At 40.2% G+C, this 144,179-nt stretch overlaps 1 protein-coding gene across 1 annotated transcript; it reads right to left on the reverse strand.

The window, feature by feature from the left end:
• Positions 1 to 9,962: 9,962 nt before the first annotated feature.
• LOC132828415 (adenosine receptor A1-like) lies at positions 9,963 to 82,651 on the reverse strand. The gene is made up of 2 exons (XM_060845502.1): positions 82,099 to 82,651; positions 9,963 to 11,428 (listed from the first exon to the last, which is right to left on the reverse strand). Exons 1-2 carry the CDS (start codon positions 82,458 to 82,460, stop codon positions 10,768 to 10,770), a joined length of 1,023 nt encoding a protein of 340 aa, XP_060701485.1. The 5' UTR covers positions 82,461 to 82,651; the 3' UTR covers positions 9,963 to 10,767.
• Positions 82,652 to 144,179: the final 61,528 nt, after the last annotated feature.

Consider the following 144,179-nt stretch of genomic DNA (forward strand, 5'->3'; position numbering starts at 1 on the left):
ACTAGTTTGGTACAGAGATTAAACGGTATTCAGAGGCCTTTTTGTTTGTATATAAACATATGAGACTTCAGGCCAAAGTGGTCATGTTTTACAAATCACCTGTATAATGAAAGTGGTCAGCTCTCTAGCTGAGCAATTCAGTCCAGACCACCTGGTTAGGAGTTCAGCTATGTGGAAACAGGTTGCGAAACTCTCTCTCTCCTTATGCCCTTCCAACTTCAACCTGGAAGCATTTGTTTCATTTTTACAGTTTTTAAAGAGGGTTTGCTTATTGGGACTGTTGTGTATATTCGGAGCAGCATAATTATGTCTAGTTTGGATAGACTGAGTTCTGTAGGGGCTCTTTAGTCTGTCTTTGTGTTTCATTGTGTAATTTATGTGAATAATTTTTTATCTGTTTTAAAACCTGGTAGTCAACCTAGCTATCTTACTCTGGGTAATTTTCCCTGTACACTTACCAAAACAAATTGCAAACTTATGGTCTGGGCTGCCTGCTTAAGAATGCTTTGAGTGGTCTGGCCTAGTCCATAACAGACTGGGGGCTCCTTGCAGGATTTTAAACAGTGAGTAATTGGTGCTGGTGTCTTTATTTCGGGTGTTGGTTTGATTGGGTCGACAAAGCTTGGAATAGTAATAGCTCTTTCAGTCACCAAATGTTTTCCGGAAGTGGATGCAGTGACTTTGGAAGTTTTGCAAAAGGTGACTAAGACCAAGCTGCAGGAATTAGCAAAGAAGCTGGAATTGGATCTGCCTGTTTCTGTGGGAAAAAGAGAGAGCAGCAGGAACAGAGAGAAAAAGAGAGCGCGTTTGAACTTCATAAACTGACACTTAAAAAGGAAAGTCAGCTTAAAAGGCTGGAGATAAAGGCTGAAGGTAACATTAGCGAGGAAGTAGTGGAAACTCATGTGGAAGAGCAGAGAGATAAAATGACAAGGTTAGCAGCGGAAGTGGCTGATGATTATGAGCTGGTCTACAAAACACAGTTTGTCTTCCAGAATCAGTTTCAGTCCATGAGGGACAGAAACTGGGGCAAAGAGAAATGGAAAAGGAAAGGTAGAACTCAGTGAAAATCATAAGGAAACTTACCATAGGATAAAAAAAGAAATCCTTGAAGGGGACAAAGAAGTTAAAAATCTCTGGTGTTTTCATTGTAATAAAGTGGGCCACACGAAATCAGTGCTCACCTTCCACCCTACCAACCTTCGCATAAACCAAATCATCCGCCGACATTTCCGCCACCTCCAAAAAGACCCCACCACCAGGGATATATTTCCCTCCCCAACCCTTTCCGCCTTCCGCAAAGACCGTTCCCTCCGTGACTACCTGGTCAGGTCCACGCCCCCCTACGACCCACCCTCCCATCCTGGCACTTTCCCCTGCCACCGTAGGAACTGTAAAACCTGTGCCCTCACCTCCTCCCTCACCTCCATCCAAGGCCTAAAGAAGCCTTCCACATCCATTAAAGTTTTACCTGCACATCCACTAATATCATTTATTGTATCCGTTGCTCCCGTTGCGGTCTCCTCTACATTGGGGAGACTGGGCACCTTCTAGCAGAGCGCTTTAGGGAACATCTCCGAGATACCCGCACCAATCAACCACATCGCCCCGTGGCCCAACATTTCGACTCCCTCTCCCACTCTGACAAGGACATGGAGGTCCTGGGCCTCCTTCACCGCCGCTCCCTCACCACCAGGCGCCTGGAGGAAGAACGCCTCATCTTCCGCCTCGGAACACTTCAACCCCAGGGCATCAATGTGGACTTCAACAGCTTCCTCATTTCCCCTTCCCCCACCTCATCCTAGTTTCAAACTTCCAGCTCAGCACTGTCACCATGACTTGTCCGGACTTGTCCAACCTGCCTATCTTCTTTTCCACCTATCCACTCCACCCTCTCCTCCCTGACCTATCACCTTCATCTCCTCCCCCATCGCCCATTGTACTCTATGCTACTCTCTCCCCACCTCACCCTCCTCTAGCTTATCTCTCCATGCTTCCAGCTCACTGCCTTTATTCCTGATGAAGGGCTTTTGCCCGAAATATCGATTTCGCTGCTCGTTTGATGCTGCCTGAACTGCTGTGCTCTTCCAGCACCACTAATCCAGAATCCACACGAAATCAGTGTTTTTGGGCTCGGAGAAAGCCAGATGTAGGAAAGCTGGACAAACTTGGGAGTTTCATTGGACTAGTAACAAAAGCACAAGGGAACTTAGACAACATCCTCAGAGTAGACATGATGATCAGAGGTTGGCTAAGGAGGAAGTGCCCGATCTGCTTAAAAATATACATGCAAGGGTAAAGTTTATTCACGTAGGCCAGGAGGTAAAAATGTTACAATATTAAGGGAAACAGGATCCTCTCAGTCTGTGACGCTGAAGTATGCGGAAATTTTGAGGAACTATTGCCACATTCAAGCAGATGAGAAATGGGCAGAGATTCATCAAATTGTTTGCCAGTAGGGTATAGAAAGGAGGTGCTGTGAGTGGCGCATGAGCTACCACTTAGAGGTCATTGAACATGAGGAAAACACAGGCTAAAACACAAAGACATTTTACTGGCCTGGACTACACAAGACTGTAGTTGAATTTTGTCAGCTATGTTATACATTTCAACTAATTGGAAAACCACAGGCAGTAATAAAACCTGCACCTTTACTACCTATTCCAGCATTTGAGGAACCTTTCACAAGAGTCTTAATTGATTGTGTAGGTCCCCTACCTCAAACAAAAAGTGGGAATATGTATTTATTAATAATAATGGATGTGTTGACTAGATTTCCAGAGGCAATCCTGTTACACAACATCACAACTAAAAGAGTTGTAGAAGAATTACTTAATTTTATGGACTACCAATAGTGATCCAGTCAGATCAAGGATCAAACTTCACATCCAAACTATTCAAGGAGGTTGTGGATAAGTTTGCAACAAAGCAATTCAAATCTACTGCATACCAGCTGGAATAGAAAGGAGCACTAGAGCGATGGCATCAAACACTAAAGACCATGTTGAGGGCTTATGGTCAGGATTATCCAGGTGATTGGGATAAGAGTGTTCTGTTTATACTTATTTTATAAGCAAGAGGAACTTGAATGTAAAACCATTGGGTATTAAAATTCACATAAGAAACGTATAGAATTCATGTAATAAAGGCTACATAACTATATTTATAAGAAATGTGGACTTTGAATTCAGTTGGGATTCCATATCTAGTGACTATTTTTGTAAAACCAAACTGGCAAAGGCAAGTATTTGAAAAAGAAAACAAAAATCAAGAGTAACCACAGATTCTTCTGAAGGCTGAGATGCAACGTTAGTTTTCCTGTAATAAAAATTCAAACAACATAGCAGCAAAGTGAAACTGGTTTCTATTTTGGAAGCAGGTAATATTCTATAAACATGGAACTGACTTTGAGTCAAATTTTGATGGAAATATTGCACAAACATTTTACCACATTTATTTTAATAAATGCTTTTCCCACTGATTTAGTTTCTTGCCATTCCTGAGTTTACAGACAACAAAATATCTGTGGAATGACCAACTAAAACAAGCTTTAAATAAATACTGATTTTCTTAATGATATATAATTGTAATAGATTAAATAGTAACAGATTAGTCAGAGCATTACAATGCTTCACAAACCTTATTGCAAGTGATTGATTCTGACAAGCATAAATTCAGCCGAAATGTCTGAAGAAAGTCGCAGACCATGACTTTTAGCAGCGATTTGGGAGGAGCCTTGAAGACAATTTCACTTGTTTTCTTCTGTAGGGGAATGGTTTAAATAATGTCAGCTCATAGCCTTAAACCTCCTTCTTACGGGGCTTTCTGAACTGAACAGAAAACTGATTGGGCAGATTAGCACCACAAAGATGATAGAAAAAACATTACCATGCTCTACTGTTTCATGTAATGTGAAGGTCTCGTCACATTTCATAGTTATCAAAATAAAAGCAATCATTCTATCAACGATATAAACTTACAAAATTGACAAGGAGAAAAAATGTTGAACCATCAAAACTGCTGGATAAAAAAAACCATAACTTTTCATGCAAAAATGGATTGATTCACTGAACCTGATCTTCAAAGCACCAGTTGAATACTTTAAATCCTACATCTCCTTGGAATAAAAATGAGTTACCATAAACAAGTGAAATCTTAGAATGTGATCCAGAAACATTACTAAAATCGTCAGTTTTCTGCACATCAATAAATGCAACTTGATTTATTGACCAGAATTCTTTTGTTTCATGCAGAGCAATAGCTGGAGAGCCTCAGTGTCTGGATCATGTCACTGGTACTGCTGAAGAAGAGAATTCATGGTGCTATAGCATGAACATTGCTGCAGCATTTGAAGTGATGGTGCTGATGGTTAAAAAGGACACTAGAGGCTTTGGAAGTGAAGCTAAGCTTTTCTAGACATTGGGTGAGATGGTGATCTATAAAGGTTAGAGCCGATTGTTAAATTAGAGGGAGAAAGGCCTTAACCAAAGTTATTACTTCTATATACACAATTGCAATACATTGCTCTCCTATCTCAGACTAACATCCCTAATATTTTTTCTTTCTGTTTTGGGGCAGTGACAAGACAATCTGGTTGTCTTCTAATGGAGAAAACTACACTATCATGGTCTTAGAAAATGGAATCATAGAATCATTTCGTGCTGGATGAAGCCACTTTCCCCTTCATATCCATGCTGACTCTCTTGGTTAGTTCTGTTCCCCTAAGATCATTCTATGTTCTGCTACAAGATTTTGAGTAGAGTAGTGGAGAAAAATTTAGCATGAGCAGAATTTTCTCAGGAAAGGGGCAATGAAGGACATTGAACATTAAATCCCTTGGGAGAGATATCATTTTCCGAACCTAAATTATCCTCTCCTCTAGCTTTCTCTGCAATGGGTGATGATGCTAGTAGGAAACCCTCTAAATCTGTAAGGAAATTAATGAAGACCCTTAGGAAAAGGCAATTAAACCCCTCAAACCTGTTGTCCCTGCTCATGAACATTGCACACTATGTCTGCACCTTAGAAGGATGGAGGAGAGACATGCACAGCAAAAAGTAATTCTTGACTTGTTGGTGATAGTTACAGGTTAAAATTGATGGTTACAGGTTAGTCAAGAGTTTGAACAACATGCAAGAGGCTTGCCATCATCCAGGACAAGCAGTCTGCTTGATTGGCACCGCCTTCAGTATTCATCCACTCCCCCTCCCACTGTCAACACTCAATTGCAGTAGTGTGCATCATCTACAAGATGCAGTAATTCTCTAAGGCTCCCTAAACAGCATCTTACAAATCCACAACCTTATCATTTAGAAGGACAAGGGCAACAGAGACAGGAAAATGTAACCACCTACAAACTCCCCTCCAAACCACTTATCATCCCGACTTGGGAATGTAGTACCATTCTTTGAGTTGCGGGGTCAAATTCCTGGAACTAACCCTTATCATCAACAGGTGCCTAGACCAAATGGACTGCAGCAATTCAAATATGTGTTTGTGTGTGTGTTTTCTATGTATTGTCAAACGTAGATTATCTCAATCATTCCCCATCCAAGCAATAGGTGGAAGAGAAATTTCCAAGGTGGTGTCATCCCATGCTATTTTCTTATGAACAATGGAAGATAACAATTAACCAAGTCTGTTTGTCTGTTGACCTAGTCTCAGGTAATATGAGAGGGTGCAATAATATATCAGAAAAACAAATCGGAAAACCAAGAACCAATGATTAGCTGTTTGTTTGTTTTTTAAATTTTAATACTCCTGTAAATATATATTTTATTTACACATTCACCTACTGTATGAACACAGTAATTGTATTACTTCAAACCATGACATTTGTATTTACCAATTAATTTAAATAAGATCTTTCATTTGTACAGAGCTACGTTCTCATTGTGCTATTCTGAAATTCCTTTTAGAAAACAATATCTGTTGGAAAACGGTGTACAGTAAATCAACTCACAAATAAACAGATGCATGAAAGTGAGAGGCTCCATTGTGAATTCAATAAAGTCTATACAGGGTTTAAATAATATAAAATTGCAAATTAATTTCATATATTGACGGAAAACATTAACAAATATTACATCTTATAGGGAATGAGGTTGGTCACATTTTTAAACAATCTGATACATTCAGAACATCGCCTATGATGGCTCATTTTATATGTTGTACAATAAAGTCAATTTGTATTCAAAAAATGATTCATTCAAATAAGATGTGCCATAGAAGACCATTGTCTTGATTCTACTGAAAGGACTTGCATGATTTTGATGACAATGGATTTACTTGCTTTCTGCTATTTTTCCAGAATGACCACCAGACCATTACTGAATCACTGTGCCCTTTTTAACATTCAAACTTATAAAGCAATTATGTTTGATAGCATTCAAAATAATTTTCAACCTTTACTGCCCTCTTCTTATGTTCTCTGATTCCATAAATTGTATCTCCAAAGTCAGAAGTCAAACAATACAGAAACAATTCCTTCTTGAAGAATGCTGATGATGTCCATTATTTTTTAACAGGATCAAACAAGAAGCAACTGTTTCTGCATTTTGGTCGTGCATTACTTAATCAATTTCAACCTGTTCAATATTTCCAATTCAAAACTTTAATATGAAGACTGGTGAGAAAATACAGAAATCTTTTCACAAACCTATCTTTTCATGTGATAAGATACTATCAGAACAAGGCACAAGGCACATAATTTACCAGTTCGTTTATTGAGCTTTTTCATTCTAATTCGCAGTGCCATATGACAAATTGTGATTCTATCAAAGTCTTACTCTGTCACACAGATCTGTTTTTTTCCAAAAGGTGAAACAATTATTGTTTTGGATTCCTATTAAAGATATGAGAATAGATGCCACAGTACACTAGAAAGAGAAAAACCTTCATCTGGAGATGTTTTGTATATGATGGATAAAACAGTGTACTAACTAATTCACTTATAACATGGTAAAGCTACTTTCTGACTCATAACATACCAAGCAAATCTCTTGCAAAGGAATAGAAGACATATTTATGCAAGGAATTTTAATAAATGTGTCAAATAAAGTCATTTTTCACACATGTAATAGTGGACTTGAACAAAGTCAGCTATCCTCCACATTGGTCATACAATTGTCATTACACTGGACTTTAAGTATGTTGAGAGATGACATTGCCAGATTTTCATCAATCTTGTTTCAAACACAGATATAAAAAGGCAAGTCGAATATTAAGAACTGCTATTTTTCTTGCGAGGTTTAGGTACCATAAAGTCCACGATACTGCTAATACCTAAGCTGGAACTTGGAAAGTTGGTGCATTTGACACTTAAATTGATCACTCTCCTTTTTATTTTCAGCAGTTATGAGGTTACCTCCATTAAAATGAATTCAAGACAGTGGAAATCCATTACAGTTTACATTGCTAAGGAAATGGCCTACTCAAGTGGCAGGCTAATACTTACTGCAATAAACTCATTTTCAGTTCATATCTAATTTCTCATTTTAACTTCCCTATAGATAAATCTCAAGTATAACACAAAATTACTATGTGATGTCCATTCGAACCTAATAGTAATAAAGTGTATCGGAGAAGTTTATGAATACATTTGCAATAATCATATTCTAAACCTGCAGAGACAAACCAATGTATTGATTTTAAAAACAAATTAATTTTTCAGGATGTTTGTTTTAAGAGAATGGTTAAAGGTTTTGAATTAAAATAAATAATTGCTTGCTAGAGTACTCTCTGAAGTATCTTCAACTTTATATGTGCATTCCTAAAGATTTCTTTAGTAGCAGTGAAATACATTACCTTTCAGGCATTTAACATTGTTTGATTTCTTTGGGGCTAGGGTAAAGGCTCCTTTCCTGAAGACAGTGATTCACATTGGTACCAGCACCAAGAAAAATCTAGTCCTTCACAAAGATGATTATTATTTTTAAATGTGAAGTCTAGACAGTGAGTAATGGAAAATTATTTCACTGTGGAAGGAATTGGACCCAAAATGAGGAGTGCGCTTACCTGTCCCTACCATCCATCATGAGTCACTGGTAAATAAACAGATAAGAGTCATACAGCACGGAAACAGACTCTTTCAGCACAACTTGTTCATGCTAACCAGGTTTACTGAATTGAGCTAGTCCCATTTGCCTGCCATGAATCAATAACTTTGACTGAGAGTCACATCAGCTGTAAAGAGATGCGCTGAAGTCAATTATCAATCTCTCTGGCGCTTCAGTTGAGATCAGCCAACAAAGTATATGAAGGGCTTATGCTCGAAACGTCGAATTCTCTATTCCTGAGATGCTGCCTGGCCTGCTGTGCTTTGACCAGCAACACATTTTCAGCTGTGATCTCCAGCATCTGCAGACCTCATTTTTTAAACAAAGTATAAAGTCAGGCTTAAACTAAAATCTAATCTGTTCTGGGCAATACTTTTGGTTTCACTGGATTAACGGGAACCTGTGTGTGCCTAAACAGATTCAAAATGATTGCGACCCAGAATTCAGTGATATCTATAACAAGGTTAGGTTTAGAGACAGGGAGGAGAAAGTGAGGACTGAAGATGCTGGAGAGTAGAGTCAAAAAGTGTGGTGCTGGAAAAGCACAGCAGGTCAGGCAGCATCCAAGGAGCAGGAGAATCAACGTTTCGGGCACAAGCCCTTCATCAGGAATGGTTCACTCCTGATGAAGGGCTTGTGCCCGAAACATCAATTCTCCTACTCCTCAGGTGCTGCCTGACCTGCTGTACTTTTCCAGCACCACTGTCTCGACTCTAGTTTTAAAGACAAACATGTAGTGAGATTGAAAACATAAAAGTAAACATAATTCTGGCAAGTTGATGCAGAAGTAAAAAATACTTAGTAGGCTAGAGCATCTGCAAAACATCAGTGTCAGAGAATGATTTCAAGGTGGGGCAAAACTTAGAGTATAACTAAAGCAAACAGTCCATTTTACAGTCAGTAATTAAAGCAAGCTAAAATGCACTTATAAGCAAAACAAGAACTTTCAATTAGTTTTAAAAGTGGCAGTATGTTAAGTAATACTCCTGGTGTGCAAAGAAATCACTGAATCAGCAGGAAAATATAATCTACTTTTATTTATGTTTTGAAAAAATTGAGGGAAAGATGAAGGTTCAAGATGCAGGAGTGCTTTGGCATTAATCACTGTCTGTCCACTGAAACAAATGCTGGGGCGCAACAAAACTATTCATCTTGACTCGGATATTACGGCCATTTGTTATTATTGTGATGATTATTGCAATAATTAGTGCTAAATAGATTTTATTGAATGAAGCCTCTCCATTTGATAGGTAATGCATTTTTAAAAAATCAAACTGCTCCAATTATAGATTGTAAGTCTCTAGTGAAAAGTAGCATTGATAGCTACTTAACTCTAGAACCCTATAAAATAATTCCACCATATTCATAGCTTCTACTAAAAGTGTACAGGTAGGCATCACTTCAGTACATCTACTGTAGAGGCAATGGCTGGAGATAGACGTTTTCTTGTGAGGCTGACATTAAAGAACTGAAACAAAAAAGTAAGTTATTTATTGCTAAGGAGAAAATCATTGTAAATATGAGCTGTTGATTACATTGGAAGTTGAATCCATAATTACTATTCAGATGAATAATATTGATCAGTGATATCTGATAGTCACTGGGAGTCACCTTTCTCATAAATATGAATCGTTGATGGTACTGGATTGATTAGCAGGATGAACTGGTGTCAAGTGATCAGTATATGGCATGTATTTGACACAAATTGTTCAATTGTACATTGGCTTACATCATCTGAATGCAGACAAATGTTCAGATTAAATACAGAGAACATTACATACAACTTGCTCTTAACAAACTTTGCATTAAGCTGCATGAACAATCAACACAGCTGATGTTTATGAATGTCTTAGTGCAAATTTTAGATCAATAATCATGACTTCTGTCTTCTAAATAACTGCTACAGATTAAAATGTTAATTAAAATACCACATCAATAATCTTAGTCTAAATGTAAGGCCTGCTGGCTATATTTTACAGAGTAATACAGTGAAATGAACCACTGATATCAGCAAAAGTACACTCACAATTTTATAAAATCCATTTGCTGGTAAAGCATATTGTCAGGTCACCACATTCTGTAAGATGATGCACGGTGATGGTCTTAAGCAGCAGTTTTAATCTTGTCCATTTAAGTACATCGGTGTCTTGATCTGAAATAATCCCAGCATGTTAAAATGATTGAGTCCTTCAGTGACAGTTTGCTGTCTACATGGAATATTCCATCTTGGCACTTGAGCAGTGATGTTACTATGTCAAGGAGTCATTTATCTGGGAACTTTGAAATCCTTTCCTTTTAGGTGGGATCTTTGAAGTCAAATCTTGGGAGAGAAAGACTCTGTCCATTGAGAGTCACCTGAAAACTTTCTGATCCTCTGCTCTCTGGCAGCCAGGTATCTCACCTCAAGGTCACCCTGCTTCTGATTTAGTGTCTTTGTTAAAATCTGAGAATATGTAAACATGATAAGGAGAGAAAACACAGGGCAGACAGTCGAGAAATGAGGACTTAAAGACTTTGCCAGCTTCTCCTGAAATAAAATATTTTTTTGCTAGGGTGTCAGGTGGCAGCTGAGGATTCACTTTGAACTGTCACCATAATGATACACAACATTTGAATCATTAATGAGCTCAGCAGCAAAGTATCAAGATCAGCTTCGCTCATGATTTTACACTTTATTATCCAGGCCAATTGCATCAGGTTAAGAAGTAAATTACATAATACTTTTCTGTTCACGTATAGCCCTTAACTGTTCTCTGCTTAAATTATTTGCATTGTGATTTTTGTTACACCAAATGTACTGGCTCCAAATCTGGAGAAAAGTCACTCGGAACTTATTTATCCTGAAGGCATATACTATGGGGTTTACAGCAGAGTTTGCATGGGTTAGAAAGATGGCAATGTACATCACTATAATTGGTTTGTTGCATGAAGGACAGAACAGTGTGATGCAGTTGATGATATGTAGAGGAAGCCAACATATTGCAAACAAAAGCAACACTAGAGCCAGCGACTTGGCGAGTTTCAATTCCTTTCCAAAGTACCTGCTTGGATCAGAATTGTTGATTGACACTGCCTTTTGATTCAGGTGCTTTCGGATGAGATTAAATATTTCCACGTAGATAACAAAGATCAACACAAGTGGTGGGAGCACCCATCCGAAAAAGTTGAAGTAGACCATGTAGTCCATGCTGATTACTGTCTCAAACTGGCACACAATCACGCTGTTCACGAGACTCGAGTTCACCCCATCTCGAGTAGCTTCAGTGTAATTGTTCCATCCAAACATTGGGATCATGCCAACAATTATAGATATAACCCAGCACAGAACCACAGCAGTCCCAGCTCTCTTCTGCGTAACTGTTCTCTTATAACTGTAGGGTGAAAACAAAAACACCAGGTTAGATGACCAATTCCACATTTAAGCTCGATCTGACAATTTGCCTTCTAAAATGACGTCAGTGTTACATCTAAAAAAGCACGCAGTGCTTGAGCAGCAACGTACAAAACCTTGATGGGAGTGATACAACAGTAGTTAGGTATCTAACGTAAGTAGCTGTTATTTCATTAGATGGTGACAGTCAAAGCAAATGCCTCTCAACAGGTAAGGAGAAAAGAAGGTCTATTTACTCCACTTAATCCAGCCAAGGGATAAGTAATGATGAAACTCCTAGGAATAATTGCATGTGCAAATCTTATTTTTAATTCCCAACTGGTGTTAAATATATTTACCTATCGTAAGTGGGAGCTAGATTTTAGCCACTGAGATGCCAACCACTTCAAAATAGAACAGTGGATCATGAAGGCAACACCATCTTCATGGGTGATTAGGGTTGGGAAACAAATTGCCAATGTCTACTTCCCAGAAAACAAATAACAAAACAACAAATGATCGAGTGGGCCATCATTTCCACATTGCAAAAGATGGGCTTCAAACTCAGTGTGATGCTCTGTATCTAGAGAGAAGCTGACTTCTTCATCTCTTAATGGGGAGAATAAGCTCTGAGACAGATGTGCCAATTCAACAAACATTTCAGCATATACACTTCTCACCATTCCCCTGTACACCATCCATTAAAGACCTCAGAACCATCTCTAGAAAGGTGTGTGGTCTAGGGCAAACTGTATCACGCTACCTAGGGCAAATCAACCTCTTTCTACCTATCCCTTTTACCTGCTCCTTGCCCTTTCAGGACCTGCCTTATGTCTTCCTGGTCCCTGCTTTATCTTCTTTCCACCTGCATCATTATTGCCTCTAGTACCACATCCAAAAACCTGGGAGGCTCTCTCTCCCCCTCACATGTTGTTCTATTTGTTGCACTTTCCTCTTGAAAGCTTGGTTAGAAGGAAATTTCCATGAGTGCAGATTGCTCTTAGCACCCTGTCTCTTGTCCAAGATAACTATGCATCATGTCTGCTACAGTTCCAAATTCCCCTGTTGAGTGTGCAGCAAACCCACAATGTGTTTTCAGTACTGCATGATGAAATCATTTTAATAAGCAGGCAGCACACAGGCTGTGTATTGCATGCCTTTATGTGAACATCATACATTGCAATCATTGCACCCTACACAGACTAATCCCATTTCCCCACTGGTTATTTAGCTTAAGCAAAGTCCTTCCATAATAACAACATCAATTTGATTAGTAAGAGTTTTGAGAGTTAAATCCTGATCATCAATTTTGTGCAGCAAAAGCAGCATTTCAGCAAACCCTGTTCACTGACTGAGACAGAACTATCATTGCAATTGGTCATAATTCAAACATTGTCAAACACATAACACTTTATGAAATCTATTTGCCTTTGCCAGCTCTACCTAATTTACTTCTACACTTTAACATCCAGCCATTCATCTGCCTGAGCAGAAACCCAAAACTCTGGAACTCTCTGTGGTGCTGATGTCCAAGTAAAGCCTGTTACGGCCTATAGGAAAGCAAACTTGTTTGGGCATGTTTTCACTGTTACATACATGAATATGACTGTTGTTGTGTTGATTATCTGAAATAGAATCCCTACAGTGTGGAAATAGGCCCATTGGCCCAACAAGCCCACACCAACCCTGTGAAGAGTAACCCACCCAGACCCATTCTCCTATCCTATTACTCTACATTTACCCAACTTACACATCCCTGTGAAGAGTAATCTACCCAGACCCATTCTCCTATCCTATTACTCTACATTTACCCAACTTACACACCCATGAACACTATGGGCAATTTAGCTTGGTCAATTCATCTTTGGCCCAACAAGCCCACACCGGCCCTGTGAAGAGTAACCTGCACATCTTTGGATTGTGGGAAGAAACCGGACCACCTGGAGGAAGCCCACGCAGACACTGGGACAATGTGCAAACTCCACATAGACAGACAGTCACCAGAGGCTGGAATCAAACCCAGGTACCTGGCACTGTGAGACAGCAGTGCTAACCACTGAGCCTGTGCCACCCCTAATCAACACTTCAATGTTCAATGAGAAGCATACGTGGGCATATCTGGAGCAGAACCAGGGACATCTAATAATGAAAAACCAATCCAGTCAAGTTACTACACAGTACTTAGAGAAAACATCATGCTTCTTTCAGTTTTCATTTCTGCTCACTTCCACCAGTGCCCTTTCAAACAAGCAGTCAGCCTTCAGAGTTCATGGCCATCAGCAACTGTCTCCCGGTTCCCAGTGTCAATATCCACTCTAATTTCTCACTTGAAGGAGAAATCTAATTGAGGAATCGATGCTCAGAAGGTCGTAATCCAGTGGCCAGTTGACTCCACAGAAGATTGTGAGACAATATTCCCCAACCTGGTCCTTAGCTTTGTAAGTTTATTAAAATTCTTTTGTCCTGACTCCTTTAATGGAATTACTAATTGGCTACATTCAGAGTGAGTGAGAGTCTTTTTTTCTTTTTTACCTGTGGTGAAGGGGTGTTTAAAAGGCTATTCTCAGAGTTGTGACCACGCAGCATGTGTCCACACACTGATATTACACAGCGAACACAGGGTTGAAGATGTGCATTCTTGAAAGGAGGAAATGCAAATGCCTCTTGTCCAGATTTGTCTTTTTTTAAAATCAACATGTTCACAATCTGAGATACTCCCAGAAAATTACAAATTCAGTTTGTAGTGCACCTTCTCCTTTTAGGTTTATTTGACACCTCGCCAGGTTTGACATTCTAGAATCCATGTGTTTTTTTCTAGGCAGCCACTAAATTTATATTTGCAGACACTTTTGGCTAGATGTCCTTTATTTTGAAAGAACATGTAAAGTTAAAACATGTCGGTCAGCGATCTGGACTTATGATCTTTGATCACAACAGGGTATCCAGCTAACATGCATCTCATGAACATTGCTGAGCCAGGCCTGATGGCTTAATAAGATGGTATGCTGGTGAAAGTAGTATCCTCCAGGAGCTCAGAATTTGTTCTGCCAAGAGATACTGAGGATACATCTGAGACAACAAGAAGGAAACTGTTCAGTCATTTCTCCAGCCAAGTATGAGTTTCTGAGTTCCCATTATAGATGATTGTACTGAAGATTCAGGTGTGGTTGATTCACAGTTCACTGTTCAAAATTGTGGTTTTTCCACTCTCTCTGTTTGGATGTAACAGCTACAGCTTTTGTGAATTGAGCTGATTTCAACATTAAGTGACAGACTGCTGGTGATCACAGCACCTAGGTGTGTGAAACAATCAATAAGCCATGGCATCACATTATCAAGGCAGATAAATAGTAGTATGTCGATATTGTGGACCATGACATTTCTGTTTCTGGTGCCGATTGGCAATCCAAACTCTTTACAGATATGAGAAAATCTGCCAATGTTTCACTGAAGTGGCCCTTGGTACAGAACATAAGTGCTGCATGGCTAATGTAAAGAAACTTTGATGAGGACTAGGTATATCTTTGTCTAGGAGCTCAGATGAACAAGGTTGAAAGGTTTTCTGTCATGTAATGAAACACCTTTGTAGATGACCAGAAGGCATATGACAGCAGCAAAGCTACGTTGTCAAACAGCATCAATGCCCGAACAGAACCCTGTTTGATTTCACTCTGGGTCTCAAAGAGTTTCAATGTTGCCCTTTCAGAGCTGACCTTACCCATAATGTTGTCATGAAAAGAAGAGCTTACACTGAGCAAGTTCAGCAGACAGCCAATGTGTTCCCAGCAACATAAACAGTACACCTTTGCTCACCTCGTCAAGTACTCTAATGAGATTGAGGAAGTCAATATATAGTAGTCTCTTTGAGTGGATCAAGTCAATTTTAAGTTTCTGCAGACTCTTTTTTTGTAGATTATGAATGGTGGTGGATAACTAAACAACTAAGAAGAGGAGAAATCTCCACACAATATCGCAAACCTCAAAAACAATGTTGAACATCCTCAACCACCTTCAGCCAAAAGGCCCAAGTTAATGATCCACCTCAGCCTCCTCCTTAGGTTCACATCAGCATAAATGCCAATCTTTAGCCATCGAGTTATAGAGTCTTGGAGACGTACAGCATGGAAGCAGATCCATCAGTCCCACTCATCCATGCTGACTAGATATCCAAAATAAATCTACTTCCATTTGCCAGTACTTCGTCCATAACCATCTAAACCTTTCCTATTCGTATACCCATACAGATGCCTTACAAATTGTACCAGCTTCCACCACTTCTCCTGGTAACTGATTCCACACATGCACCACCTTTTGCATGAAAACGTTGCACCTTAGCTCTCTTTTAAATCTTTTCCGCTTCACCTTAAAACAATGCCCCTAGTTTTGCAGTTCCCCACTCAGGGGAAAATACCATGTCCATTTGCCCTACCCATGCCTCATGATTTTATAAACCTTTATAAGGTCACCTCTCGGCCTCCAGAGAAAATAGCCCTATTGTACTCTGAAGTAACCTACTTTGCTGTCTACTCCACCTCCAATTTTGATGTCAACTGCAAATTTACAAACCATACCTCTTATGTTCACATTATGATCATTTATATAAATCATGATCCAGCACCAATTCTTGTGGCACACCACTGGTCACAGGCCTCCAGTCTGAAAAGCAACCCTTCACAACCACCCTCTGTTGAGCCAGTTCTGTATTAAAATGGCTATTTCTCCCTGTATTCCGTATGATCTAATTCATTTCAGTTTACTGCACGTGATATTGAGAAAGAGTTCACATCACTAAATAGATCAAAAACTATGGGCCCTGATGACATCTCAGCTGCATTAATGAAGATTTATGCTCCAGAACTAGTTACACCCAAGCCAAGCTGTTTCATTAGACATTGGCATCTACTTAGCAATGTGAAAAATTGTCCAGTTATGCCCTGTCCACAAAATGCAGAACAGACCCAACCCAGCCAATTACCTTTTCAATCAGTCTAGTCTTAATCATCAACAAAGTGTCATTGACCCTGCCATTAAACGGCACTTACCGTGCAATAATCTGAACATAGACATTCAATTTGGGTTGCACCAAGACCAATTGCTCCTCACCTCATTATAAGCTTGGTCCAAACGGGAACAAAAGAGCTGAACTCCAAAGGATAGTTGAGCATTATTGCTCTTGACACTAGGGTATCTTTAAACCAAGAATAGTATCAAAGAGACCGGGCAAAATTTAGGTCAATGGTAGTGAGGGAAACATTCTCGCGTTTAAAGTTAAACCTAGCTCAAAGGAAGATGGCTGTTGGACGTCAATCGTCTTAGCCCTTGGACATTGCTTTCGGAGCTCCTCAGTGTGATGCTCTAGGCTCAGCCATCATTAATTACCTTTCCCCATCATAGATCTGAATGGGAATGCTCACTGATTGTGCAACACCTCAGTGAATACTGAAGCAGTCCATTTATGTATGCAGCAAGATCTAGCCAAGATTCAGGTTTAAGGTGCAAGTGACAAGTAACTTTCCTGCAATACAAGTGCCAGGCAGTGACCATCTCCAACACGAGAGAATCTAACCTCCTCCCCTGGATGGTTAAAGGCATTATAATCACTGAATCCCTCACAATCAACCCTAGTGATTACCATTGATCAGGCATTGAACTACACCAGCTATAAAAATACTGCACCTATAAGAACAGGTCAGATGTTGGGAATCACTCAGTGAGTAACTTTTCTCCTGAATCCCCAAAGATTGTTTCCCAGCCTACAATACCCTAAACCAGGAGTGTGATCAAATGCTCCCTTAATGCTGGATGACTGAGTTCCAACAATATTCAAGTTCAACAACATTTAGGACCAATCAGCCCATTTGATCGGTATGCCATCCATCACCTTCAGCATTCACTCCTTCCATCACCAGCTCACAGTGGCATCACACTGTATTTACAAGATGCAATGCAGCAGCACATCAAGGGTCCTTCAGAAATAATTTCAAATCTGTGATCTCAACTAATTAGAAGCACAAAGGCAATAAATGCATGGGAACAGCACCAACTCTAAATTACCCTCCACTACCTCGACTTGGAACAGCAGATTCTCACAGCTACTTCACTGTCATGAGATCAAAATCCGAGATCCCTTTCCCTTATAGCAGTGTGATTGTAGTTGTACCAGGTTTACTGCAGCAGTTCAACAAGATTGCTCACTAACACCTTCGAGGAAATTTGGGAATGAGTGGTAAATGACATTTACGTCCCATGAACGATTCTATGAAACTATGTTTAAGTGCACCGTATAGAATGCAAATTTAGTGTAATATATTTAAAAATATCGTCACTCATTTGTATTTATAATTTAAATATAGTAACAGGATGAGTTAAATTTGTTGAATCAGTGATTGTAACAGTATCGCAATTGAGTTTGATATTGTTGCCCTTTCATTTCAGTTTGTCTGATACCATACAGTACTGACATATCTGTACAGAGTCTGAACAACAGAGATCATTCCCAAGGTCAGACAGACTAACTGAGAAAGATAAGCAGCACAGGCAACTATTATTAGTAGGCTCAAAACCAACCAACAGTGGTCTCAAACACATATTTATAGCTATCATTTGACCAACGCTGCGAAAGTGATTGAAATTCAATCAGTATAGAAGGACCTTGTTACATCAATTCTCAGCAACTCCATCTCCCATGACATCATTGCCTAAGAAATTTGAGTCATAGAGATGTACAGCATGGAAACAGACCCTTCGATCCAACTCATCCATGCCGACCAGATATCCCAACCTAATCAATCCCATCTGCCAGCAGCCAGCACCTTTTCCCTCCAAATCCTTCCAATTCATATACCCATCCAGATGTCTTTTAAATGTTGCAATTGTACTAGCCTCCGCCATTTCCTCCGGCAGCTCATTCCACACACGTACTACACTCTGCATGAAAAAGTTGCCCCTTAGATCACTTTTATATCTTTCCCCTCTCACCCTAAACCTATGCAATCTAGTTCTGGACTCCCCCACCCCAGGGAAGAGACTTTATCTATTTATCCTCTCCATGCCCCTCATGATTTCATAGACCTCTATAAGGTCACCCCTCAGCCTCCGACGCTCCAGGGAAAACAACCCCAGCCGATTCAGCCTCTCCCTATAGCTCAAATCCTCTAACCCTGGCAACATCCTTGTAAATCTTTTCTGAACCCTTTCAAGTTTCACAACATCCTTCTGATAGGAAGGCCAGAATTGCACGCAATATTCCAACAGTGGCCTAACCAATGTCCTGTACAGTCGCAACATGACCTCCCAACTCCTATATTCAGTACTCTAAGGAAAGCATACCAAATGCCTTCTTCATTGTCCTATATACCTGTGACTCCACTTGCAAGGATCTATGAAGCTGCACTCCAAGATCTCTTTATGCAGCAACACTCCCTAGGATCTTACCATCAAACTTACAAGTCCTGCTAAGATTTGCTTTCCCAAAATGCAGCACCTCGCATTTATCTAAATTAGACTTCATCTGCCACTTCTCAGCCCATTGGCCCATCCAATCAAGATCCCACTGTAATATTAAGTAACCTTCTTCGCTGTCCACACCTTCAACTTTGGTGTCATCTGCAAATTTACTAACTATACTTCTTATGCTCACATCCAAATCATTTATATAAATGTTGAAAAATAGTGGACCAACACCGATCCTTGTGGCACTCCACTGGTCACAGGCCTCCAGTCTGAAAAACAACTGTCCACCATCACCCTCTGTCTTCTATCTTTGAGCCAGTTCTGCATCCAAATGGCTAATTCTCCCTGTATTCCATGAAATCTAACTTTGCTAACCAACCTCCCATGGGGAACCTTGTCGAACACCTTACTGAAGTCCATATAGATCACATCCACCATTCTGCCCTCATAATCATCTTTATTACTTATTCAAAAACTCAGTCAAGTTTGTGAGACATGATTTCCCACGCATAAAACCATGTTGATTATCCCTAATCAGTCCTTGCTTTTCCAAATACATGTAAATCCTGGCCCTCAGGATTCCCTCCAGCTACTTGCGCACCACTGATGTCAGGCTCACTGGTCTATAGTTCCCTGGCTTGTCCTTCCCACCCTTCTTAAACAGTGGCACCATGTTTGCCAATCTCTATAAGGCAGCGTGGTCGCTCAGTGGTTAGCACTTCTGAATCAAAGCACCAGGGACTCAGGACTCAGGGAATTGTGTGTGGAGTTTGCATGCTATCCCAGTGTCTGTGTGGATTCCCTCCCACAGTGCAAAGGTGTGCAGGTTAAGTGGACTTGTCATGCTAAATTGCCAATAGTGTCCAGGGACATGCAGGCTGCGTGGATTAGTTTGGGGAAAATGCAAGATTACAGGGATAGGGTGGGGAAGGAAGGGGTGAGTCCGGGTAGGATGCTCTTGGAAGGGTTGGTATGGACTCAATGAGCCAAATGGTCTGCTTCCACACTGTAGGGAACACAAGTCCATGGTGCTGCGAGGCAGCAGTGCTAACCACGGAGCCATCGTGTCTAAATTTAATTCCAGACTTAAAGTTAACAATTGACACAATGTTCATTACAATAGCATCTACTGTAGTCTTTGCCATATATTGTACTTTGTTACATGCAGCCTTAAGAAAGAGATTCCAATTTCATTTTCAAGACGTTTGTTACTTCAGCGAGCTCAAGTTTCCCTGCCTCCCATTTAGATGTATACTCCCTTGTTGATCTGTATAAATCTATTCTCTCAAACTTCTCACTTTTAGCTTTGCCCTCCTTAGCCTCATTCATCCCGCTTGCACAAGTGGCCCCTTCGATTACTCTGTGCTTCCTACTTCTTTCCCTCTCCTTGTAGCTCCCTTCTTCTCCCACCAGAAAGACCCTTCTACCCTTGTTTAGCCCTCTCCCCTTCCCCACTCCCACTCGCAACAGCAGGTAGGGCACCCCACCCCGACACATTCCTCAGCTCCTGTGGTTGGGACTTGGAATCCATGAAGCCTTAGACAATGGCAATTCCAGTCATGCATTTACCACAGCCACTTACCTTCCCTGCACAGGAACTTTCAGGTTTCTGCATAGCCATGTGGTTGCACAGCTCAGAAGGGACATTGCTCTTGACTGCAGCCAAGATACTGTGCATTGCCCTCCACGATGGACTATGTACAGTTACTAGGAGATCAGAGATGAGAGTGTGTTGCTGGAAAAGCACAGCAGGTCAAGGAGCATCCAAGAAGCAGGAAAATTGATATTTCTTCCTGATGAAGGGCTCCGGCCTGAAACATTGATTTACCTGCTCCTCGGATGCTACCTGACCTGCTGTGCTTTTCCAGCAACACACTCTCGACTGTGTCCAGTTACTGCTGAGTATTAAAGAGGACAAGCCTGTGAGATTTGTGGTATAACAAAATGACACAATCCACCACAAGGAAACACACTGTTAGCTACAGGGTCCCTCTGCTGCCTTCTCGGTGGAAAGGAAAAATACCATATATTTTCCTCTCTTCGTAATGCATTCGTCACCTCATTATGCAACAGTGGATAGAAAATTGAGAGATTATGGAGTTGCTCTCTGTTAGGGACTAGAAGGAGTCTGACCAGAGGTTGTTCATGATCATGGCCCTCTATACAGTCATTAGCATTGCCTTGTTTGCTTGCTCTGAAGTGGCAGTTCAGGCTCTAGCAGGCAGGAGATTTCAGTGAGCAATTCCTTCATGAAATAGAAGTTCCTAACTCAATGTTCCTTGCTGATGTTGTGATAGGGTATCGGCTCTTGTTCTGTAGTGGTATCTCTGAGCCAGAAGACCCGTTTTCAAGTGCCACCTGCTCCAGAGATGTGTAATTGCACCTCTAAACAGATTAATATATTTTCTAAAGCAAGGGCATTGAAGTTGAAAAGCCAAAGCAGCATTGTATGCAGCCAGCTATTACAATCTGATACTCTACATTGAGCTACTTCTGTTGCACATTTTTGCAACACTAGAGATCAACTAAAATAATGTCTAGTGCAGTCTGCACCAAGAGCAAGCAGTGAATACGTTATTTTGGATACAAAGCAGCTAAAATATGACATGGCTGAGATAACTGGTGTTAATAATTTTTAAATAACAGATTAAGTATTTGCAATGAAGGAACTTGATCGAATGAATAAATAAATTATTAAAGGGATTTGAATGACTGTATCTGTTAAAATTGGAACTGTACCTGATGTAGGTCATAGAAATGGTCATAATGTATTTCCACGTATCATTTTTATTACATTACTTCACACTTCACATGATTGTTGCATGATAAAAATGTAATATCCTGACATAAAAAGCAAAGAATGGTTAAAGTCTGTATCTACATTGTAAATGAACTTATGTGGCAGAAACAGCTGTTTCAAAAACATTATGCAAATCTGTGCTCAGGGAAAAAAAATGACCAGATGAACCATTTCTAAGCAAATGGAATCAGCAGTAAATCAAAGTGACCCACAACATCGTATGTTATGTTCACACCATCTCTCTACTAAACATTGCTACAATTTTGTAGATCTGCACAAACAGCTCCCTCATTGTCCTTGTACATCTGAGCACCAAATGTCATTTAATGCAAAAATGCATCAACATGGCCATACAGTTGCCATTGTTATCAATGCTATTCATTTAACATATGTCAGTATCTAATATAACAATGCATTCAAGAGGATATACATAATTGAAAGAGACCATTCAATCTTATCGGTCTATGTTAGTTCATAGGAAGATGGTAGTAGGTGTTGGAAGGGACTCATCTCAGCTCCAAGACATCTCTGGGTAGTGTCTTTGGCCCAATCATCTACAATTGCTTCATCAATGCCTTGCCCTCAATGATAAGGTCAGAAGCGGATTTTATAAATTGTTCCTTTGGTGTTGCGGGGTCCTGGAACTTACTCCCTCATGACGTTGTGGGTCTATGTCCAGAAAATGGACAACAGTGATTCAAGAAAGCAGCTCACCGTCATTTTCTCAAGGGCAACTAGGGATGGGAGATAAATGCTGACCCAGCCAGTGACACCCATGTCCCGCAGGTGAATGTGTTTAAAAAAAGTAACCCTAGTGTTTATGCTCCATTCAAGATTCAAAGTATATTTCTTCATCAGAATCAATGAAAGCTCTTCAGTCTTTCTCCCTCAAATATTGGTCTGGCCTTCCCTTATATAGGACTGTACCTTTTCCTTTACCACCCGTTCTGGTGGTGAGTTCTACATTCTGAACATTCTTTGGTTGCCTCCGAATGCCCTACTGGCATTTTGTAGTAATTATCTTATGTTGGTTGTCTCTAGTTCACGTCTCCACTTGCAGTGAAGAATTTCTGTATCCACTCCAACAAAACCATGCATCATTTGAAATACCTCTATTAGGTCATCACACAACCTTCTTCAAGAGAAAGCCAGCATATTGTTCTTTCCCAAAATATAAAACCTGACATCTCTCCTCTGATTTTCATAAATTGTCTTTACAGCCTTTCCAGTGTCTCCATATCCTTTTTATAACATGTTGACTATAACTGCTTGCAATACTCTAAAAGCAGTCTAACAAAGCTTCAATACCAGTTTAACATAACATTTCATGCCTTTCAGTTCTATTCATCAGGAAGTAAAGTTTGTTACTTGATTTGCTTTTTGTCTGGGTTTGTTAACTTTAAGTATAACTGTTGGTGATCCAAGTACTTGTAATCTGAAGTCCCTTTGTTTCTTCACTTCATCTGGACTAGCACTTTCCAAGTAATAAGTAATGTCTTTATCATTCTTATTAAGATGATTGAGAGATGCCAATGTTGGACTGGGGTGTAACAAAAAGTCACACAACACTAGGTTACCATCCAACAGGTTTATTTGGAAGCACACCCACCTGATGAAGGAGCAGCCCTTCGAAAGCTAGTGATTCCAAATAAACTTGTTGGACTATAACCTGGTGTTGTATGATTTTTAACCTCATTAAGGTGGATATTGTTAAAATAAAAAAGTGAAGCATTGCAGATCCTGGAGATCTGAAATGAAAACAAAGTGCTGGAGAAACTCAGCAAGTCTGGTAGCATCTGTGGTGGGAGAAACCAGTGCTAATATTTCAAATTCAATAATAACCCCTCATCAAAATTTGTTTCCTATGGGAGTAGGCTTGTGTGGGGTATAAGCACCAATGTCAGGAAAAAAATGTTGGCACACTTATCATTGCCAATTATTTAAAGTTGTGCAGGTTTATTAATGTTGTAACTTGTTGCAAGGTTTTTTGGCATTCACGAGCCCCATCCCAATTCCTTGGGTTCACCTACAAATTTAGAAATTGCACTTTTGATTTAAAATGGAAAATTGTAAACAACAGCACTGACCCTAGTGACATACAATTCCACACCTTCCACCAATTTGAATAACTACTCTTTAAGCCCACTCTCTGCTTTGTATCTCAAATGCAGCTAGCATTGCGTTTTTCTACATGTCTCCTCGTTCTGCATTCTCTGACCTCTAGCAATAATCTATTATGGGGCACCTCATAGAGGCTTTTTGAAAGAACAATTAATTACTCATACTGCATTACAATGTATCATCTCTGATTCAAAAGGATGGTCAAGCAAACATTTCCCTTTGGAATCAATTCTGATTAAATATTATACAATATTTATTTCAAGAGATTTTCTATTCTTTTTTTTTGTAAGGATTCCATTATTTTCCTACCAACTGTATTAAGCCGACTGGTCCATAATACTCTTGACATTCTTTCCTGCTCTAGAATACAATTGCGCTATTGATAGGCTAAACCTCTGGCACCGTTTATTTGTGAAAAATAAATAATTAAATATGTGCAGAAATGCTTCTGCTATTGCTTCTCTGGACTCTGTTCAAATTAGTAACTTTTCATGTTATTTATCAAACCATCTATGAATAATTAATGCAATTATGAAAGAGATGGGAACATTTTGTAAAACCAACACTCTGGTTAATTCCAAATGAATCCCGTATTCATTGCGGAAACAGTTCACACAAAAGACTGAATCTTTTCTGTTTGTCCAAGTGTGAGTTGTGGGCAGTTTTTAACCACAACGGCTCGTGTGTTTTCTCATAGTAGCTCACCAAACTTAGTTCATTAATTACTTTCTCTGTCCCTCATGCTCAACTCCAGCCCCAATTTGCCAAAAGCTGTTCCTGGAATAACTTGCCACTTCCAGGATATTTCAGAATTAAACAGAATTAATTTCATTGCCCTGGACATGGCAGACAAAAGGAAATTGGGAGCAAGTGAGGGCTGCAGATGCTAGAGAGTCAGAGTTGAAAAGTGTGGTGCTGGAAAAGCACAACAGGTCAGGCAGCATCTGAAGAGCAGGAGAATCGACATTTCAGGCATAAGCCCTTCAATCCTTATGAAGGGCTAATGCCCGAAACATTGGCTTTCCTGTAAGAAGAAATTGGGACCCAGCTCTGTGGACGAGTATCTGGAGGTACTGTTGGGCAGGGTGTCCTGAGATGGACTGCCTTTATCCCATGTCTAGCAGTACAGGCCACAACATTGACCATGTCAACCTGGTCCAAGGTTGTCACCCTGCTTAAAGCAGTCTCATCCATCTGAAGGAATGCCCAGCAATGTACAAAGAAGGTCAATAATTTTCTCCACTCCATCTGCTCATGTGCCACCATCTTGTCTCCAAAACCTCACATTTACTCTGTCTCTATTATACCCATTTCCAACCAAGGCTCATGCTCTACCACTCTCATTATTGCCTGCATTGTATTTTCTTACTCATTGTGACTTACTCCCAACTCCTGACATCACTAACCCTGTGTGCATTCTGTGGTGCCTATTCCCTCACACCAGATACTTGCCCACCTGCACCAAAAGTAATAGTTGTATCACCTACTTTCATCTCTTCTAGTACCTTTGTCATCCAGGAGGAAAGCAGCCCAGATTAGGGCAGAAAGAATTAAGAAAGAAACTCAGCAGGTCTGCCAGCAGCTGTGGAGAGAACGCAGAGTTAACATGTCGGTCCAGTGACCCTTTCTCAAAACTGATTGTATCTAGAAAGATATTGATATATATGCTAGAGAAGAGATGGGGAGGAAGAGGGAGGAGTAAACGAAAGGTGGAGCTGGAGCCCAGAGAGAGAGAAAAACAGTTGACCAGACAAAAGTCTGGGACTGGAAAAGCACAGCAGATCAGGCAGCATCTGAAGAGCGAGAGAGTTGATGTTTCAGACTAAAGATCAGACTGAGTATGGGGACTGGTGTGTGGGGTTGGGTAAGGAGTTGGGAGAAGCTGAAAGAACAGTGCCTCATTTTCCGATTGAGAAGCTTGCAACCTTCTAGACTCAGTTCAATAATTTTATGGCCTAATACCTTCTCTCCACACCAAAGCCTGTTATCACATGGACTGCTACCACAAACAGCCCACTGTCAGCCATTAATGGTCCCCATTTGCAGCTATTCACTCTCCCAGGTTGATCTTTATTCAGGCTGACAGGGAAAGCTCATGAAGTTTACTCTCTCTTGCCTGGGGACAGTGCCACTGACTATGTGGCAGCAAATAAGCCATTTTAAAAGGGGGATATTAACAAAAGCAGCCTGATCAAACATGAAAAACTTAAGTAGCTTGTTTTGACACCATCTATGAAAACCTTTGAGGTAATTCACCTTAAGGTGTTCAAAACCTCCACACCGTCAAATTCAAACATGTTGAGGAACAAACAGTAGTAGAACCTGGACAGGCAGCATTCTGGCTGATGACAGAGTCAACACAGAAACCCCATAAACTCAGGGAAGCTGGTGAGAACCACCTCAACGCTAGTTGGAGATGGAGAGAACAGGGAAATTAGACAGAGAAGACAGAACTGTCCCTGGCCATACAAAAAATGGAAATTTGATGGAAGTCAGGTGGCAAACTGCGCCTGGTACTTTCATTATGGGTGATCAGATCATGTAAAAGGAAAATCATTGCTTTTGGTGCACTATAAAAACTCATGCTGCAAGATCACGGTCAACGGATATGTTTACGCAGTGATCTTAAGCTCCCCTAAATTACCCTATAATCTAGTTATTTGATCAAAATTTTCAATTGTGCAAAGCTGCCCTTTCCAAATTATTAATGTAAATAATAAACAGCACTAAATCTCAATGATGACCTGGACCCTTGTTGATCTTTGCTTCTATTTTGATGAAAACTCTGTCAACAAGTTTACAGAAAATTTTCTGTTCATTGTAATCCTGACCAATCTGATGAAATATTTTGCAGTAACTTTCCAGGCTGAACCCTGAATGCTCTCGATAACTTTGCCTATCACAGAAGAACAATTTGTAGAAATGTCTACAGTGACTGTGCAGTGGTAAATAGATTGCCAGAGTATGTTTGGCGTTTATCCATCTGAACAAGAGACTGTGGAGGAAGAGAAAAACTTGCAACTGCTGCATATAAACCTGTAGTGTCTGTAGAGTAGTACCCGAGAGCCATGGAATACCTATTCCAGACATATCAAGCAGCTGGATAGCTTTCACACGAGATACATTCAGAACATCATGGGCAGCAAATGCAAGAACAACATTACCACCATTATGATATTTTAAAAGAACAGGAAAATCAGGAATTGACATACATTCAGCTCAGAGGAGATAGACTTGGAGTGCATGTGACTGAGGATAACATTTCGAAGGTAGTCATATATTCACAGAGGACTCTGCATGGAAGTCATTTCCATCCTCAGTGATGAAGGAATCCAGTTGGTGCCCTCAAATCTGTAAGCAGTATTTAATTAGCTATTTGGAAGTCAAAATGAGCATTGACCAGAATGCCATCATTCACTAACTTTGTCAATTCCTCAAAGAAGCCAATTAGAGCAGTGAGGCAAAAACTTCATTTCCTAATTTCCTACTGGGACTCATGATTCTTGCCAATCTTAGTGATAATAAATTGCATCCTTATAATACCTTTCAGTTGTTTCCATGTGGGGTGACATGGTGGCTCAGTAGTTAGCACAACTGCCTCAGAGAACTCGGGACCTGGGTTCAATTCTACCCTCAGGTGATTGTGGAGTTTGCACATTCTCCCCGTGTCTGTGTGGGTTTCCTGTTGGTGCTCTGGTTTCCTCCCACAGTCCAAAGATGAGAAGGTTAGGTAACTTGGCTATGATAAATTGCCTAAAGTGTGCACGCTAGGTGGATTAGCCATGGGAAGTAAAGATCTGGGTGGAATGCTATTTGGAGGGTGGTGTAGATTCGATAGGCCAAATAGCCTGCTTCCACACTGGAGTGATTCTATACATTGCATGTTGCATTGGGTCCAATTAATAGTAGGTAATACATGAATGAAGATTTAAATTTGAAGGATGGCAGAACTGACAAGCAAAAGAAATGATTACGATAGCAACAATATTACACTGTTTAATGATTTCAACAGTCCCTTTATTTAACTCTGCAGCAGCTAATTCTCTTCATCACCCTATTCATTATTATCGCACTGTTATCTCCTGGTAGGGTCCTCTGCATAGAGCTGGATGTTTTGGACATAAGCCAATAGTCTGAGTAGTTCAGATGATGCCTTTACCTTGAAATTCCATTATTCAGTAAAAACAGTTGAATAATGTTCCTCTTCGGGTTCAGTGAATGTTTGTATAGAATGGTTCATCTTCTGCCCTCTGCCTGGATAGTGCAGGGATGTTTAGAGTGAATGCTGTGTAGCTGTTTTCCGATTCCAAAAGCTTTTATTGGGTTCTTCCTGATCATTCAATTAGGGTTGGCATGGTTGACCGCTTCATAACAAATGGATCATGGAAACATGCACTGATGTGTTTGCTTCAGCTCCCGTGGTCACAGAGAGAAGTGGTGGTGTAGTGGAAATGTTACTGGACTGTTAATCAAAAAAACCAGGCTAATACTCGAGGCTCTTGGGTTTGAATCCAATCATGGCAGACAGTGAAACTTATGTTCAACCAAAAAATCTGGTCTAATGGTAATCACCAGTATTTTCTCTCCAGCTGTATGGGCCTCTGAGCTCCATGTGTGGCACTGACTGTCAGAACAGGAGTCAATGTCATGATTGATACATCACTTCTGATCACCATGCGCAGGACATTGTAATGGCTACACATCTTAGAGAGAACTTTGCTGATAAGGTGTTCACTGTAATAACTCATCTGGTTCACTAATGCCCTCGAGGAAAGGAGATTCCTGCCTGGTCTGGCCGATGAGAGTATCCAGACACACAAAGTTGTTGGCTCGTAAATGCCCTCTGGGGACTTAGGTATGGACAATAAATGCCGGCATGGCTAACAACAATTATATCTCATGAATAAATAATGCCCTGTACATTAATTGAGATCTTCTACAGTTCACTGGAAGGAACATCAAACTAAATTGATCTGCGCCCTTCCTGCAATCGAGCAAACTATGGCAGTTTGCAAAGCTGCATGTTCGCTTTTTTCAGAGTCTTTAATATTAAGTCTCCAGATATGTTAACATTAACAAGATGTTCGGCAAGGTGGGTGGCACAGTGGCTAGCACTGCTGCCTCACAGCATCAGAGGCTCAGGTTCAATTCCCACCTCAGGCAACTGTCTGTGTGGAGTTTGCACATTCTCCCCATGTCTGCGTGGGTTTCCTCCGGGTGCTCCGGTTTCCTCCCACAGTCCAAAGATGTGCAGGTTAGGTGAATTGGTCATGCTAGATTACCTGTAGCATTAGGTGAAGGGATAAATGTAGGGGAATGGATAAATGCAGGGAAATGGGTCTGGGTGGGTTGCTCTTCGGAGGGTCGTTGTGGACCCGTTGGGCCAAAGGGTAGATAATCTAAAACTAAGATAGCGGATAGGATTGTAAACAGAGACCAGTCGGATCAAATCTCTCTTACTTTTCATGCCTTCTCTATATACTTTTACATACACTTTTATACACTTCTGGTATTGGTATTCCTTCCACATGGAAAGTCAAACAGCCATCTAACATATGGAAATAATATCAGTTTAAAAGGATATCAGATATATTATTAATTCCGGTAAATACTGGAAGTTGCACAGAAACAAATTCCCGGGAGACCATTTAAACTTCATTTTTTTCTCCTGGACCAGTGGATTTGGGGATGGGGTGAAAGTTCAGAAAGCCCAGCATGTGGCACACCAGCTATTTATCGTTGTGGTTCTGTTCGCCGAGCTGGAAGTTTTTGCTGCAAACGTTTCGTTCCCTGGCTAGGGAACATCATCAGTGCTATTGGAGCCTCCTGTGAAGCGCTGCTTTGATGTTTCTTCCGGTATTTATAGTGGTTTGTTCTTGCCGCTTCCGGGTGTCAGTTTCAGCTGTAGTGGTTTGTATATGGGGTCCAGGTCGATGTGTCTGTTAATGGAGTTTGTGGATGAATGCCATGCCTCTAGGAATTCCCTGGCTGTTCTCTGTCTGGCTTGTCCTATGATGGTAGTGTTTTCCCAGTCAAATTCATGTTCCTGGTTGTCTGAGTGTATGGCTACTAGGGATAGCTGGTCGTGTTGTTTTGTGGCTAGCTGATGTTCATGGATGCGGATTGTTAGCTGTCTTCCTGTTTGGCATTCATCCACAAACTCCATTAACAGACACATAGACCTGGACCCCATATACAAACCACTACAGCTGAAACTGACACCCGGAAGCAGCAAGAACATCCATCAACAGACACATCGACCTGGACCCCACATACAAACTACTACAGCTGAAACTGACAGCCGGAAGCGGCAAGAACAAATCACTATAAATACCGGAAGAAACATCAAAGCAGCGCTTCACAGGAGGCTCCAATAGCACTGATGATGTTCCCTAGCCAGGGAACGAAACATTTGCAGCAAAAACTTCCAGCTCGGCGAACAGAACCACAACAACGGACACCCGAGCTACAAATCTTCAACCAGACTTTAAGCTACTTATCAATTTGCTCCCGATCAGTTTCAAACTTTACAGGAGGCAGTGAAGCATTAGAAAAGTTACTTATTGCTCAGTGTTCCACACATTTTGAATTTATAATACCTTTAAGTATTTATAACTATAAATACATACACACACACGCACACACACACGCTCACACACACGCTCACACAGAGTCTTAACCATTACATTTAATTAGCTCCACCCACTGGCTGAACCAATCAAGCAGTTCCAGAACCAATTAAAATGACCAAACACTGATCAATCAGATCATTGAACAGCACAGGATGTCATTGAAGAAGTTGGTCTGACCCTCCTCAAAGCTCATCCTTTCTCATTTACCCTTTCTTATTGGACTCCCAAACAAGCCTCCAAGTCTGTCAGTTCAAAGCCTGCCACTGACACTGATGATAACCTGAGCCTAGTTAACTCTTTGTCAAAGCAACCTGTAATTACCATAGTGACCACTGTTCTTTTGGGGAGGTGGCGGTTCTCTGAGGTCAGAGAGTTACCAGCTATCCAATAGGTCAGCATATCGAAAGGAGAGCTTTCTCCCAAGATAGGGGTGGAAGTGTTGGCCATATAGCAATAAACACTAATCCCAATGTTCAATTATTCTGGAGCAGCCCTTTTTATGTGGGTGGCCTCACACTGACTTTTGACTGGGTGATCAGGGACCACACAGCCCATAAAATCCGGCCCAAGGTCCAGACTAACAGAAATAGACTTTGGTAAATAAAGTTTTCATGGGATGAGTGTCATCAGCAAGACCAATATTTGTTGCCCATCCCCAATTTCCTGAAAGTAATGGTGATGTATATCTGGTGTAGGTATCCTCACAGTGCTTCGTGAAGGGATTCCAGGCTTTTGAATCAGCAAGTGAAAGGTCAGCAATATATTTCCAAGTTCGAACAGTGTGTGGCTTGAAGGGGAACTTACAAAATGGTGGGGTTTCCATATTTCTAGGAAGGTACAGGTTGCATGTTTTGAAAGTGCCAGGAGGAAGCAGGTGCTCAGAGGTTAAACATTTTATGGAGAAGCTCCCTCAGTTTATGGATATAGTTTGGCTCTAGTGTGAGTTGCAGGCACACAGTGCTCAGGCTCCTGGTAATGTTGTGCATCCTGATTACACCTTGAACACAGACTAGCACAGGGTTCCATTTCCAATAATGCGATCCTTACCAATGTACAATGCGCAGCTTTCTGTTCATCGACACAACTACAGCCAGGCTCACCAGATGCACAACTGTTGCCTTAATTTCTCAACATTAATTCCCTTCAACTCACTTTCATGCCCCAAATCCAGGGGCTACTTCATTGGCAGCAGAGATGGAAAGTGTATACTGAACTCATGTTGACTCAGTAGTTAGCACTGCTACCTCACAGCGCCAGGGACCTTGTTTGATCCCTGCCTCGGGCACTGTCTGTGTGTACTTTGCACATTCTCCCAGTGTCCACGTGGGTGTGCTCTGGTTTCCTCCCACAACTCAAAAGACGTGCATATTGGGTGAATTAGCCATGCTAAATTGCCCTAGTGTTAGGCGCATTAGTCGGTGGTAAATACAGGGTGGGGGAATGGGTCTGGGTGGGGTATTCGGACGGGTTGATGGGGACTTTTTGGGCCAAAGGACCTGTTTCCATACTGTAGGGAATTTAATCTCATCAAATGGTGACTAAGTAATAACTATTCAGCAATCGTGGTTTTGTTCCATTTAAATTCTAAATGTCTGAAATTGGCAATCCTTCTTTTCACTGTGGGTTAAAATCTGTTTAAACTGACTCTACTTTAGTCCTGCATTTTGCAATTGGTGTTAACAGTAGCCCTTAAATCGAAATTGGTTACTGCTGACCAGAAACCGAGCTTCTTTTTATCTATAATACAATTACCTAATATTTAGTTGGTTTCATGAAAGACGTGTGGGCAGTAAGTTGAATAATCCCATTCCTGAAATTAATTTCTATGTCACTAATGTTAATATACAGCTCATCAATGACTTCCTGTAAAGTGCAGCAGTTAGTCAACAAGAAGAGAGAAAGCCCAACAATTCTAATAAGATAAATCCCCAGGATAAAACAGTATACTGGTACAGACTGGTACATCTGCACTCAGGGAACATGACTGTCTGAATAATAAACTAGCAAGCTATTGTGCTTTCAAAAATTGGCCGAGATCCAGAAATGATACAATGGAATATTTCCTGTTACTTAGATGGTAAATCTACTTATTCTAATAAAGATTTCATTGCCAAATGATTTAACTGAGTACAAGATATTTTCACTCTCGAAGTTCTGGTTGAAAGAATTTTAAGAATATTAGCAATGGTACAGCATTATAATGTTGCAACAGCAGAAGATATTCACCCTGTTTATTCACCTCAGTTTTTTTTAAGCATTTCTAAAAATATATTAAGACCATTTTAGTTTCACTCCACAATGACCCTTCCTTCTTGTCCAACAAATGAGCATTGCTTCAAAACATTGAAGGTTCACTTTAGATGAATTAAATGGAATAATGATGCCAATTTAAAATCTGTAAAGATTAGCTGTGAATTATCACAATTGCCCACACATTTTCCATTTTTACCTTCCATACTTCTGTTCAAAAGATATTGATTAATCCAAGTATTTGCCTTATGGGGTTGTTTCTTTTTTATTTAAATAATTCATAGAGAAGTCCCAACCATGCATGTTGAATTTTTCAGGATTTGGAGGTGCCAGTGTTGGACTAGGATGTACAAAGTTTAAAAAAATCACATAACACCAAGTTATAGTCTAACAGGTTTATTTGGAAGCATTAGCTTTCGGAACGCTGCTCCTTCATCAGATGTGTCTTCTGTGTCTTACAATCTTATACTCCACAACCACCTGATGAAGGAGCAGCGCTCCGAAAGCTAGTGCTTCCAAATAAACCTGTTGGACTATAACCTGGTGTTGTGTGATTTTTGAACTTTTCATAATTTACAGTTATTTCTTAATGCATCCCAAATATTATTATGTGCAAAGCCCACTATAAATCATTTCAGTCGCAGCTTGACTTTATTTTGTGCACGGGCATTAATTAGAGCCACTATTTACGGTATCATATTTTCATCGATGGATCATATCAGGGGAAGTTAAAATCAAAATACATCATAACCAATGCACTTAATGCTCTGACATGATAATACGAGTTATCATTCTAAAAGGGCGACAGACCTCTGGGCTATGTTATTGTTATACCTTGCTGTATTGTCTCTGACTTCCAACATCTGCAGTCCTTACTGTTCCCAGTCTTTGCAGATTGAGAACAAAGTAAGAATCCAAGACATTTTTTACTTATGCAAGAATATATTTACATATATAGGCACCAGGAGGGTCTGATAACTGAATGGACCCCCACTTAACATCAGCAGAAAGACCTCAGACAGTGATCTTTCCCCACTGCACCTTGGCGGCAACTGCCCCAAGCTTTAGAGCAAACAGCTAGGTTGTACCCCCTACCTGTGTTCACCTATCCCTACTTTACTACCTCGCACATACTCTCTCCCCACCACCCCACCCCCTTTATCTACAGCTCTCCTTACACCCACTCCCAGTCCTGAAGAAGGGTTACACCTGAAACGTTGACTTTTCCATCTCTTGATGATGCCTGGCTTGCTGCGTTCTTCCAGCCTCCTGCTTGTCTACCTTAGTGCGTCCCTCAGCAGGTCCTTTGGTGTGCCAGGCTTCAACGCTCAGTTGAAGTTGGCTCCTTGCTTTGGAAGGCCAACAAGCTTCGGGCAGATGAAAGAACATCTTCCACGGAGTTGGAGGTCCTCCAGATGCAGTCAATGTGTGTCTTGGTGTGCATCCCAGGAAACAGACCAGGATGAACCTCGATAAAAGCTATTGTATCTCCCTCTTCAAAGACCTCCTTTGCAAAGGCACATTCTTGCCTCCCTTCTCACAGGTGGCCAATGATCAGGAGAAGCACCTTTAAATAATACAAGGGGGACTGTGGCCATTCACAACCCATATATGCAGGAAGCAAGGAATCTTTCAGGTTGCTGTAAATAAAGACAGGCTGAGCCAATGAACCATACCAAGCCTCTATTACACCGGATTGCTGCATGCAAACCCTTGATTTTCCAGCATTTTCTCTCTTTGAACCCTTGATGAAAGCTTCTTTATAGGTGTTCATGCAACAACCCAATCATTGCACTCCACATGTTTGCATTTAATCTCAATTGGTACAATCAACAACCACTTGAACAAATTATTAAAACCTAGACAGTAAGTTTTACCTCTTTAACTTGCTAAACAGTTTTATTAATTCATTTATGGGACTTGGCCATTACTGACAAGCCAGCATCGATAGCTCATCCCTGTTTGTCCTTGAGAAGGTGGTGGTGAATTGTCTTCTTGAATTGCTTCAGTCCACATGCTGTGGGTTGACCCACAATGCTGGTAGGGAGGAAATTCCAGGATTTTGACCCAATGACTGTGAAGGAACAGCAGTATATTTTCAAGTCAGGGTGGTGAGTGGCTTGGAGGGGAACTTGTAGGTGGTGGTGTTCTCAAGCACCTGCTGCCCTTGTTCTTCTAGGTGGAAGTGGTCGTGGGTTTGGAAGGTGCTGTCTAAGGACCTTTGATGAATTTCTGCAGTGCATCTTGTAGGTAATACACACTCCTGCTACTGAGCGTCAGTAGTGCAGGGATTGAATGTTTGTAGATGCGGTACCAATCAGGCGGGTGGCTTTGACCTGGATAGTGTCAAGCTTCTTGTGTTATTGTAGCTGAACCCATCCAGGCAAGTGGGGAATATTCCATCACACTCCTGACTTGTGCCTTATAGACTTTGGGGTATCAGGTGAGTTACTCTCCGCAATATCCCTAGTCTGTGACCTGCTTTTGTAGCCATTGCGTTTATGTGGTGATTCCTGTTGAGTTTCTGGTCAATAGTAACACCAAGAATGTTGACGGTGGGGGATACAGTGGCGGTAATATCATTGGATGTCAAGGGGCAGTGGTTAGAGTTCTCTTATTGGTGATGGTCATTGTCTGGCATTGTGTGGCATGAATATTACCTACCGCTGGTTGGAGAAAGTGAGGACTGCAGATGCTGGAGATTAGAGCTGAAAATGTGTTGCTGGAAAAGCGCAGCAGGTCAGGCAGCATCAAAGGAGTAGGAGAATCGACGTTTCGGGCATAAGCCCTTCTTCCTGAAGAAGGGCTCATGCCTGAAACGCGACTCTCCTACTCCTTGGATGCTGCCTGACCTGCTGCGCTTTTCCAGCAACACATTTTCAGCTCTTACCACTGGTTGGCCCAAGCCTGCATATTGTCCAGATTTTGTTGTATTTGAGCATGGACTACTTCAGTATCGAAGGAATCACGAATTCTACTGAACACTGTGCAATCATCAACGAACATCCTCACTTCTGACCTTATGACAGAGGGAGGGTCATTGATGAAACAGCTGAAGCTTGTTGGGCCTGGGACACTACCTGCAGAGGTGTCCTGGACTGACTCTCCACAAACACAAGATCTTCCTTTGTGCCAGGTATGGCTCTAACCAGCAGAGTATTTGCCCCCCGTTACCATCCTCCGAGTGAAAGAAGTTGCCTCTTAGGTCTCTTTTATATCTTTCTCCTCTCACTCTAAACATATGCCTTCTAGACGTTTCAATGTGCCAAACACAGGTACTTACAGAAAATAGTATTTGGTAGCAGACTAGGGACAGGCCGTCATGAATATCTATTTGACTATTTATGCAATGATAAAACATGGATGGACAAAGTTTCAGCAATGAGAGATTAACAGAACCAAAATGTGCAGCTCTTATCACAATACTTTTTTCTTATTTTTGTCTGGCATTAACACTGAGAATTACGTTAATCATGAGTGATTGCAGATATCACTTTATTGTGAGTTTCCAATATTCCTGAAGAAATAACTTACCTTGTGCCTTACTGTTTCCCCAAAGTCCTCCCCAACATCTTCAAGGCACAAATCATGTGCGTGATGGAATACTCTCCATGCGCCTGGATGGGTACAGCTCCAACAGCATTCATTAAGCCAACACCAACCAGGACAACCAGTCCGACTGATCAACACTGCTTCTGCCAATTTGAACACTCATCCCCTTCACCACTGATACACACCTTCAGCTGTGCGTGTTGTATATGAAGTCAGGTGCTGTATCACACCAAAGTTCCGTTGACAACATTTTCTAGATCCATGATCTTTGCAGACTAGAAGGACAGGGGCAGAAGATGCAAGCAAACACCACCAGTAGCTCAGTCACTTCCACGCCACACAGCATTTTCCTGGGCCTGTAGCACTGCTTCTTCATTGTCACCCAGTCAAAATCTCAGAACTCCCTTCCCAGTAGCATGATGGTTTTAACTGCACTAGGTTGACTGCTGTGGTTTAAGAAGACAGGCCTTCTAACCTTCTCAAGAGCATTAGAGATGGGCAACAAAGATTGGCCTCAGCAGCAATGCCCAAAACTAAAGGAATAAAAGTGTGTCAGCATGGCTGATGTTTCAGTCAGAGGGATTGGACCATGGTGCCCTGTAAGATTGATCCCATGTCACAATGCTTCTGAATGCTGGAATCTAGTTATCCTCTATGCCGCACAGCTACATTTTGCAACACATGGACCTTGGAGGTCTGCACACTGCAAATTAAAAGAGGATACAATGGTTGGGACCCCATGTGGGGTGTGAACTGAAGCATTGGGGTTGCAACCCATGAAGCAACAATGGCTGCTAGGTAATTCTGATATCAGCAGTATTCCAGCTCTCACATCCTTTCCACCCCCACGTATGCCAGCCTCCCCCTCACGGTTTCACCAAGGCGATTGCAATAATTTCAAAGTCTCGAAATGAAGAAAGAGAATCAGGAAGCATAACAAGAGCGGGCCATTAAAATCTTCTATAGCTTCATACCATTTAATTGTCATTGATAAAATATTTATCATTCTCAAATGACAATTTGTCCACAGATAGAAAGTGCTTCTGGAGTTGTCTTCTTGAATGACCCAATTATATATTATCATCTCGATCCTCCAGAGATTATTTCTCTGTCTGCACTATTGAAACATTTCAAAAACCTTTCAGATCACTCCTTAATTCCCCAAATTTCGGGAAATACAAGTCAATTTGTATCCTCAATTTTGAAGCATGATGCCTTGCCAGTGCCGATGTATTTATTCTGCTTGGGTTTGCATCTAAAACTGAATGCTGCAGTCCAAACAAGGTACTGCAGTACACCTCCCCATTTTTGTATTCCTGAGGTAAAGAACAATATTTCATTTTCTCTTTTGGAAGGAAATTTTATGTTCTCACATTTGTTCCAATGAGTGCAAAAGGAAACGCTTTGACAGTATATCACTCCAGTCAGCAATAATCAAATTGTCATTTGCTAGTGGAAAACTTGAAACTTCCTGGAACAAAAATACATTTCTTTCTATTTCATCAAGCACATATCAGGACAATTCACAAAAATACCAATTTAAAAGAGGGGAGTAATGATTGGTTGGCAAGTGTATATTGAGGCATTGCTATGGAGAATGCACCAATAGATGATGACTGGCAGTTAACTGTCAAACATTTTTTAAATATTAAGCCAGGGAGATTGACTGATTGATCAAGGTGTTATCCTGAGATATGAACTAAAGAATGACTGTCACCAAATTAAAATGAGAAAGTGCTAGAAAAACAAACCGCAGAAGAACTTCAGCAAGAAGAGCCATTGAACTCAAAACCTTCATTCTCCATAGTTGCTGCCAGAGCTGTTGAGTCTCTCCAGCGCTTTATACTTTTATTTCAGATCTTTAGCAGATGCAGTATTTTGCTTGTAAATGGCTGTCACCAACTTTTTTTGAGTTAAAACAGGGTGTACAAGTTCTTTGTGACTGTAAAGATTAGGGCCCTGGGTATTAATATAATCAGCAAGTGTACACCCTGCAAGCCAGACTGACAATCTAAAATTGGTTGTCGGCATAATTCCTCCCACACTGAGGACTATTGATCAAATATTCTCCATGGTTGCGCAATTCTTTCACTTCCATTCTTTCCTGGTTTGCCTATTTAAAATGTTTACCACTCTGTGGTGAAAATCTCTTTTCCTCCTTTTGTCTTAAACTGTCTACATTATGGTCAAACAACTTGCTGATTGTTTTTGCCTCTTCCCATTGGGGTCTTGAATATCTCAACTATGATCACCGTTTTTTTTCAAAAAACAACATGTGTGCAACTTTAATCTTTATTTATATATGCAGCACTTTTTCAACCAATTTTTATTATCTTATCACTTGTGTTCTCTAGCATTTCTCCCTGTTAGTAATATATCTCTCCATTTGATCCAGTGTCATGATCCATTCAGACCTCTCTGCACTTGGCCTGTTTATTACTGATTATGGCAATTTCTGTAAATATAATTAGCAAACTTGGAAAATTTCATTACTACTACTCAAAAATGTCAAAATACCCTGAAATCACTGAGGAACCAAAAATGATCCCTATTATGTAAACTGTGAGTCATTGCTTTCCAGTTGGCCAAGAGTTGTGTCTGGACTAGAACTTGCACCCTGAAACTGAAGCGTTATTCCGATTATTCCAATGTGATGTATTGTTAGGCCTCCAAGTGAACTAAATTCAAATGCATTCTATTGTTCCACCAACATAAATACTCAAGTAAGATCCATCAGCTGTAAATCCAAGTCAAATGTGGACTGAATAGTCAAAGAAAATAGCAATCACTGTCAGATTGTCACTCCAATCCTCTTTCTTTTCCTTACCAAGAGACTCTGTATTTCTTACCTGGAATTCTGAATGACACATCTTAAGAAATGTGGGCCTTGCCTGTTCTGGGAATACACTGCAGTATTAATGCTGAGGCGGATCATGACCCGTGTGTTTTATTCATTTGTGGGATGTCAATATCACTGGTAGCCAGCATTTGTTTCCCGTCCCTAGTTATGCTTGAACTGAGTGGCTTGCTGCACCATTTCAGAGGGCAGTTGAGAGTCAAGCACATTGCTGTGGGACTGGAGTCACTCACATGTAACCAAACTAGGTGAAGATGGCAGATTTCCATCTCTGAAAAGTATCATTGAACCAGATGGGTTTTTTGAACAATCGACAATGGTTTCATGGTCATTAGTAGATTCTTAATTCCAGATTATTATTGAATTCAAGTTTCACCATCTGCCAAGGCAAAATACAAACCCAGGTTCCCAGACCTTTTGCTAAGTTTCTGGATTAATCGCCTAGCATTAGTACCACTAGGCCACTGCCACACTCCCCTCCACCACCACCCCCCCCCACTCCCCTCCCCCCCCACTCCAGTAAGATATGAGGGAAGATACCAGCTCTAATCTAGGCATTAAAGGTCCCAAAAACACTTTGACAAGCTGAGAGTAGATGATTATATAAGATAAGTGGGCAAGGAGTAGGGTGCCGGGTGGGTAGATGTGGTCATGGACACTTCAGGTTGTTAAGTGGAGGAGGGCAAGGTCACAGCAGGTCTAGAATGAGTTGGGGGTGTCGGAGCGAGAGCTGTCTCAAACTGGGGGAGTCGGTTCAAATTGGGAGCATGTCTAGTGCTGTCAGGGGATGTTTGACAGTTGTATAATTACTCAGGAGTTAGTGCAGGTTTTAATCCTGTAACCTTTCCTGGGTAAGTAATCAAGCAAACAATTCAAAACTCACAAACGTCCCTGATTTAACTCAGGAATGGAAACGTTTTGAGAGTTCCAGTTGCATGGTATTTGGCCATTGAAAGTTGAAACTTCCTGGATAGTTGGTCCATCGGTACCTCTTAAGGGCCACAACCCCCATCTATCAGGGAATCTTGCTGTACTGACCATCCTCCAATGTTTTCCAATATCTTTCCCTCAGAGGTAAGCACACAACCTGATGCTTTACTTCATCATAAAGATCAAACCCAGCTTGATTTGTGGTCTCAGATTACAATTTAGCTCCAGACCCATTGATTAGCTCTGGGGGAGAAACAATCAGCCAGGGCCCCTTACTGATTGTTATTCCCTGAAAACCACTGGAAAATGCAAATGTTGAAACAGTAAGGTCTGGCAGACACCAATAAAACTAATAAATAAAATCAATTTTTGATGAAAAGTGTAAGGAATTGTGAAATTAAGTTAAATTGAAATAAAATAAGATGAAAAATCATGCAGAAAAAGACAATACTGACACTTTTACTTTAATTTTTTTTAGTGTTCCATCTAGTCATGAAGGAATGGTACATGGGACAACGACTTAAAGAGCTGGTGTGACACCTGCATAGATTTGTTGGGATAATTTCAATATAACATTATATCCTACTTTGGTTCTTGTCAGTAAGCTTGTACTTTATGAGCCAAATCCATCAATTTTCCCAAATGCTTGTTGAAATTGAACATGACTTTATGCAATCTCAAGAGTCCCATTTGATGCTGAGCTGAGTTTCAATATCACAGCTGCTCCCAATTGAAGAATGGCTCTTTCCACTATTGCTGATTTTTGTCCCAACTCACTACTATTACTTCCTTTAATGTCTTTGTTGCCACAGTGTGGTTTCCTCTCTGTACTCCCAAAGTTAACCTGACATCTTCAACCCATATACCTGCCATTCGGTCGTCACAAATTTCCAGTGAGACCGATCCCCTCAAACCTTCTTTGTACAAATCTCCATTCCCACATGCTTGTGTTCTGCCTAATCTCTGCAATGCTCTTGAGACCTATGCTCCCTAAAAACTCCTATTCCATTCTGCATTTATTTTCCAGTTGATCAGACAGCAACTCTGGACTCTAAAACTCTCTCCCCAAACCACTTCGTTTTTGTGACTTTCTCTCCTCTTTCAAAGCTTTTTGAAACTTACCTCTTTGACTGCAATTATTGTATATCCCATAACTATTTTTCTCATTTCTTGTTTGTCATCATCTGGTCTTCTTTACAATACTCGTGAATGTTTTGTTGCAAAAGCTGTTGTCATATGCAGTGGTTACTTTCCTCTCTCAGTGTAAATGTTAAAAATGGCTAGTTAGCTAGTTCTCTAAAAAAAACATCATACGCTTGAGGGACTGCATGCGCTCTTCCTTCAAGTGTATAAGACTTGTGCAAGAATATTGAAATTTCCTATCCTTGCTGGTAATGTCTGGGGTACATTTACTTCTTTAATATAAAATTTAGCCTATAGAAATTTCAGACTAATATGGTTGAGACAAAAATCAGAACTTTCTAACTCCTACATCTGGCCAAGCTAATGCTAAATTTTAGCTATAAGGCTTTGATTTCTCTTTTGGCTAATCTCCCCCTCATTACCTCTTCTGATGGTGCTACTGCCTCACTGGGGTTCATGATGGGGAGGAGTGTTGGGAGTTGAAGGATGGATGGACTTGTTCTGAGGGAACCTAGGTGCTATTTCATTCCAAGGGGCACTAGAGATAAACTCAGCTCTCACCTAATCAATTATTTCTAATGCTGCCTACAGTGATGATGAGTGTGAACATTTTTATGTGATTTCTCTGTCCTCTGAGCAAGACACACTGAACCTAATGGGTACTTGATTGTGAAGCCACATTGAAAGTTGGAAGATCCAGCATAGTCTAGAGATTGCTCATTGTGCAGCATCATGTACAACTTCTCAGATACTGATGCAATCCATGTCCAAATGCAGCAGACCCAGTATTCAGGCTTGGGCTGACAAATGGCAGGTCACATTCATATCAGAGAAGTCCCAGAGAATCTGACCATGATCCCTTGACATTTGAAAGCAATACTATCATTGAATTTCCCACTGGAACTTCCTGGGAATTAATTGGCCAGAATCTAAACCAAACTAGCCTTAAAGTACAGTGGCTACAACAGCAGGTCAGAGGTTAGCAATCCCCCAGACTCCCCAGCGGTTATCTATCATCTACAGGGCACAATTCAAGAGCATGATGCAATATGCCCTGCATGCTTCCAACAACATGCAGAGAGCCTGACATCATCCATGATAGAGCAGCCCATTTTATTGGTACCACGTCCACAAACATTGAGCTCCTCCACCGCTGATGCCCAGTGGCAACAGTGTGTACCATCTACAAGGTACATTCCTGATATTCACCAAGGCTCTGTAGTAAGTACCTTACATATTCATAACCAGTAATATCCAAATACATAGGAACACCAACATCTACAAATATCTCCTCAAGTGGCCCTTCCACACTTGGAAATATATTACTTTTCCGTAACTGTCATTGGTTCAACATTCTGGAACTCCCTTCTGAACAGTATTGTGGGTTTACCTGCACTGGCACCATTCTCCACCTTTTCTTCCGCTACATCGATGACTGTATTGGCGCTACCTTGTGTTCCCACAAGGAGGTTGAACAGTTCATCAACTTCATGAACATTTTTCATCCTGACCTCAAGCCCACCTGGACCATCTTGGATACTTCCTTCCCCTTCCTGACCTCTCCATCTCAATATCTGGGACCGAATCAACACAGACATCTACTTCAAACCTATCAACTCTGCCAGCTACCTCAGCTCCACCTCCTCCCACCAATCCTCCTCCCCGCCCCAACCCTATTCCTGTAAAAATGCTATCCCTTACTCCTCATTCCTCTGCCTCCACTGTATCTGCTCCCAGGAGGAGCAATTCCATTCCAGGATATCCTAGATGGCTTCCTATTTCAAGGATTGCAATTTCCTCTTCCACATGGTCAACAATGCCCTCGAGCGCATCTCCTCCACTTTCTGCACCACCACCCTTGAAGCCCACCCCTCCAACCACAACAAGGATAGAACCCCCATGGTCTTCACCTTCCACCTCACCAATCTCCTGATACAGTGCATCATCCTGGGCCATTTCTGCCACCTACAGTCAGACCCCACCACCAGAGATATATTTCCCTCCCCATCGCTTTCAGTATTCCACATAGACCATTCCCTCTCCGACACCCTCATTAGTTCCATTCCCCCCACCAACCCACCCTCCACTCCTGACATATTCCCTTGCCATCACAAGAGGGATAAGACATGCACCCACACCTCCCCCCTCACCTCCATCCGAGGACCCAAAGGATCCTTCCCCATCTGGTAGAGATTTTCCTGCACATCTAAACATTTCATTTGCTGTGTCCATTGCTCTCAATGTGGTCTCCCCTACATTGGGGAGACAGGACACCAACTCGCGGAATATTTCAGGGAACATCTCTGGGACACACACCCTGTGGCCGACTACTTCACCTCCCCCTCCATCATGGACATGCAAGTCTTGGGGCTCCCCCACTGTCAAATCAAAGCCACCCAATAACTGGAGAAAAATGTCTCACCTTTCACCTTGGGACCTTCCAACCACATGGCATCAATGTCAATGTCACCAGTTTCATCGTCCTTCCCACCTCATTCCATATCCAACCCTCCAACTCAGCACCGCCCTCTTGAATTATCCTACTTGTCCATCTTCCTTCCTACCTCTGACCTATCACCATCATCCCCCCACCTGCATCTACCTATCACCTTCATAGCTACTTCCCTCACACACACCCCCACCCAACCTCCACCCTCCCATTTATCTTTCGGCCCCCTTCCAGCCTCCACATTCCTGATGAAGGGCTTATGCCTAAAACATCAACTCTCCTGCTCCTCTGACGATGCCTTAGCTGCAGTGCTTTTTCAGTGCCACACTTTTTGTCCCAGATCTTCAGCATCTGCAGTCCTCAGTTTCTCTCTGGGTTTACCTACAGCAGTAGACTGCAGCAATTCAAAAAGACAGCTCACCACCACCTTCTCAAAACAACTACAGAAAGGCAACAAATGCTGATCCAGCCAACAATGCCCACATGCTATGAATTCATAAAATAATGGAACCTTCAACATTTATATAGCCATATACTCCTTTTCAACTGTCTGAACTCTCAGAATCCTTTGAAAAGACTTAGAAACATATGCACTGTTAGCTTAAAAGGATCAGCACTTATCTAGTTCACATCCGATGATCCTGATAGATATAGCAGTTTACTAAGCATAGCTTCTAACATTAGTTTACAGCAGATTCCGTCTCATGAGGATGAAAATCCTTATTAATAGAGGTTTGCAAAGTCTGAATTCACCTGTTCCTTCCAAATATGCAATGCTTAACATAAAATGTCTCACACAGCTCATTTACTCAAAAAAACTTTGAGAAAACCCTATCAACTATTTTTATTGTAACAAATCTAATTCCATGTACCCCTGTGAAAATTGTTCCAAAGACTGACTTCAGGAACCTGGAGGAAAAATAGTCACATTGTCAGATACATTTCCTGTGCAGTCATTTCCACCATAGAAACCCTTTCACCCCATTTGGTGAGGTACTGAATGGTTTGCACCATGGATAGACAATTCTTGGTGTCCAGTTAGTGCTTCAGGTGTGAAACATTGTGATGTGGGAATAAAAGAAAGCAAAAAAAAACCTCCCCTTTCTGCATCTTTTGTAAGAAAAGAAACTTAATTTACTCATTTCCTTCAAAATCTGAATTTATCTCTGACTGTCACAGCTGTAGCCTATTTGCTGCAAGATTGACAGTTTACTCAAAAGTACAAAGCTACATTACTTGCGAAGTCAGCTGAAGTTTTTAGTATTTGCCTGAAAGGATGAACAGCATAACGAGCCATTGCTCTCTGCAGTGCACCCAGTGTGTGCATATAACATGATTTAACCAACTATAAATAATGTGTTGAAGAAATTTTGCCAATTAATGTGCACAGAAGGATTTTAACACATTTTGTGATTGTTAATGGATTGTGATTGTCAGCAGGCAATAACATTTTATTGCTATCTGTGTGTATCTTTCAATCTAAGGTTGGTTAGTGATCTGATTATGTAAATTATTTTTTACCTGTACTTTGTCATTGCTTATTTTTCCATTACAGCTACTGCCTGTAGGAAATCTGGCTGAGGAGATTTGAAGCAGCTATCAACACAAACGGTTTACATTTATAAAACACCTTTAATAGAATTTGTCAAAAGGCACTTCAATGGAATGAAACCAATGTAAACTAAAATCAAGCCAATTGTACTTTAGCAGTGTTAATAGATCAGCTAGTGTCCCCTAATAGTGTCTCTGATTCTGAGCCAGGAGGCCCAAGTTCAAGCCCTAACTGCTCCAGAGGAATGAATTTTTTAGAAACAAATTTTTGAAGAGGCTGATTAGAAATTATTTACAATTTAAACAATGGGGCCATGGTGAAATGGTAGTGTCCCCACCTCTGAGTGAGCATAATGTGTCTGAGCAGATTGGTTAAAAATAACTTCAGCTTAAACTAAAAAGAGTATTCAGGGCAATATTACTTTGAAGAAAACGAGGACTGCAGATCCTGATGAAGGGCTTATACCCGAAACTTCGATTCTCCTGCTCCTCGGATGCTGCCTGATCTGCTGTGCTTATCCAGCACCCCACTTTAACAAAATTAATATTGAAAGTAAAACACGCGAACCTTTATTTCAGCGTACAAATATTGCTGCATTTCTTGAGAAGCTCTGGCAAGGTAATTGGCTTCACTGTAGAAAAGTTCCATAAGAACTGTGGATGCTGGAAATCAGAAACAAAAATAGATATTGCTGGAATAACTCAGCAGATCTGGCAGTATCTGTGGACAGAAAGCAGAATTAATATTTCAGGTTCAGTGGCCCTTTTGTTCTGAAGGGTCACTGAATCCGAAACATTAATTCTGCTTTCCCTCCATAGCTGCTGCCAGATCTTCTGAGTTTTTTCAGCAGTATCTGATTTGGGTTTTACTGTATTGTGGCAATCAAATACCTCCCTGATAAGGACATCACCATGACTGCTTTTGAAAATGACTTTTGGATGAAAGGTTTGGAATGTTTGGAGACTCCAAATGCTCAAAATAACAACATTTTAAAACTTCTCAGTTCAACGACTTGCTCAATGGAAATTTTGTCCCAACGTTATTACAGTTGACACAGCTTGGAGGTAAGATTCCTGACCTTTAATATGGTCATCATTAATCTGCTCATCTAAAAAAGGACCAGATTTTGCGCCTGAGACGGTAGCTTGAGACAGGAAATCTGCCAGCTTGGAAAACCCGCCTTGGTTTAAAAGGCCCTGTTACACACTGTTCATATTCCAGGCAGGGTAGGGTTGGGTTCAGTGACCCTGAAAGAAGATCACAGTGGGCCAGGAGGGCAGGTGAATATGGAGATGGGCTGTTAGAAGGACTGCCTCTGCTCCTTGGGACCAATTATGTGTTACTTTAGAAAGGTGCAAGTCCTCAGCCCTCAAACCTTCACTCTCTCTTCTCACCATAATGATGTTGAGTTAACATAGTGAGGCAACGCTAGGTGCTCCACATCATTGTGTGCCATCCTTATTTGCTTATTCTTCTCTGGAACTGTGAGATTTCTTGACATTTCACTGCAGGAATAAATGCAGCAGAAACATTCCTTCCATTTTGTTACTTTAATTGTTATCCATGTTTACATGCCAAAGTCCTATCATACTCTGATGTGAGCAGAGTTGTTAAAAACATTTTTTTTTGAATAGATATTGCAGAAATTTACACTTACATGGATCCTTGTAACATTGAAAACAGCTCAAGTGGCCTGCAGAGGAAATATTCAGAAAATATCCTTAGAAATAATGAAGGAGATAACAGGAAGAGAGAGCTCAGTCACAGGGAGGTTTTCAGATCGATATTCAAGGAGAAGCTGGAAAGGCTGAGATGACTGCTCCATTATAGTTCAGGCAGTGAATGCTCAACCACTGTGATAAAAGGTGTTATTAAGAGCAAATACTAACTTAAGTAGCCACAAAGAATTGCTGCAATTATAAGCATTCTATTGCTCTGCCAAAACAGAGTCAGAGATGTACGGCATGGAAACAGACCCTTCGGTCCAACTTGTCCGTGCTGACCAGATATCCCAACTTAGTCTAGTCCCACTTGCCAGCACCCAACCCATATCCCTCCAAATCCTTCCTATTCATAACTTCAACTTAATTGCTCTCGTTTTCAATCAAATTCCATGTTTTTTTGTTTCCCTGTGGATTTTATTCAGCTATAAATTCCAAATGTAACCCTGCTCATCCAACAGCACAACTTAAATCAGCCTCTTCCATTGATGAGGCTTGATAGGTTAACAGCTTTCCTAACTTTGGATGGGTTTGGCTATGGAGTGGAAGTCTGCACTACGGTCTAGTCTGTCTTAGGCCCTAAGGGTCAGTGTTGCACTAGTTGGTCGCCCTCATCTACTGTACAACAACAATAATCTGGACCTTATCTGCATCCCAATGCCAATAGAAAAGGGCCCTGTCATGGGAAATTTTCACTCTGGAAAGTTGGGGGCAGGATCTAGTTATGCCCACTGTTCCCTGTAGAAGATCTGAGGTGGCCTGCTGGGTTGGTTGGAAGGGCATCAACCGATCTACCGAGCATCACATCTCTGAAAACTATGGGTAACTTTACCGTTATCAATTCACCTAAAACTGGACTGTGGGAGGAAACCACTTGGAGGAAACTCAGGTAGACACAGGGAGAAATTGCAATCCCAACACAGACAATCAACTGAAGGTAAATCAATCCCAGCACTGTGAGGCAGCAGTGCTAACCTCGGAGCCTCCATACCACACCAAACCCCTCAAAGTGGTCAGTTATTAATGCAAAAACTTAGATTTTACTAATTACATTGATGGGAGTGATTCCTTTAATCGTCTCTTTAAAGTGTTAATTTAAAAAATTTGAACTCACTCTACCCCTCTGAGAAAGTGTTTTGTTTCTCTTTTGAAACTAAATCCTACTCCAGTTCATAATGAGCTCAGTTGTAATGATAGCCCTTTGGAATTGTCAACAATAAATTCAGTAAAACTGCAGATGCACATGATAATGGGTTTTTCTATTCTGTAACAGGTGGCCTGTCAGTCAGCAGGCCAGAAGTCAGTATTTTTTTTGTAAACTTAGAGCTTTTTATTTCATCTTTTAAGGGTTGGGAATTTAAATAACTTCAGATCATGACAGAAACAGAATTGTCAAAATGACTTACGACTACTGCATATATTCATGACTCTCACATTATGAATGAAGGCATTTGGAACAGCCAAAATGGGGCCTGTTTGAACTGAGCACTCTCCCACCTGAGTTTGAATTTCCAGATTAAGCAACTTATGTCCTTGGTCTCTTTCCTGTTGCTGGCAAAAATAGGATGTGATGGACTTTTGGTGTAGGATTTCTGATACCCATCATCTTTGAAGATTCGCAGTGTTGTTCTGACTCTGAAATGCTAGCCCCAATTCTTAATCTTTTCCCATACCCTATATCCCACCTCTTCATTCAGATCTTTTTTCGGATCTGAGTGTTGACTTCTTAGATAATGCTCCAGTGATGTAACTTGGGATATTTTTCTACAGTAATGGTGGCATTTAAAAGAAAGTTGCTTCCACTATTGTTGTGATGGATCAGGTAGCACATACCGTTTGAAGGGCTAAGAGTTCTTCCCCTAAAACCACCAAAAGCATTATGAGATTACTTTGTGTGCAAAATGAGTGCTATATCTGCTGCATTACAAAATCATCTGATATTTCTGAAGTGCCTTGACGTTTCTGAAATAAATTAATAAATGTAAAGACTATATTCCTCCTCCCCAATTTCTTTCCTCATTCAACATCATTGTTGATGATAATTCCAGTTAATTTACTAATGTGGTTAAATTCCAAATATATTCGAGGTTTTTACATTTGTGCCAAATGAAATCATTTGACATGTTGACTCTGGAATGAAAGCGCATGTAATACTGCAGGACATTTGGCAAAGATTTGATGTGATCCAGGTTTAAAAAAAATCTCAAACAACCTTGAATTCATTTAAATGTTTACACAATATGGAGACTTCAAACAGTATTGGTTAACTATTAAGCTCTAATCACAGTTTGTGGAACTAATGTGTAAGCGGGAGTGTGAAGTGCCTGTTCCTACAGCAGGAGAATGATAACATTTATCTGGATCACAGTGTTAAACTCCAATACACGTATGAACTTTATCCAGGGAGATAGGGCAGTTCTCTTTCTAATCTGGTCAGCATGCATCTCTAGTCTCTCACTAATGTGATGAGCTACTTTTTCCATCTTCAACATCACTTCCTAAAATACACGATCTCTAATACAAGAGAAACCAATGTACGGGAACACGATCACCTGCTAATTCCTCTCTATGCCACACAGCATCCTGCCATAGAACTGGATTCCTTTACTGTCACAGAGTCAAAATTCTGGAACTCTTTTCCTACTGGCACTGGGGCTGCACATATACCAGATGTACTGCAACAGTGAGGGTCAGTTGGCTCAGGTTGGCTGGACAGCTGGTTACAATGACACCAACAGCACGAGATCAATTTCCATACTAGCTGAGGTCACCATGAAGGTGCCACCTTCTCAACTCAAAGCAAAAAAAAATCACAGAACACTAGATTCTAGTCCAACAAGTTTATTTTGGAATGACAAGCTTTCAAGAGCGCTGCTCCTTCATCAGGTAGCTAATGGGGCAGGATTATAGGACACAGTGTCCTATGATCCTACCTCACTAGCTACCTGAAAGCTTGTACTTCCAAATAAACCTATTGGACCATAACCTGGTGTTGTGTGATTTTTAACTTTGTCCACCCCAGTCCAACACCAGCACCTCCACATCATGGCTTCTCAAACACCCATTGTCAGAGGCATGGTGACGCTCAGTTTAACCTCACCACCAGTCGTCTCTCTCCAATGAGACGGATGTCCTCCAGAGTGATGGTGACTTTTACTGCAGCAGCCCAAGTAGGCTGTTTACCACTACCTTCTCAAGGGCCATTTTAGGATGAGCAACAAATGCAGGTTGTAACAATTTCACTGTAAACCAGCCTAGCAAGCCAACCAATTGTGGCAAAACTGCTAACTACAGATAAGTACTGACCATATCAGCAATGTTCTCATCTCAAGAACACATTAGAATATCTCATGCTCCAAGAACAATTGTTTTCATTTGTGCTGGGTGTTTGAATCACTCTCATCTACGTAATCTGCTGTGATTAATAAGCCTATTAGTGACGTCCTCACATTTATCTTGCTTTCCTTATCAAACTTATGATAATGCATCTAGTCCTTACTTATAACAAAACGTACAATCGAGAAATGTCAAGACTTGTTTTCACTTCCTAGAAATTGCCTAACTTGCCTCAGGTCTTCAGCATTTTCAGCCAATTTAAAATTGCTTTTCCAAACAATTTCACTGGAAGGCAATAAAAAGAAAGCAGATTCCAATTAAAGTTGAAATTTATCAGGGAATTAGCCATCAACTTGAAAGAAAGATCCTACAAATGAATATACTGAGTTAGCACATGGGAAATAACAACATAACTTACAGGTCAGCTCCAGCAGAAGGCTCATTTGAACAATACTTTCAAAATGGCAAACACATTATCATATACAGAGAATTTGATTCATGTATAATTAACCTATAATCACAGGCCAAAACAAGCTCTACAAGAAAACATCTATTCACTTGTATAATGAAGGAGGAAATGATCTGGATTTTGTTTGGGTAGTATTGCTAAAATTGTTAGCTTTCGTTGTCACCACTTGACTAAAACCTAAGAGAAACATCAGATGTTTGCACAAGTACTGAATAATGGAGAAATCAAAAGGTTACTGTCCTGTCACCATGTCAAAGTTATGCCTTAAATATTCATGTAGACTGTTAGCTGACATTTCGAATCCAGATGACTTTTCAGAGTTTCTGCTTGAAACATTAGCTTGCTCTCTCTCCATGGATGCTGCCTGAGCTGCTGTAATCTGCAGCATATGTGTTTTCAGTACAGGTTCCAGCATCTGCAATGATTTGCTCCCCCCATAAACTATTAACTCTCTTGTAACCGCATTAATGAGATCTTCCAGTTATACTGTCATTCTCTGCTGGGAAAACCATGCAAAATGTTACAACTTGTTCAAGGAGATCTAAGTGAGCTGTTACTGGTGTAGTAACTTTATAATTGCTTCTAATCACCCTCAGCTAGTCCTGAAAAAGTTCATTTCATATTTGTGAAATATCAACTTTTAACAAAATAATTTAAAATTCTACATAATTGGCAAAAGTTTCAATAAAATTAATGTCTTGAAAGCCTATCTGTTTTTATTTTATCTTCAATTTTAATGCAGTTGTGCATTTATTTCTGTTCTAAAATTAAGATAAAAAGTGGATGATTGAAAGTTCTTCTGCATTTCTGGTTTGCTATGCACAACTTATTTTTGAAAGCTTCAGGCTCCTTTGCTGATATCACTGCAGGCCTCGACATCTCTTTAATGTGATGCCAGTTTGAAGCTATCAAGGCAAAATGGATAATGTCTGCCACACAGATCACTAGAGTACTTGATCTGTGTAGGCTGTTTTCTTGCAGATCAGCAATAAATGTTTTGCATTGGTGCTGATGGCTAAATTCAGACCAATAAGTCAAGGGGGGTGGGAGGCTTCATATTGACTTGAGGTAGTATCATGCAATTTTTCTTTCCTCTCTGAAGATACATTTCCAATATTCCTTTTCCTGGCTAGATGTGATTTTTAAAGAATGACTGACAATCGTTAAAGACAATTGCATTTTAAAAAGGTATAAGATTTTCTTTAAAAACTGGAGGTCTGTGACCGATGATGTGTCACAAAGATCTGTGATGGGCCCACTTCTTTTCATCATTGATATTAATGATTTGGATGTGAATAAGAGGTGTGCTCAGTAAGTTTGCAGATGGCACCAAAATTGGTGATATAGTGGACAGCGGGGAAGGTTGTTTCAAAGTACAATAGAACCTTGATCAGATGGACCAAGACGTTTAATCTCGATGAATGTGAGAAGTTGCATTTTGGTAAGGCAAATCAGAGCAGGACCTTTACACTTAATGGTAGGGTGTGTTGTCAACCAAAGAGCTCTAGGGGAACAGGTGCATAGTTCCTTGAAAGTGGAGTCGCAGATAGACCGGGTGAAGAAGGCATTTGTCACACTTGCTTCCATTGCTCAGTGCATTGAGTATAGGAGTTGAAATGTCATGTTGCAGTTGTACAGGCCACTTTTAGATTATTGGATTCAATTCTGGTCTCCCTGCTGCAGTAAAGATATTGTTAAACTTGAAAAGGTTCAGAAAAGACTAACAAGGATGATGCCAGAACTGGAAGGTTTGTGCTATAGGGAGAGGCTGAATGGGCTGGGAAATGTTTCCCTTAAGTGTCAGAGGCTGAGGGGTGACCTTATAAAATGTTTAGATCATGAGGGGCATGGATACAGTGAATAGCCTAAGTCTTTTTCCCTCTGGGTAGGAGAGATGGAATAGATTTTAAGGTGAGAAGAGCAAGATTTAAAAGGGACCGGAGGGAAAAACTATTTTCATGTAGACGGTGATGTGCATATGGAACACGCTGCCAGATGAAGAAGTGGAGTTGGGTATAATTATAACATTTATCTGGATGGGTATATGAATAGGAAAGGTTGAGAGCAATGTGGACCAAGCGCCCGCAAATGGGATTAAAATTATATAGGATATCTGATCTTTGTGGATAAGTTGAACCAAACAGTCTGTTTCCATGCTGTACATCTATGATGTTATTTGGCCCCCCCCTCCCTCTGAACCTTTCCTATTCATAGACCCATCCAAATGCCTTTTTAAGTGTTGTAATTGTACACATTCAAATGAGGAATGGGTATCATTCAATCCATCCTCAGCTGGATTTAGTTAGTTGAACTCACACAGATATGCAGTGCATTATATTCTTTTATAATTCACTATTAATGCAGTCTGAAATAAATAGTTTCCTTTTCTGAAAGGCAGGGGATCAAAGAAAGATTCTTATCAGCATTGCCGGCCCCATAAATACATTATTATTGATAGTTCTTTCAAACTATGAAATTTGGCGTTGAACAGTAAATTTACAAAAAATGTAAAAATATAATTTTGTATTAAGATTTTATTTGGAAAATATAAATATTATTCTACTACGTTTAAAACCCAAGAATACTCTTTAATCACATGATACATTACCTTCTGATGTTAATGTATCAAGCGAAGAAACTTCTGTCTTCAGGCCCATAGACATGATTACTGTCATACATCAGTGCCTTATTGAATCTATATTTGTAATTCAATACAACTGATGGTATGAACTGTACTATGCGGAGAAACCATTTAATTCTTAAGCAAATTTCAATCACAACACAACAAATCAAGAGATTTTAAGTTTGCAAAACAGCTAGCCAAGACCTCGGTTTGTCTCTTAACTTGTTGTCATAACAAATACAGACTATAATGTGATCTAAATGTTGAAGAGTAAGTCAAGGCCTACAGTCCATGGTTAATTAAACCGCTGTTATATAAAATGGGTCAAAAGGTGGAAGGAACAATAAGGAGTGAAGATTAAGCCAATAGTGGGCTGTGGACAAACAGTTGGTCCTCCTAACCTTGGTAGCAGGCTACCTAAATTGAAATAAGTGGCCAGCGCACAGCACTCTCACCCACTCTCGAGAGGTCTCTTCTACACTGTTGAGTGAGTAAGGCCCAGTCAACATCCTTTAGGCCTGTTGAAACCTTTACGTTGCAAGTTAAAGACCACATAAACACTTCGATCAACATAATTCAGGTGAGTGGGAATAAGAGAAGTAAATTGCCTCACTGCTTTCCCAACTCAAGGGTAAAAAGGTGAGGAGGAAGGGGTTTACCTCCTTTGAGAAGTTCTCTGTGCCCAACTACTGAAATGGAATTCTTTGTACCACCCTTCCTACCTACACCTCTTAAATACAACCCACCACCCTCCCCGACCAGTGTTCCTGATCCCTCCCTCTGACTGACTTAACTTGAAGTGCCATATCCAGGAATCCCTCCTGGCAGGAACCACAACTGGGGCTAGCCAGTTCCCAGCCAATTGAATTGGCCAACAACTCTAGAGGGCTGAATCCTGTCCCTGAGGGGCACTAGGATTCTATCCCCACACTATCCAAGTGCTGTCACATATATTGCTGCTAAGGGCAGCTCCTTTTAAAGTCTGCAGCTCAAAACTGACTTTGCTGCAACTGAATTCACTGGGCCACCATTAGAAATTAACTATTCAATTAGCATATAGACATTAGCATAATCAGCTTGAATTAGAAAAAAGGATAGTTTAGTGCTACAAACTTGTTTATTGGAAATTGCAACAAGGCCAGTGAAATAAATATTTTTGGTAATTGTAAAGATACATAGCCTCAAAAGGCAATTAAATCAAGTAACCATACTTCAAAGCTATACTACGTTTTTCATTTGACCTTGCTTAATTAGAATGTTCACTGAGGTATGTAAATTCATTAACACATGCAAGTGGACTAGAGTTGTTTCGTTGAAAAAATTCATCATGGGACAACAGTTTACCACGAACAAAGACCAGCTGAACTGAATATCCATTGTGAGCAACTTGTTAACAGGTGTTATGAACAAATTTAGACGGAAGTAACTAATAGTGGAGTTGTGGCAATGCTGAACCTTTTGGGAATTGATTTGATATCTAGAGGTGGAATGTTACTGGGAGAATACAACCCATGATGAGGTGAAAATGATTGATCAAAGCCAGAAAGTGGGTGTGAACATTCAGGAAGCTCAAGAACAGTATCTCAAATCAAAGTTCAGACAAATAATTCAATATTTTGAAGGTTATTATGAAATAAAAGCAAATCAATGTACCCCACAAAAACTTTGAACAAATTCTTTCCTCCCTGGAGGTGATGACTCAATGAAGTAATTGGATGAATTGACCCTGGAGAGAAACTCATCCCTTTCTTGTGATCTCAGCAAGTAAGTGCTGGGCAGGAATGTCTCTGAGCCACTTTCTCCATTTAATAAGTAGTTAAAGCCCTTTAGTGGTCAATTAATGGCCACTAAAGAGCCTCAATTACTTACCTACCCAAGTGGATAGAAAAAGTGGTTGGTATCCCAGTTACCCACACACCAGGTTTTGATGGGGATGGGGGAGAAAGATGGCAGTGTTTTGGGTCAATTGGAGGCAGGGATCATTAACAAGAGAGTGCTTTCTGAAAGCCTCCTCCCTGCTTTTGCCTCTGACACCACTGAGCTTCCCCTCCCCCCCCCTCAAAATTCTCATCCAATGAGAAGAATAAAAATAAACTGCCCTCTTGCAGCTGGATCCTCTCTGGAGTAAGTCTTGACCAGCAATCACCAGGACCTGGAAGCAGCTGACCTCTGATTGGCCAGCAGCTTTCATCCTTTCTCAGCTCTTGCATTTTCATTTTTCAAAATCTTTGAAGATAATCCAATTGGTATGAAGCGCTTTGGAATATCATGAGTTGGAAAAGGTGCTTAGAAAAAGCAAGTTCTTGCCTTCACTGACTAGTTTTGCGAGTCTAATCCAGGTACCCTTCTCACCATCTCCATCCAGACAACAAGTAGTACCTTGGGGCAAATGAAACCAAAATTGATAGCATTGTCAATGCAATCCCATAGGTAACAGAGGGATTGTAGTTTATGGATTCTCAGTGCTTTTTTTGTTACTTACAACATTAATCACATATTTCCTGTTGACAAATTTAAATTTGGTGATTAAGTTGAAACTAATTTAAAAGATTAAAGAACTATTGAAACCGTCTACATATGAGAAGTTGAACTATGACAGTAAGGATAAGTTTTACTTACAGTTTTCACTAAGCTGCAACTGCCTTCTAATAGTAATGAAATATGATAGAGTAAAATTTTTGCTTTGGACATGAATCTATTGTAAAATTACATCCAGTATTGCTTATGTTTTGAAAAGTGATTTATTTTTAATCCCCTATTTCCATGCAAAGTATTTGCATATTGGTCAATGCAAAATCTGCCTTCCACCAGTTCACTAATTTAAATGTGCTTCCAAAATCTTTAAAAATTATTCCTTCATATTATTGTGTGGTAAGAGGGTGAATTTTGATTAAAATAACTGAAAATAGGATTATCATAAAAAACAAACATTTTAGTTTTTTTTAAGATTAGATTACTTACAGTGTGGAAACAGGCCCTTTGGCCCAACAAGTCCACACCGATCTGCTGAAGCACAACCCACCCATACCCCTACATTTGCCCCTTACCTAACACTACGGGCAATTTAGCATGGCCAATTCGCCTGACCCGCACATCTTTGGACTGTGGGAGGAAACCGGAACACCCGGAGGAAACCCACTTATTGTAGCAATTCATCACGTCTGCTTGTAACATAATTTTAAATTATTGAAATTCACTTTTCAAATACATCAAGTGTGATTTTCAAATACATCAAGTATTTTCTTGTAATATTGGAGTATAATAGTGCTCCATAAAACTCGTTAGTGAAGGACAGAAGTATGGCCAATGTTTAGACACTTTCATAGACATTAATTTATGGATGTACACATTACAAGTGTATAATTCTTAACCCAGCAACCATAGTTTCACTCTGTCTTTAGCGGCACAAGTGAATCCCTAGTTAATGTCCACTACTTATACACAATTCAACATAACAACACCAACAGTTTGCATATCAGTGGGAAACAATGGTATCATGATAATATTATTCAATCAGTAATCCAAAGGCGCAGGCCACTCTTCTGGGGACATGAGTTCAAATCCCTCAAAGGTACCTAATTTGAACATCAATAAATCTGGCATATAAGGCTAATATCAGTAATGGTAATCATAACACTGTAATTGTTTGTTGTAAAATCACTTATGATACATATTGTTTGGAGTCCCTTTGCCTAAAGATCCAGCTTAATGTTTGGATGTTCTTCAAAAGCACACAAATTAGATGTTGTGTTACTATAGTTTTATTAGATCATATGGCTGTTCTCTCATTAGAGAGAGAAGACTCGTGGTGATTTAACCTGAGGGCCACCCTCAGGTGAGTCCTTCATGGTAACCTCAACTAGTAAGGGAATTGAACCCACACAGTTGGCATCATACTACTTCATAAACCAAATGTCTAGCCAACTGAACTAAACCAACCCTCACCACAACTGAGTATAGTTTGTGGAAATTCCCAGTGGGAGCTGAAAAAGGATGTACAGTTTTGTGGACAAAGCCAACTATCAAAATGATATTTTTAAAATTAGCACAGACTATCATGGAATCTAGACTTGCTGTAAATATAAATTGTATTTAAAATCTGGAATGTTTTGCAACAGTTGCAAAAACAACTATTATTTATGTAGCAAAGTAAAATGCTTTACAGGAATTGTGTAGCATATAACACCAGATCCATTAAGTGAAATGACCAAGAATTTGGTCATAAAGTTTCTTTTTTAAGGAGAATGTTGAAGGTCAGAGATAGCCAGGAAGACTGACAGCTGTAGGGAAGGTATTCCAGAAAAACTGAAGGTGTAAGCATCAATGGCGATGTCATTAAAATTGGGGTGTCTGTATTGCAATACAGACACCTTGGAGGTTTGTGAGATTTGAAGAAACTTGCAGGGGAGGAGTTAAAGTTGAATTTGGAAACCAACACGCAAATTTTATAATCAAAATTATTGTTTTATCAGAAGCTAATACAAGTCAGTGCACACAGGGATAATAACTGAACTGATCATGGCACGGTTTAAAACACAGGCAGCCAAGTTTTGGATGATTAAGGATATAATTTTTCTAATTTCCATTAAAAGTGCTGAGAAAGCCAAAACAGAGTGAATGAAAACTCAAAAGAGTTTCAACAAACACAAAAATGTTCTCCAGCATCTCCCTTTCAATGGTCATGAAATAACTTTGCTGCTTCTTAATCAGGAGGCTCTAGGAGTAGGTTAAAAGCCTTTTCTGTTATTTAAAGCCTTGCAAGTTATCAATAAGCTTTTAAAACTTCTATCACAAATCTCTAACTTGATACTTTACTAGAAAGAATCTGTATCTTGCAGAACAGACAGCTAAACTAGATCACAGCACATACTGTCCTGCACTTGCTTGTGAAATCGTGAAATAAGGTCACTGATAACAGAGGTAGCGGCGGTCAGATTGAGGATGATGCAATTTTACAATAAATCATTTGAGGGTTATTAAAAGTATGGGAGGAAAAATTCTGAGTTTGTCTGACTTCCAGCTAAACTAATTTAAATAAATTTTATGATATCATATTCTGCCGGAGTCAACGATTCTTCCAAGTTTTAATTTGAATGCATTGCACATGTACACACATGGCTCCAGTATTGCCCTTAATTTTTTTATTTCTTTCAGTTATTTTCCATGGCCCTTGTAAAACAGTTTTTTTTCTCTCTTTCTTTACTTCATAACTCCACCTCTCCATTTTTCTCACTATTCCAGCAATTTATAAGCAAGAGACACAGATTGTAATCCCATTTCAGCATATGGAATCACACTTATTTTTAACAATGATATAACCAATACTCAGTTTCTAATAACCTGCAGGCACGTGGTGATCATTCAACTGGATTTTGAGTTTGGCAGCTTTATGATCATATTCTGATAGTAACCCATAAATGACTTAATTCAGTTGTTGTGTTGAGATTTGAATTTGTATCAGTAATCTGTTTGCTGTATCTGTGCAAGAGCAAATTACTGCTGATGCTGGAATCTGGACTGAACAAACCAATACTGGAGATCACAGCAGGTCAAGCAGCATCCACAGAGAGAAAGCAAGCCAACATTTTGAATTTTGAATTACATTTCACATCAGCTTTGATGGAGAGTCATCTAAACTCAAAACATTAGCTTGTTTTCTCTCCATTGATGCTGCCTGACCCACTATGATCTCCAGTATTTTTATTCTCAGTTGATATACCTGTGCATTAGCTATTGCAATCATGACATGCAGTTGCTTGAAAGAAACTCTCTTGCTATGGAGATTGCTTGCAGGATTTATTTCAGCAGATGCACAATTTTATCGTTGCTTCAGCAATATACCAAGACCTGGAAAGATTGTTCTTCACAGAGGTTGTGGATAGTCTTGGTTCATAAAGAGTGCTGCCCGAGGAATGATAGGTGTTGACAGGTCACTTCAGATTGAGGCAAATCTTATTGACATGCCTTCTTTTATCTGTTTTTCTCAGTATCCCAAACACTCAATTCCTCATGAAGGGCTTTTGGCTGAAACGTCGATTTTCCTACTCCTCAGATGCTGCCTGACCTGATGTGCCTTTCTAGCACCACTCTAATAACTCAATAATACTCAAATAACTGATGTTATTAAAAAAAACCCAAATATGGCAAGTGTGCTTTTAATCATTCAAAGTTTGTGAGAAGATTTGTACTAGTGTACAAAATCCCTTGCAAGGACTGCACAAAACACTACATAGGACAAACAGGAAGACAGCTAACAACCCGCATCCATGAACACCAACTAGCCACGAAACGACATGACCAGCTATCCTTAGTAGCCATACACTCAGATGACAAACAACATGAATTCGATTGGGACAATACCACTATTATAGGGCAAGCCAAACAGAGAACAGCCAGGGAATTCCTAGAAGCATGGCACTCATCCACAAATTCTATCAACGGACACATCGACCTAGACCCTATATACCGGCCACTGCAGCGGACAGCAACTGACAACCGGAAGCGGCAGATTCAAACCACTATAAATGCTGGAGGAATCAGCACAGAAGCACTTCACAGGAGGCTCCCAAGCACTGAGGATGTCACCTAGAAAAGGGACGAAACGTTTGCAACAAAAACTCCCAGCTCGGCGAACAGAACCACAACAGCTTTTAATCATTGCTTATGTTCCCAAGCTGGGCTGATTGGATATTCAATACAACCTTTGCGCCATAGTTGGTAAATGTAATCTTGCAGCAAAATAAAACATTTCTTTATCATTCAAAAACGTAAAGAAAACAGCAATCGAACTGTCCATATCATTGCTAACAACAACTCATGGTCTGCCTTTTATCAGATCATGTTTCAATGAAGAGGTGCTATGGAAACCTGTGAGGGCGGGGTTTTAATGAACAAAATAGTTGAAAAGATTTGATCACCCATTGTTCTAATCCTTCACAAAATAGAACATAATAATGCCTCATATTTCTCTTCCAGTGCGCAAGACTTTAGGTTAATTAATCTTATTTTGTTTTCCACGAAAGCAATTCCAAATTCTGTAATGATTACTGGTGATTAGATCTTTTAAAACAAAATTTGTGTAATGGAATGTCATTGTGTGAGTACTATCTGTGCGTTGTGTGCATAAACAATATAATTCTCTCTTGTTCAGAAACTACAACTGCAGCAGCCATGAAATTAGATCCCTCTCTGATTTGCTTAGTATGCAGTTAACATTAGTAGATCATACATTATTGAGAATACTATATGCTGATTTGGTAGCTGTCACTCATTTTGACTGCATACTGTTGCATTTGATTGATTGTTTTGACTTGTTTAATTGCATTATCTAATGAAAGATGTGACACTAACTTTCTGATGTACCGAATAAATTTTTTCCAACTGCACAGACATCTGTGGAGTCAATTAAAATTCCATGAAAATGGTTTTGTGGATGATCTAAAGATCTGGAGTAATTCTGGAGAAATCTAATTCTGTGATGATAAAAACAGTGAAGAATCCATGAACAATTGCTTTATAAACAGCATGGCACTCAATAATTCCACAAGGAACATTTCAAGTGACAGAACTAAGATCTATTTCCTAGACTCCATTTGAACTTTGTTACAGAATAAATAAATACAACGACTGACAATTTATCTTATTCTTGTAGAGAAATCAAAGTGATTCTCTGTAAAGGAAATTGGCTACAACCATTTCCTTTTTATCTCTAAATTTAAAAAAAAAACTTGTGTATTTGACTATTTCATCATTGTTTATTCTATTAAAAGAATGAATAGTTTCAAAGCATTCCTTTGATTTGCGAATGAAACTTCAGATATTTTAGCATTATACTGACTGTCATTTTCAGTCATCATTGCACTTAGAAAAAACTGAAGTAACACTGAAAGGGACAATAATACAACCTGATGAATAAGCATTGTTTTGCTTTTGAACTTAGTCTGTTAAATTTATGCTTGTTGATTTGAAAATCCAAAATAGTGATTGTAATTGCAAATGACAAATTGTCCCTTTTCATTTTCGAAATGTTGAATTTAATGGAAGATTTTCACTTTTTGTCAACATATAAATTGGGTTGTTAAATATTTACCTTAAGCATTACTCTTAAGTGAAGTCTACACTATATTTAACAGAGATTTTAAGTTGGTAACCCTAATTATACGAGGATATACGTTATTGTAAGGAAGCAAAGATTTAATACACATCTACCTAAACATTAGAAGAGGCGATGGCCAGTGGTATTATTGCTGGACTGTTAATTCAGAGACCCAGATAATGTTCTGGGGATTCAGGTTCAAATCCTGCCTTGTGGAATTTGAATCCAATAAAAGAAAATCTGGAATTAAGAGTCTAATAATGATCATGAATTCATGGTTGATTTTTAGGAAAATCCCTTCTGGTTCACTTACATCCTTTAAGGAAAGAAATTTACCATCCTTGTCTGGCCTTCATGTGACTCCAATCCCACAACAAAGTATTTGACTCTTCACTGACCCACTGGGCAATTAGGGATGGGCAATAAATGCTGGCTGAGCCAGCAAAGTTATCATTCCATAACTGAATAAAAAAAGATACAATTACTCGTAACAATCATACATTACATTAAAACAAAAAATGTTAATGAGGAAATTAAATTTTGTCAATCACAATGGGATAAAGCAAACTGTGGTAAAGAAAATTGGATTTAAAATAACTGTAAAACAAATGATTTGGTCCATGTCTGTTTAGTAACAAAAAAAAGAGCAATTTCTCCCTCATTACCAGTAAAGCTAAGACTGTTACTTAGCCACATTGAGTGGTTGAGTGCTGAACTGAAAGGAGCAATGGATATCGAGAGATGCAGGCAAATCTGCTACATTACTCCCAGCATTCAACTTCTAACAAGAGACCTGGAGTCAGGTTGCAGTTCCTGGACACTGAAGCAAAATTTTCATTTATATAGCTCCTTCAATGTTGTATAACATCTCAAGGTTATCAAACAAATTTGAAACTGAGCCATATAAGGAGGCAGCGAGTTTTGATAAATTTGTAGCTCAGATTGAGGTTCTGGATGTAGGTTTGCACGCTGAGCTGGAAGGTTCATTTTCAGACGTTTTGTCACCACACTAGGTAACATCATCACTGAGCCTCCGGATGAAGCACAGGTGACACGGCCTGCTTTCTTTTGTGTGTTTAGGTTTCCTTGGGTTGGTGATGTCATTTCCTGTGGTGATGTAATTTCCTACTCTTTTTCTAAGGGTGTGGCAAATGGGATCCAAATAAATGTGTAAGTTGATAGAATTCTGGTTGGAATGCCATGCTTCTAGGAATTCTTGTGTGTGTCTCTGTTTGGCTTCTCCTAGGATGGACGTGTTGTCCCAGTTGAAGTGGTGTCCTTCCTCAACTGTATGTAAGGATACTAGTGAAAGTGGGTCAAGAGGAGAGTGGCTAGGGTTTCTAGACATGTTTTGTCTGCTTGTTGGGGCTTGTTGCTGTCAGGTCTCTCAGTCTCCCCTACATCAAAGACATCTCGGAAATGACTGCCAGACTACTCAGACCTCTTGGCATCATGGTAGCCCACAAACCCACCAACACACTAAAACAACAGCTAATGAACTTGGAAGACCCGATACAGACAACAAGCAAACTAATGTCATTTACAAAATATCTTGCAAGAATTGTAACAAACACTACATTGGACAAACAGGCAGAAAACTAGCCACCAGGATACATGAACACCAATTAGCTACAAAAAGACATGACCTACTCTCACTAATATCCTTACACACGATGAGGAAGGACACCACTTCAACTGGGACAACACATCCATCCTAGGACAAGCCAAACAGAAACACGCACGAGAATTTCTAGAAGCATGTCATTCCAACTGGAACTGTATCAAAAATCACCTTAACTTGGATCCCATTTACCACACCCTGAGAAAAAGAACAGGAAATGATGTCACCAACCCAAGGAAGCATAAAAACATAAATAGAAAGCAGGCCATGTCACAGTGCTTCATCCCATGGCTCACTGATGATGTTACCTAGTATGGTGATGAAAACGAACCTTCCAGCTCAGTGAGCAAGCCTACATCCAGAATATATGGAGGTACTGGGACAGTTATTTGGTAAAAGAAATGGCTGTTAGAGATCTCCCCGTACCCATTACTTTTATACATCCAGTATTTATTTGTAATACCTTACTTGTGATACAGCAATCCTATACTAAATGTGATAAAGAGGTATAATTTGTTCTTAAAATTTGGCATTTGGAGTTGAAGATGGAGGTAAAATAGGTTTGCATTTCTAGTTCGGTGAAAGTAACTTTTTTTTTACACTAGGTTACCAAGCATTTAGAACAAGGAACTAACTACATAATTTATGAGAAAATATGTGATTTATTTTAATTGCCTCAATCAGATACATTAATTCATGAAATTTTATAAAGCTGAACATTTTATGATGTACAGTGAAACAAATCAGCACTACTAATTGTTTGAATTCAGTGGAATTCAGTTTCGATCCAGGATTAGGTTTCTGCTCAAGAATCAGGACTTCAGATCAGAACGGTTTCATATCAGCGGAATAGTAAGTTAGTTTGTGGCATCTCCAAGCTTTGAAAGCTTGTGTAGAAATTTTCAATTTGTTACAATCAAGAAGAGAGTTAGGCCATTAGAACTGGAAATAGGATTCTAGGCCATTGACATGGTAAAGAATCCATTAAGTAAGAAATGAAAAGCGTTGAGATAGATGGGGCAGTTCATTATTATTGAATATGTAAAAAAGAATAATACTGGAAAGTATGTTGAAACTTTGTTTTGCTATTTATGTTGAGAACTTTCAAAACTGTATTTTATGTGTATATTTATTTTGAGTAATAACCTTATTATTTTGTTAAACAACACTGGCAGCCCGTATGAATATGTTTCAGTGACTAACCATAATGGTAACCAACTGAGACAATAAAGTTATGATCTATCAAATCCCCAGGTTTCCCCTGAGATTTGACTTGTCCTGTATTATCATCAGCTGGGATAATTACACAAGTTACACACCATATTAGAGACCTCGGTAAAAGATACACTCACTGGAACTTTAGCAGCACACCACTATTTTCACAAGGTTAACTCAGAGGAGGAAACGTATCTCAGACACCAATAAAAAGCTTGCATTTCCTATCTAATTTAGTTGTAAATTAATTTAAGGTTTTGATGCGAGCATAAGAGGTACAGTTAGTAAGTTTGCAGATTACACCAAAATTTGAGGTGTAGTGGACAGCGAACAGGGTTACCTCAGATTAGGATCTGGACCAGATGGGCCAATGGACTGAGAAGTGGCAGATGGAGTTTAATTCAGATAAATGCGATGTGCTGCATTTTGGGAAAGCAAATCTTCGCAGGACTTATACACTTAATGGTAAGGTCCTAGGGAGTGTTGCTGAACAAAGAGACCTTGGAGTGCAGGTTCTTAGCTCCTTGAAAGTGGAGTCACAGGCAGATAGGATAGTGAAGAAAACGTTTGGTATGCTTTCCTTTGTTGGTCAGAGTATTGAGTACAGGAGTTGGGAGGTCATGTTGCGGCTGTACAGGACAACAAAATTACGAGGGGCATGGATAGGATAAATAGACAAAGTCTTTTCCCTGGAGTCGGGGAGTCCAGAACTAGAGGGCATAGGTTTAAGGTGAGAGGGGAAAGATATAAAAGAGACCTAAGGGGCAACTTTTTCAAGCAGAGGGTGGTACTTGTATGGAATGAGCTGTCAGAGGATGTGGTGGAGGCTGGTACAATTGCAACATTTAAGAGGCATTTGGATGATTATATGAATAGGAAGGGTTTGGAGGGATATGGGCCGGGCGCTGGCAGGTGGGACTAGATTGGGTTTGGATATCTGGTCAGTATGGACAGGTTGGACCGAAGAGTCTGTTTCCGTGCTGTACATCTCTATGACTCTAAGACTATGACTATTCCAGAAATTCATTCTCATCCTTTTTTTCCGAGGAATGTACTTCCCCAAAAAAGAAGCAAAATACTGCAAATGCTGGCAATCTGAAATAAAATAGGCAAGTGCAGGAGAAACTCTATCGGTCTGGCAGGATCCTTGGAGAGAGAAAAACAGAGTTAATGTTCTGAGTCAAATGACATTTTTTGGGAACTCCCCAATATTAATCCTTTCATTTATCGTCTTGCATTATCTGCAGCCAGTACTCTGGATTACATTTTATTGTAGTGTGTCATTTTAACATATGTTTTTTCTCAGTCACTTCCTTTCAAGGCTAAAAAGCTATTTCTTCTGCCTTTCTTCACAACCCAATATTAAGTGTTAATTTTTAGCCTTATGTCCCCTGCCTTCAATGTCCCTCCTGTGCCTTGGAAATTAAATCTGGTCTTTTATTGTTGTCTGACCAGAATCACCTTTGACTTGCACTCACTAATATTCAATATTCAGTGTAAGTCAGTACAATCCAATACTAATTCTGCTTTTGCATTCATTTAATTACCAGACAAAAATATATCATTAAACACATGTAGAGAGTTAACCTTCCTGCATCTTCATAAAATGCTCACGCGTCCTATAATCTTAATACCGCAAAGCACTGAAGGGAACTAATGCATCTTGCTGGGTCCCTGAAAAAAAATATAAATTTGTTCCAATTGCCTGCTGCTTTTCCCAGTATTAAGTTATTTTTCTTCTTCATTCAAGTATTGATCCATTTTCTGTTTTAAAATTATTATGGATTTTGCTTTCATTGCTTTTGATAGGACATCCAAATTATATTCTGTGTACATGAAATTTCTTGACTTTTTTTTAGATTCCCTGCAGTATGGAAACAGGTTCTTTGGCCCAACAAGTTCATACCGATCCTCTGAAGAGTAACCCATCCAGACCCATTCCCCTACATTTATCCCTGATTAATCAGTACTGATTTCATCAGTATTCACTCAGGAACAGGACACTGTTGCTGATGTGAATATGGAATCACAAATAATTAGAATGGATGCCCTGGAAATATGCAGGGAAGAGGTTTTGGGAATATTGGAAAGGATGAATATAGATAAGTCTCCTGGGCCTGATGGCATTTACCCCAGGATCCTATGGGAAGCTAGGGAGGAGATAGCAGAGCCATTGGCCTGGATTTTTATGTCATCATTGTCAACGGGAATAGTACCAGAGGACTGGAGGATAGCGAATGTGGTCCCATTGTTCAAGAAAGGGAGTAGGGATAGCCCTAGTAACTATAGGCCAGTGAGTCTGACTTCAGTGGTGGGCAAAGTCTTAGAGAGAATGGTAAGGGATAAGATTTATGAACATCTGGGTAGGAATAACGTGATCAGGGATAGCCAGCATGGTTTTGTGAAGGGCAGGTCGTGCCTCACAAACCTTATTGAGTTCTTTGAGAAGGTGACTAAGGAAGTGGATGAGGGTACAGCAGTAGATGTTGTGTATATGGATTTTAGTAAGGCGTTCGATAAGGTTCCCCATGGTAGGCTAATGCTAAAACTACGGAAGTATGGCATTGAGGATACATTAGAGGTTTGGATTAGGAATTGGCTGGCTGGAAGGAGACAGAGGGTAGTAGTTGATGGATTATGTTCATCTTGGAGCGCAGTTACTAGCGGTGTACCACAAGGATCTGTTTTGGGACCATTGCTTTTTGTTATCTTTATAAATGATCTAGAGGAAGGACTTGAAAGCTGGGTAAGCAAGTTTGCGGATGACACAAAAGTCGGTGGAGTTGTGGATAGTGAGGAAGGAAGTGGTAGGTTACAACGGGATATAGATAAGTTGCAGAGCTGGGCGGAAATGTGGCAAATGGAATTCAATGTAGCTAAGTGCGAAGTCGTTCACTTTGGTAGGAATAACAAGATGATGGATTACTGGGCTAATGGTAGGCTACTTGGTAGTGTGGATGAGCAGAGGGATCTTGGTGTCCATGTACACAGATCTCTGAAAGTTGCCACCCAGGTAAATAGTGCTGTGAGGAAGGCATATGGTGTACTGGGCTTTATTGGCAGAGGAATTGAGTTCCGGAGTCCTGAGGTCATGTTGCAGTTGTATAAGACTCTGGTGAGGCCTCATCTGGAGTATTGTGTGCAGTTTTGGTCGCCATACTATAGGAAGGATGTGGAAGCTTTAGAACGAGTGCAGAGGAGGTTTACCAGGATGTTGCCTGGAATGGTAGGAAAATCTTATGAGGAAAGGCTGAGGCACTTGGGGCTGTTCTCATTGGAGAAGAGAAGGTTTAGGGGAGATCTGATAGAAGTGTATAAGATGATTAGGGGTTTAGATAGGGTAGATACTAAGAACCTTTTACCGCTAATGGAGTCAGGTGTTACTAGGGGACATAGCTTTAAATTAAGAGGTGGTAGGTATAGGACAGATGTTAGGGGTAGATTCTTCACACAGCGGGTTGTGAGTTCATGGAATGCCCTGCCCGTATCAGTGGTGAACTCTCCTTCTTTATGGTCATTTAAGCGGGCATTGGATAGGCATTTGGAAGTTATTGGGCTAGTATAGGTTAGGTAGGATTCGGTCGGCGCAACATCGAGGGCCGAAGGGCCTGTACTGCGCTGTATCCTTCTATGTTCTATGTTCTATGTAATGCACCTAATGCTACGGAAAATTTAGCATGGTCAATTCACCTGACCTGCACATCGTTGGATTGTGGGTGAAAACCGGAGCATCCGGACGAAACCCACGCAGACACGGGAAGAATGTGGAAACTCCACATGGATAGTCGCCTGTGTATGAAATTAATATGCTTTAATGACTGAGTTAGTAATTAAAGAAAATTATCTTTTTGCTGATGCAGTTTTTCAAAACTCTTATCATTTTGTTAAAAATCACACAACACCAGGTTATAGCCCAACAGGTTTATTTGGAAGTACTATCCTTCAGAGCACTGCTCCTTCATCAGGTAACTAGATGGTTATCTGATGAAGGAGCAGTATTCTTAAAGCTAGTGTTTCCAAATAAACTTGTTGGATTATAACCTGGTGTTGTGTGATTTTTAACTTTGTCCACTCCATTCCAACACTGTCACCTCGACATTATGGCTTATTATGTGGAACAAGTAAGCATCTTTGCTCTAATGAAAATAGCTCAATTTATCTCATCTTACCTTATAAATAAAGGCGTTTATCCCTACTATAACTTAGTGAATCACTTCTATACACTCTACATATTGTTGACTATAATGCAACATTCTGCTCACCATTAATTTACGCCAGATGCTAGAAATCAGAGTTTAGATCAGAGTGGTGCTGGAAAAGCACAGCAGGTCAGGCAGCTTTCAAGGAGCAGGAAAATCGACGTTTCTGGCAAAAACCTGATAAAGGGCTTTTGCCCAAAACATCGATTTTCCTGCTCCTTGGATGCTGCCTGACTTGCTGTGCTTTTCCAGCACCACTCTGATCTAAACATTAATTTACTCCAATCCACATAGTGCAGGGAATCTGGCTATCATCTTGTTTAAGGTCACAGACGCTTGACAAACCTTTTAAAATCCATTCACAATACTCATGTAGCTTTGTACAAAAATTCAATGGTGTAATTAATTGCATTTTCAGAAAGTAATTAGATTTGTTTTATTTATTCAAAGATATGAGGTCACCACTGGCTAGTTTGGTCTTTATATCCCTTATTGCCCTGGAAGATCGGGTGGTGAGCTGTCTCCTTGAACTGCTGCAGTCCTTGGAGTCTTCATACTTCTAATTTCTATATTTTTTTTTCATTATATTTCCATGCATCTACAGCCTTTTCCCTTCTCTATGTTTGTGGTCATGCATTTGAAAGGCATTGTCAAAGGATATTTTGAGAATTGCTGAAGTGAGTTGCACTTTGTAGATGGTACAACTGTGTACAAATTTGTAGTTACGACCATGCCACTGTCTATCAACAATTAAGGGACTGAATCTTCAAGGTAATGGATGTGGCACTAATCAAGCTGGATTGTTTGTCTTGGATGGTATTGCTGGAGCTGCATCAAATTCCAGACTTGTGGTTCTTAGATGGAGCGAAGAATTTGGAGAGTCAGGAGGTAAATTACTCACCACAGATTTCCCAGCATCCCTAATTGGCTTTTTTTAGCCAAAAAATGCATGTGGCTAGCCAAGTTCCATTTCACAGCAATAGTAACCCCCAGGATTTGATAGTGGAGTATTCAGCAGTGTTACTATCATTGAACATCGAAAGGCAATGTTTAGATTCTCTCTTGTTGGAGATTGTCATTGCCTGGCATTTGTGTGGTACAAATATTATTTGCCATTGATTAGTTCAAACCTGAACGTTATTCAGGTCTTGCTGCATTTAGACATGAACTGCTTTGGTATCTGAGGAGGAGCGAATGGTGATTAACATTGTGCAGTCATCAGCAAACATCCCCACTTCTGACCTTAGAATGGAGGAAACATCATTGGTGAAGCAGCTGAAGATTTGGGTCTTGGAACTACCCTGAGAATTGTTTATTTGTCATCAGTTTTAGGCACAGGACATACCTGAGAAACTTTCTACATTCTTGGACAGACCTTTTAAAAGAATGGTTCATGGGATTTGGCATTGATTTCTAGACCAACATTTATCATCCAATTGCCCAGATGATAGTTAATAGTTAATCACCTTGTTGTGAGTCTGGAGTCATATGTGGGTCAGACCAGGTAATGACGGCAGATTTTCTTCCCTAAAGGGAATGAGTCAACCCAATGTTTTCTTTTCATATGACAATCAATAATGGTTACACAATCATTGTCCCATTGTTCCCTTGGAAATGAGAAGATCTGGATCTACATGTTTAAATAGAACAGTTCAAAAATCAAAGCCGATTTTTTCATTAAAGTTGGAGGAAATGGTGACCAAATGATGCACTTATCTATTCAAAGAGCATGTCGACCACTATGTTCATTTCTCAATACCAAGGCAGAAGGGAGGCTCAGTCATGCTGAATGATTGGAGAAACTTAAACTTTTCAAAAGTTGTCTCTGGTATCATCTTAAATAATGACATAAGAAGTAAATGTTAAGGAAAAGATCACCTGGAATTTTACTTTAAAATACAGCTCCAGGGTGGTGAAAGGATATTGCTTCAAATTAGTAAAAATGCAATTTATGATTGATGTCAGTAATTGCTTCGTTATGCAAAGATTGATTGATTGGCTCATAAACAGTTTCACAAATAGGTTTGTGGAGGTAATCACTGAATTCTGAGAAAAAAAGAACTTTCAGGGTTGTTCTCCAAAGTTCTCTTAGGATGAGCTGAACTGGTCTACTCAATGTAATTGTCATGTGATTCATAGTCTCATAGCATCTGTAGCTCACAAAACTCTTATTAACTTTTCTTATTTTAATAAATCCTGAGGAATCAACTATGTAAACTACTGCATTCAAATAAGGATTATGAAGCAAAACAAGAACTGCTGTAAAATTTATAATCAATCAGTTATCATCTGAACATGAAAGGCAAGTTGACAATTTTATCTTGAATTTTCAGAGATTATTGTGTTTTATCTGAAACATTTCATGCCCGAAACATCGATTCTCCTGCTCCTTGGATGCTGCCTGACCTGCTGCGCTTTTCCAGCAACACATTTTCAGTTCTGATCTCCAGCATCTGTAGTCCTCACTTTCTCCTTTATGCATTTTATGTCCATATTTATGCCGGTTGGGAAACCATTTTCTTCAGTAGTTCCTTGTCATTTGTTTTACAGAATGACTTTGTTGCTAGATTACTGCACAATACAGTTAGTCTGATAATCCTGCAGATATTACTCCTTTCACAGCTATTTAGATTGATTACATCATCTTGCTGGAATGAATTGATAAGGCAAAGATTAGACAGAGTGTCTGACTATACTCAGCGTTTGACTTCTTTCTTGGAAAGTTGTCTCATGTGGGACTGAAACATAATTAGAAATCAAAGTGTCCACAAGTAAAAGCCAGATGGTGTTCCGTGTAAAGGAGAATAGGTTCATAGTGACTGCAAATAACTATGAGAAGGGACATAACAGTCTCAGTATCAGTTACATTGACATATGCTTCCAACACAAAATGAACTGGTTTTCTTTTTGGCTGACATTCCCAACTCTGGTCAATTCTGTACAGATGATGGAATTAATTATTAGGAAGTGGGAACAAAGGAGAGCAGGAAATGGAAAATAAAGAGGTTTTCCATTCCTGACTAAGTCCTCTCATTTCCCCTTCACCATCTTCAAGAGGATAAGTTTATGTCAAGATTTGAGTTATTAACTTCCTGTTCCTATAATTGCCACAGGTGCTAATTACTCATCAATCAATGGAAGATGATACTTCTGCAGAATGACATAAATAATAATTCTGCTTTCTCTTTCCTCCCTATTTGGTTCATATACTGTAATAATAAAATGCTCTTCCTTGTAGATCATTTTTGTTTGACTCTGACACCTAAAAGGGAATGAGATTTCACTGACAATAATCTTTTTGGGAAGATATAAGGGCAAGTTTTAACCTCAAATGGACTTGTTAAGTACAGGTTAGAAGCATCAAATGTTGTATAAATCCTGGCCTAAGCCTTCCGCCATCACACCCACTTCTATTTTTAAAGGTGGCAAGGTGATCAGACTATTCCATGGAGGTGTGGGTGTACTGTAAATACTATAATAAGGGAATTAAGTCTCATTGTTACTTCTTATTTGAAATTGAATTCAGGGCTGTTAGATCTAGGTAGTGAGTGACTGTTATATTACCTGCTCAGTACAGTGTTTATGCTTAGGTAAACCCTACATAATTAGAGAAAATCCACACATTAGGTAACTCCCCCAATCTTTCAATCTCTACCCAACCATCCCCCTTTGAGGTGTTTGATTCACCCGACAGACAGAATGTCAGATAGGTTAAAATCCAAACTAATGATGCAATGTCTCCCAGTTGTATGTGTGAAGTGCATTTTGGAACATAGCTGAATTATCAGAATTCTCTGTGACATAAATCACAAAAGAAAGCCAACTCCAGTAATTTAAAAATGCGATTTCTCCAAAAAATGAAGAGAATCATAGAGAATAATATGTGGGAAAATAATTCTTAGATGTTCCACATCTTGCACTAAATTTAATTCACTGCTTAGAGGAATTTGTAATCCTTCTCCCAGAGGGCCTGATTCATCTATATCATAATTCAGTGTAAACTGATGTTGAATACAAATTTCGAGAGGCTGCAGGAATTGATGCTTTTCCCCTAACCTCCTTCATGGTCACAAAGGAAGAAAAGATCTTATTTTCCTCTAATTTGATCAGGATTTTGTTTTTTCTATCATCATTGCCTTCCCAGCAAATGGCATAGCTGCTAGTGAGTAAAAACATAAAGAGGTTGTACTGCATATTGTAAGATGACTGAGTAGGACAGGAGAATAGAGTATTTCTATTCCACTTTTTAAATATTTGTATGTATGGTAAATTCTGTAGATCAGTGTAGTAGATATGAAGGTTGTTGGCCAAGCAGACTGTGAGGTGGAGAATAGAAAGAGGATGTGTGTCCTGGCATGCAGCTAGTTCTCGCTTCATTTGCATTCCAGCAGCTCCGCATTAAAATCGAGGCTTATGTGGCAGTGCAGGATTAAGGATGTGCTGTGCTGTCAGCTATGTTCTATTTTGGAAGAGTTCCTGCCAAGTGGACACAGAAAATCCCATGGCGCCCTATTGAAAAAGAGCAGGGAAGTTATCTTAGGTAGCTTGATGAATACTTATCCCTCAATCAGCACTGCATAAATAGACTATTTGGTCATATTCACATTGCTGTCTGTAGAAACTTGCTGTGTGTAAATGACCTGTCATGTTTCCTAGGTTATTCTTTAAAATGTTAACATATGCAAACTTCTGGACTCATGTCAGGTTTATAGAATAATTTGAAAATGAAGAATTTCATATTCTTGCTTTACCTAACCGAATAGTGAAAATAATTAATATTACGATTGCATGACCTTTTGGGATAAAGTCTTTGATCTTGGATATTGAAATTGAGATTCAAAGGATTTGCATTTCCTTGTATCTGCAAGTTCTTGTGGCCACCTTTCTATTCTCCAGTTAAAAAGGCTTTGTAACTGTCCACTTAACTTTCTGAGAGTGGCTCAATTCTAAAGTAATAAACTGAACTTGATAATGATTCCATGCTCCTCATTGTTTTAAAACACCTTGTAGATCAGCTTGAGCATTGTGTTGCTAGTTTCCCTTCCTAATTTTTACTTCCATGTAATAAACCAGCACCCAACAATTTATTACTCCTTGAATACAACCAGTTGAACAATGGACTATTTTCCATCTTTTATACAGAAATGAAGCACACTGGACAAGCCATGTGATTTGTGGTACCTCAGCCAAAGGGAGAAAGGAAATTCAGGTCCTGAGTCAATTACTGCTTTCACATCATGCTTAAGGATGCCAGTTCTAGTCAATAGAATGTATAGAACAACAATGAAAGCTATTTTATTCTCTACTGTTAAAAACAAGCAAAGTGAACTGGCAGAAAGAATTAGCTATATTGAAATCTATTACTTTTATCTTTGAGCAATGAAATCCAAACACCAGAAGAACCTTGAGTTGAGTGTTTAAAATGCTGTGCTATTTTTTCATTCAAATGTTGCTGCCATAATTAATTATAATAATGTTAATGCCATAACCAACTGTGTTATTGTCTTAAAATTCAGCCTGCACTTCACTAAATTGAAAACTATTCTAGATTTGGAGTGTGACTGAGATCCGTTCATACACAATGGTGAATTTCTGATCAACATGACTATCTAATTTTCTTTAAGAACAAATAAACACTTGGGTCACATCCAACAGATAATTACTCTAGGCAAACAAAGAAAATATGTTCTGAAATTGTAGATGACATTATAACTTACTTGATGACCATAAGGAATATACTGACTGGTCAAGACCCAGCTGGATTTTTATCATTGATTAGAACCAGGATTAATTTTCTCAGTACATGACGATATCATTGACAGGACACTCATACTGCTTTGTGTGTTAGAGATGCAGGTTTTCAACATGACTGCGTGCTCATTAAATTCTGTATATAAACTGTATTTGTCAACACGCTTTCTTTGCGATAACTAATTCTTCACCAGCTTGCCTTCAGGAATCATTATCTTGTCAGTGACTGGAGGTTCAACATAATATTGTAGATGAACCAATAGTAAACGGTGTCATTGCTTGCTTCCTTGTGACCTCTTTGATGAATGACTGTGGAGATCAGCATGTGACCTCTGGGAATTGCTGTCGGTGCAGAAAATCTTTTCATGAATGACATGATAATGGAGAAGATACTACACATGACATTTTAAAATTAATTACAAAAATAGTAATCAAATCTTGTAGTTGATGAATGGAAAGATTTATTGCTAAACTACATTTGTCATTTCTAGCAATATAAGCTGAAATCTTCTTTAAGATATTGATGTGGATTCAGGCAACAAGCAAATCAGCAATGATCTTGTTAAAATGGCATAGCAGGCTCAAGGGGCTGAATAGCCTCCTACTCCTAATTCACATGTGCAAATGATCTCCCAGAAGTGATTTGCATTGATTGGAAAAGTCATGTCTGTAGAAGTAATCACCAGCACATTAACAAATGCAAAAATGCTGGACATGCTGCGATAGACACATCCACCTGAAGGAACCTGTTGAAATACATACTGGAACCAGTATTTCAAAGGAAGTTCTGTAACCCTTTGTAGGTTTCTAAACAGGAAGATGATGTCACCATTATTTGCTGTCTCTCTTCTCTCTCTCTCTAGAAGAAACTGGCTTGTTTCCCTCAAACTCAAGCAGTAAAGAACATTTAGGAAATAAAGAACTTTAGAAAAAAATCTACATATTAAACGTGATTTGGAGATGCCGGTGTTAGACTGGGGTGAACAAAGTTAAAAATCGCACAACACCAGGTTATAGCCCAACAGGACTATAATTGGAAGCACTAGCTTTCGGAGTGCCGCTCCTTCATTAAGTGGTTGTCACCTGATGAAGGAGCATCGCTCCGAACGCTAGTGTGCTTCCAATTAAACCTGTTGGACTATAACCTGGCGTTGTGTGATTTTTAACTTTGTACAAATTAAACGATTACTGACTGTATCCACAACCAACTAAACCTTCCTTCTCTTAGGTTAAAAACTTATTCCTCAAGGACATACCAAAAGGACTTTGAACTGCATATTCTTATATCTTCCTTTGTACTGGATGCAATTACTTTATAAAACCAAAAGAGCCGCAAATGCTGGAAATCAGAAACAAAAACAGAGAAAGCTAGAAAAGCTCAGCAGGTCTGACGGTGTCTGTTGAGAGAGATCAGAGTTAACATTTCAGGTCCAGTGATTGAGGGAAGATCTGAGGAAGGATCACTGGACCGAAATGTTAATGCTGACTCCTCTTTAACTTGTACCTGTGTTAATGTGTGGGTGTGTACTACAACCCGAACGAATGCACAAAGGCTGAATGCTTGACACGTTTATTATTTTGCTTGGGATTAGAGGGTAATAAATTTGCATTCTCTTTCAGAAGAGATAAGCTTGTGATTGACTTCATCTTGCTAATGGATAAAGCAGATACATTTTTTTTGGAGAGAATTAAATATTTGTTGTGATCAACTGTAGAGATTGAAAAGAGAACAGCCAGTTAACTTCATCTCATCTAGTTGTAACAATATAAATGTTGAAACTTAGTATAATTTGACATAAAGAATCTATGTCTCATTACTGCAATCTTCATTTAAACTCCATCTGTAAATCTTCACTTTAGTTACTTTATTCATTTTGTTGCTGTAATCAGCACTGTGGAAGCAAATGATTGAAACTTTGTACAAAATCAGTGCAAAGTTCTTTTTATTTCTTTGTTGTGGTGAAGATGCCCATGTTAGCAATTGCAGCAGTGTTTTTACTCTTTTGTTGCAACTGCAGACATTATTCAGAACTCGAGATCAGCATTAAATACTTTGATTCACATTAAAACTTCCTTTGCAGGCCTCACCAATAACCTGGAGACTATGCATGCTGCGCTGCTGCATAACTCCAATTCTTTACAGTCCATCTTTGTGGTGTCTTTTAGAGTGAAACTAATTTAATTACAGTCAGTACAAAATCAAGAGCAGTTTGTGTTGTGAGCTCGCAATCACTTTGAGCTGAATCAAAACTGACATAATTAATTTTAATTAAAACTTTAGCAACTGCCAAAGAAAATAAAACTTTCAATGCATCCATCTTGGATTGAAGCCTGACATGAAAGAATGATGTGCTATTCTATCAAAGCAGCTATTCTGTTATCTTGTAAAATATTGTTTTAAAGAACCAACGAGATGACTCTGGCCAAGGTTTGAGGTCATGAAAAGCTCAAACAGAATGCATGAAAAAGTTAGCTTGTATGCCTTACAGTTCTGTCCAGCTGAGTATTTACAAATAAATGGAGCTGAAGGACTTTATCAGTCTATAATGTAACATAGGAGTTAGGAGGTCATGTTGCAGATGTACAGGACATTGGTTAGGCTACTTTTGGAATATTGTGTGCAATTCTGGTCTCCCTCCTTTCGTAAGGATGTTGTGAAACTTGAAAGGGTTCTGAAAAGATTTACAAGGATGATGCCAGGGTTGGAGGGTTTGAGCTATTGGGAGAGGCTGAATAGGCTGGTGCTGTTTTTCCTAGAGCATCGGAGGCTGAGGGGTGACCTTATAGAGGTTTATAAAATCATGAGGGGCTTGGATAGGGCAAATAGCCAAGTTATTTTCCCTGGGGTGAGGGGAGTCCAAAATTAGAGGGCATAGTTTTAAGGTGAGAGGGGAAAGATTTAAAAGGTACTGAAGGGGCAACTTATTCACACAGAGGGTGGTGCATGTATGGAAAGAACTGCGAAAGGAAGTAATGCGGCTGGTACAGTTACAATACCTAAAAGGCATCTGGAGAGATACATGAGCAGGAAGTGTTTAGAAGGATATGAGCCAAATGTACCAAATGGGACTCGTTTAATTTAGGATATCTGGTTGGCATGGACAGGTTAGACCAAAGGATCTGTTATCTGTTTCCAAGCTGTACAGCTCTATGACTCTATATTAAACATCCTGTTTTTTCTGGGTGCACGTGAAACATTTTCTCCCGTTTTGAATTTCTCTTTCTACATTCATAGTTTAAAATTTCAATGTATAATTGAAGACCTGTAATTACACCCTTTCACAGCAGGAGGCAAAACCATTTGAAATATAAAGATATAATTACAATGTGCCTACTTTAGACACGCATTCTCCATTATAAAGAGTGCTATGCTGATGTGGGATGGGCCCACAGATTTAATAAAAATGAACATTTTCCTTTAAACAAAATGAAGGATGCACATTTCTGCATCTGAAAGAAAATGGAGCTGAGTGTTCAGGTGACCCATTCATTCCTTACTGACAATACAGTTGGAACTACACAGGACCCTTGAGCTAGCCTGCATAGCTGGACATTTCACTCAGAAGGCAATAAACTCTGTCAAACCTTTGCTGTGAATTAATTGTTGCCATAATCCAAATAGCTTACAGAAATTAATTTACAATGGGCTTGCACATTCCTGGCTTCAGAAAGGAATTCCAAAGAATGGACGTGTGGGAAAAAAAAACCTTCTATCAAAATGTATTCTATCACAAGATTATAGATGGAAACTGAACACATTGCATGTCAATACCAAGTGATCAGAAATCATTTGTGAGCACAATGGAAAACAGAGGTGACATGAACTAGGGTTTTGATAAAGAATGTTTAATAATTTTTGGGAGCATCACATAGAGTGAAAGAGAAAAAGTTCCAGCAAGGAACCCTGCATAAAATCCACCAGGTCACATAAGAATTTGGGCTGGCCTTTACCTATCATTTCACTCCAGGGGTTTGAATGTACCTTGTCTGGAATAAGGCCAGAGAAACCTAAGACTGGATGCAGCAGATTACTGCAAATCAATCTTCATCAATCTCCAAAATCTACTTCTTCGGTAGAGTCAAAAGAAATTATAAGCCTGTAATGTTTCAAGACTTCATCCTGAGGGAACCATGCATGCCTAGGAACTTTTGAACTTTTAAAACCTAAACGTCGCTTTCACGTTTGTAAAACCTTTTATTTTGTAAACTTGTGTGTCTGTGGAGTTGTGACAGTATGTGCTGTTGAGAATACATTTTCGGTTAAGTAACAAACATTTATCCTATTTTTCAAGTTTCTGAAGAAATTGATTTGTTTGTTGTTGGTGGGTGGTTGAGTGGATGCACTTTCATCTAACTATTCCATCAATTGAAAGGTGGAAACAAGGGAAATCCATCCTACCATCTCTCCCTTGCCTATAAGAAGAGGAAAATGAGAATTTGCAAAGAAAGTATGAAGAGAATGGAGTATATGGTTATAGAATTGGACTATTTTAAGCAGTACATCCCTCACAATTATCTCTCAGGCTCAAAACTGCACTTTGTGCTAGCTTACCATGTGCTATGCCATAGGAGAAGAGCTAATGGACCACATTAAAAATATTACATCTCCATGTAATTTCCATGGCAATGCTAGCTGTTTGTAAGTTCCTGTGTCAACATTTATAATGGAAACAGCCTAAGTAAATTTGTCATCTATTAATTCCAGTTTGATGGTTCTTCAGCACCTCACTTTATCCCTCAGCCATGTGACTTGTATTGTAGATACACCTCTAAGCAACACCCATCTCTACTCCTCTGCTTCCCAAAGCACTCTACAACTTGCTGTCCAACTATAAATGGTCATTTACTTTTATTCACCCTGGCTTCCGTATCACTTGCATTATAATTGCACTTTACCTGAAGACTAAACTTGATCTTGATTCCCCATGTGTAATGTCAAGTGTGATTTACAAACATGTATTATTAATTCTTGGGGCAACAGTCCCTAAATTTAGATTTAATTTCACAAACTAGATTTAATTTCCCAAATTCAAAATATATCCATTGTTTGATTGGTCTCCAAATTGCTATATCTTAAAAGTGTTTTATTAATTTCTATATATTTATGTCCACAGTGTTAATCATTTGGTTGTACTCATTCACTTCTTTTTCCTTCCCTGGAGGATATTAGTGAACCAGATTTTTTTTAACAATCAACACTGGTATCAGGGTCATCATTAGACTCTTAGTTCCAGATTTTTTATTGACTCCAAAGTCCAACGTTTGCCATAGACCCTGAATCTTTGCAACGGTCTCTGGATTAATAGTTCAGCAACAATACCACTAAGCTATTGCCTTCCCCCTACAAGATCTAACAAATATACCAGATCATTAGCAAAACAATAGGATGGTTCTCTTTTGCTTTGTGTGTGTATATATATTGTGGCTCCTTAGAGTGAGGATGGACAATTGCTAATGACATGAATCTACACACAAAGGCTTTTAACATTAGGAGGCAGTTGCACTGTGGTACATCACTTGGCTCTAGCTAACCACAAAATTTTCTTTCTCCTACTGTCTGCCATAAAGATTTACAGATTGGCAATTAACTTTATTGGTTATGTTATATCACATCTTGTATAGCCATCAAGTCCTGAGATCAGACTTGGACTTGGAGAGTCTGATTCACAGTTAGGAACACTACCACATGATTGTCTTTGCTGTTAGACTCCTATTGTAGCAGGTAAACATGCTCCTTAATGGTTGCTAAGTCTGGAATTGCCTGGAGAGTAAAAATAAATAGAATATGTATCATTTGAAAAAGTTGCCATCTGTAAGTTACAGCAATGTCCTAAATTTATATAAAGCCTTTCATGTAATACAATATCCTAAGCTGCTTTATGGGAGCATTATACTATAAAATTTAAATTTGTAAAATAAAATTTGATTCCAAACTACCTAAGACAATATTTAGCAAGATGATCAAAAGAGGCAGTTTTTACCAAAGGTCTTAACTGAGGAAGGAGAGATGCAGAGGCAGAAACATTTTAGGAAGGAAATGCCAGAGCTTAATACTAGTGATAACTAAAGTGTAGTATGAATTCTAAATGGATGTTTATTGAGTCATAGTAATTAATGCCACTGTAATTAATACCTCAATGTGATTTCCATCTAGAAATATTTTGACAAATAGTTTGTGCCTGAAAATAAACTGCGTGAATAATTAAGCCATCACAGTTGTTAACACAGGACTGACTGTTCTCATCCTCCAGGCATAAATATCATTGTCTTGCAGAATTTGTGGAGTTCTGTAAGCAACCTTGTTTTTTTTAGTTTGAATGTAGAGACTAATGCCGTGTCAACAGTTGGAAAACCAGATTGATTAGGAGAGTTATTAGCCATTGACTGTAGCTGAGCTCATCACATCACAAAAAACTTTAAGGTCTTTAACTTTTGGAAAAAAATGTAATTGATGATTCTAAGAGTGGGCTTTTACACCAAGTTTTTTTTCCCCTCATTTAAAGAAAGGACATTATTTTCTAAAGCTTGGATACCAGTTGACTTAGGCAATAGTGGCATTATCATGGATATTTATGCTTCTGTTTGAACAGTTTGTCCACTTTCAAAAGAAGCTAAGACGATAATGAAGGACTTGGTTAAGAATTAAGTTGCTGAGATGTGTATAGATGACATTGTTATATTGAATAGACTGGTGTGATTATAAGGTCAGTTCCTCCATCAGGTGTGATATTTACTGAAAGGAACCAGAAACCTAATACATCATTCTGAATTATTGGAAATTCAATAGTAATTTACATTCCTCCTGAATTTATTTACAAATTTTAGAGTCAGAATTAGGTCTATTGTCACGTGTATTTCAGTACGAAGTACAGGAATACGGTAAAATGTATACAACATCGCCACACGTTGCCTAGCTCCACGCTACTCTCAGTCTGACAGGACAGTCATTGTGCAGCGACTGTTCATGCTGCTGCTCCGTATGACGGGAAGTAAATATTGTAGAGCAAGTGTCGCTGGAAAAAAAATCCCACTCTCCCCACTTTCAGCAATGATTAATCGCCAAGCTGGTCTCCGAGTTCTTACAACTTAGCTGTGCTGGGATATTTGATCTCAATTTAATTTTCAGTTCTTGGCATTGTAATCCAGTCATGAGCTCCCTTGGAATTCAATAAATAACTCAATAAATAAAACTGCAAAGGCGTTGTCATTCTCATTGTCCTCAATCGTAAGAGAGACTAAGGGACAGGAAACGATCTCAATGACCATGCACAGCGGACTGGACTCCATGCATTACTGCCTGACCCTGAGAAGGAACTGAGTGAAACTCAGGACACTACCTGACCCGTAATATACATGTACTAACACAGGCTCTGTGTCACCAGTCTAATGTTGCATCCCCAAGGGTGTCATACATCACATTAAATGTCCAACACAACCACTTTCAACAGACAAGTCGTTTTAAAGATTTCATTTTAACCAGCTTGGGGAAGAGATCAGCGTGGTTAAGAGATGCCAGCATACACACACACACACACACTGAGGGAGAGAGGAGCCAAAAACGAACCGCATGGATGAAAGCAAGGGCGATGTATCGGCACCGTGCTGTACATTTGTAATAGAGGGTGAGCAGGGACTGCGGGGATGTCAGATTGCCCGGAAAGCCGCACTCATTCGCCAGGAGCCTGTATACAGCCCCTGCTAGTCTCCTCTCAGCCACACATGCCCTTGCAGTATCACTGGTGAAGGACAAGTCCCCTCACTGGCTGCTTTGCACCTTACCCTACATCCGCGTTTCACAAGTGTGCGCTGTAGCTCACTCGGCAGGCTCTGTAAGAGGGAGCCATGCCGCAGGGAGGGCGGGGGGGGGGGGGGGGGGTAGCGGGGGTGGGGAGGGGAGGTTTACCTGGTTGGGATCCTGACGCGGAGGTAGCGGTCGATGGCGATGGCGAGAAGCGCAAGGATGGAGCTCTGGGTGAGAACCAGCACGGTGCAGGCGAAGAGCAGGCAGCTGTAGAAGTGGGTGTGCAGCCCGATGCTGATGGTAATGGCCAAAGGAATGACCAGGGAGCCCACGGCGATATCAGCGAGAGCCAGGGAGACGATGAAGCAGAAGGTGGTGTCCCTGAGAGCCCGGTTGATCTTGACTGCCCAACAGACCAGCACATTGCCCAGCACCGAGGCCACAGCGATCAGCACCTCCACACCGATGTAGATGACCAGGGAAGGGGTGATGCTGACCGCTTCACCCTCCCCGGGAGCAGACATCCTGAGTCGGAGGGGAGAGGTGCTCCCTCAGCCCCTTCCCTGGGAGGATTCAGCTCACTGCATCTGGCCAGCCGCTGGATAGACTTCCACCTCTCTCTCTCCTCAGAATGGCACTGGAGGCTGTTCCTGTTTCACTGAGTGACTGTCAGCTCCACACTGAGCACAGGGAGATCCCACAGAGTCTCTGTGTCACTCGGTCTCCCCTAACAGCCGCACCAACCCCGCCCCCCCCCCCCCCTTTACCAAAATGTCTCAACACTTCCAACACACGTTTGCCATTCCAATCTCAATCCGGAACACCTTCAGACCGGGCAAGTCAGTGCCCACAAGCAGAGACTCGCAATCCAGATACAACGCGCTGGAAATGTTCAGCGGGTGGCACAGCAGCCGTCAGGAAAGAGAGAGCGTTAACCCTGCAGGTCGATGACCTTTCCTCAGAACTGCGTGTCCTTCTCAGCTCAGTTCAGCTGAATGCTGGCTCTTGGTTCCCAGCGTGTGTCTGTGTGTGTGTGTGTGTGTGTCCCAAGGTGTGAGCGCCTGCCCTGTGTCAGCCTCTTTGTGTTTGCTCTCCATGTAGTTCGAGCGTTTATTTTACAGGGTGGGGGGTTGAGGGGTGGTGGGAGTGGTTGTGTTGGGGACGTAATGGAGGGGGTGAGGATGGGAGTGGTGTCTGAATACGTTTTGGAGAGTTGCTGAGTTTGTTTGTATTGTCTTGGAGTCTGTGAGTGTGTGTGGTTCTGTGTTAGCGAGTGTCTGGCTTCTGATGCCTGCCTGATTTGGACCCTTTGTGCGATTTGTGTGTGTGTGTGTTTCTGTCCGCGGGTGTGAATTCCTGCCTTTGTAAGGCTCTGTGTGTTTGCTCTCCATGTATAGTAGTTTGTGAGTTTATTTCATATGGGCGGAGGTGGGAACGGTGTTTGAATACGATTTGTAGAGTTGCTGAGTTTATATTTTCTTGGAGTCTGTAAGTGTGTGTGTGGTTCTGTAGTAGCGAGTGTGTGGCTTCTAATCCCTGTCTTATTTGTACCCTATGTGCGGTTTGCGCGTGTGTGTGTTTTGGGGATGGGGGGGGGGGGAGGGGAAAAGCGTTTGTGGTTTCCCAGTGTCTCTGCGGTGATTTCCAGCGTTCACTTCACTCCCAGCAGCCTGATAGGTAAAGGGAGGAAAGGATTTGTCCACTTCCAAATCCCGTCCCCCTCCCCCCGGTCTTCAGGAGCTGGAACAGCCTACAGTGTAGAACAAACCTGGATTGGGGCAGAAACCATTCATGATGAGAAACACAAGTCGGCACAGGGAGGACGAGGGAAGATTTCTTTTAAGTGGGAATGTATATTTGAACAGTATGTATGTATTGGGGTGTGCTAAAGTTATAAATAGCTGAAACCTATGGTATTTATAGGAAGTTTCAAAACCTGTTTCTGCTTCCATTTATTTATTGATGGAATGAAGTTAAAGAATGCAACATTTTCTTTTTAAAAAGTTAACAACTCTGAATAAATGCATTAATAATTGGAAGGGATACAACAGAAGCATCAGTCCTTGTTTCTTTTCGACACAATAACTGGGATAGTATGACGATTATATTGAAAAGGTACATGAACTGTGTTGCTGCATCAATTGCCAGTATTTCCATCTGAAGTCAATCGTTGAGCCGCAACATGCAGAAAGGTTTGAACGGCAGGGATTGATAATGCCTCAATAATTTAGGTACAAACCTTTCATTGTAAACGAGATGTTAACGAGCACGGAGCGAAATAACAGAGAGAAAAAGTCCCCAAGTCGGAGCAACCTCGTTGTAATTGTTCATTCATAACTGATTGGTGACCTGGAAAACAGATTTCTTATTCTGCTCGGCCGGTGCAGCAGAGGGAGCTAGAAATGCAGGCAGAGCACGTGTACCACTCGCCCCTTGCAACTTCAGAGGACACAGTCCAGCACCGACAGCAAAGGCAAAGATTGCTGCAAAAACCTGGCAGCATCCGTGGAGAGAAATCAGGACAAATGTTTCTGGTCCCGTGACCCTTACTCCGAACAGCGACACCTCACACACAACTTTCCACCACCCGCATGCCGTTTTGATCTGTTATTGAACTGTGTAATCAGAAATATTGTGATAGTTTCCTGCTTTTCCTATAGCCACTGAAACCCCACATCGTACAAAAAAGAATCAGGTAAGTAAAGTCAAAACGATCCAAAGACCTCCACGTTTAAAAGCTGAAATAAATATGGCACACATCATATAATGAATCTCCTTAATCACTGTAGGCCCTCTGGGACGTACAAGACATCCTTTCACAATAAATCATCACAACCAACTTTGTGCAAATGAAGTGTAGAGATAACCCATTTTCCTTTTTTGAATCTATTCCCTTCTTTACATCCTTCTACCCCATGACCACCTTCAAAATGAGATTGTATAAATAAGATGGAAGCGAGTACAATTTTGTCATTTATGAAACATTTAAACAGTTACATGGATGGGATATGGACTAAACAGCGGTAATGGGACTAGTTTAATTGTGAAAACTGGGTGATATGGGGAAGTTCGGCCGAAGGGTCTGTTTTCATGCTACAGACTTCTATGACTCAATGATCGCACTAGATTTCTGTAGTAATTGTGTCAATCTGCATGACAGAAATTACCAGCATTTTAAAAATGTCTCCACGACCTCAATACCTCCCCAAAGGCACACATACTGTAAGTTTTATATGTGTTATGGAGCTACTCGAATGGTTAAATAATATGTTTGTTTAAAAATATACAGGGATTTGCTACATAGGACAGTTTTCTAAATTCAGTGGTGAAGGCAAACCATACATTTCTGCTTTCCCCTCTGTGAATCACTTCCCCAAAAATAGAACATTATCACATTTTGTACACTATGTCAATATAGAATCAGACAGAATGAAGAGACCATGTTAAGCACAGTGTCCGGGCCAGTTCTTTGTAAAGGCTCTCCAGCTAATCTCACCCCTGCTTTATACCTGTCCCTGGAAATGTTGCCATTGCAAATGTTTATATAATCTATTTCCCCATTCTTTTTGACAGTGCATTCCAACTTATTAAAAAAACTTGGTGTGTAACTTATGTTTTGACATGTTTTTGGTTCCTCTGCTCATGTTTTTCCACCTGTGTCCTGTAGTTACTGTTTTTTTTCTGCCATTGGAAATCATTTATCCTCATTCACTTAATTGAAACTATATATGATGTTGAACATGTCTATCAACTCTCCTCTTAACCATATCTCATGCAGTTGCTCTAGTCTCTTCACATAAGCGAAGTCTCTCATTTCTGGTACCATTCCTGTAAAACCCCTCTGTACTCTTTCTAAGGATTTGGTTTCCTTTCAAAGTGTGGTGCCTAGAATTGGTTACAATATTTCAAATGGGACCTTACCAGTGTTTTATATAGACTTGGCAAACATGTCTCCTTAGTACTCAAAAGGAAGACCAATTACGACTACAGCTTCACTGTCATTTTTGTTTTAATCCTAATTTGATTTGGATGCACGTTGTGTGTATACTTAAGGGCACTACTCAGACCTCACTCTGGAATTTGTAGGAATAGCTGAAGAGGAATAGGCCATTCAGTCCCTCAACTCTGTTCTGTCATTGAGTTAACTCATAGTTAATCTGGACTGATATCCATAACTAAAAGAAAGCTCTTGGTCTCAGTCTTGAAAGTGTGAATTAATGCAGCCCCTGCAAGTATTAGTGTTTGTGTGAAAGAATGCCTTAAAATCAAATATTGTGCCTTGGTTGTCTCATGTTATTTGGATTTTGCATTAGATGCTGTGTGTATATCTGTTAATAAAACACTTTCATTAGTGTGTTTGATTGTCTGGAAATTTAATGTACTCTGTAATCAGAGTTGTTAATGTCATCAATCAAGATGTTGGCTTTCCACTGGCATCACATAATGAATGGTGTTAGTAGGTCTGGGGAGGGGGGGGGTGGGGGTTGAGGTAGTGCTGTGTATTTGCTCATGTAGGCAAGTCATCCTCCAGTGGGCAAACTTAAAGCACAACTTGTCATTCAGATGGATTTGGTCATACAATTGCTCTGAACCCTTCTCTCTCCTATTTATGATGCTCCTAATAATACAACAGTGTCTCCTGTTCTGAAATCTCCTTCTTTGGCTTAATGTCAACATTTTTGTCTGCTTACTCTTCTATTAAAACCCTTAGGGAGATTCTTTGAGTCATTTAGAAGTGTTATATCAATGAAAGGTAATTATGCTTATAAGGTTAAGAACTAGTGACACCTACACATAGGTTGAGCTCACACAGTAGCACACCAGCAATTCAAGAATGAAGCTTCTTACATTGTTTGTGTTTCCACATGAATTCAAAGCTGATGTTCATTTCTATCTCATGACATTCAATAGTAGGACCAGTCATATTTTAAAAAAGCTATCTTCAGTCTAAGTAGAGGCAACAGAATTAATTTGAGTTTACTCTGCAGTTTAAGCACTTGGTGCTGGTGCTGTTCTTTCCAAAAGTGGCACCACAAACCTCCCTAAAATATTAAAGGGATTTGGTGCTGTTCAGTCCTCATGTTCCATTTCCATTTGCTCCCAGGGTTAAATGATTTCAAAATCGTTGGTTTATTCGCACATGTAACAGCAATATAAATGAGACTCTGATCTTACAGATCCACCCATCAAGCTCTCCACCAGAATTCCTCTTGTCTACTGTCTACAGGAATATTAGTGGTGCACAATGAATGCTGCCTTTGCCAGTAACACTCACATCCCATGGGCAAAGAAGATCTCCCCAGAAATGACAATGCCCCCAGCTCCCAAAGGAGCAGCACGGTGGCCCAGTGGTTAGCACTGCTGCTTCACAGCACCGGGTTCCCAGGTTTGATTCCAGGCTTGGGCAACTGTCTGTGTGGAGTTTGCATATTCTCCCTGTGTTTGTGTGGGTTTCCTCTGGTTTCCTCCCACAGTTCGGCGGCACGGTGGCACAGTGGTTAGCACTGCTGCCTCACAGCGCCAGAGACCCGAGTTCAATTCCCGACTCAGGTGACTGACTGTGTGGAGTTTGCACGTTCTCCCCGTGTCTGCGTGGGTTTCCTCTGGGTGCTCCGGTTTCCTCCCACAGTCCAAAGATGTGCGGGTCAGGTGAATTGGCCATGCTAAATTGTCCGTAGTGTTAGGTAAGGGGTGAATGTAGGGGTATGGGTGGGTTTCGCTTCAGCCCGTCGGTGTGGACTTGTTGGGCCGAAGGGCCTGTTTCCACACTGTAAGTAATCTAATCTAATCTCAAAGTTCAAAAATGTGCAGATTAGTGAATTGGTCACGCTAAAATGCCCATAGTGTTAAGTGCATTAGTCAGAGGGAAATGGGTCTGGGTGGGTTACTGTTCGGTGAGTCAGTGTAGACTGGTTGGGCTGAAGGGCCTGTTTCCACACTGTAGGAAATCTAATCTAAAAATCCTCCACTTGCACTTGATTCGTTATGACAGCAAGAAACATTTTATTATGCGCTTAACTGCTCTCTTTGAGCATTTGAAAAGAAAAGATTCTCACTGAGATCTGGATTGCACCCATTTTGTACACTTTTCCATCAAAAGCCATCATAAGACACTTGAACAATTTACAAGCCTTCCCTTTGCAAGTTATTAAATCCAGTTGATTTCTATGTCAATAGTGGGTTAATGAATTGAAACATAAAATCCAAAATGATGCCCATTTCAGATTTGATTTTTCAGAGTTAGGTTTGTGTATTGTCGAATGAGTTTGAAAGGAATTAGTGTGCACGTTTGGGGATTGACTTAATGAGGGCTGCTTTTGGATCATTTGAGGTATGGCTTTAGGTTGTTCCAAAAGAGAAAAATCCTAATTTCTTTCAAGTTCAACCCTTTGTTGTGGCAGACGTTATTAGAAATGCAGTTATACTCATTGTTTCTTGTGGTTTTTAATGGTGCATAGCTATGTGCATTGCAGGAGCAACAGCTAAAAGATATGCATGCACAGCAGCTAATCTTAAAAGGACCAAATTTTGCAACGAGATCAGTCAACAGAAATTAGAGGCAACATTAGAAAATGTTAATAAGTTATTAACTATGTGATTGCTCATTCATTTGCAAATCCCATAAAATAGCTGAATCAGCTTTTTAAAAAAATCATATCACTACAGTCACCCTGCCCTATCCTCTCAATTTTATTGCCATTCTCTCAACTTTTAGAAGTTCTGTTTGGGTATTTTGTGTGAGATGATAGACAGCAGTAACAATTGATTTGGCTAATAGCAATAAGAATCAGAAATGCTTAGGTCATAAGAATTGGAAGAATGTCACATAGACTTATGGGACTGGAGGAGATTGCGGACATGTGGGAACAGCAAGGCCATGGAAGCATTTGATAACAAAGGTGGGAATTTTAAAATTGAGGTCTAACTTAATTGAGAATTAGTGTAGGCAGCAAATGGGGTCAAGGAATCAACTAGACTTGGATTGACTTTAGGTAATGGCAGCAATGTTTTAGCTAACATCATTTTTTTTTGGTAGAACTGGTGTCTCATCGATCAGTGCATTGAAGTAGTCAAATCTAAAGGTATTAAACTCATGATTGATAGTTTATGCAGCAGTTAAGGTCTATACCACCTCAAGGAATAGCCTTTCTGTAGTGATTGGAAAAGGGATCAGGAAGATTTTATTGAGTGTGAAATCCTTGATTGAGGCTGTTAAACTGGGGCCAGTTAGGGATCCCTGTCTGAGAGAGATATAACAGGAGATTCAGAGTCACCTCATTTGAGGTGGTACTGGCTCAGAACTGGTTGGCCAAAGCCCATGTACTATGCACATGTAAATAAAGAGTGACTTGGTGACGGGATACAGGCCTCTTACTCATTATAGAAATGAGATGATAAGTATTAATGGGATATTTGACTAAAGGGAGCATCACAGGAACATATCACAGCCTGAGCTAATTTTCATCTGATGGTTGTACATGTATATTCCGAAAGGGTTTACTAAAGTCAATCAGGAGCTTGAAACGTGGATAATTTATCTCACCTAAATCCGATAGTAACTCTAGAGATCCATTAGGAATTGTGGCATCTGCTGTCATCAGTTGAATGTAGTGCAGTGACCGTAACCAATCACATTGACTTTGATAGCTGAACAGGAAAAATGAGGACTAACCTCCAACCACACGGCATCAACGTTGACTTCACCAGTTTCTCTATCTCCCCTCCCCCACCTCATTCCAGATCCAAGTTTCCAACTCGACACCGCTCTCTTGAACTGTCCAACCTGTCCATCATCTTTCCCACCTATCCGCTCCACCTCCCCCACCTATCACCATCAGTCTCCACCTAAATCTACCTATTGCCTTCCCACCTACTTTCCCCCACCCTCCTATTTATATCTCAATCCCCGACCCCCCACATTCCTGATGAAGGGCTTATGCCCAAAGCTTCAATTCTCCTTTTCCTCAGATGCTGCCTGACCTGCTGTGCTTTTTCATGTCACACTTTTTGATTTTGGTAGTTGAACATTTGAAATCATTGATTTTGCAGGTAGATTGAAATTCTTTTGTCTCAATTCCTTTTGCCAGTGGCTGATTGATAGCACTTAGTATGAGTGAGAGTCTTAGTCCCTTACAGTACAGGGGTGTTTAATTGGCAGATCATGAAGCTGTGACTCTCACAGCACACTAGTCCATACTATAGTACATCAATCCACTAATACACAGAACACAGTGGAAGCACATTTTTAATCTCTTTATTTGTGTATTCTTGAAAGGGTGAAATGCAAATACATATCTCGTCCAAACTGCTGTCTTTTTAGCCATCATGTTCTGAGCCTGAAGCAATCACAAGAGATTAAAATGCTGTTTGTAGTCCATTTGGTCCATTTGAAGCCTTGTTGAATCCTCTTCACATGTGACATTCAGAGTGCCTTTCCAGGCAGTCATTGAATTCACATCTTAAGTCAATCTTTGTCATATAAAACAAAGTACACTGAAATTAAAATTGATTTGTATATAGGAGATCTAGGATTATGAACTTTGCTTATGGCATATTTTTCATGTTAGGAATGCACCAGCCAAGTAATGCGTAGCAACTTTCTCAAACTGCAAAATAGTGATCAGATAATTTGTTTTTAATGATTCGGTTAATGACAAATTCTGGTCAGAACTCTAGGAGAAATCCCTACTCTTCTACACAAAGTGCTAAAATTTCATTATAATTTATTCAGAAACCAGATAGGGCCTCAATTTGACAGTTGATTTGGAAGTTGACACATCATTTCTAATAGTGCAGCTTTCCCATAGTGCTGCATATGATATCAGCCTGGACTATGTGCTGATGTCTTTGGTAGGCCTTCCACCCATAAATGTCAGCTTCAGAGATATGAGATTGCCATCACAGAGCTCAAACCCAATATAAACCATACGGATGATTTTTAACAATACAAATTTATGCCATGGAATGTGAGATTTAATTTTCTCAGTTTATGTGTTGTGTGGTATGAATGTGATAGAAATATATAAATAACAGTTTTGGTGCCTTTTGCTCACTTTAAATCAACTTAAGAATACTTTTGAAAGAGCAATGTTCAAATCTCAGATTCAGCTGGTGTGTTGTTTACTCTGCTGACTGTAATGTAACAGAAATAACTTAAACTTCAAGGCCCTTTGGGTGTTATATCATCAGAGAACTCAGAAGCTTTGGACGTCCACTCAGTCCTTCTAATCAAAACTGATGGGCAATAAGTGTTGACCAGGAAGATTAGAGTTAGGTACAGACACATAAAGAATGACTGTTTCCTTCAAACTTTAATGAATGTGTAAGTGGTCTGGGTTTGTTTACAGAGGCACTCTGCAAACACTGAGTAGTAGCATTGCTTATGAAAGGCTCAGCTGGTGAACAGTGGATATTTGGATCCTTTGTTATGAAATATGTGTAGTGTCTGGTCACTTTTAGTAGATGTTCCAATTTTGTATTTGGATGGAGGCACCTATCGATACAATGCTCATAGTAAAAATATGATATTTTTATTTTACTTTCTTTAATGTAACTAATTGGTTGACTTAATTTGACTTTAATTGGTTTATAGTGTACTTATAGAATCTCTGAATTTTTTTTGCTGTAAACAATAAAACATAATATTTGGTTTGCTACTGAGTATAATAAATCAGGAATATCCCTGACCTGATCTTTAGCTATGATTTTTGTTAGGCTAGCAACTGGGACACAATTGACCATAGAATTTGTGGATTAAACCAAGTGCATGAGGGAAAGCAGCCAAGGATGTGACAGCTAAATTGGAACTTGTATTACATATAGAGTCATTGAGTCATACAGCACTGAAACAGACCCTTCAATCCAACCAGTCCATGTCAAACATAATCCTAAACAAAACTAGTCCCACCTGCCTGTTCCTGGTCCATGCAGCATCCAAGGAGCAGCCCTTGGATGCTGCCTGAACTGCTGTGCTCTTCCAGCACTAATCCAGAATCTGGTTTCCAGCATCGGCAGTCATTGTTTTTACCCTGTTCCTGGACCATATCCCTCCAAATCTTTCCTATTGATGTACTCATCTAAGTGTCTTTTAAAAGTTGTAACTGTGCCCATATCTACCACATCCTCAGGAAATTCATACCAGATGCGAACCACCCTCTGTGTAAGAGCTTTGCCCTTCATGTCTTTTCTAAGTCTCTCTTCACTCATCTTAAAAATGTCCCCCAGTTTTGAAATCTCTCATGCTAAAGAAAAGACACCTGTCATTGACCTAATCTATACCCTTCATGATTATAAACCTCATTAAGGTCACCTCTCAACATATTAAGCTCCACTGAAAAAAGTCCCAGCTAATCCAGTACTTTTTTTAATGACTCATATATTCCATACCTGGCTTGGGACAATAAAGTGATGGAAGACAGACGAATGGACACAAGAGATGCAGATCTGTTGTGCACTCTGCTGCTTGCCTGAAATAGTCTATGGTGGATGGACGTCATCTACCTCAATGATCTAATTTGTAGAAACCTTAAAAGTTAAAGATGGTTAACAATGGTGAGGCAATGCCCTAGTGGTATTACCACTAGACTGTTAATCCAGAGACCCAGATAATATTCCTGGGGACCTGGGTTCAAATCCTACCATGGTAGTTGGTGGCATTTGTATTCAATAAATCTGGGATTAAGCAGATATGATAACCAAGAATCCATTGTTGGTTGTTGGAAAAAAAAATCTGGTTCACTATGTCCTTTGGGGAAGAAAACTGCCATCCTTACCTGGTTTGGGCCTACATATGACTCCAGACCCACAGCAATGTGGTTGACTCTTAACTGTCTTCTGGGCGGTTAGGGATGGGCAATGAATGCTGGCCTAGACAGTGATGCCCTCATCCCAGAAATGAATGAAGATGATGTCTATTGTGCTATGTACAGGTTACATAAGAACTTCCAAATACCCTCTTTGACAATTTCTCTGTTTTATGACCATGTGACATCACTACAGTGGGGAGACAGGCCGCCTACCCGCACCAACCAACCCAACCGCCCCATGGCTGAACACTTTAACTCCCCCTCCCACTCCGCCAAGGACATGCAGGTCCTTGGCCTCCTCCATTGCCAGACCATGGCAACACGACGCCTGGAGGAACAGCACCTCATCTTCCGCCTAGGAATCCTCCAACCACAAGGGATAAATGCAGATTTCTCCAGCTTTCTCATTTCCCTTCCCCCCACCTTATCTCAGTCCCAACCCTCGGACTCAGTACCGCCTTCTTGACCTGCAATCTTCTTCCTGACCTCTCCGCCCCCACCCCCTCTCCAGCCTATCACCCTCACCTTAACCTCCTTCCACCTATCACATTCCCAACGCCCCTCCCCCAAGTCCTTTCTCCTTACCTTTTATCTTAGCTTGCTTGGCACACCCTCCTCATTCCTGAAGAAGGGCTTATGCCTGAAACGTCGATTCTCCTGCTGCTTGGATGCTGCCTGACCTGCTGCGCTTTTCCAGCAACACATTTTTCAGCTCACTACAGTGGGTAGAATTTATCACACTCTTGCAGGTATGAACCCTTTCAATCCCATGTAAAGCCCCTATTATATTCCTGATGTGCCTAGTGAACCATAATGCCATTTACCAAAAAGTAACATATTTGGAAGCTGTGTATAAACGACCAGTCAGGGTTTTTTAAGGCACTTAGATTGACTTAAATTGAGAACATCCCTATAATGTGACAGAAATATTTGGAACAGATGTTTTGGGTAGACTGTTGTGGAGCAATGTTGCATTTAATATTTTTTGGCATGCATGAGTGGTTTGTTTAAGTGCTCGACTCTCACTTTTTTTAACATGGTTGTGCATGCAGTCACTCAATAACTTTAAGATGGGCCACACCTATGTTGCATGGATACTGTCTGGATGCTGCTTAGATGGGAACATTGGTACATTGGTATGGCCAAATTATTTATTTTATTTTCTGCAGTGCTTGCTGTTGACTTTGCTTACCCACACTCACTGTCTCAGGATTCCTAATTGCCCAGAGACAATTTTTGTAAAGAGGACTTAGATTCCCAGCAGATGGAAAAGCAAAACAAAACCGCAGCAATGATCTGGCAGTCAGATCCTTCCTTTTCTGCATGGTGCTCTGCATGCATTGTGTAATTTGCTGGAAGAGCCACTGAAACATTAAAAATTAAACAATGCTACGTTATTATGCAAAATCAGTTCATATTTGCCATTTGGAATACTTGGCGAGCAGTGACCCCTGGAGTACTGTGTCAGGTTTGAATTAGCAGACCCATTAGCTCTCAGTTAACAAGGAGAAGATGAATCCTGCTACCTTAAACTGTGTTTTACTCTGGTCAGAGTTATGTAACATGTTGAATTGCTAATCAGCAGCTCTATCATTACCTGTTGTTTATACATAGTGTCTTGACAAAAGGTTAGTTAGCCAACAGAATACACAAAATTGCAGTCATTTTCATACTTGAATACAATGCAGTTAATGCAAAGGATCACTTGTACTGTGCGGAAAAGTAGTCTTTTTTTGATTTCTGAAGTAGAGTAAGTGGACGCAAATACTTTCTTTCCACAGACGCTGCTGGACTTGCTGAGTTTCTCCTGCACTTTCTGTTCGGGTTGAAGCTGATCTCTTGTAGTGGTGTGATCTAATCTCCAACAGACCAATCACTGATGCAGAAAACATTGTGCTTTAGTGCTCACCTTTGCTTTGGTAGCTCTTTATTTGCATCAAGGAAAGGGTGGGCATCACAGAATACATTTGTTTTGGCATGACATATGAATAATATGTTGTGAACAATAACATTCTTGAAAGGGTTGCCAGGGTTACAGTTCTGATCTTCAATGGTCACTGCTGGAAAACACATGTGAATCACAAGATAACAGGATAAAGCTTATTGAGGAACAATTTGTTGACATTCGTATTTAGGTGTACACTTAAAGAATCAGATTCCAAAATGAGTTAATATATTGTTGAAAGGCAAAAACAGATAATAAATGAGTAACCAACAAATGTTTGAATACAATTAACATTTTACACTTTTACTTGTAATACATATAATTTCATTTCATTTAGTTTAATATTGAATAGAAAATTCACAGAACAGCACTTCATCTTCAAAATACATGGCTAAACTATTTATTCAGTTCAGTTGGAGTGTGATTGTAAAAGGTACTTGACCCAAACAAATCTGTCAGAGAATATGTCAGAGAATAAATTAATTTAATAAAGTGTACTTTAACAGATTTTATGTCAAGATGAAAATAATACTAAATTGCACTAAAAGCACAAAACATAACTTCATTAAAATGCTTTCAAAAAAACAATAAGTGCTATTAGGATCAGGCAAAACTGGGTCAATTATAAGTTCTGAGAAGGAATAACATAGTTATCAAGTGATGAAACAGAGTGGGAGCCATATTTGAATTACTGTACGTTGGAAACATACCAACTTACTAAACTAATATAAGTTGCAATCAGAATCAATGCATACTTACACAGCCTAAGGTGAATACACACTTTAGTTAAAATGGAAACAAAGGAAATGGATCACCTGATGAAGAAGCGTCGCTCCAAAAGCTAGTGTGCTTCCAATTAAACCTGTTGGACTATAATCTGGTGAAATTAGATTACTTACAGTGTGGAAAAATGCCCTTCGGCCCAACAAGTCCACACCGACCTGCTGAAGCGCAACCCACCCATACCCCTACACCTAACATCACGGGCAATTTAGCATGGCCAATTCACCTGACCTGCACATCTTTGGACTGTGGGAGGAAACCAGAGCAGCCGGAGGAAACCACGCAGACACGGAAAAAAAGGAACATTTTAAATTGCAACAGGCAAAATGTGGAGAACCAAAATAAGAAATTAAGTTCACCTCAAAAAGAATAAATTCACAATAGACATATTAAAATACTAAAGTCAATTTTATCAGGCTCACAATGGACCATAAGTAAATGTGCTTCCTGTTAAGTTGGCCCCGTGTCAATGTGACAGCATTAAATACGTGGAAGCCAGATAACCAAATTAAACCCCTCATATTACGTTGAACTAACTAGTTAGAATTATACAATGCACTTTTAACAGGTTCAAAAGATAGGAGAGACAGCCTCATATCATCTTTTTTTCTTTATGTTGATTGCTGAGATTTCCAAAGCTTGTCTAGTTAGGTGCTCTTACACTGAGAAAAAAGGTGCTGAGGACAAGTAAGGCCATTGTTCATATAGCCATTCTAAGTATCCCTGAGAAGGCAAATGATTCTAGCACAGCATCTAAAAGTCCACAAGAGATTGGCACATTTCACAAGACCAGTCCTGCAACTTCTTCAACTGTCTTCAGCTTGTCACTGCCAATGACAACAACCTTGCCCACAGAAGTTGAGAAGGTAGAATTAAAAATAAATGTTTGCATTAAATATTCATTCCTAGGTTTTATTTAGCTGGGCCTCCACTTTACACATTCATTCTTGACAACAACTTGCTTTGTTGTCAAAGTTTGCTAAGAGGTTAGCACAATAATTCCAAAGCGGCGGAATTGAGATAAAGAAGTGATTGCTGTGAAGGACTGACAAATGCTCATGCAATGACCCCCAAATGTTTTGGTGTCACATTATCAACCTATGACTGTGGCATCTGGCCAAAAAGATGTGGCTATTCACTATTGATGAATCAATGATGACTCCAATATGTGACATTCCATGAGATGTACATTTTTTAAAAACTTTACTTGCCTGTGGGACATGGATGCTGTTGGCTGGCCAGCATTTATTGCCTGTCCTTTGTTTCTTGTGAGAAAATGGTGGTAAGCTGCCTTATGAACCAGTGTAGTCCACGTTCTATAGGCTGACCCACAGTGCCCTTAGGGAGGGAATTCCAGGACTTTAGCTCAATGATGATGAAGGAACAATGATATATTTCTAGGCCAGGATAGTGAGTAGTTTGCATGGAATTTGCATATGTCAGTGTTCCCATGTAATTGCTGTCCTTGACATTTTAAATGGATTTGGTCATGCATTTGGAAGGTGCTATCTGAGAATCTTTGAGGCAACTTTTTGAAGTACATCTTGTGGATATTACCAACTGAACACTGGTGGTGTGGTGAGTTGATGTTTGTGGATGTGGTGTCATTACTTGAAGGATAGAAAGCACTCAATGAATGGATTTTTTGGAAAACTAGTACATCCTCTGCAACCATGGTCAATAAGTCAATTAAAACTCCATAAGAAAGGAATACTTTTCCCTGGACTCCTCTGTTTGTTGCTCTTTGATTTCTTTAAGGAGCTTGACTGTGAAGTCCATTGACACAATGTAACATAATGTGCAAAAAAGAAATGCCATAGTGCTTCAAATGCTACTCTGAGTGTAGGATGCCACTTCCAAAGATGTTTATGCAATTGTCATTGTTTGTCCAAAGAAAGTGCCCAAAACCTTCCTGATGAAGGGCTTTTGCCCGAAACGTCAAATTTCCTGTTCCTTGGATGCTGCCTGACCTGCTGCACTTTAACCAGCAACACATTTTCAGCCCAAAACCAAGAAGCAGACTTATCTTCACCTTTGCTCTGAATATCAACATACTTGGTCTTCATTTGCACAGTTGAGAGCAGAGTTGGGTGACTCCATTGGTTTGGTCGGCAGTCTCATCCTGGCGGTGGCTTTTCCTAAGAGTGGCTTTCACCTTCAATAGTGTCAAGAGTGTGGTGCTGGAAAAGCATAGCAGATCAGGCAACATCCGAGGAGCAGGAGAGTCGATGTTTCGGGCAAAAACCCTTCATCAGGAATCAGCTTTCCCGATGAAGGGCTTTTGCCCGAAATGTCGATTTTCCTGCTCTTCAAATGCTTCCTGACCTGCTGCACTTTTCCAGCACCACACTGTTGACTGTAATCTCCAGCATCTGCAGTCCTCACTTTCTCCCAGTTGATTTTCACCTTCAATAATCCATCTGATACTTTATGCATTTTCTGTAACTTGCTTTTCGGCACCAAAAAGAACCGTGCTGCCTACGCCCCTTCACTGTCACCTTGGAAACATTTAGTTTATTTTTCTCCCACTACCTCAAACTCCTTTGTTGATTTGAATTTACAAATATTTGCAGAATTTCTACTTGCCAAGCATGTGTTCTCATGACCAAACTGTGCCCCATACTTGTTCTGTTTCTGCAATGTACTGACATTAAAGGATGGTTCTAGGCTGCAATATTTGTTTACACCATGTGTAACTTATAAATGCATCTACCTCCTGGCTTGATGTATTTTAGTTTTAAACTTTTCAATTTAAATTGCAATGTGCGTATTTTTATAAATATTGCCTATTCTATCATGGCGGAATTATACAAGCTGACAACAAATTCTGGAAATGGCTCAAAATGCTATCTGACATTCTTTCATCCATACTTTTTTTTCAGATCAGAAAGCCTGTAATGTCTAAGTTAAAGGTTTGAGCATATTATTTTGATTTTTTTAAAAAGTTGAGCTTTAAGATTTATTGACTGTTAAAAAATGATCAATGGTTCTTGAAAGCCTGAAGATCTAATTTCTAATATTCAATAAACACTGGGGAGAAAAGTACCAATAGAATGAAAGCCAGAATTAAAAAAATCCTCAACTTATACCCAAAAAAGGAATAAGTGAACAAAACAAAAGAGAAACATAAAATAACAATCAATTGAAGAGATCTATATTATTCTGATGCCAGCATTTAACAAATCTATACAAGACAATGTGGGTAATTTTCCAAGCACAAGCTAAATCATGTGGAAAATTGTCCTTGTGAAATGATTTAAGGTAATTTTTCAAGGACGTGCAAGTACATCAATCATTGCGTATTTATGCAATTACATAAAATACTATGAGTTGTCCTTGTAGTCTGGTTAAATGCAAAGTAGCTTCTTTTTATAGCACTTGCGGGATAATTATGGAACAACCATTTTGTAACAAAAAATCATCCTTTAACAATAAAAATTCTGTATCTCCAAAGAGGCTAAATAAGCAATAAAAATTCTGGATCTCCAAAGAGGCTAAATAAACAATAAAAATTCTGTATCTGTAAAGAGGCTAAATGGAGCAGATGGTTTCAAACATTGAAGGGACTGCAAGCAGTGTGATAGCCAGGTGGAAACCATTGGCAGCAGATGAAGTGAGAGTCTAATTTTAACAACAAACTGAACATGGAGATAACCCACAGGAGAAAACTGCAAAATCCTGTACCACTTCAGTATTCATGGTAAGGAATTTGTGGATAAGTCAATATTTCAATTCAACATGACTTTGTGCAACAGTGGAAGATGTTCACTGGACCTGAAACGTTAACTCTGCTTTCGTTCCATCGATGCTGCTGGACCTGCTGTGTTTCTCCAGCAATTTCTGTTTTTCTTTGTTGGCTAACTTGATGGCTTGGCAAGTGGCTGAGAGGGTAAATCCCTCAGCCAAGGGATCCTTGGGCACAGTCTGTAGCAACTGGAAGGGGGGATCTAGGCAAGTGTAATACCAATCAAGATTTTAAATAGTACAATCCTTAATAATAAATTAGATTCTATGTCCACTCCAATCAAATCCATCAGCACAGATGATGGGAAGGATCAATGCCAAATACCAATATAAAGAATTGTCAGCAGAGGTGTGTTGTATTTATAAGCTGCATATTTAAGAATTCCTAGTTCTGTCAGCCATGGGTTAGAAATCAGAAGAGAGGTATAATGCAGTATGAGGATAAGCCAAATGAACTGTGAGAGCTTCATGATGATAAGTAATGCAGTATCCCATGGAGGGTACTAAGATGCCATAAAATTATATTCAATTGCAATGTAAGAGGTAGAAGTCATTTTATGAAATTATTTTTAATATGCCTGAGTATAAGAACACTATTAGGAATATAGTCTTGTCAGTTACAGTCTGTATTTCTTTGAGGATTTCAGAGATAGTGATACGATGATTATTCAGTATGATATTTTAAGAAAGCTTCCTTTATTTTATCCTTTAAAGTCTATTTTCCTGAGAATCAAGTGCGAGTTGACCACGTGTTTTGCGTGAATTGTAACTTAAGTGATGCTGCCATATTGCACTGAAATGTTAAATGAACAATTGTACTCCATAAAAATTAAATATATTCAAGTCTTAGAAGGAAGGTTGCATAAAACTCTTCTGAAAGAGAATAAATAGGAATAGCAGTCTCCTCTGAAAACTGTTAGATAGCCATCTGTAACACTGATTGGAGACCTCACGCTAAAATTGATTGAATAAAATGGTTGGGTGGGAATGATTCCCAAGCAAGATCACTATTTATCAGGTTCTGCACAAAGACATTAAATGGTTTTATTCTTTCCATACTTTCCCAATGAATAGCTGATTTCTTTCTGATGTGAAAATAGCTGTATTTTGTTAGTATTTTCTGAAGTCAGAGCCAATAGGTTAAATTGCATTGACCACAAAGAAAAATCATCACTGTGTATGTTTTCACAGCTTCACTACATAATTTTATTTTCATTTTATTTCACTAATTACTGAAACACTTCTAAATATTCTTGTATCAGATCTGGACCAGTTTAGTTGCAGACTGACCAAAAAAAAAGAGCTAAGGAAGAAAATAAATAACCCTCTGTTCTTGTGAAACACTTGTGGAAAATGTTGCTTTCTGTATGATCTCTGAATTTAAAATGATTTTTAAAAAAGTATTAAAGCATGTTCTGAGTAAGAAATATACATTGATAATTGTTCATTGTTGGTGTGCTTGTGACATACATCATGCCACCCAATGTCTAAGCATTGTAAGTAAAAAGCAAACACCAAGATGATTAAATGGATGCAGCAATGGGAGAACCAAAAGATTCTTGTTTGATTGCATTATTGTAGTATGTCACAGTTTGAATTTTGTATAGGATATTCCAATCAACATTCAAAGGAATCACTGGTCAGTCATATTTACAGTCCCTCTGCATCCTTTGTATTCAACCCGAACAATAGCATTAGCTATTGTAAAGGGAATATTTCTTTCCATATTTTGACTGCTACTATATAGTGAATGTAGATTAAGGGCAAACAACATACATCTCATTGTTTAATTAATTTTCAACAGTTCCTTATTAATATTAAGTATCACTGAGAAAGGACATATTTTGTCAGAGCTTTTGGCATTACACTCATTGGGACAATTCTCAAGAATACCAATTCAAGAGTAAACCAGCATCTAAACCAGCATGTCTGGAGAGACTGCTGTTTGATTGGCAAGTGAAGTCTGATTAGTAATGGTGTTGCTATGGAGAAAACACTCAGTAATGTTTAAACTTAGAAACAAACAGGTTGACTCTGATTGGTCAAAGCATTACCCTGATAAATGAATTAGCAACTGGCACATGGAGTTGAAATGGGCACCAGGCATGCACGTGTTCTTTTTGTCTGGAAAGAACAGAACTTGTAATGAATCTGCTTGGACATGCTATAGCACATATGGTTCTGAAGCCATATCTTTTGACTCCGAGGTGGTGATGCTACAACTGCTTCACGAGTACTGCAGTAGTTCAAGAAGGCATCTCCCCACCACCTTCTCAAAGGCAATGTAGGATGAGCAGTAAATGCTGTGGCCAGCTAGCGATGAATGGATAAGAATACCTGGTCAGCATGGCTGAGCTGGACTGAACAGTCTGTTTCCATGCTGTATGACTCCATGACTTTATAAAAGCTGCACCTAGTCTTTGAGCTTGTTTTAGTAGTTATTTTCTGGTTGTGCTTCTGTTAGTGAGAACATTGAGGAACATACTTTTCCCTAGGGATGGGTGAATGCAGTTAGCAGGAAACTCCAACAAGGTATAGTCAGAGGTGGCACAAGAGATCAGCAATGAGAATGTGGTGCCATATTCCTTATTAAAATTCAGGAAGCAGTTCAATAGTTTAAGCAGGGAAAAGAGAGGTATAGCACTTTTGTCTAATTCTAATGTGTGTATTACAGCAATTCCCTCACATGCCTTCTCAAGCCAACTCTAGTTTGGCATTTCTCACGAAGTCCCCTGCAAGTACGTACATCCCTCCCTGTCTGTCAACTTCCTCACCTTTCCATTTGTTCATCCTTCTCTGATACTCCCCTTAACCATGCTCAACAAATGAAGTCAAAAAGTGTGGCACTGGAAAAGCACCGCTGGAAACGGCAGCATCCGAGGAGTAGGAGAGTCGATGTTTCCTTGAAGGACCAGACATTCTTGATGAAGGGCTTTTGTCTGGTCCTTCAATGAAACATTGACTCTCCTGCTCCTCAGATGCTGGCTGACCTGCTGTGCTTTTCCAACACTCCACTCAAGACTCTGATCTCCAACATCTGCAGTCCTCACTTTCTCCTACCCGTTGTTCAACTCAAACCACAACAACCTTTAGCCTCTTTTCTTTCCTTCCTTGCTGGGAAAGAGAGGACAGATCATTAGGGCGATGCAGAGAACTGGAGAGGGCCCTCTAATCATCTCCATGTTGTCAAATACTGAGAAGGAAGAGCTGCTGGAAATGAGCAAAGTCATCATGTGCCCTGTTGTTGGATGTCAGGAACTGAGGCTTAACCCCAGCAGCCTGAAGATAACCAAATATCACCTAACTTGCAAATTTAAACAGCTCATAAAATATAATGTTGGAGGTTTTATTGTATGGGGTTCCAGATTTGCATTCTAATTGGCATGTCTCTACTCAAACATGACTATTGTCTGACTCTGACAGGCATCTGCAGAACCCATTTCCACTATAGTACATTCTCGACTGTGAGGTAGCATATCCCTCTTTGGTACAGATTCATGCTGCTCGCTTCTTGAAGTCTATGACTCTTGAATTTACTGTTACGCCTTCTATTACATCACTATAACATTGGAATGTGCATTCTAAGGAATCTACACCTTCTTGCATTGACAATTCATATTCATGCCTTTCATCTTGCAAATGGCATTGATCCATCTCTCAAAATGTGGGTTAAGTCATGGACAATAATGGCAACTCCTCAGAAGGGGTTACTCCTTGTGAGGATGCACCATCATAGAATTTAGGGACACCATTCTCCCGTTCAGATGCACCCAGTGCTGGGGCCAGTAGGGTGGACAGTTGGATTTTCACTTGTTGACCCACATTTCACAAATAAGAAGAAGCATATGTTGGATTTGAGGCAGCAATGGTCAGCCTGAGTCAGAGGGCACAGGAGCCTTCAAGCTCTTAGCTGGACACAGACACTGTACCTCAAGGGCATAGACAAACAGAAAACTTCTGCAGCAGTCACTAGTAAAATGCAATGTGCTGAAAGGGCTTCCAAGCACACCGCACAAAATTACAGAGAGATCGGAGATATCCACCTCAAGTACAAGTGGCAGGATGTCATAGGTCTTTGGAATAATGACTGCATCCGTGGAAAGAGCAGCCAACTGCATGGACCATCAAATGCAACAAATGAGTTAGTGCATGTAGCCCTTCAACAATAGCTTGCAGACTACAAATAAAGATAAGATGAATGATATCCTGACATTAACCTGTCATCTCACCACTGATCTGCAATAAAGTACTCAGACTACCAAGTGGGACATGTGGCTAACTTGTTAATTGGATGATGTGAAAGGGGACATTGGAAATGGATCTTGACTCCATTATGACCAGACGAAGAGGAATGATTTTGTACTTTTTTAAATCTCCACAGCTAAATCATTCTTCACATGTGCTGCATGTAGTTCTCATCTACTGATAATTAGTTCAGTTCTGAGGAAAGGTCACTGAACCCAAAAAACTGATTTCCCTTCACAGATGATGCCTGACCTGCTGAGCCTTTCCAGTAATGCCTGCTTTTGTTTCCCATCTGCTAGAACCTACTCTTATTGTAAGGTCCAATGCAACCGAGCTCTGTCACATACAAGGAGGGTTTCCTCCTCCTCAGTGTCCTGCATCAGATGACTGTTCCCACTCACTCCATTCCTCAGTATCAAACACAAGACCTCATTGCCTCCTCCAGTTGAACACAGCACTCCACGCCAGGATGACACTGCACACTCTATGTAGAGTACATTGCAGGGTACCAATTCCCTGATCTAACAGTACTTAATGCAGTGAATTTGAAATGATACAGCAAGAAGTTTTACGAGCCTTCATGGAGAAATACCCTCAAGCAAACTCAGTAAAATTGACACAGCCGATGTATGGTAAGATTCAGACCATAGTCTTTAGAATTCTCTTCCAGAAAGACCAAAGGAAATGGGATCCATGCATATATTCAAGGCTGGATGAGGCAGGTTTTTGATCCAAAAGTTCAGAATCAGGATTGATTATACTGACTAGCAGTGCAGACATAAAGGGCTGAATGGCCTACTCCGGATCCTATTTCTGACAATCTTATGATCTTATCATTGCAACAAGCTGAATAAATTCCCCTTTTTCTGTCCAGCTGAATTAAACACTGCAACTCTATTCTTGCATTTGTTCAAGTGGTGGGCCACAGTGAAGCATGGGCATGCTTGGCCATAGCAACGAAGTATGAGTTGACATCCCCAATATTCACCCACCAGTCTTTAATATCAACTGAGTCATCAGGGCTGGGGGAAGAGGAACAGCACAAAGATCTCTCAGATTTATTTCCCTGTTTGGGGGGAAGCAAACTACAGAAAGCAATCAATAAATTATCAGAAGGAATTCTTACATATTTTACATTGACAAATTAATACATCAAATAACCAAAATCAGTGATTTGGTTTCTGACAGATCTGATACTGGGAGATAGCCATGACTCTAAATCTTAAGTTGTATAATGGTTAAAAACAGCAAAACTAGCAAAACACAGATACTGGAAACTCTAAACATTTGTCTTCTTTACTAATCTTGTTAGCCAGATACTCGATTACTAAAAATGTGCATTGGTGCCACACTATAATCTTAGTACTTTGATAGTGTGCCTACGGTTCTTCAGAATCAATGTAATTACAGTTTATTATATTGTTATAACATTGAGACAGCCTAGTGTAATCATTTCTGCCTCGCACTTACATAGTATTTTTGCAAAACATGAGCCAAGATGCAATGATGTTAGGAAGATGAAGGGATTTTAAAAAGTCTTCTTTTAAAGTCTCCCTTTAAAGTAAATCCTCAGAAATCCCTTGTGTGGTTAGACAAGCTTGCCTGATGAGAGCAGGCACCATCTTGTGATTAACCCAAGAAATGCTAATATTATGATGCTGGCAATTTGTTGAGTCAATCATAAGAACATATTTCAATCAGTTAAGTTGATCATCCGTTGAATTGGCTAACAATCAAAATCATTAACTTTCTGAATAAAACAGTTTAAAACAATTACATAGCGATCAGATGGACAGAAGGAAAAAATTCTTTACGAACTAGTCAAATTCCCCCAGGTAATGGGATGAGTCAGAGTGTTATTAAGCAAGAAAGGTTAGTGTTAAATCTGACCCTCAGTCTCTGTTGTGTCAGCTAATGTCCAGTTGGGCAGCAGAAAGATGTACATACGGACAAGGGAGGATGGTTGTGTTAGTATAGGGGGTGCAGAAATGGGAGGAGGGATGATTTTGGACAGGAAATTAAGTCAATATGCTGTGGGAATTTAACTTCGTAGAATGAATTACCTCTCCGCAACACATTGCTATCTGTAAAGCACGCTCACTAACAACTCGTTTTCCATTGGGAAAACTCCAGACTAGACCACAGTATTAGATCCAAACCCAGTGATGTAGTGTGTCTGAAATAATAATACCTGAGATTGAGTTTGTGTGTCTGTGTGTTTATGTGTCTCTGTATGTGTCTGTGTGTATTTGTGTATGTCTGTGTGTATTTCAGTGTGTGTCTCTGCATGTGCTTGTGTGTGTCTGTGTCTGTGTGTGCCTGTATCTATATGTGTGTCTCTGTGTGTGACTGCATGTCTGTATGTATATGTATATGCGTGTGTGTCTGTGTCTGAGTGTGCGTCTCTGTGTGTGCCTGTGTGTCTGTGTCTGTATGTATCTGTGTGTGTGTCTGGTGCTTGTGTGTGTGTGTGTGTGCGTGTGTGTGTATTCTCTCACAAAGCTGTCTTTGACTCTTCTCCATTGCTAGATTTTCTGGGGCCAGAGAAATGCAGCTAACCATTGTTAAAGCTGCAAGTTTGCCATCCTCGGGAAAATAATTAACCTAATTCCCTAATTCCTGCTAGCAGATTGGCTGTGTACCCCAAGATTCACCTCTATTAAACTATTGATTGGAGGCTCATCTGGATTTTTAAAATTTCAACATGCATGAGAGTGCAGAATTATATCCGACCACAATCGGTAACTGCATGACCTGAAATATCGTCTACTGTCGCATTATCACCATTGCAGAAACCTTGGAGTGAAGAGTGCAGGTGTGCTTGCCAGGAGCAGTGCCAGGCAGACCTAGAAATAAAGTGTCAACTTGGTGAAGCTACAAAACAGGAAATTACTTGTTTACCAAGCAATGGAAGCAGCTAACAACAGAGTAAAGAAATCTTACAAACAACAAATTAGATCTAAGGCCTGCAGTCCTGTCACATTGAGTTGCAAGTGAGGATTAGCAACTAAATTACTAACAGGAAGAGGACAATTGGCATGGTAGTTCAGTGGTTAACACTGCTGCCTCACCGCACCAGTGACCTGGGTTCAGCCTCAGGTGACTGTATGGAGTTTGCACATTCTCCCCGTGTCTGTGGGGGTTTCCTCTGGGTGCTCCGGTTTCCCCCCACAGTCCAAAGATGTGCAGGTCAGCTAAATTGCCCATAGTGTTAGTTGCATTAGTCAGAGGGAAATGTGTCTGGGTGGGTTAATCTTCGGAGGGTCAGTGTAGACTTGTTGGGCCGAAGGATCTGTTTCAGACTGCAGGGAATCTAATCTAAAAATTCTCAAATATCCTCATCAACAATGATAGCAGAGCTCATTACATCAGTGCAAAATGCAAGGCTGAAATATTTGTGTCAATCCTCAGTCAGAAATATCAAGAGGGTGACCTATTTCAGCCTGAGATTCAAGCTTTAGCCAATTCATTTCACTCCATACAACATCAATAAAACTTACTTGCCACATAAGTGCCACAGAATAACCACCTTCAACAAAAATATATGTGACCATCTCCCCTTGACGTATATGATGAGATTACCTTTGCAAGATCCTGTATTATTAATATCCAGGGGATTACTATTGCCCAGAAACTCAAATGACCCAGCAGATAAATATATGGCTACAGCAACATGTTGAATCCTACAACGAATAGCTCAGCTCCTGACTCTTCAGTGCCTCTCCCTAACTGCAAGATGCAAGTCAGTATAGGCCCCAGTTGTCAGGATGATTGCAGCTCCAACAACACTCATGAAACTCGATGCTACCCAGGACAATGTAGCCCATTCGCTATTAACACTCAGTGGCAATACTGTGTACCATTCACAAGCAATGGAAGCAGCTAACAACAGACAGAGCTAAGAAATTTCATAACCAACAAATTAGATCTAAGCTCTGCAGTCCTACAACTCACCAAAATTCCTTCAACAGTAGCTTTTAATCTCATGACTTCTACCAATTAGAAGGATGAGGACAGAAGATGCGTGGAAACACCCCCCACTGTAAATTCCCCTCCAAACAGTACAACATCTTGACTTCGAATCATATCACTATTCCTTCCTGTTGGGTGAAAATTCTTGAACTCCTTCCCCGTCTGAATTTTGAGCATCACTAAGCCATAAGGGCTGCAGCAATTCAAGTAGACAGCTCACCTCCTCAAAGGCAAGTAATTGCTGAAGAAAATTTGTCTGTTTTTGCTCTTATCATGAATAGCAGCAATTCAGAGACAAATTAAAATTCACATCACATTTGTTTTGAGTTCTGGAGAGGAGCTTGGTTTCCAGCACACTACCCCAATGGGTTGTAACAATGTATAGGTATCATGTAAGGAACACTCAGCTGCAGTGGTTTCAATGACGGGTAGGTTGTCAGCACTTAACCATTTTAAATCAAATGGGAGCAATGAATTTTTAAGTATGGCTGTGAAGTATTGTTTGTAGAGCGCATTTGACCAGAGGAGGCAATAAAAGGGGAAAGAAAATTGACTAGATCTATGCGCATGTGCTTCCTTTTAATTGCTATTTATCTGTAAAAGCTTACAATCTTGATAAAAAGAATCTGAAACATTTACTCATCTGTTCTCTCTGGAGATGTCATCTGCCCCAGCTGAGTGGAAGTTACCAGGACAATGTCTTTTCATCTTAATTGAAATTTTATCTAATCTGGTTCTTGATGTCCATCAATGCTTTTTAAACAACTGGCCCATCGAGAAAGAACCTGTTTGATGGCTAAATTTGAAGGCAATTATTTTTTGGCTCCGATGTGCGTTGGTATTTCAAAGCAAGACATGTCCAGCTAACATAAAGCTTTGACCTAGTTTGTTTTCCACTCTAGCAGCAACAAGAGCAAAGCAATAAATGTAGCTGCCACTGTTTGAAATTGCACATACATCCAAAGTATTTTAGCCATTAACAAAGAGCCAAAGGGTTCTGGTTTCAGCTGAAGCATATTTTAAATGACATTCACCATGTTTATCGGAAAAAAATATCGAAGATATATGACCCAAAATTCTCTCTTCAATGTGGCACAGAGAACCTGAAATTTGGAGAGGAATGAACACAATCTATTTCATAATCTGCAGTTATTAATGTGCAATATTGAAAACATCTGATAAAACAGTGGTTAGCAATTGTCATTTTCCAAACAGGCATCGGCTTGCAGACTCTAAATCAGTATATTGTGCCCCTGGATATTCAAGGAGAATGCATTCTAAGAATATTGCTTGTAAACTCTTTATTACTAGAATTAATTTTAAAATATCTCCTGCTCCTGTTCCCTGCTCCAAAGTGAAAATTCAGCTCTGAAATTTAAAATTCGGCTAACACAACCAATTAGGAAGGCAACCGATATGTTGGCCTTCATCACAAGGGGCCCAGACAGCAAGGTTGAGAAAGTTGTCCTTAAGACTTTGGGGAGACTATACATGGCGAGGAGAGAGGGGGAGGGGGTGGAATTTCCCGAACGCGCCCAACAAGGTGTTTATAGGTGTTGTTGGGAGTGCTGATGTAAAATGAAATGGGTAGTTAACACACTCCCTTCCTTCCCACTCCAGAACTGTTCCCTTTATTGTGACGGGTGATATAAAGATATTAGGCAGCCAGATCAACCTTGGACCTACTGAGGCCTTTAAGTCACCGATTGATGACCAGTGAAGGGCTCTTTTTCCTACCACAATAATATATGTAGCTGGGGAAGGTAGAAGTTAGACCACCACTTCATCATCTCAGGTGAAAATGTAGGAAAGGATAAGAACTATCTCATCTCAAGAGCACACTCCACACCCACACAAGTTGTTACCAACTCCCTTTGTGCTTTCCCCTTGGCCTTTCCCTCGGAATCCCAATCCGGGAGGACAACACAATCTCCAGTATCCATGTTGCCTTCCTACTTGGAACTGCTTGTAGAGCCAGCATTGGCTATTCTGGGAGGGAGGTTGGTGGGGAGCGTGGAGATCTGGTAATGCTACTCAGCTAATCAACCAGCAGTTCGTAAGAAAGGGATTTACATTCCTTGAGGGGGTGGCAGTCCCACAATTCAGAAACAAATTGGAACTTGTGATTGTTTAATTAATGCAAGATCCAGCACCATATTATCATTGTGGTTCCCTGGGATGGGGTTGGGCAGGAGCTTTTGGTAGAATGGTACACACACAGTTCCCATCTTAAAATTCAGTCTCTGGATTCACCATTTGCATAATTGAGTCAGCACTTTGAGTCAAAGATGATTTGTACTCAGAATCATTGGTCTCTGCGCAGATTTAAAGAGATATGACAATAACATGTCCACACATCAAGTAGTTAGGATGTGGAAAGCGCTGACTGGAAAAGTGATGGTGGCAGGTTCAACTGAAACATTAAAGAGGGGGTTGGCCTTTTTTTGGTTAGTAATGGTGTGCAGGGTTAAGGGGAAAAACCAGGAGATTGGCATGAGATAATAGAGCCAGATTAGATAATGCACAGATGTAGACACAATGGGCTGAATGGTCTCCTTCAGCCATGTAATAATTCTGTTATTCTGTGGATTGCTGGATTGCAAACCAACTGACATGACTATTATACCACCACTCCCCTCGTCACCAGATGAGATGGATGTTGACTCTCCTATGTGGTTTTCAAAGCGAGCTGAACCAATCCCTGACCCAAGCCAAGTTTACAACGTATAGGAGGCAAGTCGTAAGATATAGACGGTGCTTTTGTTGATCGCCTGAGAAGGTGAAAGAGAAGTTGTAATAATTATCTGTTCCCTTGTTGACCTTGGCTTATTTTTTGTTGCTTTGGCCATCCCAGGTTACATGACTGGAGGGTGGATTGGTAACAGTGGGGAAAGCCTGGGGAAGAAAGAAATGTTTACTCTGATGACATGGTGCAAGCATAATAAGCAAGCTGGTTTATTTCTGGCCATTATGTTGTATGCTGGTATAAAGCTGCAGTGGGTGTAAAATGATGTAAACAAATCAGTTTATTTATTAATGCAAACCATTTATTGGCAGTTATTTTTTTCCAGAGAGAGGTAGGTGGAAGATAAACAAGACAAAGAGCTCTTCTTCCTCTGAAATTTTTCTCTGAACGTTTTATTTCCGGCAATGTGAAGCAGTGAAATTGCTGAGAACCAGCTGTGCTGCAAGATTTCAGCAAGCTGCCATCTCCTGATTCTGTCGTGATGAGGGAATTGTGGAGTTGGAGGGTGGTTGAATGGGTGATGGGGTGGCCATTTCTGCCCTAAACCAGTGACTGCAAATAAACTCAAATCTCTGCTTTGCCAATTGCAGAATAAGTTCAAGGGCATGTCAGTCACATGCTGGATAAACACGTTAGGAGGGCTTAGAATTTATACTGTAGCATCTGTTCCTTTCCTTCTCTATACAACCGTCTGCCCAAATTGTGATTGGCGCTGCATCAAAGCAACTGATAGCACAGCTATAGGCTTCATATGAAAGCTATGGATGGCAAACAAGAAAAAAAACTCATATGTAATAAACTGCAGTAGTAATTATTGTCAGCCTGTTAAATCTAGATAGCCCATTGTATTCTGGAACTAGAAGATGCCTGAGAAACTGAGCAGGTCTGGCTGCATCTATGGAGAGAGAAACAGAGTTAATGTTTTGAGCCTAATATGACTTTTTCAGAACTGAAGTACAGTCACATTGGACTTGAAACATTACCTTTCTACAGATGCTATCAAATCTGCTGAGTTTCTCTAACATTTTCAATTTTTACTTCAGATCTGCAGTATTTCACTTTAATTTGCTTTTTTTTTCCTGGCTTCACAAATTGCGGTCATTTTCTTTCATTTTTTTTGTCATGAAAAGCATCAACGAGGAAATCTGCAGAAGGGACCATCACCACTATTGGTTGAACTGTTGAATATAAACTTTGCTTTTCAAATAGTATTGTGTAATTTATAGGTATAATGTTAGCTCTGTTGACCCAGTGAGGTTGTGTTTCACTTATACAGAACAAGTGAGCTGCCAGCTCTAATTACATCCTAATCAGCATCTCAGCAATTCATAGCTCAGGAAATCTGGCCTCATGACGTAGGTGGGACCCTGGGGGTTGACTTTAATTAAAGATAGTCCGCAGCCTTTTGTTAAGGAAATGACACATTTCAGCTGTAGTCAATGGAGAGTAAGTTTGATAGGCAACAGCCAATACAACATCATCCAGAGTCCCTGAAATCTCTCAACCAACCACAGAGATATTGCTCGAGATGAGTTACTGTGAGCAGGTCCTTTCCCCCTACTTGAACAGTTGGTGGCCATCTTGTCGAATTAGCTATCAGTCAATTCTAAATTACACAGAGCTAGCCGCACCATTGAAGAAGTTAACACCTGTTGTCTCTCAGGATGAGGGTATATTTAGACCATTGCCATTCTTCAACCAGTACAGTGCTAGTGTGAGACAGCCGGCTGAGTCATCCTACCTCAGCAGATGGCCAGTATGTGAATCAGCAGCTGGGCTGTCAGGCAAAGGCTCCTCTAAGTCATTGACCTTGAGAATTCCATAAACTCTTGACTGAGATACAGCAGCCTTCCACCTCCTATGCTGAAGACACTGAAATATTTGAAATTGTACCTCCAAATCTAGATCATTAATATAGATCAGGAATCGCAGTGGTCCTAATAACAATCATTGGGGAAGCCTGTGATAGAGCTTCCAGTAGTCCAAAAGAGAACAGTTCAACACAATGTGTTTTTTTTGAGAGCCAGATTTGTCCTCTGGCTGCCATTATCCCTTTAATTGTATGGGCTTTAAGGAAGTACTGCAAGTACTTTACCAAACAACTTTTGGCAGTTCATATACATGTATATCATATCATCTGCATTACCCTTCTCTAATACCACAACAAAACCCTAAGCAAGTTAGCTCAAAACAATTGACATTTCAAAAAAGTTCCCTGCAGATTTTCCTTTATTGATCGACTATGTCCTCCCAGATTATCGAAACATTACATAGTGGCATGAAAGTTAAATACCGCAGTGATCGACAGCTCCAGATGTGGATGACAGTTTCTCTAATGATGTAAAGACATCTCATGAACTGTACTTCTCTCATGTAAGGGTAGCTGGAACTCCTTCTGTACACTACATCTCAGTTATCTGGGTCACATCACTGAAGAGCCTGGTTCCCACCTTCACACATTGCTTGTTTACCCTGAGCCTCATGTCTCTGATTCTGCTGCAAATGTTCTTCTCTTCTCTTCATCCTTCAGTTTCTAAGCCTGAGCAATGCAAAGATAATGGCTGGGGTCAGTAGTTCCAACATCCAACACGGAATTCTGATCTGTGAAGAAAGAGCAGGAATGATGTATGTTTTACATTTGTTAGTGAAAGCAATATAAATAAATGCTATTTTTTTCCCCCAGTAACCTACCATTACAGTTTGCAGTATAAACTTATTCACATCGCAACTTTGGACTTATATCAGCCTGCTCCTCTCTTGGGTGAAATTCTATCCTGCTCCCATGAAAACTCCATCACCATGACGGAATCTTCCCTTTCCTAACACTGACTCAAGCGAGATAGCTGTGCATGTTATCTCAACATTGCGCGGCTTGACATATCCATGCAAACCATGTGAATATATTCGCCCTTCATTGCCTGCTGCAATGCACTACTGACACATTGAAAGGTTCAGTCTGAATAATGGGTTCATCGCAAAGCTGTTAACTCTCAAATGCATTGGCCTGTGCTGTTGATTCATATCTGCCCTTGTTATAAAATATTAATGATGGGCATGATTTAGAGCTAGCTGTTTGTAGTTTTTTGACCTTAAATGCATTTAATGTACCACGCTTCTTTAGCTTCAGGGCAAGGGCCTTAAGGAATTGCTCGTGCATTAGCTTTTAACACTTTTAGTTTTGGAAGCTTAATTTGGCTGTATGTGCTCCAAACGATATGCAGTCCTGGCTTTTGCACAGTGCATGTTCAAAAACCTTCATTTGGAAGATGATTTATAAAAAGATAATGGCTGTTAACTTTGATTTTCTTTCACCTTCCACCTTTTCAGTGCACCTTGCTAACTGTCCCCATTAATCTTTTGGCTCTCTTTTCATCTCCCATCCCACTGACCTTCTTCAAATCACCCTCCTCTCTTTGACTATTGACTTGTTCACTACCTCCCATGATATTTCTGATTTCTGCTTTTCCCTCTGATCCCACTCCCATTGAGATTCCTATGCATAGCCTCATGCTTAAAGTTCCCCCATTTAGTTTGGCTTTTCTTTTTTTCTCCCTGCCTGGCTCACCATTGTGTTTACTGCCCTTAATAGCCAGCACCCACCTTTTCAGGTTAATGCCCATTTAGGTTGATCTTCCATTTTAAGTTACTTTCCCTTTCACATCAAGTCCCAGTTCTCTGGTCTGGTTCTATCTGCGAGAATCAGCCAATCTGGCTGTTTCAGCTAGGTAAGGTAATGGATCCATTCAGCCTTCATCCCTGACATGAGAAGCATTTCAGTACAAGTTGGCTGAGCTCATACAAATGAGAATTCTCATGAACATGGAAAGACTCAAGCCCTAACTCTTTAAGAGCTTGTGCAAAGAAGCAGCTTTTCTTTTGCTGAATTCAAGTTTGTGACGAAGTTTCCATTGATGTGAGGTTGGAGCAAGTCATTGGCCCTGCCAAGTACTTGCCTCATCTATATAGTCTGCCTTGTGAGCGGATATATTTCCCATTTCTGGCGAACATTTTTGCACTTGTCAATGTAATTGCAGCAAGCGGGGGGGGGGTAATATTAAAGCATACATACTAATGAATGCAAAAGAAGTCCCCACTGAATGCAGTTAGAAACCACAACCCTCCTGGAAAGTCTTGAGAATGTTATTGCGAATGTTTAACCTGTCTTTGGGCAACAGAAATTTTGCCTCCCACCCAGTTGGTTTCCCAGGTCTCTCATTCTGAATGCAGTGGGCAGGCTTAGAAAATCACACGCAAGGAGTTCAATTTGAACATTCAGAGAGTGCAAATATGTCTGTATCATCTCCCTAAGATACTCTTAATTACAACCAAAGAGCCCTTAATGCTATCATGCAACAAGCCTTCTTTCTAAGAACAGTGTTATTTCTGTAGATATTGTAGAGTGGTGTCTCCTTCACCACAAATCACTAGAAAGGCCCAAAGCAAAGCAAAGACAATGGAGGATTTGTAGCAGTGTCCTATCTCAAAAAACCCTATTTGTACCATATGGTGGTAGAAGTGGAAAATACCACAAGGTGCCAGGAGTGGTGATCAGTTCAACTGGGAAAATACCACAGCCTTAGTCAATATTTCTCCAAATACTATTGAAATACCGCATCTGATTACCATCATATAGCTGCTTCAGGACATCCTGAGGCTGTGAAAACCACTGTGTAAATGCAAAGTTTTTTTAATATTTTTGTATTAAGTTCCCCAATTTCCAACCATCACAGTTTGCAGCATAAATTCATTCACTTAGCTGTTTGTGGTAACTTGCTGTGTACAAATTAGCTGTTATATTTGTATCAATTACACCAGTGACGCTTCATCAAAAGTGCGTCATTGGCGATAAAATGCCTCAGGACATCCTGAGGCGGAGAAAACAAATGTGTAAAATGCAAGTGTTTAGATTTTTTATATTTTAATTCCCCAACAACCAATCATTACAGTTTACAACATAAACATATCCACAGTTGCAATAATTTGAAACTGTTCCCCTGTTGGGCAATTAAGAAAAAATCTGCAGCCATCTGATATGCAACTGCTTGATGCCAGAAACAGAATCTGAACTTTATAAATATGGACAGGAAGTAAATTTAATTTCCAGGGTTCCTCAACTAAATGCATGGACATAGCAATGAATTATGCAGAAAGTTTTTATTGTAATTATTACATAACACCTTCAGCAATGATTGGAATGATAGTTAAAGTTAACTTTTGAGAGAAATAATTGCGAGTTTTGCTTTTAAGTTTAGATAACCTAGCCACAATCACATTTAACTCATAGCAAAAGAAACTTAAACCATCATAGACAATTAAGAGTATTTCTAAATTATGGTGGTGACATTCTAAGAAGGTTCCTTTTTCGATTATGATTAGATACATAATGGATGTAGGTTTGCTCACTGAGCTGGAAGGTTCATTTTCAGTTGTTTCATCACTATATGAGGTAACATCATCAGAGAACTTCTGAATGAAGCACTGGTGGCCTGGTCTGCTTTATATTTATGTGTTCAGGTTTCCTTGGGTTGGTGATATCATTTCCTGTAGTTACATAATTTCCAGTGGTGATGTCATTTCCAGTTCTTTTTCCCAGGGGGTGGTAAATGGGATCCAAGTCAACGTGTTTGTTGATTGAGTTCCGGTTGGAATGCCATGCTTCTAGGAATTCACATGCATGCCTTTGTTAGGCTTGTCCTAGAATGGGTGTGTTGTCCCAGTCTATAAATAGAAAGCAGGCCATGCCACTAGTGCTTCATCAGGAGGCTCACTGATGATGTTACCTAGTGTGGTGACAAAACAGCTGAAAACGCACCTTCTAACTCAGTGAGCAAATGTACATCCAAAAACTCAACTTGGGCTACAAATCCTCTCAAAACTCACTAGATACATAATGTTTTGCAAGCATTAGCAAATCACTGCAGCACTTTACCCTTAAGTATGAGCCAGTCCAAGTGAATTCAATGGACCAACCCTTGGAATTGAAGATTGATGAAAAGACAGATAGACATAGCACTTTAGAAATCTAATTATTTGTCTGAGGAAAATAAGTGCAAGTTTATTCACATTTTCCAAAATAGTGATCACCCAACAAAACCTCCTGAACATCAGCCTAGGATGTTAACAGAAAGCAAATCCTTCAGTTTTCCACCTGCAAATAGTGATGAGTAATTATGCTTGCACTTCTTTGGAAAATCAGTTCAAGGTATCACCTGCAACAAAAGCTATACATAATGGTGAAGCCAAGAGGAACAGGAGTCTCCTTTCTCACACCTGACTCTGCATTAAACCCAATTGCCATTATTCCTCACTCAATATCATTGCCCATGCTCTCCCTCATCTCTGTTGCAAGCCTCTATCCCCATGTACAAATTTCCAGAAGCTCCATACGTCTGTCATTATCGTTTGCAGGTACCTTAATCCTAAGTTCTCTAGATTGTCCTGAGGCCTCATGAAAACAGTCCCCTCAGTTAACGCTGGCCACATGACTTCTGGCTTCTTCAATGAACTTTCTCTAGGACTCCATGCCCCGAACCTGATTACCACTTTGTCCTTTGGCACCAAGCCCTACACTATGTGGTTACACCCTCTGCTGCCTCATTGAAAACTAACATGGCTGTTGGGTGGTGCTGTCTGTATCTCCCCCCCCCCCCACTCACATCACAATAGTAACTGCAGACAGCAGTTAAAGTTACCTTTTGATGTCTACAGGTCTGAAAGGGGTAATACAGAAATTTGCCGTAAACACCACCCAACATGATGATGCCATATGGACTTGTGGAAAGAACAACTTAGGATCTCAAAAGAGTGAAACCTAACATCCAGATCTTCCTCACACTCTCACAATGTCCATTATACTTGTGATTATTTGCTAAAATGCAATAAACTACTTTGCACTTAATATAAGAACCTTTAATTGTTCGATCAGTAAGTGCATTTCCTCTAGCATCCAAGACCAAGCAGTCCTTATAAATCCCTAATGAGGTTGTTGGTGCGAATCGCTCAAATGGGGAACTGCAGTTTCAATTTCGCTGCGCATATAGAACCAGTGAGAAAGATGATGATGCCTTAACATATGAAAATACTGATCATTCCCCTGCTACATTATTATTCATAAATCATTCTACCCAGATTTCTTCCCTTTTGGATATTTTCCCTTTCTTAATCCTTAACCAAACTCATTGTAAATGCCTGGAAAATGCACAATGTTTGATTGTTGTCAATATCTGTAAACCGACGCTAATTAGATTTCTACTAAATAAAATATTCAATTACAGAGTACAGTTTTTCCATGGGTTATGATATGCTAATCTCATCTAATCATAAAACATTGTGATTAGCAGATAACACCACAATCCTGATGCTCCTTCATAACCTTTAACTGAATACATTGTCTAATTCAGCTTAATATTCCTCAGGTATGTGTTGAAAGGCATTTTATGATGGGGGAAATTATTTTTCTCAAAATTGCATTAATGAATTACCATCTTTAGATTTGCCACAATCTGCTATCATTTTACCTAAAAAAATGAAAGTTTAATGAGCATAAGTTAATTTTCTTGACATGTCAAATAAAATATTCGAGTACAATCCAATCACCATCCATGGAGATATGCAGTAGAATCATAAAGCAGTATTTCTCTTCTTCACTGACAGAATCAGCCATTCTGAAATGTTTTATTGCTGTTCCTGCAAAAGAGTCAAAGCAATTCACTTTTGAACACTTCCCAGTGATAGATTGGGTGAAAAATATTTTTTCATCTTTGGATGAATTCAGAGAGCAAACTATTTTCACAAAATCTTGGCCTCGATTGTGAACTATTTGACATTGGTTTCTCAAAAACTGTTGTGTTTTCAATTAAATTTCCATTTCAATTTTAAAGTTTACATTGAGAGAGAGGATGGATTCAGTTGATATGTACAGTATTGAAAATTAAGATATATATTCACAAATGATAAATTGTTGAAAAGCTTCTTAATTATATTAGAAATGTTATCTAGGTTAGAACTAACAATGTGGGATTAGGCGTAAATGCTGACCTATCCAGCAATGTCCAAACTCTGTGAACTGAAAAACAAACAAAAAGAATTGGAAAGTATGGCAGAATATTATCCAATATTTTGCGAAATCTTTGGTTTAATTTAAAATAAAACATTTAAATGTGGATGCTGTAACTTTGAAACATACATAAACAGAAATTGGTGGAGAAACTCAGCAGATCTGGCAGCATCTGTGGAGAGAAAGCAGATTTAACATCTTGAGTGCAGTGACCATTCCTCAGAAGGGCTATGAAGAAGGGTCACTAGACTTGAAATATTAACTTTGTTTTCTCTTCATAGATCCTGCCAGATGTGCTTTTCATTGGTTTCCCCTCATGCTTTTATTTAGATGATTTCGTAAAAGTCAAATGCAAATAGATATTTTGTGCAGAAGGGATAATTAACTGAGCTGGCAGAGATTTTAGGTGAGAAATTCTTGCCTCTCGGGACATGCCAACCTTGGGGCAAACATAAAACTTGAAAAGAAGTTTAAAGATAAATTTGAAGTTGAAATGCAAAGGGTGTCCCTAATAGCTATCTAAATTTATGAAACACTCAGCAATTTGATTCAGATTGGGAATGTTTCATCTTGTTTTTGTGTTGTCCGAACTGACTTCAGCTGGGGTGGATTTATCAATACAGTAATTGATCTCAGACGTTGATGTGTTAACAAGAAACAAAATGTGATTTCACATCAATTCGCAATGAAATATGTTGGATTTAAATGAAGCACATTTTTTTTTCCTAAGCATAGTTTGGAGAAAGGAAAAGAATAAACACACTCAGAACATTAAATCAGTACTTTTCATCAGTATTCACTCAGGAACAGGACACTGTTGCTGATGTGAATATGGAATCACAAATAATTAGAATGGATGCCCTGGAAATATGCAGGAAGAGGTTTTGGGAATATTGGAAAGGATGAATATAGATAAGTCTCCTGGGCCTGATGGCATTTACCCCAGGATCCTATGGGAAGCTAGGGAGGAGATAGCAGAGCCATTGGCCTGGATTTTTATGTCGTCATTGTCAACGGGAATAGTACCAGAGGACTGGAGGATAGCGAATGTGGTCCCATTGTTCAAGAAAGGGAGTAGGGATAGCCCTAGTAACTATAGGCCAGTGAGTCTGACTTCAGTGGTGGGCAAAGTCTTAGAGAGAATGGTAAGGGATAAGATTTATGAACATCTGGGTAGGAATAACGTGATCAGGGATAGCCAGCATGGTTTTGTGAAGGGCAGGTCGTGCCTCACAAACCTTATTGAGTTCTTTGAGAAGGTGACTAAGGAAGTGGATGAGGGTAAAGCAGTAGATGTTGTGTATATGGATTTTAGTAAGGCGTTTGATAAGGTTCCCCATGGTAGGCTAATGCTAAAACTTCGGAGGTATGGCATTGAGGATACATTAGAGTTTGGATTAGGAATTGGCTGGCTGGAAGGAGACAGAGGGTAGTAGTTGATGGATTATGTTCATCTTGGAGCGCAGTTACTAGCGGTGTACCACAAGGATCTGTTTTGGGACCATTGCTTTTTGTTATCTTTATAAATGATCTAGAGGAAGGACTTGAAAGCTGGGTAAGCAAGTTTGCGGATGACACAAAAGTCGGTGGTGTTGTGGATAGTGAGGAAGGAAGTGGTAGGTTACAGCGGGATATAGATAAGTTGCAGAGCTGGGCGGAAATGTGGCAAATGGAATTCAATGTAGCTAAGTGCGAAGTCATTCACTTTGGTAGGAATAACAAGATGATGGATTACTGGGCTAATGGTAGGCTACTTGGTAGTGTGGATGAGCAGAGGGATCTTGGTGTCTATGTACACAGATCTCTGAAAGTTGCCACCCAGGTAAATAGTGCTGTGAGGAAGGCATATGGTGTACTGGGCTTTATTGGCAGAGGAATTGAGTTCCGGAGTCCTGAGGTCATGTTGCAGTTGTATAAGACTCTGGTGAGGCCTCATCTGGAGTATTGTGTGCAGTTTTGGTCGCCATACTATAGGAAGGATGTGGAAGCTTTAGAACGAGTGCAGAGGAGGTTTACCAGGATGTTGCCTGGAATGGTAGGAAAATCTTATGAGGAAAGGCTGAGGCACTGGGGCTGTTCTCATTGGAGAAGAGAAGGTTTAGGGGAGATCTGATAGAAGTGTATAAGATGATTAGGGGTTTAGATAGGGTAGATACTAAGAACCTTTTACCGCTAATGGAGTCAGGTGTTACTAGGGGACATAGCTTTAAATTAAGGGGTGGTAGGTATAGGACAGATGTTAGGGGTAGATTCTTCACACAGCTTGTGAGTTCATGGAATGCCCTGCCCGTATCAGTGGTGAACTCTCCTTCTTTATGGTCATTTAAGCGGGCATTGGATAGGCATTTGGAAGTTATTGGGCTAGTATAGGTTAGGTAGGATTCGGTCGGCGCAACATCGAGGGCCGAAGGGCCTGTACTGCGCTGTATCCTTCTATGTTCTATGTTCTATAGAACTGGGCTCAGATATTCTGATTACTGTCAGAAATGTTTTTGACTGATTGTAGTCTTCTTTTAAATTCTCTATTTACCTTTTGCCAGCATTTCTGGTCAAATTTCTAAGTCTTGCTTTCACCCAAATGCATGCATCAGAGATAACCAAGGACGAATCCACCCAGCACAGGAGTCCATAAGAAAATAAGAAATAGGAACAAGAGGACACCATCTGGCCCATCAAGCTTGCTCTGCCATTCAATAAGATCATGGCTGAGATTTTCATGGATTCAGCTCCACTTAACCGCCCATTCACCTTAACCGTTAATTCCTTTACTGTTCAAACATCTATGTATCTTTGCCTTAAAAACATTCAACAAGATAGCCTCACCTGCTTCACTGGACAGGCAATTCCACAGATTAATGATCCTTTGAATGAAGAAGCTCCTCCTCAACTCTGTCCTAAATCTGCTCCCCCTTATTTTGAGGCTATGCTCCTTAGTTCTAGTTTCACCTGCCAGTGGAAACGAAGCTTCCATCTTATCTATTCCCTTCATAATTTTATATGTTTCTATAAGATCCCCCCCCACCGCATTCTTCTAAATAAGTAGAAGTGTAGTGCAGCCATCCAAGATATAACCCCCTTTCTTCAGCAATTGCTGTTGTATTTCAGGAGCTAAAAGATTACAAAGGGACTTTGGTAGAGACTGAGGTAAGGTAAATGAAGGGCATGGGTTGGTGTGTAGATCAGCAAATGGATAGGGAAGGTGGGGTTGGGTTTGAGTCAAGCCTGGATGGGCTGGAGGGTGAGTGTCAACTCTAGCAAACTGGATTTATCTAGTTTGGGGTTTGGGCAGGGCGATTGTTGACTTTAGCCACTTAGGTTGGGTTGGGCCAATGGGAGTGTGTCAGGGGGATGTAGTTGTAAGGTCTTGGTGATGAATCAATAGCGTCAGTTTAATGTTTTCCCACCAGTCCGAGTACTAGCATTTCACACTCATGCTTCAACTATCATGCTTTTATCAGTCAGAATAATTTGAAATCTCCAAATTTACATGGCTTTATTGAAGGGTTTGAGATGCAGAGGAATTGACCATCAGAAAAATCAATGTTCCAAGCAACTTAAATGGAATCAGCTGCCTTGGGGATTGCACACTGTCTCATAGTGCAACGTCAGTCTGCAATGCTCGAACAACTCTCTGGCTATCAGAATAGCTGAGTGATAATATCTTTCAAAGCTTCATGGTGTCCCAGACAGTTTTATCATCAACTAAACACTTCTTTGAAGACGAGTAGCCATTGATGCAATGCCAAAACTGTGCTGGCCTACTTTTGAAATGCAAGCCGACAGCCACCATAATCTAACATATATTTGTGATGTTAAACAACAAATGATTTGCATGTCACAGAGGAGAACAGTTTTGCTGTACTTCAAACATAGTACAATAAGATATTTTATGTCAACATGAGAGGGCAAATGGAATATCATTTTAATTTCTCATCTTGAAGACAGCACCTCTGGTGGTGCAGCACTGTCTCAGTCTAGTATTGGAAATTCAGCCTATTTTCTGTAAACTGGTCTGTGGAGTGAGGGCTGAACCCACAACACAGATGCAATATGACTGCCAATTAAACCTCAGTAAATACATACCAGTTCTGTTATTCAGCCATGGCACAATTGAGTTTTAGCTTTGTTGTATAGGTTTACTGAAATGAGGAGGAATTTCTTCAGCCAGAGGGTGGTTAATCTGTGGCACACATTGCTGCAGAAGATCATGCAGGCCAAGTAATTGAGTGTAATTAAGGCAGAGATAGATGGACTTTCAATTGGTATGGGGAGAAGGCAGGACAAAGCGATTGAGAAACATATCAGCCATGATTGAATGGCAGACTAGACTTGATGGGCCAAATGGCCTAATTCTTCTCTAACATCTAATGGTCTTACGGGTCTATTCAGTTGTGGCTAATATGTAATTTAAAAAGCTTGTTCAGCTATATATATGGAATACCTGTTCAGATTTATATTTCAATGCCATGACATAGTTTGAAGATAAAAAGAAGATCTAGTAACTAAATCAACTTAAATTCTTGACCTACCCCTCAAACATTGGCTTTGCCACCTCACTGATTAAGTGACAAACAGTGTACTGGGAGGTTGTTTTATTAATGTAAGGCCATTTAATGTTGGCTACAAACTATTTGCTGACCAGTTAGAAGGGGAATTAGCAGGATCAATACCATCTGGATTACATGATCTCTTCTTTTTTATTGTGTGACTGAATCAGAATAACCCTAACGTTGCAGCATCCATGTCTGTTACATTGAGGCGTAAAGCATGGTTGATAGAACATCTGTCTGTGTGCACCTGGTACAACTCTGTGCACAAACATCTGTTTGGGCTCCTGCAGAATGACATTGTGGTGAGGGCATTAGGGGGATGTGCTATATCAATGTAGAATAGACAAGTCATGAAATCAATCAGGCTGCAATGTTGACGGCTCCATTGTCTATGCTGTGAGGTTGTTGGCAGTGAAATTGCAGTGAAATTGCAGTTCATAGCACTGACACCATTCCTGAATTGTTTGGGAGGAATCTTCCAGTACTGGTTTGGCTACAACTCTCTGCCATGTACATTTCCTAGAGAATGTTTATTGCCATTACAATGAATTGCATGAGAAATTCCAGGACTGACTTCAGTGAATGAACCAATTGATAAGATATGATACTTGACCATTAAAAAATGTAATTTGTCTCCAATAATGGATCATTGCCGTGGAAAGGGCCATAAAACTGTTTCAATTGAACTTTGCAATGATTGATTTTGACCTTTTTTGCTCTAAAAAATCATTTAACACTGTGATGTACTGCTAGAGTTTGTGGCCATTCAAGCACATAGTGTTTGAATCAATAGCAATTTTGGTGTCCAATTACACCAGGAAATATATTTACATTCAGTTTGCCCTCTAAATGCATCCAAGTCCGTCCACTGCAATAGTCAGTAGAGGTCAATGTTAAATTGTAAATTTTTCTCACTGTTGCATAAAATAATAAGATAAAGTCCACCTCTTTGCCCAGCAATGCTTATTCCCAACATAAAGCCTTGGGATAGTCAGTGTGGGAAATTAAACAAAAGGAATGCAAACAGCAGGATGATGGCACATTAGAGAGTGATCATGAGCAACATCCAGAAAGCTTCCACTGGATGAAACAAGAAAGTCCTTTTCGTTTTGTTTTGTTTTGATCAGTTTTGTTTTTCTGTCAAACGTGTGTGCAGACAAGTTCTGAGGAAGGGTCACTTGTCCCAAAACATTAACCCTGATTTCTCTCCACAAATGCTGCTGAACTTTTCCGGCGATTCCTGTTTTTGTTTCTGATTTAAAGCAACCCCGGTTCTTTCGACTTTTATACAATATCATACTTGCTTGGAATTGAGAACAATTCTGCAGTATTAAGCTGGAGAACAGTCTTGGCACATGCAAAGAGCTGAAGTGTTGGTCATGTACATCATTAGCTGGGCAGCAGTTTTGCAGGTTATTGTAGTCTGTGTGCTTTTATCCATTCCGTGCTTTAGTTTGATCTGGGCCACAAAACTGATGGAATATTTAATTTAATGCCGGGAACAATTTTGTGGGATTTGGTCCATTTTCTTTTTGGTTCCTCAGTGTATGTTCAGAATTGAATAATAGGAGCCATTGTAGCTATTGTAGTGTTTAACAGTTATATATTTTAAATTAAATTTATTGATTCCTTTGTTTTAAGATTTGGTTAATATACTTATTTATTGCTGAAAAAAGATTGATTTTATTGAGGTTCTCTCTTTTGCAGACATCAGACCAATTCCCAAAAGTAGAAATTCAAGCAGAAAACCACTTTTGTACAACATGGGAAGTGACTAGTATCGAGGAATGTTGCAGGCTACAGTGCAACACTGACAGGATGCAGAGCTTGGCTGAGAAATGGCACCTGGAGTTCAACCTGGATAAATGCAAAGTGATTCATTTTGGAAGGTCGAACTTGAATGCTGAATATAGGATTAAAGACAGGGTTTTTGGCAGCGTGGAGGAGCAGTGGGATCTTAACCTTCAAGTGCATAGATCCATCAAAGCTGCCACAAAAGTAGATAGGGTTGTTAAAAAAGCATATGGCGTTTTGGCTTTCATTGATAGTGGGGTCGAGTTTAAGAGCCGCAAGATTTTGCTGCAGCTCTACAAAACCCTGGTGAGATCACATTTGGAATATTGTGTCCAGTTCTAGTCGCCCTATTATAGGAAAGATGCAGAGGGTGTAAAGAAGGTTTACCAGGAGGCTGCCTGGACTGGCAGGCTTGTCTTACGGAGATGTTGACTAAGCTTGGACTTTTCTCTCTGGAGAGAAGTAGGAAGAGAGGTGACCTGATCGAGATGTACAAGGTAATGAGAGGCATAGATACAGTCGATAGCCAGAGATTTTTCCCCTGGGCAGGATTGACTGCCATGAGGGGTCATAGTTTTAAGGTGTAAGGAGAAAGGAATAGAGGACACGTCAGAGGTAGGTTTTTTATGCAGAGAGTTGTGAACGCATGCAATGCGTTGTCAGCAGTGATGGTGGAAGCAGAGTCATTAAGGACATTTAAGCAACCGCTGGACATGCACATGGACAGCAGTGAATTGAGGGGTGATTAGTTTAGGTTATTTTATTTTAGATTAGGATTAATCCTTGGCACAAAATTGTGGGCTGAAGGGCCTGTTCTGTGCTGTGCTTTTCTATGTTCTATGAGTGCTTGCTGGTTGCTAAGAGGCGTTGTAATGGAGACTGCAACCATTTATGCGGATTTACATCAAATAGGTAAACGATGTTTAAATTTTAAACTCTGGTCGACTTTGATCAAAGTACTGTCCTGAAAAACTAACCAGCTGAATGGCTGTGATTAAAGACAGTCAGCCTGGCTTTGTGAGAGGCAGGTTATTGAGGACATGACAAGACAAGTTGACGAAAGTTGAACAGTGAAAGTGGTGTACATGGATTTCAGTAAGGCATTTGATAAAGTTCCCCACGGCAGGCTCATTCAGAAAGTTAGGGGATATGGGTTACAGGGAAATTTGGTTGCCTGGATACAGAATTGGCTAGGCAAAAAAAGACAGCGAGTGGTAGTGGATGGAAGGTATTCCGCCTGGATGTCGATGACCAGTGGTGTGCTGCAGGAATCTGTTTTTGGCCCTCTGCTCTTTGTAGTTTTTATAAATAACCTGGTTGAAGAAGTGGAAGGGTGATTTACTAAATTTGCCAATGATACAAAGATCAGTGGTGTTGTAGATAGTGTTGAGGGCTGTTGTAGGCTACAACATAACATTGGCAGGATGCAGAACTGGGCTAAGAAGTGGCAGATGGAGTTCAACCTGGATAAATTTGAAGTGATTCATTTTGGAAGGTTGAATTGAATGCTAAATATAGGGTTAAAGACAGGATTTTTGGCAGTGTGAAGGAACGGCAGCATCTTGAGGACTACGTACATAGATCCCTCAAAGTTGCCACCCAAGTTGATGGGGCTGTTAAGAAGTCATATGGTGTTTTGGCTTTCATTAACAGGGGGATTGAGTTTAAGAGGCATGAGGCTTTGCTGCAGCTCTACAGAGACCTGGTTAGGCCACACTTGGAATATTGTGTCCAGTTCTGGTTGCCTCATTATAGGAAAGATGTAGATGCTTTAGAGAGGGTGCAGGGGAGATTTACCAGGATGTTGCCTGGATTAGAGCACTTGTCTTCTGAATAGGGGTCAAGTGAGGTCAGGTTTTTCACACTGGAGAGAAGGAAGAAGAGAGGTGACTTGATAGCGGTATACAAGATAATGAGAGGCATACATATAGTAGATAGCCAGAGACTTTTCCTCAGGGTAGAAATGGCTGTCATAAGATGACATAATTTTAAGATGATTGGAGGAAGGTTTAGGGGAGAAGCCTGAGGTTGGTTCTTTACATAGAGAGTGGTGGGTGCATGGAAGGCACTGCCAGTGGTGGTAGTGGAGTTCAAGACATTAGAGACATTTAAGAGACTGGTGGATAAGCACATGGACAGCAGTAAATTGAGGGGTGTGTAGGTTAGATTTATCTTAGATTAAGATAAATGCTCGGCACAACATCGTGGGCAGAAGGGTCTGTACTGTGCTGTACTGTTCTATGTTCTAAGTTCTATGTTCTATTCTGTTGAGTTGAAACTACACTGAATGTATATTTTCTTTCTGTCTGCAAATAACAGGGTTTTGTAGCTTGCAGGGGATACAAATGCACCATGCTGTGAGCCCAACTGATAGTCCTACAGTTTTTGTCAGCGTAATTCCTTGCACACTCAGGATTGTCCAGCAAATATCATCTAATTGCATACTCGCAGCTATTGTTAATCATTTCATTGTGAGTTTTGCAAGTGTAGGCGGTTGGGTGTGGTCAGAATCTTTCTTTTTGTGTTAACAGTCAACAGTTTGATATAATCTGCCAGTCTTTGGGACAGATGGTCTATGTACCTAGCATCACATTAGAATTGAAATTTATATATCGCATTACTGGTTTACGTGCTAGGCAAAATGTCTTTTTGGTTTAATGGCTGCATCTTCCTACTATTGGCAAGGCATGGCATGGTAGTAGTTTCACCCGTTGCTCTTTTTAAAGATACTTTATCTCTTCTAAGGCAATCTAAAGTAGACTAGACAATTTCCAGGGATGATAAAGTGTGGCACTGGAAAAGCACAGCAGGTCAGGCAGCATTTGACGAGCAGGAGAGTCAAAGTTTTGGACACAAACCCTTCATCATGCCAAGAGTAATCTCCTTAGTGTTAGCACACTAACAGGATGCTGCTGGGTCACATACTTGCATGTATTAAAAACTATTAATATACAAGGGCTTGTCCTTAGCAGATGTACATGGGGACTGTGCCTCTGTTTCAACTTAATAATATAGTTATAGTCATTCACTGCTTCATTTCTCAGGGCAATACCCTGACCAATCAGTTTTTCCCGGCTTCAACTTCAAACAAATCTGATTGTTAACTGTCAGTCATCACTATTGGCTGCATGCTCCATAGCAACACATCTGCCAAACAGAGTCCACCTGTCAACCAAACAGCATTGCCCTCTCATGCAGTACAAATGTGGATTTTCCTCATTAGTGTGTATTCTCTTAAATGTTTTGATGAATGCAAGCTTCATCAATTTGTGCTTCTTTCAGTTAGACTCAAGTTCTGTATGGCAAAACAGCTATTTGGATGCTTCTTTTTAAAAAAAAATGTCAGTTTTCTTCAATGCTGAATAACTTTTATTTGGCATTTTAGAAAGTTTCTATAAGTTTGATTCGAATGAGTTTCAAATATAATCATTCATGACTAACGTGGTATAAAATGGGAGGTAAGATTCCAGAGGCACCATCTCGTACTTACATGGCCTCTGTCAAAGATAACAGCCTTGTCTGCCTTTGAATTAACAGGGAATCACAAATGAAGTTTACCATATATAGCAGGATGACTACAATCAAACTGTGATGTAGGAGAGAAATTGCTTGTGGATGTTAAAGTCATATTACCCTTAGCTGCAGCTCATTTCCTGCTGATGCAGCTAAATCAACTACAGGATAAATTTATAATTGAATGAAAATGGAGTTTATTCTGGGTCATGGACAGTAGCAGTGAGAAAAGCTAAAACTCCATGCAACAGTGGCTCCCATGATGCATATCCTAATTGATGGATACACCAGTCAGCAGAAACCTTTAGTTTTTTTTCCCTACTGAATAGCATGGCATGTTGGCCCAATGCCAGCCTGGGCAAACCATGAGGTACCCACATGCAGGAGAATATTGCTGGCTCTCACATGCTCATAGTGATACCCAACCAGAGTTATCTATAAGTGCTACAACAGACAGTACACATTGCTCTTGGAAAAAATGAGTATAACCAGTTGCAGATTGTATTTCTTAGTCTGATATAGGTTTGCCCGAGACACAGTAAAAGATTGCAAATTTCTAGTGAGGTTTTCGTTTCAGTAAACTGTAAATATGGAACTGATTGGCAGAAATAAGGCCAACGATCTTGAGTCTTTTTAAATATATTCTTTCATGAAATGTAGAAATCACTGGCTGAGCAAACACTTATTGCTCATCTTTAATTGCCTTTGAGAAGGTGATAGTGAGCTGTCTTTTTCAACTTGTTCAATACTCAGGAGAATATTCTTGTCCCTATAAAATGTCTAGATTACCTTCAAAGTGTAAGATATCTTTAAAAAATATTAACAATGGGTAAAGCTAATGGTTTCATGCTGCTGCTATTCTATAGCAATACAAAGCGGATCAGTGAACAAGCCAAAAAGACTTTCTGCATTCCCTACAATATAGGTATCCCCACAGTGCTGCCAGGAAGGGAGTTCTTTGATTTTTATTCAGCAACAGTGAAGGAATAATAATATAGTTTCAAGCCAGTATGTTGTGTGTTTTAGGGGGGAATGTGTTGGTGATGGTGCCCGGTGTATCTGCTAGTCTTCTCCTTCTAGGTGATAAAGATTTCGAGTAAAAAATGAGGTCTGCAGATGCTGGAGATCACAGCTGCAAATGTGTTGCTGGTCAAAGCACAGCAGGTTAGGCAGCATCTCAGGAATAGAGAATTCGACGTTTCGAGCATAAGCCCTTCATCAGGAATAAGAGAGAGAGAGCCAAGCAGGCTGAGATAAAAGGTAGGGAGGAGGGACTAGGGGGAGGGGCGATGGAGGTGGGATAGGTGGAAGGAGGTCAAGGTGAGGGTGATAGGCCGGAGTGGGGTGGGGGCGGAGAGGTCAGGAAGAGGATTGCAGGTTAGGAGGGCGGTGCTGAGTTGAGGGAACCGACTGAGACACGGTGGGGGGAGGGGAAATGAGGAAGCTGGAGAAATCTGAATTCATACCTTGTGGTTGGAGGGTTCCCAGGCGGAAGATGAGGCGCTCCTCCTCCAGCCGTCGTGTAGTTGTGTTCTGCCGGTGGAGGAGTCCAAGGACCTGCATGTCCTCGGTGGAGTGGGAGGGGGAGTTAAAGTGTTGAGCCACGGGGTGATTGGGTTGGTTGGTTCGGGCGGCCCAGAGGTGTTCTCTGAAGCGTTCCGCAAGTAAGCGGCCTGTCTCACCAATATAGAGGAGGCCACATCGGGTGCAGCGGATGCAATAGATGATGTGTGTGGAGGTACAGGTGAACTTGTGGCGGATATGGAAGGATCCCTTGGGGCCTTGGAGGGAAGTGAGTGTGGAGGTGTGGGCGCAAGTTTTACATTTCCTGCGGTTGCAGGGGAAGGTGCCGGGGGTGGAGGTTGGGTTGGTGGGGGGTGTGGATCTGACAAGGGAGTCACGAGGGAGTGGTCCTTGCGGAACGCTGATAGGGGAGGGGAGGGAAATATATCCTTGGTGGTGGGGTCCGTTTGGAGGTGGCGGAAATGGCGGCGGATGATACGTTGTATGCGCAGGTTGGTGGGGTGGTAGGTGAGAACCAGTGGGGTTCTGTCTTGGTGGCGGTTGGAGGAGCGGGGCTCAAGGGCGGAGGAGCGGGAAGTGGAGGAGATGCGGTGGAGGGCATCGTCGATCACGTCTGGGGGGAATCTGCGGTCCTTGAAGAAGGAGGCCATCTGGGCTGTGCGGTGTTGGAATTGGTCCTCCTGGGAGCAGATGCGGCGGAGACGAAGGAATTGGGAATATGGGATGGCGTTTTTACAGGGGGCAGGGTGGGAGGAGGTGTAGTCCAGGTAGCTGTGGGAGTCAGTCAGTTTATAATAGATGTATAAACCGACTGACTCCCACAGCTACCTGGACTACACCTCCTCCCACCCTGCCCCCTGTAAAAACGCCATCCCATATTCCCAATTCCTTCGTCTCCGCCGCATCTGCTCCCAGGAGGACCAATTCCAACACCGCACAGCCCAGATGGCCTCCTTCTTCAAGGACCGCAGATTCCCCCCAGACGTGATCGACGATGCCCTCCACCGCATCTCCTCCACTTCCCGCTCCTCCGCCCTTGAGCCCCGCTCCTCCAACCGCCACCAAGACAGAACCCCACTGGTTCTCACCTACCACCCCACCAACCTGCGCATACAACGTATCATCCGCCGCCATTTCCGCCACCTCCAAACGGACCCCACCACCAAGGATATATTTCCCTCCCTCCCCTCCCCTATCAGCGTTCCGCAAGGACCACTCCCTTCGTGACTCCCTTGTCAGATCCACACCCCCCACCAACCCAACCTCCACCCCCGGCACCTTCCCCTGCAACCGCAGGAAATGTAAAACTTGCGCCCACACCTCCACACTCACTTCCCTCCAAGGCCCCAAGGGATCCTTCCATATCCGCCACAAGTTCACCTGTACCTCCACACACATCATCTATTGCATCCGCTGCACCCGATGTGGCCTCCTCTATATTGGTGAGACAGGCCGCTTACTTGCGGAACGCTTCAGAGAACACCTCTGGGCCGCCCGAACCAACCAACCCAATCACCCCGTGGCTCAACACTTTAACTCTCCCTCCCACTCCACCGAGGACATGCAGGTCCTTGGACTCCTCCACCGGCAGAACACAACTACACGACGGCTGGAGGAGGAGCGCCTCATCTTCCGCCTGGGAACCCTCCAACCACAAGGTATGAATTCAGATTTCTCCAGCTTCCTCATTTCCCCTCCCCCCACCGTGTCTCAGTCGGTTCCCTCAACTCAGCACCGCCCTCCTAACCTGCAATCCTCTTCCTGACCTCTCCGCCCCCACCCCACTCCGGCCTATCACCCTCACCTTGACCTCCTTCCACCTATCCCACCTCCATCGCCCCTCCCCCTAGTCCCTCCTCCCTACCTTTTATCTCAGCCTGCTTGGCTCTCTCTCTCTTATTCCTGATGAAGGGCTTATGCTCGAAACGTCGAATTCTCTATTCCTGAGATGCTGCCTAACCTGCTGTGCTTTGACCAGCAACACATTTGCAGCGATAAAGATTTCGAGTTTGGAAGGTGCTGTCTAATGAGCAACAGCGAGTTGCTAGAATGTGTCTTGTCAATGGTACATACTGCTGTCATGTGTGTTTGTGACAGTGGGAGTGAATATTGAAGTTGGTGGGTGGGATGCCAATCCAGCAGCCTGCTTTGTCATGGATGAAATTGAGTTTCCGGAGTGTTGTTGGAGCAGCATTCATCCAGGCAGGTGGAGACTATTCCACCACTCTGACCTATACCTTATAGATAGCTTACTGGTTTTAGGAATTCAGTAAGTGAGTTACATTATCAGAATTCCCAAGCTCTGACTTACTCTTGTAGCCATAGTAATTAGGTGTTGTCTAGATCTGTTTCTGGTCAATAATAATTCCACAGCATTGATATTAGGGGCTTCAGAATTAGCAATGCCATTGAATATCAATATGTTGGATAACATTATCTTACTCCTTTCCTTAAAGAATCGGTTCATACAATTAAGCTACACAACATTGAAACCAGCTGCTTTTGCTGCCTGTGGTGTGAAGATGTATCAGTTTCTGCAGAAATATGGTGTTAATGTGTCAGTCAGCTCTATCTCACCTCACACTCATTTATTTAACTCAATATCCAGTAGACCAGCCATCATTTCCATTACAGTCTTTGTTACTTTGTCACTACTTTCACTAAATGTGTTGACATTATGTTTATCTTCTTGTGATTTTTCTTTCAGATTTTCTACTTCTCTGTGCAGCTTCTGGAAAAAATTGAGATTTTAAAGGCTATTTTCAACCCTGCTAAATGAAGAAGTAACTTCTGGTTCCCTTATTCATACAGCCATTTACATTACAATGACAGTATCACCTCAGATTTTCTAGTTGTCACCCTCCCTCAAAGTTCGACTACTCTGTTTTGCATATTCACTCTTGGGACAGGGGTGTTGCTGACTGACCAGCATTTATTGCTTTTCCAATCCATGCACAGGTTCCGAGCAAAGAAGAGCAATCTCACATCCACTCTAAAGTCTGACTCTACAATCAACACCATGAACTTTTAATTATCAATCACGTGTTCTTGGAAATCGCTGGAGCTGATTACACAAGCACAAATGATAGTGTCAAACATAACCCAGTGACCTAAGAGTAAAAACATTCAGAGCGATATGTTGTAACCTAACAGAATTTGAAACTTTAGGATTAAGGCTGCGTTGGTCCAGTTCTATCATACTGCTACAAATCAATATGAAAAGAAAAAAAATAGGTTTAATCCAGGAGGAAAACAATCATGGCTAGTTTGATCCTGATAGGTTTCTTCAAAAGGTCTTGAATTTCAGTGCAGCCTCTAACCTTTCAAAATAGTGACAAGGCAGGGGTTATGATATTCAGGTTAATTAATTCCAATGTCATTACTGAACACACACAAGAGATCAAGTATCTGTTAATTTGCTGGGGTTATTTTCTTGCAGTAGGGCTTGGTTGTTGAAGAAATACAACAAATTAGTGATGAGCTCTGCTCTACAATGGCTTCTGCAGTGATTTATACTGAATGCATCACAAAAAGAGCAATATTCAATGATGTTAACCATTCTTGTCAGATGATCAAGATGCCCCTATAGGTTGTAATCTGGAGAATCTAATAAATGTTCATCATAAATAAGGTCAGTGAGTATTCACCAGATATTTACCTACAACCCTTATTGGACTGATGTACATACAGATATATAAGTAAGAAGTAGGAGTTCATCATTCAGCCCCTCTTGCTTCCTCCACCATTCAATAGGATCATGACTGATCTGATGACTTCACATTCCTGTCTACTCATCATGACCTTTCCACCCTTTGTTTATCATGAATTGTTCTGCCTTTGCCGTAAAAATATTCAAGGGCTCTGCACCCACCACCTTTGAGCAAGGGCATTCCAAAGAGTTATGGGCCTCTTTGAGAAAAATTGTCCTCACTTTTGTCTTAAATGGGTAATACTTACTTTAGAACCTTATATAAAAAGGAACAGCTTATCCAATTGCATTCTGTCAAGACTTCTTAGCATCTTATATGATTCAATCAATTTACCAGTACCATTCTGAACTCCAGTGGATACAAATCCAACTGTCCAAACTTTTGTTATAAGACAACCTATGCATTCCAGACATGAGTCTATTAATTTTTTTCTGAATTTTCAATATGTTTACATCCTTCAATAGCTAAAGTTATTCAGCGCTATACACATAATACTTTGGATGTGGTCTCACCAATGCACTATGGAGCTAAAGCATAACTTCTCAATTTCTGTATTCAATTCCCCTTGCAATAAATGATAACATTCTATTAGTTTTCGTAATTACTTGGTGTACCTTCAAACTAATCCAGTGTGAGCTTCCACTAAGGCATCTAAGTCTCTCTCTCTCTTTCAAACCCACCTAGTTTTCTGTAATGGAGGCTTCAGTGAATGTTCAGACTGGGAAGACCAGCATTAAAACACGGGCAGTATGTGGATAGTTTATCTGATGATTGGTATTTGTCAGAATAGTTCCAATGACTGTCTGAAGCTCTGGGTCATAGAACCTTACACCATTCAGCCTATTTAAACTGTGCTGGCTGTTTGAAAGTACTGTCTAATTTAAATTCACAGCGCAACTTTTTCTTTATAACCACAAATTAGTCTTCTTCCAGTTACATGTCTTCGAAAATTGTCTTTTGAAAATTCCCATGGACTAAGTTGCTTCCAAGGACCTTTCATTTAATTGTTAACAGATTATATGATTCAGGAACAACACTTGGATGGGGAAGAAACCTTTGGGGATTCCAGAGATACAAGGGAGAAATTGGGAGTGGGAAATGATGCAGAACTAGGAACTTGCTTTTATAAGCAGAGGCTTACAGTTTAAGAACAGGGAGGTTATGGTGGAATTACATAAAACATTGGTTATATCACAGCTAGTGTATTGTGTGCATTTCTGGAATCCACATTATAGGAGGGATGAGATAACACTGGAGAGGGTGCAGAGGAGATTTACCAGGATGCCACATTAGCTGGAGAGTTTTATCTCTAAAAAGATTTTGGGCAGAATGGGGTTGTTTCCTCAGAGCAGAGGAGATTGAGAGGGGATGTGACTGAGATGTATTACATTTTGGGGGACAGTGTAGTGTAGGCAGGAAGAAACATTTATGGGGGTATAATTGACGAGGGGGCATAGACTTAAGAGGCAGGATGTTTAAAGGAGATGTGAGGAAACTCTTTTTCACCTGGCAGGAATCTTGCACTCACTGCCTGTAGCCGTGCTGGAGGCAGAAATGCTCATAACATTTTTAAAAGTATTTAGATGTGAACTTGCGATGCCAAGACATACAAGGCTATGTGTCAAAAGGTGTGGTGCTGGTAAAGCACAGCAGATCAGACTGCATCCGAGGAGCAGGAAAGTCAACGTTTCAGGCATAAGCCCTTCATCAGGAATGTGAAGGGGAAAGGGGGCTGAGAGTTAAATAGGGGGGTGGGGGGGGTGGGAGGGGGCGGCTGAAGGGAAGGCAGGTGGGATGATGATAGGGAGGTAATTGCAATAGGTTGGGTCGGGCTAGGGGTCAAGTGCAGGAAAATGGGAAAGAATAGATGGTTGTTTTTGACCGGCATGCTCGTGATGGGTCAAAGGGCCATTATTTTCTGTTATGTGGACCTTTATGACTCTATGGCAGGATCTGATTGGTTCTTGATTTATGTAGTGCCTAATATTAAGTCAATAGAATGGATTATGAAGTTTTACATTTAAAACACAATTAGTCCCTTGTGGTGCAGGGTTACTGAACCTAGCTTTGAGCCAGGAATCCTGGATTCACATTCAACCTGTTCCTAAGGTCAGGTAAAGAAGTTGGGTAATCAAGAAAACAATTGGAAATACGGTCAAGAGAGCTTGGGGGAGACTCAAGGGAGTTAAAGAAAAAAAATCTTGAAAAGATGTGACAATGTGTCAGGATAAGAAGGATCTTATGAGACAAAAGTTCAAGTCTTGAGGAAAAAGAACTGAGCTGCATGTGGGAGCAGCAAAAGCAATTGAAGAGCTAATCAAAACTTTAAAGACAAAAATGACCTACTTAGACCTGTTGAAAGTTAGTTTGGAAGATTGACTTGTAGGAGTGGAAAATTGAAAGGATGTTTGATAGTGGAAAAAATAACTGAGGCTTTGGCCACCAGGATGATCCTGGAATAGGGAGAGATTTTGCCAGTTAGTCATAATACCAGTGCACAATCTATTAAATTTGAGGGAACAAGGTATATTTCCAGCCAGGTTGTACACAATAAAATTTTTACTGAGAAATGGGCTTTCATTGCACCATTCACAACTCCTCAGATTCTGAAGAGGTCTGTGTCTAAATGCAGTGGGACCTGGATAACATTCAGGCTTGAGCTGATTGTTGCTAAGCAACAACCCTGGCACTCAAAATCCAGATGTCCCCTCCCTGTTGGCACAATGGTGTACTTACACCACATGGATAACAGCGGTTCAAGATCGTGGTGCAACAACACCTTCTCAAGGATAATTAACAATGGGCAGTAAACGCTGACTTTGACAGCGATGTTCAGATTTCACGAATTATTAAAACAAATTTAGAGATGACAGAGTGATTAAGCTAATTGAGAACTGCAGAAGTAATGTGGTGAATGGAGGGCTGCATCTAGGTGTCGAGGAGTGCAGTTGCTAATGACTTATTGGAGAATCTTTTCTTCTGTGTTGTTGCAGAAGAAAATTAGGCTAAAATGAGTTAGAGAGATATGGATAGTAAACAATTCTAGGAATTGGTTAGATTTAGTCTCATTGTGATGGCAATGATTGTGGCCATAGAAATAGAGAGACCACTCTAGACGGCAGTTAAAGTCTGACACACAAAAAAACATGTCTGGGCATTTCAGACCAATATCTTTACCATCACATGTCGGCAGGTTTGCAGATCATGTGTTCTACTGAGACTGAAACCCAATTAAATCCCCTCCATAATAATAGTTCCCAGTTGGTTTACATTGCGTTTAACAAACCTGAATAAACCTTTTACTTGCTTTACAAGCAGATGTTTATGAAAATGTGCACCTTTAATTGAAATAACCTTTGCTGAAGTCTAGAGTAATTTCCTTCATTCAATTTCTGCCCTGTAACCTTATAACAGTTTGACCTTGCATTCTTCAGAACATAATGATGTCAGCAGTTTAAACATGATGGTGTTAAGAGCTATGTCTTTGATCTTATCATGAATTAGTATATGTATAGGCAGGGCTGAAAAGAGGTTAGAGTTCAAAGAAAGTGGAACTGAAACATGCATGACAAAGACTCAAAGATAAATCCTCTGAGCACTCTTTCATCATGGGTATATATTTATGATATGCAAATGTTGGTAAATATGTTTAATTTATCTCAGCAAGAATGATAAATTAGTCAAACAAAGTTATATTCATTTACTGCTTTGACTGTGCATCTACTAAATTTCAACGGAGGGGAATGCTGGATGACTCAGTGGCTTCTGAGTTCACAATGGGTTCATTCTGATTTTATTGCCATCTCCTCTGCTGTCTGGCTGTGAGGAAATTTCTCCTGGGCATCAATATGTGACATAAAACAGCTTTCCATTCAGCTGGATCATCAGTTTAATACAGTTTCTATGTGAATAACTTTTGAACAAAATGGAAATAGAAAGAAGCTGTTCACCAAGAGTGATTCGTCCCAGCCTCAGTCTCCGTAGAATTGTTAAGGCTAACAGGCAGATTTACTGTTCCTCTTGGGCAACTAAATCACATCTGAAAATTCTCAGTACTGACAGATGGGGCAGAGAGTAGAAAATGCTTTTCTTCCTCGGTAGAGACATTGCCCATCATGATGAACAGATACACACACACACACAACACACATACACATGCTCATACACACACACACACACACACACACACAACATAATAAACAGTTATGTTTGCAGTTTCAAATTGAGTTCATAAAATCCCCAAATTTTCTGTCAGACGTTCTTTGAAAATTAAAGAAATCTGAGCATCTGGTTTTATGTGGGGCTGCATTCTATGCTCTGACAATATTTCTGATCTATTGGGGTGGAGAAGTGCTTTCCAAAGAACTCTCCCTTGGACATTTAAATATAGTTCACAGAGCAAAGCATAACTCAGGTGTCGTATAGGTGGAGTTTGCCTCTGCAGCCAATATTCTTGCACGCTGCTACGCTACTAAAGTAGCATAAAAACAAGCAAATCTAATGTTATTTACAAAATACCATGCAAGGACCGTAACAAAAACTAAATTGGACAAGCAGGCAGAAAACTAGCCACCAGGATACATGAACATCAACTAGCCACAAAACGACATGGCCCTCTCTAACTAGTACCCTTATATAGATATGAGGAAGGACACCACTTAGACTGGGACAACACATCCATTCTAGGACAAGCCAAACAGAGACATGCACTAGAATTCCTAAAAGCATGGCATTCCAATCAGAACTCTATCAACAACACATTGAGTTATACCCCATCTACCATCTCCTGAGAAAAACAACAGGAGATGACATCACCACAGGAAATGGCATCACCACCGGAAATGACATCACCAACCCAAAGAAACCCAACATATAAATAGAAAGCAGGGGTTATCAATAGTGCTTCGCCCGGAGACTCACTGAAGATGTTACCTAGTAGGGTGATGAAACATCTGGAAGTGAACCTTTCAGGTCAGCAAGCAAACCTACATCCAGAACCTCAACCTGAGCTAAAAAAATCCTTCTCCAAACAAGCATAAAAATACTTTGCAGTGGCAAAGAACTGTTCCAGGAAGTTGGAAAACATGTGACCAATGATTTCTACCACCGTTTTCACCAGATCTATGGCTTTTTTTGCTCATTGGCGTGAATGGGTGGAATAGTAAATGGGAGGGCAGAAGCAGATACCCCTGACGACAGAATCTGTAAGTGAAGGGCAACTTTATGAAAGGTCAGGGTTCTGGTCATTCACATTGTTATAGAAGGAAATCAGGATGTAACAGAAAAGAAGCAAAATGCGGACAATTCACAGCTAAAGTATCAAAAGCTGAAGATAAGATGATTAATATTTATGGTGCAACACTTCTTCATTGAAGCCTATGAAATTCATGAACATTGTAGTGCAACATATTCCTTGAGTGACTTTAACCTTTCTGTTCATTGTTAGTGTACTTTAAGTAGTAATGTCCTGTGATTAGACATCATTTCACTTCTGACAAAATAAAAGAGTAATTTCATGAAGCTGTATGTAAATATTATAATACAGTTGGTTCTTTTTGTAAAAGGGATTGAGATTGAAATATAAAATGCAGAAGCATAGTTAACAGCTAACAAGGGACAGTCTGACATGTTTGTTCAAAGTAACCATTCTTTTTGTACAATTAGAAGTCTCGCACACAACTGCTATTGATTTACTCTTTAGTCATTGACATAGACACTGGCTAGCTTTTACTGAAATAAGGTCAACAGCATAGTCTGTCCCTTATGCAAATATGTGTTTCTGATAATCAAAGTGAATTTTCACAACTTAATTTTCTTTATCCACTTTGAAGGATAGAGTATTGAAAGAATCACATGGTTAAAAGGAATCAAGGTTAAATTTAGGCTTTTTTGCAGTGAATTTACTAATTTTAAATTATAGGTACAAATGATCTTACATGGGAACAGGTCTGGAGGGTTTATTGAACTGCAATATTATGAATGAATTGATTAACGTAGGTCAAGATACAGCTATTACTCTTGGATAGGTCAACAGCTTAGAATGTCAATTACAACTGCAGCTATTGTTTCCAGGTCAGTGTCTCTGATGGATGATATACTGCCAGGAAATATGAGCTTTATTGTGCATCTGTCTAGGTGGCAGTAAAGTCAGTTAAGCTCTGTTCAGTTGTGTTTAGTCACGTGTCATCAGCTCTATTCTCCAGGCAACCGTTTCTCAGTGTTAGCAAAAACAAGACTTGCTGTTCTCTTGTGACAATGCAAAGAACTAGGTAACAAATTCTACTGTAAAATCCCAACATTTAGCTTTCCAACAGTTTTAAATTACCCAACAATTGTTTCACAGTTAAATTGGTCTGAAATACTTTTCTGGGCATGAAAGTGGATGGGAGTTTACAAAAAACCATTTATTCAGGAATTAATCCAGGATCTGACTCCCAAACAATACAACCTACACTAAGTAGTGGTTCCTGATGAGGGCTCTGGCCCGAAACGTCGAATTTCCTGTTCCTTGGATGCTGCCTAACCTGCTGTGCTTTAACCAGCAACACATTTTCAGCAACCTACACTAAGGCAGACCTAAAGTTATTTTGCCTACTCTAAAGTTATAACTGCAGCCTGAACATCCATAGTCATAACCAAATGCTCTCATCTTTCTGATAAATGATAATCCAAGTTCCTCTCTACCCTCTCTGGTGTATATTTAAAAAAATCGAATGGCTCTATTTTGGAAAGATCAAGAGAATTTGTGCTGATGTGCTGGTCAATAATTATCCTTCCACCAATAATACAAACCACATTCTTTGGTGTAAGAGAGTTAAATTTCGCCACTACTGATGGTTTGCAACTGAGACCTGAGTTTTTGCCACTGTCTCAGTGGCATACAATCAGAGCAATTCCCATGTTGGCAAATCTGAGCTGGGAACTTGTACTCCAGAAGTTTAGGTTGTCAATCTGGGGAAAAGGGGGAGGATCTTAGAGAAGTGGTGGCCAGCTGGCCATGGAAAGAATGCAGAGGTTACAAGTGCGGAGATGGGCTGGACTAAAGGCTGGAGGCCTTATACCAGAACTTTAATGAAAGATATGAAGAAAATCAGTAAAACTAAAATCAGCCCTCACCCCCCTCACACACCCTAGCCCCACACATTCCCACATTCCATCCATGCCAATTTTGCCTCATGCTCTCCCTTCGCTTCTCATACACTCCATGCCAAGCTAGCTTCATCTACCAACCTTCAGATGTCACTCCGTCCATGCCAAACTCTTTCCCTCAAACACCTCCAAGCTCCTTTATAGCCTCAAGTTAACCTTGTCTGAACTCAGTCCTTCAGTAGAAGACAGCTCACCACCACCTTCTCAAGGGCAACTAGGGACAGGTAATAATAATGCTGGCCAGCCAGTGATGTTCACATCCATAAGTGAATAAATCAGACAAAAAAAAAACACCTTTTACCCTGATACCTACCATGTCAACTTACCCAGTACACACCATGGGAAAATGGGAAGATGGTGGCATTTATGCTGGTGAAGTGGAGAAGGACATCGACCTTCTTCCTACAGTACTGGGCATCCGTCTAAACTGCTGAGACTGCTTTAATCCATTAGCAACCTCTGACCAGGCTGGTACGGCCTGGTATCATGGCCTCCTCTGCTGGTCCTGAGGGAAGAGAAGTCCCACATCTGCACCACTGTGTCAAGCAGGACCTCCAGGACTTTTCCCTCAAAAGCAGGGATCTGATATCCCCCTGTCAGCCATTTCCAGTGCAAATGTCAGAAACTGTGCAGGGCTATTACAGGACTGTATTTGTCTGTGTGCACATGAGCTTTTAAAGATGGAGTGAATGCAAGTGATGGTGTAAATTCCAAAATATTCCAGTAATGGTGTGTGGTTTTGGGAACAGCATTTGGTAAAATTGAGCTAGAATTGAACAAGACAGACACCACAGGGTTTGGTAAATAGTTATTGCAGGCTGTTCAGTTAACTTGGTGAACTTGATAAACCCACACTTAGTCAAAAAGGCTTAAGTTTAGCCTAGTGCCTTTTCCTCAGCAAAGTGTCCTTTGTTTAAACGGTCAAGCTATATTTATAAAATAAAATAATATTTGAAACACATCTCATGATAAGACCTTTCTCAGACAAGGAGACCAAACATTACATAGTACTCCGAACGTAGTGTCAGTCCTATAGAATTACCCTAAAACTTTTACATTCCAATTACTTTCTAATAAAGGCTAACATATTTTATTTTTCTAATTGTTTGTTGTATCAGTTTGTTAACCTTCTGTGATTCATGTTCAGGGGCACACAGATTCCTCTGAATATCAAATATTTCCTGTATTTCACCATTTTAAAAGTATTCTGTTTTTCAATTTTTCTTTCCAAAGTGCTTGACTTAAAACTTCCCCCTATTATATTTCGTCTATCTTGTCTACTCATTTAACCTATCTGTATCCCTTTGCATCATGCTCACGGCTTATCTTTTCATCGTTCCCAGCAAATTCTTGACAGCAGTGAGCGCAGACAGCTACTCCAATTACATCTATACCTGAGATAAGAGGAGGATTTACTGCAACAGCCTGAAAGATAAGCCTGTACTTTCCATCAAGAATAGAACATCTTGGTTATTTCATTTCATAATGTATTGACAAAAAGTGGTTAACAGGCACGAATCGCATGTACTGCATCCCATCAGCAGGAGTAACCAGCACAGGCATTCCAGCTATAGTGCAAATACTACAAGTCATGTACAAGAACAAAGAAGCAAAACCTTCTCAATCGTATGAGATCAAAAAAACTCATTTCCAATGTACAAGACGAGGAGCACATTTTTAAGGTGAGAGGAGGGAGTCTTAAAAAAAACATGAGAAACAATATATTTTACACAGAGAGTGGTTCGTGTGTGGAATGAACATCTTGAGGAAGTGGTGGATGTGGATGCAATCACAACTTTTAAAAGACATTTCGATAAGTACATGAATGAAATAGATTTGGAGCGATATGGGCCAGGATTAGGGAGGTGAAACTAGTTTAGTTTGGGATTATGTTCGGCATGGACTGGTTGGGCTAAAGGATCTGTTTCCATGCTGTATGACTCAATGTCTCAATATGTGCAGAAAGGCAATTACAATTTACAATTTTACAGTGACTATTTATCACATTGATATTTGTGGGACCTTGCTATGTACAAGTTGACTTGTGTTTTTACACAAGAACAGTATCTATTCTCTAAAAGTATTTCATAGCATATTTGGGCATGAGGTCATGAAAGATGCAAACAAAAATCCTCATTCTTTTTTAATCAATTCAGAAACTCAGTTAAATAAAACTTATAACACTATTCACATCTTAAGCAATAGGAAAAAACAGCAATATAAATAAACAGCCTGGATGCCTTTGATGGAAGACTGAAGTTGCAATAATTTTTAAAATACACAACAGCTGGTGGAAAAAATGTATTTCATAAATAACACTTCAAGCAGCATTCTATGATGCCCTGGAGTAGATGAGGACCTGGGCTAATGCCCAATGTTTTCAAGTAGTAGTTTGTGGTTCTCCCAAAGTGTTGATGTGACAGTGCTCCATGAAGTGGCAATGTGGGAACCAATGTGTCTCCAGTGTTCTTTGATCTTGACAGAGAAACATTAACTACTTTTACAAGTGGAGATATACTGATTGTGCAATGGCAGCATTTTCACATTGCACTTCACTTTTTAAATTAGATTAGATTACTTACAGTGTGGAAACAGGCCCTTCGGCCCAACAAGTCCACACCGACCCGCCGAAGCGCAACCCACCCAGACCCCCTATATTTACCACTTACCTAACTCTACGGGCAATTTAGCATGGCCAATTCACCTGACCAGCACATCTTTGGACTGCGGGAGGAAACCGGAGCACCCGGAGGAAACCCACGCAGACATGGGGAGAACGTGCAAACTCCACACAGTCAGTCGCCTGAGTCGGGAATTGAACTCAGGTCCCTGGCGCTGTGAGGCAGCAGTGCTAACCACTGTGCCACCCAAATAAATGTTTACATTTGTTTCACATCTCTTCTAATGCAGTGAATCATGAATGTACATTTAATAGCATTTTTAATTTACAAATCACTGCTCACATTTGTACATTATTTCTCATGATAACAGACATTTTGTGGAAGATCTTTATTCAATGGTGACTCAGCAGTTAAATCACAATTTTGTCTGCTGTACAAAAAAGTACGGCTTATGATTACACTTAAAATCTTCCATCAAGTACAAATAGTGGAAACATACATAGGGCATTTGGCTCGGCAGTGAACAATACTTTTGGAATGACTGATTAAAAAAGTGAAATACTTATAACAAGTATGTTTTCAGTGCAACTGTGTTCTGAATTTTCTAAATTTAAGGTCCTCAACTGTTGGTTTCTGGAGAATATATGCAGTCTGATTTTAAGATTGTACCTCTTTGTTTTGGTCTCCAACTGGAGAAAAAAAAATTCCAGATCTATCATATTGAATCCTTTTTGAATTTTGAGTACCTTCTCTTAATCATTCTTCAACTAGAGTAGTGGATTCAACGCCAGTTTATACAGACCTTTAGTAATAAATTAACCTTTAAACCTTGTAAATGTGAAGACACACTGCCCCTTTCAAGAGTTAATAAACCCTTTGTGAGCTGCTTGCCTATCATTATCTCAATACTGAGATGTACTCTTACCAAGTCTACATTGAGTTCAAGTCTACCTTCCTCTCCTTTATATTTAAACACCCTTCAGATAAATGCTAAGGTTATGTTAGTCGTTAGTGATTAATGGACTTGAATGTATAAATCTGAAGTTCCTACTTTCTCATGATTGTGGAAGTATTTCAGTTTGTCTT

The sequence above is a fragment of the Hemiscyllium ocellatum genome, chromosome 26 (assembly GCF_020745735.1).
Source record: "Hemiscyllium ocellatum isolate sHemOce1 chromosome 26, sHemOce1.pat.X.cur, whole genome shotgun sequence".
Classification (NCBI taxonomy): domain Eukaryota; kingdom Metazoa; phylum Chordata; class Chondrichthyes; order Orectolobiformes; family Hemiscylliidae; genus Hemiscyllium; species Hemiscyllium ocellatum.

Coding starts and splice junctions, on each gene's coding strand:
- LOC132828415 (XM_060845502.1), bottom strand. CDS start 82,460: ATGTCTGCTCCCGGGGAGGGTGAAGCGGTCAGCATCACCCCTTCCCTG. Junction 11,429..82,098: donor CGCGTCAGGATCCCAACCAG/GTAAACCTCCCC, acceptor TTCACCCTACAG/TTATAAGAGAACAGTTACGC.